The 144,179-nt window shown below is 31.9% G+C and overlaps 7 protein-coding genes and 2 long non-coding RNA genes across 9 annotated transcripts in view; 5 read left to right on the forward strand and 4 right to left on the reverse strand.

Annotated features, from left to right (window-relative positions):
• Positions 1–2,274: 2,274 nt before the first annotated feature.
• Positions 2,275–5,153, reverse strand: LOC130807274 (probable NAD(P)H dehydrogenase (quinone) FQR1-like 1). The gene is made up of 4 exons (XM_057672429.1): positions 4,868–5,153; positions 3,639–3,732; positions 2,866–3,128; positions 2,275–2,763 (listed from the first exon to the last, which is right to left on the reverse strand). The coding sequence occupies exons 1-4, from the start codon at positions 4,888–4,890 to the stop codon at positions 2,532–2,534; spliced, it is 612 nt and encodes a 203-aa protein (XP_057528412.1). The 5' UTR covers positions 4,891–5,153; the 3' UTR covers positions 2,275–2,531.
• A 1,234-nt stretch (positions 5,154–6,387) lies between these two features.
• On the forward strand, positions 6,388–12,015 carry LOC130807277 (uncharacterized). The gene is made up of 2 exons (XR_009040555.1): positions 6,388–7,768; positions 11,557–12,015. It is a non-coding gene; the product is annotated as an uncharacterized LOC130807277 (long non-coding RNA).
• Positions 12,016–16,251: 4,236 nt separating this feature from the next.
• On the reverse strand, positions 16,252–17,623 carry LOC130807275 (uncharacterized). Its single transcript, XM_057672430.1, has 2 exons — positions 17,308–17,623; positions 16,252–17,219 (listed from the first exon to the last, which is right to left on the reverse strand). The coding sequence occupies exons 1-2, from the start codon at positions 17,308–17,310 to the stop codon at positions 16,263–16,265; spliced, it is 960 nt and encodes a 319-aa protein (XP_057528413.1). The 5' UTR covers positions 17,311–17,623; the 3' UTR covers positions 16,252–16,262.
• Positions 17,624–17,775: 152 nt separating this feature from the next.
• Positions 17,776–18,258, reverse strand: LOC130807276 (calcium-binding protein PBP1-like). Its single transcript, XM_057672431.1, has one exon. It carries the CDS (start codon positions 18,256–18,258, stop codon positions 17,914–17,916), a length of 345 nt encoding a protein of 114 aa, XP_057528414.1. The 3' UTR covers positions 17,776–17,913.
• A 24,498-nt stretch (positions 18,259–42,756) lies between these two features.
• On the forward strand, positions 42,757–58,852 carry LOC130807278 (uncharacterized). Its single transcript, XR_009040556.1, has 3 exons — positions 42,757–43,035; positions 49,359–49,486; positions 50,356–58,852. It is a non-coding gene; the product is annotated as an uncharacterized LOC130807278 (long non-coding RNA).
• Positions 58,853–59,852: 1,000 nt separating this feature from the next.
• Positions 59,853–75,029, forward strand: LOC130807279 (G-type lectin S-receptor-like serine/threonine-protein kinase At4g27290). Its single transcript, XM_057672433.1, has 7 exons — positions 59,853–61,432; positions 65,325–65,423; positions 71,978–72,156; positions 72,262–72,472; positions 72,848–73,088; positions 73,183–73,333; positions 74,171–75,029. The coding sequence occupies exons 1-7, from the start codon at positions 60,163–60,165 to the stop codon at positions 74,468–74,470; spliced, it is 2,451 nt and encodes an 816-aa protein (XP_057528416.1). The 5' UTR covers positions 59,853–60,162; the 3' UTR covers positions 74,471–75,029.
• A 13,073-nt stretch (positions 75,030–88,102) lies between these two features.
• On the forward strand, positions 88,103–94,244 carry LOC130807280 ((-)-drimenol synthase-like). Its single transcript, XM_057672434.1, has 7 exons — positions 88,103–88,361; positions 89,327–89,597; positions 90,381–90,753; positions 91,530–91,742; positions 92,189–92,330; positions 92,995–93,249; positions 93,826–94,244. The coding sequence occupies exons 1-7, from the start codon at positions 88,164–88,166 to the stop codon at positions 94,120–94,122; spliced, it is 1,749 nt and encodes a 582-aa protein (XP_057528417.1). The 5' UTR covers positions 88,103–88,163; the 3' UTR covers positions 94,123–94,244.
• A 34,017-nt stretch (positions 94,245–128,261) lies between these two features.
• On the forward strand, positions 128,262–128,615 carry LOC130808276 (calcium-binding protein PBP1-like). The gene has a single exon (XM_057673757.1). The coding sequence runs from the start codon at positions 128,262–128,264 to the stop codon at positions 128,613–128,615; it is 354 nt and encodes a 117-aa protein (XP_057529740.1).
• Positions 128,616–142,974: 14,359 nt separating this feature from the next.
• LOC130807281 (adenosine kinase 2-like) overlaps positions 142,975–144,179 on the reverse strand; it is a 4,040-nt gene continuing 2,835 nt past the window's right edge. Inside the window, exons 11-12 of the mRNA XM_057672435.1 lie at positions 143,492–143,675; positions 142,975–143,388 (exon numbers count right to left, since the gene is read on the reverse strand). Coding sequence (XP_057528418.1) covers positions 143,246–143,388; positions 143,492–143,675 — 327 coding nt within the window. The 3' untranslated portion in view covers positions 142,975–143,245. The remainder of the gene's footprint in view (positions 143,389–143,491; positions 143,676–144,179) is intronic.

The raw sequence follows: 144,179 nt of genomic DNA on the forward strand, positions 1-144,179 counted from the left end.
CCTGTCTTAAATAAGAAAAGTCATCACACATCTCTCTTTGAAGATGTATGGAAAAGAACTCCTCTCATATAGAAGCTATGACTTGGCTCCAACTATTGCAGTATGTATAGTGTTGCTTCGTGAAGTAGTAGGGGAAGCTCTACCTGTAGTAACCTTAATTGCATCTTGATGTGTCAGCCACCACGTGTCAGCATATCCTGTCAAGTAATGAGTAGCAAGGTTCATTTCCATCCCTTTCGGAGTTTCTAATAAATTAAAGACCTTCTCCATTTCTCGTATCCAATCATGAAGTTTGGAAGTTTTTTCCTTCCGTTGTATCCTTTCGAAGCTAGTCTCTGAATCCCCTGAGTCTATATTGTCACCACATCAGGACTTGGAATAACAATTTGAAGGGCAAGAAGTATCAGAGCAGATATAGTAATAGTTGTTGGAGTTTTAGCATACTGCTGAAACTGCTACTGAAGTTGGTTAAGTTGTTGTTTGTTGGGCTTGTAGCAAGGAAATATCGGCTAATCTTTGACATCCGAAAGGAAGTGTTTGTGGTAAGGAAGCAACAATTAGGATAGGCGTTGCATTTGCTTATGGAGGCGGTTGTACGAAAGGCACAAAATGTTGAGAGTGAGATGCTTGCTCTGTCTCATCCACAGACTCATTTAGACTGTGTTGTCTAGTAATTTATCGGGTCACGCGTCTCAAAGCCATGATCTACAAAAAATTAATCAATGGCACAAAATCTATTGTGGTTGGCTAACATGAAAATGGATATCTGACGTTTGTTTTAGACTTTTATCTGAAATTTGTTTTATCTAAAGTTTGGTGTAGTAACATAGATGGATATATATAGACTAGTGACTGCTTTTTCTATTTTTTTTATTCGCTATCACTATTGAACGGGACAAAATCACTTTTATCTGAAAATGGATTTTTTTTTTTATTCGAAGTAGGGTCTAGGTGAGGGGAGATGATGAAAAATCTATACCCGTACTCCTTTCACAGGGAGGATTAGAGGAAAGCGGTCGATTTTACATAAAAAGGATTATGGGTGACGATATTTTCACAAAGGAATACCTACTTCAAAAAAAAGGTAAGAAGCAAAAAGAAGACAACTAAAAAAATTATCAGTAATCTAAAATATGGATTTGACATCTCCAACTATTTCTATCCCTAGTCAGGTCCACGGAGAGGCACATGTCACTTAGGTCTCTCTTTATTTGCTCAACTCACGTTTTCTTAGGTCTTCCTCGACTTCTCTCGTTCTATCCTTCTAAACGGGCAGCCTATAGTCTTTCTTTGCACATGTCCAAACCATCTTAACTTATTTTCACGTATTTTAGCAGATAATGGGGCAACGCCTAGCTAACTTCTCTCTAAACTCCTATTCTTGATTTTGTCCAATATAGTGTTACCGTATATCCACCTCAGCATTTTCATCTCTGCCACTTTCATCTTTTGTCCATGAATCTTGTTAACAGGCCAACACTCTGTCCCATACAATAAAGTTAGCCTAATGGCAACTCTGTAAAACTTACCTTTCAGTCTAATCGAAAACTTCTTATCACGTAACACTCCAGTAACCGATCGCCACTTAAGCCAACCCGCTTGTAAATGATGCGTAAAATCTCCATCTATCTCTCCATCACTTTAGATAACAGATCCTAGATACTTGAAATTAGTCGTACTTGTAACTACATCTTCTCCAATTGTCCCGTCTAGATCATCATGTTGCTCATTGCCACTCAAATTGCATCTCAAATATTTTTTCTATGTACGGCTTTTAATTTGATACACTTTAATTTTGATCCAACCCTCTACGGTATAAGTATTTTTTTGGTTATGGAGACTATTGGGGCACTTCAACTATGGCTTAAGACAAGCATATTTATAGGGAAAATAGGGCTAGCAATAAGGCTATGGGACAGCACTTCAAAACAGCAACAAACGAAACACTGTAGCTGCAGTGGGCAGCCTGCTCGTGATTATCTATAATTAGCTCTACTATTCTACCTTGCTTAGTTTCTACCTTGTATAGAGCTATTCTACCTTGCTTAGTTTCTCCCTAATTAGCTCCTGTCTTCTTACACTAATCCTCCACTTGTAATTCCTATGAAGTTTGTTTATCTCTTTTAAACACATAATATAATTCTAAGCTAGATAGTGGATGTAGCTAATTTATTAGTGAACCATCTTAAATACCTGTTTTGATTATTTACATTATTTTAGTCATTCATCACTAACATGCATTATTTATTCCCGATACTTAAGACACATCATAAATATCCCCTTAAAACACCTCTCCGTTCAATACTGGTTAATTAGGTACAACAATCTATTGCTTAACATGTAGCCCAATAAACTTTATCTTTCAACAGTACAAAACATAATACAAGCATTTATTTATTCATAAATAAATTAAAAACGAAACAAAACCAACTTAAAAGGCACGGGAATAAAGAAGTGATCTAAAACAAATAATGTATGTTCCCAACGTGTATGAACCATTGTATATATGTAATTCTACGCATCATATGGACTTAAGCACTGCCCTTGAGCTTCTTAGTGATGGTAGCAATGTATTTGCCCTGGTGGAATGCCTGCTGCAATTCAAGCTCTGTAGGCTGCCTTGAACCATCTCCGGCGTACGTTCCAGCACCATACGGGCTTCCTCCCTTCACATTCTCCATCTCAAACATACCGGCACCAAATGTGTAGCCAATCGGGACGAAGATCATGCCATGGTGAGTCAACTGAGTGACAGCAGTCAAACTGTAACAAGTATAGAAAACCAAAGGTTTATGTAATTATATTCAGTATGTGCATTCTTCGGTAATGATAAAAGGTGTAAGAAATGAGTATCAGTGAACATACGCAGTAGTTTCTTGTCCACCACCTTGAGATCCAGTGCTAAAGAATATCCCAGCAGGCTTTCCAGCAAGCTGCTGAGTCCTCCAAAGACCGCCAGTGGAATCGAGGAAAGCCTTAAACTGGGCAGCCATCATTCCGAATCTTGTGGGGAAGCCAAATATGAAGCCATCAGCATCAGCTAGCTCATTTGGGGTAATGATTGGAGTATCGCTCTTTGGCGATGCACTCATCTTACCAAGAACCTCTTCTGAAAGTGTCTCAGGGACCTGTTCATTTCTCTCAAACAGTTAATTTTAACCAAATAATCCTGCAAGTGGGGCATGAAACTATCTACTATATTGTAGTATTTCAAACAGCGATAAGGCTGTTTGACAGAGTGTGAGGTATAGACCAAAAAAATGTCATTGTAAACCTATTTTTCAAACTTACGAGTTACGACACATTCTGTTGATATATGTTACTGCCTACAAGGTTTGATAAATCAATTATATTATAACGATAGTAATTATAAGGTTAAGAGCATAATCAAACAAATTGGTAAAGTACTAAGAAAACGATATAACAGTGGAAAAGATAAGGGGCCTCAAATAGAAAATTCAATGCTAATTTTCACATATGAAGTTTACAGGACAGTGTATCTAGCCTTCATTGGTAGTGTAAGGTGTATGTTCGACCAAACTATGCAGATAATGAGGGGGAGTAAGCCAGGCCCAAGTACAGATCGAATCACTTAAACAAACCAATCAAATAAGTCGCACAAGTACAGCTGAAATCACCTGCCAGAGAAGAGCATCTACACCTTCTACAGATGCAGCTCCTTTCTGGATCTCTTCTGCAAGCTTCTGCACGTGTCCATACATGGAGTAATATCTGAAAATCCAGACAATCCTTGTGTTAACACCCACTTCAAACTCTCAAAAGAACTTGAAAAATACTATTAATTTGAACCTCCTGGTGTTTTATCTCAGCTTCTGCTGTCATTAGGTACTTTTGCATCAAGTAAAAATTAGCATATTTCTCGGAATTCATATAGTTTGCAATGAAACAAAATTCTCTCAAAATGAAACATTTATATATCATGAAAAGCCATTCTCCAAGTAACTGAAAAAAGTTATAGACTGAGAACTCCTAACGGCTTAACTTAATCAAGGGCTAGAAGTTTCTAAGTGTCATACCAATGCCCGAGTATTAAGGATCGGACGTACACGGATATGTGAAGCAAAACGAAGAATTCAAGTAACAAAGCCTCAAAATAAGCATATTTCTAAGAATTCATCAACATTTCCGTGTTACCAAACAGAATATATACACCAATTAGGATTGAAAAATGCACCCGAAATTACTATAAAATCAGATGACAAAAGATAATTCAATTCTGCAATATACTTCTAAAAACAAGATCAATTCAAGTGAAAAAAATGTAATATATGAACCCCGAAAGTGCAACCAGAAATCAAGCATGATCTTCAATTGCACAATTCAGAAATGACGTTTATCAATATAATTACGTCGATCGCTAAGATGGATTGAATCACTATATCAAGCATCAAAACCCCAAAATGAATCATAGCAGCAAAATAAAGAAAAAAATAAAAGTTTAAGCCACTATCTTCTTATCATTGTTACAGAGAACCTACACTCCACCATTTTTACAAGATCAACTACTCGCGGCCATAGGTATTCAAATTGTGAATGAATCTTATCAAATACTTCAAATCAACAAATTATTTGATCACAAAACTCACTTAATTGATAAGTTCATTAACATTAATCAATGAGATCATATTTTAAAAAACAGTTTGTTTTACTCAATTGAAAATACAATAGATACCAAAAAACAAAAAAGCAAAAAAACAAAAAACAAAAAAAAGAAAAAAAAAAACTGATAACACAAGAGTTAGAAATTTTCGACCGATCAACATCACAATTAGAACAGCAAACAGTCAAATTTGCGCAAAACTTAAACATTAACTCAAAAAACTGGAAGAAAGAGAGAGAAACATACACAATATAAACTTTGGTAGCCATTGAAGTGATTTCTTGTTTGTTGTGTATGAGGACTGATGGAATTGAATTTGAAATGCGTTGACGAGAAAGGAATTGAAATGAGGATGATATTTATAGGAAAGAATTAGCCGCCCTTTAATTTAGAGTTTTATGAATGTATAGACTGCAAATGTAATTAGTACCTAATTCAATAAACGACGACGTCTCACTGAAGCTGCCTTCCTTTGAATGTGGAATTTAAGAAATCAGAAATGAAAATGATGCCATCACACTGTCACGCTTATCCTCGCCACCATCATGTTATTCACCGTCGCTTCTTTAGTAAGTTATATTTGGCCGTGATAATTCGTCACGTAATTTTACCGTGGTATATTTTTGTGGATGCAGGACAACCGTGAATTTAACCCCACAAACACAGTGTAAGAGGTTGACTTACACATACATTTAGTGAAGTTCATTGTTTTCCAAAATCATATGGTAGTAGAAGAATTATCCCACCCAATATATATATGCAAGTTCACAACCCACTATTTTATCGATGTTTTTTCCAACAAGCCAATGGAGTATTCTTGAATAGTATTATTTGTTGCAATAATTGCACACTAAAATAATACTCTATAAATTAAGTTTATATAAAACTTTTAACATGAACTTGTCATTGTAATGGGCAAAGTTGGTAGTTAGATGATTAATATGTAGGACATGCTTAATGTAAACATTATTAGAAAATTACACTTATATTCTTCTCATTTTGTATTTTGTACATGGATTGTTTCAATCATTTTACATCCTTTTCTAAAACTTATTCATACTTATTAACTTCATTTTTAAAATATGTCACATCACAAATTAATTTTTCTCTTCATTTACTACTAGATTTCCACCTTTTCTAAATAAAACACTTGATTTTACAAATGCAAATTTATGGGACAAAAAGAGTAATAATAATGCACTTTCTCTTTTGTCTCGCAAGTTATCTTATTTATTTTGACATAAAAATTAAAAAATTGAATACAATAGAGGATACCAGAGTAGTTAGAAATAAGAGAAATGACATCAAGCGTAAAAGTAGTTGAGTCATATTCAAATATAGAAAAAAACAAATTTATTAGGACATATTAAAATTAAAAATAAGGCCAATTAAAAAGACAAAGTGGGACATAAAAGTATATTGTTACTCCATTCGTTCTTTGAGTTAGCATCATTTGTTATATGATCCATCCCACTTATTTTGTATCATTTTTATTTTTAGATAATGACACGCAATTTTCTGTTTATCTCATTCATATATTTTAACCTTTTTTATTTTACTTACATAATCTACTCTCTATCTTGATTTATTATCAAATATCTATCTTTTTTCTTAATAAAAAACATCAATTTTTTTGCAACAAATTCAAAAAGAGAAAGTAGTATGCATTACATCAGCAATTATACCAGGCACTGTCATAAACATAGTTATACTCCCTTTGTCTAATTTTTTTTTTACTTATTTTTTTAGTTTGTTTTATTATATTTGTCCAATTTTTATTTTTGGTCATAATCCACGATTCCAAACTCCTTTGAATTTTATTCTGACATTTTTCTTTGGGCAAAATTGATGGCACAACGGGCTTAAGGAAGAGTCAACAATGGGAAAGCGTAATATTTAATAATTAAATTAGGAAACTTGATATTTATGAGAATATTATGTAAATACTAATTATTAATTTTTTTATGGTATTAGAGCCGATATTTATTCGGGTACTGGAGAAATCTCGGTATCATTATCTACAATAAACGCACCAAAAAGAAAAAAAAAACCAAACTTTACCAGATCTACTATGACGAAGACGAATGAGCAGCGTTTCTCTTCACAAATTAAATTGGTGCAACCTCAATGGTTAAATACCAACCGAATAAAATTGGTGGCCCAATATAATCAAGTGAAACCCCATAAATGGAAGATTCGGTTATCACGCAGGCGAAATGGAAGAGAAAATTACTTGACCAGTTGTTGGTGGCTCGGTGTTACGGCTCCAAGAATCGAAGGTGGTCAATTGGTGGCATCTCCAATCGGTGAGAGAAATGGTGGTCGACAGTCTGCTCTCCGTTGCTACACGTGGGTCAATAACCGGCAAAAGGGAAAAGATAAAAATCATTACCCAATTGGAGATAAGGGGACAGCGTTCGGATGCTAGTTTTTATTAATTCCCACCAGTCAAAACGATAAGGAGCAGCCATGGGATAATGCTATTAATGGAAAATGGAAGTCTTTGGGGATTTCTGCCAGTGAAGCTAATCTTTGTTTTCCAAATTGCATCCATTTCTCTCATTAACATATAATAACCCATAAGTCACTTTGACTTATTAAAATCGGGCCTAATTCCTTAAGCCCCACAAATGAATCCGATCATGAAATATATTCTGACCATAAGACTAATATGTTTAGTCTTCTTTGTCATAACTCAAAAAAGGGGGCATGGATATTTGATTGTCGTTCTACATATACAATGACATATGATCCCAGGAATCTTCTGGGATTATATGTCTGTGATACCCACAACTCATACACATATCTAAACTGCTAATGGGGAATGTGTTCGGGTTGAAAAAATTGATACTATTAAAATTTCTTCTTCTATTCATTTAAAAAATTGTCTCTTAATCGCTAACATATCATCATAAATTATTATTTATTAGTCAATTAACTAAAGAACTTAATTTTACGGTTTTGATGACTTCTGATGGGTGTATTGTGTAGGATGTTCAGACCGGGACAATCATTGGACGTGATACTGAAAAAGGAGGATTATATTATGTGGATGGGGTGGTTCAAAAAGGTCACACCTCGCTTTTTCACGGGTCTCCTGATCATAAATTATGGATATGGCACCACGTCTAGGTCATCCTTCCTCAGGTACTTAAAACGTCTTTTTCCTTCTCTTTCTAATTGCAATACATCTTTGAACTGTGAATCTTATGTCTTAGCCAAAAGCCATAAACACTCATATGCCCCTAGTTTGACTCATAGTATTAAACCGTTTGTTTTAATACATTTTGATATTTGGGGTCCTGCTCCCACTTGTGATACACATGGTTTCTCGTACTATATCATATATGTGGATGATTGTACTCGAATAAGTTGGGTTTATTTTTCGAAACACAAGTTTGAAGAATTTGATGTGTTTGTCAAATACTATCATATGATTTGCACTCAATTTCAAACTCAACCACAAATACTTTGGTCTGACAATGGGGATGAATATAAACATGAAAAAATTTATTTCTGACCATGGCCTAATCCACCAAACCACATGCCCCGATACCCCCAACAAAACGAGGTTGCTGAACGGAAAAATTGTATCCTTCTAGAAATTACCCGAGCCCTTCTATTTGAATCACATGTTCCCTCTCACTTTTGGCCAGAAGCCATTGCTACTGCCACTTAGTTGACCAACGTCTTCCCAAAAAAACTTTAAACTTCCAAACCCCTCTACATACCTCAAAACTCATATCCCTATTACTTCCTCCCACTTTACCTCCCCGTTTTTTTGGTTGTGTTGTCTATGTTCATCTCCCCAAACGGGAAAGGAATAAACTTGAACCTTGGGCTGTTAAATGTGTCTTTGTGGGTTATGGGGTTACTCAGAAAGGGTATCGGTGCTTTGACCCAATTCATAATAAGTTGTATACCACCATGGACTGTGAATTCTTTGAAGAGTCCTACTATTTTTCCCAGCTTGGTCCTCAAGGGGAGAGTGTTGGTGATGACCTAAGCTGGCTGACATATCCAATAAGGATGGACCCTCCGGAGCAAGTAGGTAACACCGTTGACACTACTACTGACCACATAGTATCTTCTCCTCAGATTACTCCAATCCTATTTGATAAGCATCCTAATGAGCCAGAGGTAACACCTAAACCTGAACTATTCTTTGATGATATGTCCGATACAGTGCCAACTGATGATGTGCTATTGTCTAATGATGTGCTTAATGATAATGATATGCTCAATGTTGAGATGCCATTATGGCTTTTGTCCCAAATGAAGGGGTTGGAGGCAGTCCTTTATAACAAAGAAAGAAGAGAAAAAAATTATGAGACTTGGATTATCATTACATAACCGTGATAATGAAATAATATTTTGAGAAATTAAAGGCACACATAAAACGTTAGTAAGTGCAAAAGTATGCGAAGAAACTGAAATTTTTAAAGAACCAATGTGAGTACTAGGTAAAGAGGAACCATCACCTATGATGAGAAGCCCCGCTATCAAGAAGCCAGGATTGAGGAGCATTATGTGTACACGTTGCTGCCATGTATGCTCGGGGACGATAACTAGTAGCAGTTAAAAAGCATGAGGAGATGGGAAGGAAGTTGTGGGAAAAGTTTGCTTAAATGCAGGACAATTTGAAAGATAATGACCTTTAGCCTGGCACCACTGACATGTTCCTTAAAAATGGGCAAGAAGAGGGTGGAGTCGGAAGGATCCCAGGGTTGTTGTTAGTAGTAGTATATCGTGTAGATGGTTTAGACGCCCTAGATGCAAAAGCAGCTGCAGGAATTTGAAGAGAGGTGGTGTGATCATTTTGTTGAAGAGATAATTCTTGATTAAGTAAATTTTCATGAAGTTTTGCAAAGGAAATAGGAGAATCTCGAGCATGTATACAGTCGATAATGGGTTTGTATTGGATTGGGTCAAGGTCATGGAGAATGATGTCAGTGACATCTTCTGGATCAGTGGTTTTACCAAGCAAAGCTAATTCATCAAAAAGAGTTTTAATTATCTGCATATGTTCAGTGACACTTTGGGAGGCAGATTTTGTTGTCTTACGCAATCGAAATTGCAATTGTTTGACATGTCCACGAGATGGGTTAGCATATGTGGAGGCTATGATATTCCATGCATCAAGTGAACTTTGAGCATTAGTAATAAGAAGAATAATGAAAGTAGACAGAGCACCAACAATGGCACTGAAAAGCAATCGATCTTGTCGATACCATTGGATATAGTCGGGATTGGGAGTAAAGCTATTTTCTATAGTAGGTTTTTGGAGGTGCAGGATAAGACCCATCTATAAATTTGTTTAGGTCTAAGCCAAGGAAAGTGCTTCAATTTGTGTTTTCCAGCCAATGTAATTTATAGAGGTAAGTTTGAGAGAATTAAGAAAAGTAACAAGGAAAAGGGAAGGGCCATTTTTGGATTAATAGGAATCATTTGATTAGTAAGTAGACATAATAAGAGAAGTGGAAAAGGTGACTTACTGTTGTGCGAAAGCAAGAAGATGAATCTTTAATCATTACCATTAAATTGTATAATTATGCAAATTTCATTCTTTTTTATCTCGTAATTTTTTTTTTATCTTACAATATTTGCAACAAGCTCGAACCCCAGTTTCATCTTTGTCAAAGTGATCTCATACCGAAGACCTGTAAGTTATTTATTCGACACGATTTTTACCCAATATTGACACTACTGAAATGGTAACTGATTTTTGTAGATTAATTGCTAAAAAACCAAAAATCAAAAAATCAAAAATATTAAAAGTTAAAATCAAAATCAAAAAATTAAACTTACTTGATTCTCTCTTTTTTTAACTTTTTATAATTTAATTTTGTATTTACTTTTTTATGCAAAATGACTTGTTATATAGGTAAGAGGTTGCCTTGTTGCATTTTTAGCAAGCATCTCTTATAGCTAGGATCATTCATATTTTAGCAAAAGTTAGAATTATTGTAGAAATCAGTAAAAAATTAGATTATTTTAGGTAATTTTTTTTAATTATAATCATAATTAGCGCAGTAATTCTTTATCAAATCTTCTTAAATCTTTTAAAACAACATTTTCTATATAATATATAAGAAAGGTGAAATGAAAATTTGATTTTAAAAAGTAAGAATCTATCAAGAAATGCCTATTGTCGTGAAAATATTCCTATTAACAATGGATAACAACTACTCTGTTTCATGAAAATAGCCTCATTTGTTTTAAATACGGACACTATACATTAATTATAGTAAATTAAAATAGTGAAATATTTAGAAACAATAAGATAAGAATATAAAAAGTAAAAGTGATAGAAATATATAAAAATTAAAAATCTAATATAGTTATAGAGACAAATTAAATTACAAAATCGGTTGCTCTAGGATGTGATGGTCTAATGACGAGACATATAGCCCAATCGACACAAATATAGTTTTTCACAATCTTGATCTATTTAAAGTCATAATTGATATCTTTGAGGTCAAAATAAATCTTTTAATTGATTATTTTAAGGTTTAAATTGATCATTTTTATATCAAAATTGAAAATTTATATAATAAAACAGCCGTGAACTCTTGATCATTCCAAGAGCATTCATCGAATCATTTGGCAAACATAACTTGAGATCAACACTTAATTCCTCCGCCGTCACATTAAGGGTAAGCTAACCTACAATTTTATTTTCAAGTACATTATGAACAATTGTTGTTGAGGGAAGAGCGGTATCACTATTATTAATCGATGATTAAAGATACAAGTACTTTTATATTCCATTACAACCATCATGTTGCATTTAATAAGAATACTTGTAATTGTGCATGTTTTAACACTATTATTGATAGTGTTATTAACCATTTATTTATTATTTAAAATTCATCCATAAAATAATAAAATAATATTAATTTATTAATTTCGTTATGAAATTGTGAAATATTTAGGTACAAATTGCGTCCAAGTTGTGACAGAAAATTGAACAAATAAGTATGGTGGATGATCAAGTAGGAACTCAAGCGCGGAAAGTTCCAATTTTCAACTTAAAATATCAATCCTATACACTTTAGTTCAACTATATTGATTTTGATGTTGGTCAACATGTACTCTTGTGTTTTTATGTTGAGAGTGGGGATGGTAGCGGGTCGGATCGGGACCGGATCCAAGTGGATCTGGATTCCGATTCGTTTCTAAAGAAGGACCCAGATCCTGATCCGGATCCGCAAGTCTAATATGTCCTGACCTAGATCCGGATCCATGGATCTCACGGGTCCAATATCGAATCCAGGTCCAAAACAGCTCTAAACTTATTTTGCGTATTTGATTGAATTTTGGTTCGTGTTGCGATAACAATAGAGTTTTAGACTTTAATTAATGATAATAATACATAACATTATTAATTAAAACCTAAAGTCCATCCAATAAAATTGTACAACAATAACTATTAGACATAGGGATGCAAACGGGGGCGGGGCGGGTATTGGAATTCCCATCCTCATCCCCATCCCCATCTATTAATGTAATACCCATTCCCGTCCCCAACCCCGCGGCGGGTATAATTTTTTTCCCCGTCCCCGCCCCGATGGGTTTGTACCTAAAACCATCCCCGCCCCACCACCCATCTAAAGTCTCAAACAAACATATCCAAAAATACATGTCTAAAACAAAGGTATTTCAACATCAACTCAAAATCATCCAAAGTAAATCAATCCAGAATAATCTCATCACTATCCAATTTCATTTCGCATTCCCATCCCCATCCCCGCGGTGGGTATGAATTTTATACCGGTACCTGCCTCATGACCCATCAAACCGGGACCCATCCCCGCCCCGATGGGATGGGAATGAGACGAGTCCCCTATTAGACCCGCCCCGCCTGCATCCCTAATTAGACATGGTAACAGAAAGTTATACTTCAAAGATGAATTGATGATAAGTTTCTGTCAAAATCTTTTTTATTACAAACCTCACGGTCAATGAAGGGCAAGAACATAATCATCAAAATGTCAGATGCTACTATTTTGCTATCATGATTTTGTGTACTAGTTTGAAAGCAACACACTTGACTGCTTTAGCTTTTCTTAAGCACCGATGATGATGCATGGATTGGATTTTGCTATATCTCAATATATAAATGGAATTGGTTATTTTAAAAATAAAATGGGTCTCTTGGCTCCATAGATCCAGGTTAGGATATTTTTTGAGACCCGGATCTATTGAATTTATCTGGATCCAGATCCGATCCGGATCCGACGCGTGCAATGGATTCAGATCTGCCAAAACAGATTCGGGTCCACGAATCTAGGTCGGATCCAGGATCCGTTGCCATTTCTAGTTGAGAGTTTCAAGACCTAATAAAAATGAAATTGCACTCTTCTGTTTTAGACTCGGACTTTAAAGTCCTATAAAAAAACAATCTTAATAAAAGTCAAATTATAAGTGTCAACAACTAGGCCCGTTACAGACCCTGTCTAAGAGTTGACAATTACTTTATGTTTTTAAGAAAAAATGTGAATATTTGAGAATAAATAAAAAAATATAGTAAATTATACGGATGAAATTAAAAAAATAAAATATAAATAAATTATTTTAAAAAAAGGATAAACTATTATTTTAAAAATAAAAATAATGCAAAATAAGTAGAACATAACAAAATAAATAAAAGGACTTACTAAATTAGCAACGGAAAGAGTACATTTATTACTAAATTTTGCTTTCATTCTGTTTTACCCCAAAACAGAGGAAAGTATCATTAAACTCAACTCATTATTTTCTAATAAATCCGTCTCATAAGTCACAAGTTTTAATTACTAAGCACCCCAGCTGATATTAGTAGTAATAGGGAATATTTATTATAATATATAATAGTCAAAATTTGTTTGACATTTAAAAAGCGAATGAGATCTTATATTAATATCTAAATTCACCCCGAGTTGTAGAACCCGCGAATTAATTTCGACGTGTCAATATATATAAATATATTGACAATTGCTTATTGCTTTGTGCTCCAATTGAATTAGTATTTAATTTTGATTAATTATGTCAATTTCAAATAACTCTACAACCAAAAAGTCTTGTATGAAATAGCCAATAATCAATCAATTTTTCTAATTGATTAATTTGATAAAATATAAGTAATTAATTTAAGATTATAAATAATCAATTTATGACTATAAAAAGTAACAACTTTGAACTTTTTAGTAATCATTTGAACCAGTCTAATATAGAAATAATTATACCTCTACACTGTTTTATTTGAGAATTTATACTCTACCCATTATTAATATTATCGATCAACATTAAAAAATAACAATTTTAGAACTCAAAAGCCAAAAAATAAGCCATCAATAGCAAAATTAATTCAATTCTATCAATAACCAGTCCCAAAGAATCATAATCAATTAATGATTATTTTTAATTTATAAGTGATCTTTAAGACTAAAAAATATCACTTCAAAATGATAAATAGTTACTTTTAAATTCAAAGTGATTATTTTTAAAACACTAAATATATATTAAATTAGTTCAATAAAAATAATTTTTATTGTAATATCATTTTATTTGAGAACTCACAAATTTTTAAATCAAACAGTTTCACTATAAAACGTACCTCATAAAGTTAAATAGCTAATAATAATTTGGAAAATTTACCCAGAATAATCCAATCTATTTACGATTTTCCTACAATAATCCCAACTATTAATTAACCATGAATAATCCCAACTATTGACTCACTTAACCTGTGCTGTTGTTGCTCTTGTTTTTACCGGTGCAGCAGGTAATTTTCTGCCCGTTAGTCCTCTTCCACCTTCTTCATTCCCTTTATATTTTGAAGACCTCCATTGATGGAGAAGCAGCAACAACTTCTTAATCTTTCATTTTTTTTAACTTTCCTTTTCCATCAAATTAATCCCTAATTTTTTTCATGAAAAGCATCACTTATCCAATTGTTCTTCAAGTAGGAGTTCAATTCCAAGGGAAACTCCAAGATGTAATCATGGTGTGAATGCCAAACTACAAACTGCTAGAAATGGGTCGCGAATTGGACATCGGTTTTATGGTTGCAATCTATGGCCTGTAAGTTAATATGAACTTCAAATTTTGATTTAATTTGTAAAATTGATTTAAATTAGGTCTAATATTTGACTTTGTTGTTTGTAGGATTTAAATTGCAAGTATTTTAAGTGGGAAGATGACATAAAGAAGGAAGATTCATATGAAGGAGCACAAGGATTAGAAGGACAAATTACTTGGTTGCTTGAAAAAAATGCCAAATTGAAGTTGAAGAATGAAAAACTAAAAGAGAGTGAAGCGTTTTTAAAGATAGAACTTGCTAAATATGTAAATGCAACAAAAGCTTTAGAATCAATGTATTGACGTTGAATTTAAATGAAATATGTTGTGCAAAACAGCCTTGTTAACATATTGCATTATAACTACCATCAAAGTAGTACAAAATAGCCTTGTTCAATACATTACATACGGCTTTACCTCCTTAATATCCAACATCTTACATACTAGTTTTGTGCAAAACAACACCTTCAACACATTAACCTTACATACTAAATTTTTCCAAAAATACACACTGCATATTACATTCCCAAAAGCTCATAAGTGTTTGAATAAGTAGTTACATTACAATCAAACTACTATCAAACTACACATTCATCATTGGTTTGTTGCGGATGCCTGAGTTAAGATAATATTTTGTGTGGATTGGCTTTCTTTTCGCGGTCTACCCCTTCCTCGTTGACTTACTGTTTCGGTGGTAGTAACTGAACCATGTGTACTTCCTTTACTACGACTACTAATCACTGAACCACCTCTACTTCCTTGACCTGTTTGAATCCTTCTACCACCTCTTCCTATTGCACTTGGATTTGCAGATAAATCATGATGGGATGGACGCGATGGTTGTGATTGTGATGTTGTAGGATTTGCTTCATGTCTTGGTCTTCCTCTACTTCTTTTCAATGTTGGTTCTTGATTTTCAACGGATTTGCCTTTTTCAGGGCACTTTCGTTTGTTGTGCGTAGTGGATTTACAAATGCCGCAGCTCATTTGCATGCCATGTCTACTGAGCTTCCCTGGTTTCTTTGGGTCTTCATGAGGACTTTTTATTCTACTCTTTCTTGGTCTTCCAGGACCAATTTTTATTGGAGGTGGATCAATAAGCGCATCAACTTTGGGCCAATAACGCTCCCCTACACAAGGAGCTATGCTTCCTCCGTAAGCCCTCACGTATGCAGCTTTTGTGTAAGATTCATCCACATAGGACTTCACATCTCTATGCAAGTAACATATGGCAGCAACACCATGGCAACAAGGTATCCCTTTTAGATCCCATTTTCTATAAGTGCACGACCTTTTTTCGATATCTAGTTGCAAAACATCAATGTGGTGAGCAATTTGGAAAACAGCAGGTGTTGATGGCAGTACAGTACAATTTGAAGCTTCTTCTTTCTCTTTGTCTAACAAAGCTTGTATTTTTGGACATAAAACTCCACTCCATTTAGTTGCACATTGTTCCTTCTTCGTAGCTAGTCTCTTCATTAACATAGTCCTAATGTCATCAAGCATGTCGATCAAGTGTTTTGATCTTGTATGCATGATATAGTTGTTGAACGTTTCTGCCATGTTACTCAAAATCACATCACACTTGGAATGATAGTCCATCGCGTGCCATTCGCATGTGGAACACATTTTTTAAGCTCAGCAAGGAACCACCGCCATGAATCATTATTTTCACCTTCAACCACCCCATGCTAATGGATACATTTGCTCGTTCGGATCCCTTAAACTGCCTATTGGAATCCATATTCCTCTGACATGTATGTGTACTATCATCACCTTCTTCAAAAACTTCATCACTTCCTTCACGTACCTCATCTTCACCTCCATTAACTTCATCAATAGCCTCATTTAACTTTGCATCAGGACTAGGAAAAGTCTCAAACCAATCATTATGAAAGTTCAGCTCATCTTTAGAAAGCCCACTTTCAATGGGGATAAATCTACAAGTATTTTCTAGTGTAGAGGTTGAAGGCAGATCTGAGTTAATACTTTGCACAGCAACTAGATTTTCAGATTCAATTAAAGCATCTGAAATGGATGATGAGTTAGGCTTCTTAGTTAATTTGTGGGGACCACGGGTCTTACTTTGACTACATGTCTTAATAGTGGGCTTATGTGGCTTCCTAGGTGTCAATTTTTTCCTTGAAACCAATAAACTATTGTCTCCATCCAAGTTGCCAGTTGCTTTCCCTAGTAATTTAGTGAGGTTGTCATCATCCATATCATTCAATACATATACATCTATTGCCTTAGACTCAATAACAGCCTTAGCCATTTCACCTACAGAGACATCATCATTGATTTTCCTCAACCCATCCTCAAAAGCCATAGAAGTAGAATGCAAATAGTATAGGGTAAAGGGAGATTTGTAACCCACATCTTGTTCAACAATCCCTTTGAGTTCAAACCAAGAAATTTTGTCTGGGTCTACACTAATTGTTTTACACATACCACCCACATACTCTACTCCAACCTTATTTTTCTTGAACACCCCATCATACCACCATTTTAAAGTAACTTCATCAAATAAACTACCCTATTAATAACAATTAAATTAAAAAAAAAAATCAGAATCATATAGAGTTCGATTAAAAAAATTGCAGAAATTTAAAGCTTTCACTTACCATCAAATACCTTGGAGATGAGAGTAATCAAGTTTTCCTTCGCGAAATTGTGCTGTACTGGGTCGAAATTTCAGAAAATGGAGATGATACTTGAATGGGTTTATACAAGAGTGAGAATTCTAATGTTTTACGGGAGAGATGAATACTTGAAGGTATTAATGTGAGTAGTTGCAAGTTTTTATTTTAAATTTTAAAAAAAAGGAAAAATAATAAATTTACCTACTAAAACCGGTTGTAGGTAAAGTAACAAGAGCACATGTTAAGTGAGTTAATAATTGGGATTATTCATGCTTAATTAATAGTTGGGATTATTGTAGGAAAATCGTAAATAGATTGAATTATTCTAGGTAAATTTTTCTAATAATTTTTATTTTTTTTTGCATAATAGACTTTTGCATGTAGCTCTATAATCATAACTGGTCAACAATTAAAAAAAACAATCTCAGAAGCCAAAAGATGAACCATAAAATAGCAAAATTATTTGAATTATATCAATAACCATTCCCAAAGAATCATGATCAATTACAGTATAAGGGGGAAAGAAGAAATTTTTAAAAAAACAAAAATTCCATTTGATTCAAGATGAAGCAAATCATCAAAATTATATCAGAAAAAGGATTGAAGATCATGATGAAGCAAATCATGAGCTTCTTCCATCAATTCAGGACTTAATCTAAACATCAAAACACAAAATTCCATCTGATTTAAAGCACCATCACCATCAAAATCACCTTCATTCAACATACTTCTTAAATGATCATCAGTAAGATCTTGTAATCCAAGCAAAGCAGCGCTCTTCTTTAAGCTATCAAAAGTAATAACCCCTTTATCATTATCAACTAATAATTGAAACCCTTTACATAATTCTCCAATTAAAGCATCCCCACCTAATTTTTCCGCCATTAATGGTAAATGATCTTCGAAATTTTGTGGGTAATTAAGGGATGCCATTGTTGAGTGATGAAGAAACAAGGAAGATCTTTGAGATTGATTGTTTTTAGGGATTAATGAAGATGGATTGAAGGAAGCAAGGTTGAGGAGAAATAAATAGAGGGGAGGAAATGTGAAAAAAGAAAGGGGGGAGTTGCGAAGAAAGAGACAGAGAGGGTGTGACTGTATTCCACTTTCTAGTTTTACGTGTATACTTTGATAAATGTCAATAGAAAGAATAAATTGTAAACTGTGTAGATGATATTTTTTTTTTCTTTTTAAATGTCTTATTTGTTTTTTTAAGTATTATTCATTACATATTTTTAATTTGTAATTTATTTTTAATTATAATTTAAAATATAGTTAAATGAAATCTTGTTTGATTCATCTCGCCATAAGGTGTAATAATATTTATTTTTTATAATTTTTAATTATACACAAATAGTGATATTAAAGATTAAATTAGTGCATTAACAAAAGTGCAAAAACAAATATGATGTTTGATATTGATAATCTTTTCAATTTACTTGCAACTTTTCATTTTTTATGCAATTCAATGCACTAATTTAATCCTTAATATTTCTAATTACGTATAATAAAAAATTATAAAAATTTAATATTGATAATATTTACAATGAGACGAATCAAACAATTTTAAATTTGAATATGTTTAAAACTATAGATAAAAACTAATCACAAATTAAAAATAATGAATAAATAATAATATTTTTTTAATATTGTAACTAATTTCCAATGACAGGAATTATAACGACTATTCTTAATGAAGTGGGCCAAAGTTTGGGTAAACCGGCTTTGCTATTTCATTCGAATTTCTTGGGGCCAACTTGTCCTTTTAGGAAACTTCACGTACTTTCTTAGAAGTCCACCAATTTTTTCCTTTTTTAAGTTTACAATACAATTACACGAAGTTTTTTTTATTAAGAGAGAGATAGATGTGGGTAAGACTAGTTTGTAAGGGACCCACTTAAGATATGACATAATATGAAACTATAATTTTTGGAATACGATTTGAAATAAAATGGTTTGTCGCAAGTAGAGGTGCCAATGGGGCAGTCGACCCAACGGATTAAAATGATATTATTATATACATAAGTGGATCGACCCAGTGGGTCATAAAGTATAATAAAAAATTATTCTATTAACTTTTTAAAAACAGGTCAAATTGAGTCGGATTTAAATGGGTTTTGACCCGCCCTGGTTCAATTAATATTTGACATGACCCGCCCCGACCCATTTAAATTTTGACTTGACTCGCCCCGTTGAACACCTCTAGTCACAAGGCATGATAGGCACCACTTATAAATGGGCCAATAGAAGACAATTTCTTTGGTTGGATCTCATTTTTTTGGAAAACCAAACACGACACAACACTATTCACAACATGATTGGCACGAGGCACTATTCACGATACAGTTTGACACTAGGCACAGTCCACAATAAGATTTGGCTGTTAACGAACCAATTTGATATTTAATAACCGTAAAACAAAATGTATGTCGAATATAATTGTTACCATATAAATAGTAGTGCGAATCGTCATATTATAATGCCTAATAAGGGTAATTGTTCATTAGTTTTATTAGAATAAAATCTATAATAATAATAATAATAATAATAATAATAATAATAATAATATAAAAGCTTAATGATGAAAAAGGAAACCCCAAAGTCATATCATTAAGCTAAGTTAAATTAAAGAGAGAAAGCATTGAAGATGAACGATTGAGTATGTAACGGGTAATTTATTTGTGGCAGCCATGAACAAACCTTGCAGCTTCATTTTCCCTCATCAATGGCTAAACCTATCATCTTCCCCATCTCCCCCTATAAATACTCATCTCATGGCAAGCCTATAATCATCACATACCATTCTAAACCTATCTGGAAGCTTACTACATTCTTTTTTTTTTTTTTTTTTTTTCCGTCCGATCTCGTTTCTTATACAATGTGAGTTGTTATGTCTTTACCCTTCTCTATTATAAACTCCAAAGTTTGTTCGTTTAAAGTTTTCGATCAACGTTTTCGGACTTGACGTTTTCTTTTGCAGTATTGTTTGTTTGTTAAACACTTCATTATCATCTTGCCAAACATTATTAATTTTCTTATTTAACCGGGTAAGAGTATTTGAAAGGAAAAAAAAACGTTGAAGCATGTACAGGGCTTCAATGGTGGCGAGGTCCAATACAGAAGTTATGATATTAAGTTATTAACCTGATATTCTTTAAAACAAAAATGATCATGAATATGTGGACTTTGTGGAGTATAGCTGTTATCCACTGTTTTTGTTATTTTATTCTTTTTTTTTATTTTCTTTCTTTTCGGATCATTTTATCAAGAAATACATATAATTCTTTTTACTAATCAATATTTAAGAGTGTTATTTTATTGTGATTATATAAATTTATTTGTGAATATAAATTTTAATTATAAAACAGCGTTTTTGCCTCGGACTGTGTAGGGTAGGTCAATCCTTAGTGTGTTCTTATTACCTCCCTAAGGTGTCTGGTGGATCGGCCTTTTGGGAGGAGTCCATGAAAAGGGATGTGTTATTTTTTTTTTTGTGACATTATATAAGTGTATATGAGTATATTTTTTTTTCTTTCTTAAATATAAAAGTATTTTACAATTTTATGCATTTTCAATATTATCTTAAAGTCAAACGTTTTTGTTTTCAATGTATAAATTGTTTGACACGTTAGAGTAAACGTTTTAAGCTTGAAGTTTTGACGCCTTACACTCTTCCAGTGTGGCGAACACCTTGTATTTACTTTCCGTTACTAAATAATATTATTTACGTCTTTTTATAAATAATATTTTTATTAGGGGTGTTACAAAATTACTTAGAGTTCTTTGTCTCTCTCAATACTAGAATTTTGTTACCTCATTTATGTGCTCCTTGATGTGTATTTATAGTCTATCACTGTGCATGTAAAAACATTCCTTCTGTTATATCATCAATCCCCAAAATTTCTTTGCATACCACTGTTGTTGTCCTCGACGTGTCAAGTCCTCCTTTATTTTGGTTGATTTTCCTTTATTTTATATGGCGCTCTTTGTTTCTTCTGTTAACACGTATCCCACTAACTTGTAATAATCTTCAACGAGGGACAAACATCTTCCAATCGCATGTGATCTTCCCATGCACTAATACTCCTACGTCCTAATGCACGTTCAATGCTTCTTCAATCCTCCCAAATAAATGCTGTCAGATCTCCCTCTAATATTATTAATATATCCCAAATTAACGTTAATTTGATCCTCCCAAATAATTTTCTGCCAGAATTACTTGTGACTAATATTTTACATATACAAATATTTTTTATACAAAGAGTATTGTGGCTTTCCAGATTAAAATTAGGGGTATTTCATATAGAAGACAATGATTACAAGACTTTAGAAATATAAGCGAAACTCTCTGATGAATTGAAAATTTAGTGATTAGATTTGATATTCGTTTTGAATTTTAAGATAATCCAAAACTATAATTCGGATTAGGTAATTGGTTTGAAAATTTAAATATCAAATACATATTCGGATATGAATGTTTTGAGATTCGGATATTCGAATATCCAAAAAATTGGTTATGCACATGTTATAAGTAGATTTAGATATCCGATGTTAACAATAAAAAATTATTTAAAAAATCATTTTGAGTATATTCAAATGTCAAAAATCAGATATTTTAGATATCGAATTTGAATTTTGCAACGTATCCTCATTGACATCGAATATCGAGTATTTCGGTTTACAGATCAAATTGGATGATCAATTTCAGATATTTTTGGATAAAAAACCCTTTTTTTGGTTTATATTTAGAGAAAATTATATAAAACTACCTTTTCTATACCTTTCTTTGCAAAAAACTACCTTTTGTAAATTTTTTTGCAAAAAACTACCTTATTTAAATTATTCTTTGCAAAAGACTACCTGTTAACGTTTTCTTACTCTTTGACCGTTGAAACTGACGTTGACCATCACGTGCAAGTCACGTGATTTATTATCCCTTTCCTTCTTCTTTCATTTCAGCCATTTCACTCGAAACTTTCTAAGTAAACGCTGCCTCTTCTTCTTCTTTGCGATTTCGAAAACCCTAATTCGTGCGCTCTTCCATTTTCCTTCATTTTGATAACCTAAAATCATTGTTATTCATTTCTTTCTCCTTGATTTCGAGTCAGTAAATCAGTAAAACAACCCAATTTTTTGCAATTACTTTGGAATGTCTTCTTCTTCTTGTAGCGAAAATTCGAAAACTGAAAAATGTGGGTGTGGAGTTCCCTTTGCAAGGAGGGTTTTGTTGGACCAAGGAAAATCCAGGAAGAAGGTTCAAGACTTGCGTATTTTATGATCCTGATACAAATTGGAGGGGATGCAAAAAGTTTAAGTGGGTTGATCAACCTGAAATGACTTTTTGGCAAAGAGAAGTCACTAACAAACTTGTGGAGGAGAAGCGACAATTGGCAATCGAAATCAAGGTTTTGACATCAAGGATTTGCTGCTTGGAACATGAAAAGGAACAAGCATTCTCAGAAATTAAAATGATTAAGAAGAAATGGATGAATGAGAGGGAGCATTACAATCAGATTAAAAGCTTTGTATTAGGGTTTTTGTTTTATTTTCTGTTGGTTTTTGTTGTATTAATCAAGGGTAGTAATTGGAGTTTAGGCCTAGTTAAGCTTAATTGTAACATTGATTTGGATATTGTGTGATGATGATGATGAATGAATGAATGAACTGGAGTTTTCTGTAATTGGAGTTTTCTGTTGGTGCTGTGTATGTTTGCTCTGTATGCATTGATGTATTGATTTCCTGCATACTCAATATTGATTTGGATATTGTAACAATGTGTTGCTGTGTATGAGCTGGTATCTTGTTTTGGTATGGATTTGCAGGTATTGTATCATGATGAACAAACACATAGTACATTGATGCACATTATTGATGCACATACAGCAATTGATGCACATTATTGATGCACATTATTGATTAACACTTGAACTGATTTGCTGCACTAAAACATTGAACATTGAACAACATGCACAACACATATACTAATTTGCTGCACGTATCAGTTCATTGAACATGGCTCATTTGCACATTTCAGTACATTGCACATTATATCAGTTCATGCCATATCAGAAACCACAATTAACACTTGAAATGATTTGCTGCACTAAAACACTGATCAACACATGTACAAATGATTTCAGTATCAACACTAAAACAAATGATCAATACATGTACAATTAACACCATTAACACTAAAACAGAAACTGATTGTATAACTTGCTGCACATTACTGATCAGTTCAAAAACTGATTTCCTGCATACTCAACTTCAATTAATGAATTGATTCAAACAGCAGTACATGATCATTTCAATTACTGTTTTAGTTACATCTAGTTCAAGATAGTACATTCTTGAGTTCATTTGCTACATTAATACATTTCTTACATTAAATCGACAAATTACATTCAACATATACTTATGAAGTTCTATACTTGACTTTGTTCATCCATTACATATGTAGTACTTGCATCTGTTGCACTTATCATTAGTTGTTCACTACTGGAGCAAGGCATGTCACTTGGTGTGGACAGTTGAGTACAAGAAGATCCCATTTTAGGCCTTCCACCCTTTGACCTCATCTTTGTTGGTTGTGGTTTTGTTGGATTCTTGCATCCCTTTTTGTAGTGACCTAACTCACCACAATTACCACATCTCCGTTGCTTGTATTCTCGAACAGCAGTTGCAGGCTTCTTACCTCCTTTACCTTCATCAGTTTCCTTTTTCCTTTTCCTTATTTTAGGCCTTCCAGGCATCTTTCGAAATGGTGGAGGAAGAGGTTGGGCTAATGTAGTTGTCGGCCACATTTCGCGTCCAGGCATACCATAAAACTTAGGAGCATACGTCTTGGCATACGTTTCTACACGATACGCCTCATGGACAAATTCACTTGCATCCAATTTTCTAATAAGAATACAAGCCATGGCATGTTTGCAAGGGATCCCAATAAGATTCCAACTTCCACAAAGGCATGTCTTATTGGTCAAGTTTACCACGTAACTTTTTTCATCATCATCCACCTCAAATTCAAACACATCTACTGGGATTACCCTCAAACCATATATTTCTTTTGAATTTTTTTCAATCATTTTGGTTATAGCTGGCATCAACACACCTTTAAATTTACCCAACCCCTCTCGTTTGGCTGCACTCCTTTGCATCACATATCTCCTAATCCACTCCATAAGAGAAATAATGGGCTTCCCCCTAGCTTCTACTAACACGTTGTTGAATGACTCACAAATATTATTTAACAACATTCCAGACTTACTCCTACTACAAAAGGCATGCCTAGACCAATGTTTAGCAGGAATAGCAGATAGATATGCATGTGCCTCAACAGAAATATTCTTTATTGCAATCATTTCCTTATCAAAATGAAACTGTACACGAAGATTTTACACATATTAGTACAACATTACAGTCAATATTTAATTCCACAAATGATTCCATACCTTGTTGTAAGCTCTTACTGCTCTCCAAAAGTGTTGTTTGTATAACTCTCCAGGAAACTTGATCTTGAAGTTAGCCCAAATATGCCTACAACAGAACCTAATTTCAGCTTCAGGAACTACTGAATTCAAAGCTTCAATCAAACCCTGCAATGCCCATGAAGGTATAACATTATTAATAGGTTTTCAACTTTAGTCACATATGAAACTAGATATGTGTTAACAATTAATTACGTTCATACCTTTTGCCTATCGCTCATGAAGGTAAAATCTTCACATCCAACTCGTGCACAACTACTCGATGGACTAACCGACATCAGGTCCATTTGCCCACCAACAGCATCTACATTTGCTGTTTCCAACTCATCCACAACCTCATGTGCCACATCAGATGTTTCAAGCTCCACCTCATCTACCCTAACATTACCGAAATCAGTTGCCAACTCGGAATCCATCTTTTTCGCAGTAGTTGCTTTTTTCCAGATTTTGAATTTCTTCATGTTATTGATTTATCTAATTTTAAGAACCCTAATAAATTATTCACACACAACAACAATCAATTTACAAGTTAAACGATGAATAACAAGAAATTCAAACACAGCAGACCCGCAGACAAAAGGAAGCAGATTTGAAGAAGGAATTCAATTTTAAAGATAACAAAAAACAATGAAGAAAAAAACCGTAATTGAGTAGTACTACATACCTCTAAATGTTAGAAGCTTCACCAACAAGATGTCGCTCAGATGATGAAGAATCGAAATCGCAAAGAAGAAGAAGAGGCAGCGTTTACTTAGAAATTTCGAGTGAAATGGCTGAAATGAAAGAAGAAGGAAAGGGATAATAAATCACGTGACTTGCACGTGATGGTCAACGTCAGTTTCAACGGTCAAAGAGTAAGAAAACGTTAACAGGTAGTCTTTTGCATAGAATAATTTAAATAAGGTAGTTTTTTGCAAAAAAATTTACAAAAGGTAGTTTTTTGCAAAGAAGGGTATAGAAAAGGTAGTTTTATATAATTTTCTCTTATATTTATATGAGTTAAAGACTAAACAAAAGCTTTTAAAAAACTGAATTTAGTGTTGCTCATAGAAATTATTATTTTCTTGGAACTTTGTAATTTCTATGTTATGAGATTCATATTTTGTTGATTATTAAAATCCCTACACTTCAAAGAAATTTTATTACTACCAAATATTAACTATTTTTAGCGATGTTCATATAAATTATATACTTAAAATAATTTTGATTATTGAGTTTTGTTGAAAAGGCCAGTTTAGAACTTGGAACTAACATGCACTAAATAAATGCACTCTCTAATGAAATTTTGCCTCACTTTTATTTTTAATGGGTCCAATTAAATTTGCCATATTTTAGTTTTGGTTATTATCTGAGTTATATTTTTTTAATTCTCATTTACATATTTAATTTTTTTATTGCATATACAGATACAATTTTACTCACTTTTCTTATATTTTCCATCAATTGCATATAAATGAATTTTCAGAGAGGGAGAACTCCTATTTGAATAGATTCAAGTCATCAAGTGCAAAACTGTTAACCTAATGTTTTGATAAAGGAAATTTCGTATAGGCCCATCACTTTTTTGTTTAATTAGAATGACGAAGTAGCAATGGAGCATGTATGATGTACCTTGTTAAATCAATCATATATTCCCTCCGTTCTTTTTTGATCTTTCACATTACTATAACAGGTAGTTTTAAAAGTTCTTCCACTTTAGAATACTTTCTATTTTTAGAAAGTTTAATCCCACTTTTACCCCTTAAAACCCTCCTCTTTTATTTTAATGTACCATTTTTCTTTTATTTATAATTATTTCTCTCTCATACTTTCAATACAATCATTACTTCACACTGCTAATTAATTAAAATAATACCCACTACAACCTCATACTTCCAATACAATCATTACTTCACACTACTATTTAATTAAAATATACCCACTACAACCCAAAGATTCTATCTTCCTTAATATGTGTGAAAAACCCAAAGTGGAAGATAAAAAAAGAACGGAGGGAGTACATTATAATCCAGAAAATTTTGTGCCACGTGCATTCATATAAAATATAATTTCTCGCTCAAATTAATACAATTTTCATTTTTCTATGTTTTTTTTTTGCATTGAAACTCTTAAATATCAATTAAATTTAATTATATTGAAACTCTTAGTCTTCATCAACTTAATTCATCTTACTCTGTTTAAACATACATATGATAGAAGATAAAACTCTTTGTCCTCTAAATTTAATTATATTGAAGATGAAAACACAAAACTTTAAGATTTTTTGTTAGTGCCACATACATAGCTTGCTTTATTTATATGATTGAATTTCAAAGTCTTCATTTAGTGCATCCCACATACTTAAGAAAGAATAGATGATATTTAAAGAGTTGAGTTTATTGATTATTTTAATTAGTATAAAAATTGAGATAAAACTGAAGAAAAATATGAGTTTTAGTTTCGTGGCTATGTGAATATGCAATTTTATCTAATAAATTTTATGGGTGTAGATGTGGGATGAAATAAGGTTTATAAATTGAGATCAAATGTTGAAGAGTTGAGTGGAGATGAAATGGAAGCAAAGAGAAAGAAGATATTGCTGAAGATGATGTTTAATTTGTTTTCATGTTGACATGTTGTGTAGTTATGGATGTTATAATATTCAAATATATGTTGTTATGATGATGATCAAGTTTAGTGAGCATCTGAGTAGCTTTTGTTTTAAATATCACTTCTTTTCAAGGGTTAGTAAATATTTTTGATTAAAAATATTAATATTAGGTTATTTGATAAACTTAACATACATTGAAGATATTTTGTATTATAATTAGTTGATATTTTTTTGGTTATGTTAAAACTTTATAGATATAATTGTTCAAAATATTATTTGTATTAATTTAACAACAATATCTAAATTAATATTATATATTTTTTTATAAAAACTTCTATAATCATGTGCATAGCACGGGTAAATACCTAGTAATATTTACACTTTGTCTCATTTATTTTACATTAATTGTCATTTTGGTTCTTCCACCTCATTTTGCATCATTTTTATTTTTGGACAATAACCCACTTCTTTCTTTTAAACTCATTCATTTATTTTAAGTCTTTTTTAATTGTATCCATACAATTCATTTTCTTTCTTCATTTATTATCAATATTCATTTTTTTGCTTAAATAACACTATATTTCTATTTGATGCAAAATCAAAAGAACGGAGTAGTAATAATTAGGGGTGTTCATTAGCGGGTACCTGGTTATTTGGGTACCCGAAAAGTCGAGTACCTGGTTATTTGGGTACCCGAAAAGCCGAGTACCTGGTTAGTCGGTAACATTTATAATGGCCCGTGTCTCGGCCCTATTTATCCGGATTTCCAAAATTCGAGTACCCAGATAACTCAGGTGGGGACACTGAGTACACGGTTTAATTTGTAATTTTTTTGGGAAGATTTTATTTTTAGTTATGTAGCAAAATTTTAGGAATTTTATTTGTTAAATTTGGGTAGAATTCTACACGTAAATCATAAATTTTCAACATTTCATTGTAAAATTTAGGCCTAATTTAATTGTCTACAACAGTCTACGAAAACTTACAAAGATTCATCACCACAACTAAAACAATCAAAACGCAGAAGGGCGGGGGGCACATTTCCTAATCCAAGCCTGAAAAACACTCTGACCTAAGTCACTAAACCATACTATAATAATCCCTTACTATTCAAAAATCAACAACATACCCAGAGACAATTAAATATAATATTCAGTTTTCGTAATTGCTGCAATTAAGTATTATGTTTATTATTTAACTAACTCATTAAAATATACTTTATATTACTTCATTATTCTTTAGTTTATTTTTTAATTTATTCTTTAACGTTGTGTTTGGATAGAGATAAATGAAAGAAAAGAATGGAGAGTACTGATTTAAAAGAATTAAAAATTTCTTATTTAAATAACAAATAAATATGCGAATACGAGACAAAATATCTTGGTTAGACCTCATTTTTGGAAGGCAAGCATGGCACGACATCGTTCGTAACACGATTTGGCACAAACCTTTATTCAAAATACAATTTGATATAAGGCAAAGTCCACAATATGATTTGGCATGAGACACTAATTATCACCATAGAATTTGACACAACGCACGGTCCACAATACAATTTGGCATTAGACATTGATCACAGCATGATTTGACACAAGACATTGTTCTCGATATAATTTGTAACAAAACATAGTTCATCATACAATTTGGCATGAGACACCGTTTATGACTTATCCTATTCTTATTTTTAGTCAGTTTGGAACTTAAAACTAACATCACACTAAATAACTACTCTTTTTGTCTTAGAAAATTTATTGTATTTTTATTTTTAGTTATTGCTATTAAATTTATTCTATTTTTATTTTTCGTCATGAACTGTTCTCTTTCATTGATCATCATCTACATATTTAACTTATCACTTTTTTTTTTATTTTCTCATATAATATAGCTTTGCTTACTTTCTTAAATTTCCCATCAATAACCAAAATAGTTTTCATGGGAAATTTCATATCCCTATTTGAATAGATTCAAGTCATCAAGTGCAAAACTGTTACTAATGTAGATAAAGGAAATTTCTATAGGCCCATCTTTTTTTGTTTAATAATTAGAATGAGGAAGGAGCAATGGAGCATGTATGATGTAAATTGTCAAATCAATTAATAATTAATACATAATAATTTCATGCACGTTGTTTCCCGTGATTCAAATTTATTCAAAGTAACTACTCCCGAGTTTCATTCAATTTAAACCTCATTTCTAATTTTTTTTTTTATTGTGGTAATTATCTTATTTTATACCATTTTTTTCTTTTAATGATGATTCCTATAACTTTATTAATTTATTTTAATCCGTAAATTTAAAATAGAAATAAGATCTAAAATAAAAGATTTTGTTTGCACAGTTTTTCAAAGAATGATACAAATTATAAGATATGATATACAAATAAAAAATTATTTTAAAAACTATGTATAAAATAAACGCAAATAATATAAAAAAAACAAAAGGAATAGATGATAGAATATTTGAATAGATTTAAATCAACAAAAAATGCAAAAATGTTACTAATGTAGATAAAGGAAGTTTCATACGCAGGTCCATCACTTATTTTGTTTGGAAGTACAGGAGCATGTGCCTCGTCAAATCCTTAATAATTCACAAACAATGGCATACTTGGTTAAATTCTAAGCGATAAACATAGAGTTTTAAATTAAGAGATAAAAGTATTTGAATTTTATACTTTTTTAGTTCTAAAAAGGTTAAAACTTAAATTAGTCTTTTTTTATTTCTTAAAATAAGAGTTTATATAGACAATAAAAGGTAAAAGTCAAAATTATACACACACACATTAGTGGTTTTAGACCACTTTTTAAGACACTTTGTCAATTGTTTAATGTGCTATATATCACTGTCCACGGTTACGTTGTCCATAAAATTGCTGATATTATCATCGGTTATATATGTTCCATTTTTTCAACATTCTAACAATTATATGTTTTGAAATTTTTTTTTTTAATAATTTTGAGAGGATTTCGTGTCAAGGAACTACCTCAACCAGAGCTTAAGCTGATGGTTGAGATCTCATAATATGTTATATACTCTGAAAACAATGCTATATTAGAGTTCGAACAATGTGTTTCAAGCTCCAATATTCCCAAGATCGAATGTATGAGGTTTTGTGACAAACAAATTAAGCTATCAATGATATCGATGTTTGTAGGAGAAACTAATGCAATAAAACGACACAAAAATTTAACGAGGTTCACCCAACTTAGGCTACGTCCTCCGGTGTGTAGTATCTCTTATATTATCAAACGAGTTCAAAGAACTATCAAATATGGAGAATTACAATAGAGAAGAGATATAAGCTAGTGTTTGGCTTGGGGTGTATTTTGTGGATGATTCTATGTGTGAATGAGAGCTCTCTATTTATAGGAGAGATCTCACTAAGTAACATTAAGTACATTAAAACTATGAATAAATGATAATGAAACATCCCCAAGTACTTGAAGAGTCAAAAAACAGCATCCTAGGAGTATCAGAGACTTCGCTCGACCAAAACAGGGGCTTGTTCGGTCGAGCGGGCTACAAGAAGTTTCTGGTTGCATTCTGTATGCTCGCTCGACCCATTCTGAGCTCGCTCGGTCGAGCGAGTTGGTCGAGCTGCACTTCAAAAGGCTTCTGACAGTATTGCTCGACTTGCATAGTAGAGCATCTTGAATTAAACCTTTGCACTTCTTCATTAAAGTCCCATAACTCCCATGAATAACTCATACTTCATTACCTCGTTAATCCATACTCTTAATCACCATCATAAACCACAATCATCAAGACTCAACTTAATACACCAACATTAACACACTCATTGGATTCCAAACCCAAGAGTCACACATGAATGCACATACCAAATGTGCACTCAAGTCACACCATTCAAAACATACTCTAACACGCCCTTCACACGAGAGCCCATCGGGCTAGATGTGTGGATGCAACATAAATCCTCCTCATACCTGACATTAAATATTCCACTTAAAATGAGGGGTGGTTGATATTCGAACCCGTGACCACTTGTCGCGTTGACTTCTGATACTATTTCAAAAGGTCACGAGTTCGAATCTCAACCACCCTTCATTTATAGTGGAATATTTAACGCTAGGTATGAGGAGGACCTTTGTTGCATCCACACTTCTAGCCAAAAATTAAGGCTCTCGTATGAGGGGGTGTGTTAAGAGTATATAACATATCTTAGGGCTTCAACCATAAGCTTAAATTTTTAGTTGAGTTGGTTCCTTGACATTTGAGTTATCAATGGCATTGCTTTGGGTATAAATCATAATTTGTTGGCAATATTCAAAATTTGTGTAAAGACTTTGCAGGTACCTTTCTAATGCATACGATCTACCGCTTACATATTTAATACAAAGCTCTATTTTAGGGTCTCGGTCTCTCTGCACATTTCTTATGCCTTATTTATTTTGTCTTTTACCTCAAACTCATGTTATATGCGAGATTTATTAGGTATAGACCTGGGAAAACGGTCGGTCGGTCGGGTTTTGGGTCGGATCAATTTCGGACGGGTCATTTTCGGGTCGGGTCAGTTTCGGATCAGGTCAGTTTCAGGTCGGATCACTCTGGGTTTCGGGTAGGTTCGGATTGACCCAACGGGTTACCATAAAACATTAGAATATCCAATCGACTAATTCAACATAAAAAAAAATCATTAAAATGTCTAAAAAAAATCATTAGAGAAATTACATGTACGATTTTCAAAAAATAGTTGGTATGTCAGGTTCATTTAAGTGCAAGAAAAATAGGGGAATTAATACTTATTTTGAAAGACTTGTAAGATACGCGCTTTATAAAAGTTATTTTGTTTATCATAATTGTAACGTTAGATAAAAATGACGTTAAAATTATCTTCACAATTTTCATGTTGGAAAGATATACAACTAACTAAGTACTTATTTCGTCTTATAAGATACGCGTTTTATAATTTAGGGTAGCGACATTCGTTTTTTGAAAAGCTCATTCAAACGTGCAAAACGTTCGTATAAATTATATTGATTTGCTTACTGAAATGTAGAAGAATTAAAAACTCATTTGACTGATTTAACAAGATACATGTATTCAATTAAGATGATTATAACGTCCTGATTTTAAAGAAAAATAATTACGATGGCTAAAAAGACGTTAAATACGTGTTTTTTGAGATCTATTGATTAGTTTTAGGGTTCAAGTGATATACTCAATATGTTGAGATACTTTGAAAACAAAAATTTTATTTGAAATGAATTATAACATTGAAATTACTCTAAAAATTGATATTAAATCTGTCAAAATGGGTCGGTTCCGGTCGGTTTCCGGTCGGGTCATTATCGGGTCGGTCATGTTTCGGATTAAGTCGCTTTCGGGTCGGTCGGGTTCGGGTTTGTCGGGTCGGGTCCCGGGTTCATTTTTCGGGTCGGATCAAATTTTCCCGGGTCTAATTAGGTATAATAATTTAAAGGAATAACTCAAGCAAAACATCAAAAAAAGAGCTAATAGTATAAAGGATGAAAAGGACAAGTGGGAGGATAACTGCTTACGCAAATTGTTAGGTTGTTGGTGGTTCATTTAGGTACTAGGAAAATAGGAGGAAGCTTACCATTTACCAGGTACCTTACTGGTTACAAGTATACACACGAATTTATTATTTCGAAGGAAACAACGAACAACTAACATACATACGTAGCTACTAGTCCTTTGGTACAAAGGTGGTGTCTGGTGACAGCCTTGATTAAAAAAAAAAAAAAATCTCATTTCTATTGTTAAAACTTAAAACACCAATAGTTGTGAGATACTGTATCTCCGAGAGACGCATTAGATATATGAACTAAATAGCTTAATTATTATAAATTATAGAGAAAATAAGAATGTAGCTTCCTAATTTAAAGTCGCCTATTTAAAATTTGTTCTCTCACAAGAGTTGTCAAAACTGGGAACAAGAACTATTTTAAAAATATTAAAACACAAATTACAATATAACAGATTATATGACATCTAAATACATTAAGTTATCAAAATATATTTCTCTCAAAAAATTAACTAAAGATACAACTAATCTACTCGCTGATTTTTTTTGTTTGTCCACTTTAAATTTTTCTATTTTAGGAGAGAAAAATTCAAATGAGATTTTTGAAAAATATATTACTACCTCCTATTCAACCCATTAGTCTCATTTAGTTTTTTCATACTTGTCGAGACAACATTTTAACATTTAATATCTTTAATTATTCTTAACTAAAAATTAAAAAATTGATATTAATAATCTTTGTATTGAGACAAGTTAAACAAGATCTTATATGACTATGTTTTAACTTATAGACTAAGAATAAAATACAAATTAGGAGTGATAAGTGAATAATGAAAAAAATTAAGTGAGACTAATGGGTAGAATAGGAAAGGGTATATATTAAAGATATAATATATATTCATGTAGGATCTTGTTAGATCCGTCTTGATGCAAAAAAAATTTAATATATAATTTTTTATCATGCGTATTTAGAAATATTGAGACTCAAAAATTATTTTTAAAATACGTGTAAAAATTGAAGACGACAAACAAAATAGAACGGAGGAAGTATATATTTCTATCTATATTCATTATTATTAGTAAATTCTTGAAAAAGATAAGTGTCATTATCTGAGGATGTCTAATAAATGACGGAATTTCATTGGTTGAAATCTTAATAATAACATGACAGCTAATTAGGTTAGTTTTTAAAATAGGAAAGTGAATTAAAATGATGAAACTAGAATACAACAATATTAAGCAGACCAAAATTAGTAAGAATCCGACTATAATTTTTTAAATTCTTATGTACAATGGCATTATATAATTATACAATCTAATAAAAAGAATGTAAAATTTCATATGGCATTCTCATAGTGATGTACCATAAAAAATAATTCTTACCAAAGTTAACATTAATTTATTCCTTAATATATGAATAATATATCACAATTAGATATGTTCTTTTAATTTAAATTTTCATAGAATATTATATTTTTAAAAGCTACATAAAATTTTCAATTAAAGCTTCTTAGAATATATATTTGCTTTTTTTATTTCGAAAAATTTGCTAACTAATAAAGTTTCTTCATTAAAATTTTAATTTCTAAAATATTTCATCAAGAAAAAAAGATTCATGATAATCAAAAATTATTTTGAGAATGACAAATAATTATTATGATAATGTTGTTGGAAGATTAACCAAATGTAATGAGATTTTTTTCATTACAAGCACTATATATTCTAAAATGCTCTATCGATTTTATAAGAAATATTATAATTTTATGTTGATAACATGTAATTGCATTTCTATTTAAAACTTATGTTTATATATACTTTTACGCTAATAATTTCGTGCATACACGAGTTTCTATACTAGTTTACAATATAAACATTAGTATATGATTTTCAATTATATTTTAAACTGCCAACAACAAATCCAATTAAATAGTGAAATGATTTTGCAATAATCCTATCCTATCATTTGATAAATATACAATGGGATATTATAGCAAAATATCAATGGAACCCCTATACTATAGCAAAATATCAATGGTACCCCAGTTAATTTCAATGGTACCCCCAACTATATGCTAATTACAACTGTGACACTATTAATCAATTTTCCGTTAAATGCCCATTAAATTTTAAATTTAACCTAACCATGGTTAGTTTCTTCTTCTTCCTTTTTCCCTTTCCTCTTCCTACTCTCCTTCCATGGCTGCTTCCCTTTTCAGTATTATTTTTATTGAAAGCTGATACTCTATTCCATTTCTACCTTCATATTTACCACTTAGAGCTGAATATGCTCTGTTCTGTGGTTAATGCAACTGCTCTGTTCATTCAACTGAAAGAGAATTGATGGCTTATTTTAGTCAAAAACTTGAATTGAATTTCTGTATTTCTATCTTTATCGAGAACTTCTGGATTACAATGTTTTTGATGCTCTGTTCAGTTTCAGAAGTCCACAATTTCGAGATACGCTAACGAAAGATTCCACTATTAATTTTGATTGAATTATTGGAATTTATATTAGGCTTAACAGATCATACTCTCTCTCATATATGTTCGTGTGATTCAACAACAATTTAGTTTTCACAGCTACAGTAACTCTTTAATTTCCAAAAGATTAAACACAAATTTAATAATGCTAAGAAAATTTAGAATTTTAAAATTTGGCACGCAGATATTGAATTTGTTAGCTGGCAATTTTCAATCGCCATAGTTGTTGTTTAGGCACTCATTTTTCATTGTTCCTTTTCAAAACAACGCTTTCTTTTAATTTTCTAATTCTTAATTTATTTGTAGTAATATATTTGAATTTTTGGAATATTGTTAAGGAATGGCAGAGGAAAAGAAAGGAAGGAGGGGTAGAGGAAGGATTAGCGAGAGCCAGAGCAACAATTCGAAAAGAAAAAGGTTGGAATAGAAGAAACGACTCTGTGTTTATGAATGCTTCAGATTCCACCTTCATCTACCGGTGACGGAAAATCAATTCGTTCTTTTCTGCATATTCGGGTTGATCATTGTCAGGCTTGAGATGAAGTAGCCATGGAAGGAGAGCAGGAAGAGGAAAGGGAAAAGGAAAGAAGAAGAAACTAACTATGGTTAGGTTAAATTCAAAATTTAACGGGCATTTAACGGAAAAATGATTAATAGTGTCACGGTTGTAATTAGCATATAGTTGGGGGGGTACCATTAAAATTAACTGGGGTACCATTGATATTTTGCTATAGTACATGGGTACCATTGATAATATCTCATATACAATTAATAGAATGACTCCGTCATATAATATCCTAAAGAAATTACTAAATAATTGTACGTAATATAAGGTATCAAAAAAATTGTTCCACTAAATGAAATTTTTATTACTATTTTAAGAGTATTTCAGAAATGAGATTTTTATTAACTATTTGAACGTTTGGTAGGTGGTAATAGAAATGAAAACTATTGTAATTTTAGTTGAAAATTCTCTTGGCTACTTTGATGACAATGTTTGTCCAACTTTAATCATCTCATTTTCTACATAAAATTCATTCCAATGCATTACCATTGAGAGATGTTGTATTAGGTGGTAATGGAAATTAGTAAAAAAAAAATATATTTTTCGTGATTAAAGTTTCTAATGACATGGAACTTTTAATAAAATTTTACACTATAAATCATTCTCATTATCACCATTTATTATCAATCACCAAAATAATAATAATTTAGCAATAATCATAAATGTTAGTAAATAAAAATTGGGCCAACAACAAAGCTCAGTACTATTGTTGCATATCAAATTAAAAAGAATATATGCCATATTTTAAATTTAATTTTATTTTTCAAGAATAACACATGTGTAGCCTTCTTTTACTATGCCTATTTAAATAGAATTTAACAATCACAAAGTTTTCTATTATGCACAATTTCATGGTGCATTTATTTAGAGTTACAAGTAGGAAAAAGAATTTGAAAGTATTTAACAAAGATATAATAATTAATGCGATAGCGTTAATAATGTTGTGTATAAAGAGATCTTTTGAAACTTTTAACTTGAAATTTACATTTCACGATGGGTTTGAGACATTTTACTTAACTGCAATTGCTTAGTAACCTAATCTTTTGGTTATCGTTGAAGATATGTCAATGTGCAACCAGGGCCTTTTAGAGGCCTAAGGCGAAATATATTTTATGAGCACCTAACTATTATATAGACATACAAAAATTATATATTAAATGTCGTAAAAAAGTGTATACATTAATATATAATATAAAATCAAAGAAGAATATTCAATCACTAAAAACAGTGTCTAAGTCAATAGATTCAGTCATATTTTTCTCAATACATAAAATTGCAAGAAATTCAAACGTTCTTGTGAAATTGAAAATTTTAAGTGATTTTTTAGTATCTTCAACTTTGAAAACTTCTCTTGGTTGATGCAACAGTAACATGAACAATTATACATTATACTAAAAAATTTAGAAAATTTCAAGTGTCACAACAAAAGAAAGTTTGTCAAATGAAACTCATTTATTAGTTAAAGAAAAATAACATGGCATTTGATCTTTACCAATATCTATACCATTGAAGTATCTTTGATTGACATTTATTATAGTTAAATGGAGTAAATTAGAGAATACAATATACTGCATAATATACTGATGACAATTTTCAAAATTACAGAGTTAATTTATACATATAACTGTCAACATTTTCAACTGCATATATCTTTGGCTTTAATATCATATGTTTATATATGTCGATGCTAAAAAGTTGTGCATTACACAAGTTTCTACACTAGTTACTAAGATTCAACAAGCAATTGAAACACTGGGAAAACAATCGGCTTCTTTGACAAACTCCAAAATACTATGCTAACCCATTCGACAAAGTCTTAAGCAATACTCTTAACTCTGAAAATAAATCATCTTTATCAACATCTTGCACATTGTTATGAGAATATGTCGCACTAAAATTAACACAACATGCTCTCAATGCATTATCAGCTAGTGACTTCAACTTATTTGAACCACATAAGAATCGAAATATACTCTAAAAATTAGTTAGCTAATCAAATCTTTCATTGAGTGAAGTGGTGGCTATATCCGCTAAAACTAAAAAGTAGCTGTCTCGAAAATCTTCCTCTGGTGATTATATCATTCTTCATCAAGAATTTGATCAAATTACCTTTCTCATTGAGTGCGACGCTTGCTTGGAAAATCAGACTCAATCTCCATTTCAAAAACAATAGTTTTGGCATGATTCAAACTAGGAACAAACTCTTCATCTCTATACTTCTCAAAATAATTAATGACATCACTTATTAGGCTAATTGCAACAACAATGTTGGTGGACTTAGATTGTAGCTTCTAACTCAACATGTCAACATAGAACAAAATATCTTACCAAATAATCATGCCAAGCAAAAATACAAATTTAGTTATTAATTTTGCCAAAAGTCGAGCACGACTCTTTATCCCGAAATCTTTCTTGGAATCATGCATCTTCAATAAAGCAAGTCTTATTTGATGGACTTGATATCTAATAGCTTTCACACTTTTAATCTGGTTCTTCTAACGTGTATTAGACAATGATTTAATAGTTAATCTAGGAACATTATTAATGAGAATTTTTCACCTTTTAGTAGATCTAGAGAATAATGTGTATATACTTTGCACAATCCCAAAAAATGAAGTAGCTCTCACACAAGATTTTTCCATATTGCATAAGGTAAGATATATATTATTACATGCTTAAGGTATATACAAAACTTTTGGTTTTAGTTTTATAAGCCTCTTTTGAACTCCTTGGTGTTTGCCTTTCTTGTTTGAACCATTATTATAACCTTGACCCCTCACATTAAGCACGTTAATATTAAGAGATTTCAATACCTTTAATAAATCATTAAAATGTCCCAAGCCAGAAGTGTCATTTACTTTCCAAAACTCTAAAAAGTACTCTTTCGCCCTATATTTAGTTAAAATTTTTATTTACCTTCTACTTAAAGTCTTTTATTAGAACCATAAAAAGACAGTTTATATTTAGTTAAAAATTCCACACCACCAATTATTCTTTACAAAACTTCTCTTCACCGCTTTTTCTCTCTCATGATTTGTTGTTACTGAAAATGTTTGCCAAAACTGTTACGATGATAAGAATAATTCAAACAACAATGAACAAAACAATGTTTGACAATGTAAACAAAACAAAAGAGACACAAGGATTTAAGGAGGTTCATCCAATGATGGCTACGTCCTCCGTGGTGTGTAGTTTCTATTTATATTATATCAAAAGAGTATAAACAACACTTCTAAATGAAGAATTACAATTGAGTAAGAGATAAAAACAAAAGGCTATGTGTTTGGCTTAGAGGTTGTGTTTGATGTGTTTGATGTGTGAGTATGAGAGCTCTATATATAGTACTAGGTACATGAATATCAATAGCTCACTTGAATACATAGTTAATATAGAGTAATGAATAATATGAAATAACTCCAAGGCAAGGACTTGAAAGGTTAAAAAACAGCATCCCATGCACATCAGAGGATCCGCTCGACCGGAACAGAGAGCTCGCTCGGTCGAGCGGCTCGATCGAGCGAGCATCAGCTACATTCTGGAGCATTCTGTCTGACCGCTCGACCTACCAATATGGCTCGCTCGGTCGAGTGGGTAGGTCGAGCGACCTCTCTGCTTCCTCTGTCAGAATTCTGATCGAGCTACCATAAAATCAAGTCCTTCCTACTTCTTCATTAATCTTCATTAACATCCATAATTCCTCATGAATACTCTCTACATAATTACACCCTTTTGGATTCCATAAACCAAGAGTCACACACATGAATACACACTTTAATTGTGCACTCAAGTCACACATACCATTCATAACAGTTACAATGTATTATGAATTATATTGTTTCTTTTTATACAATCTAAGACTTGGTTTCTTCAAAGAACTCATATAAGCCATGTGTTCAAGACTAATTTCATGACCTTTAAGTCTCTCGTTAAAATATTTTTAATCTTTAAACCTGACACTTGCTAGGAAATGCTTGACAAACATTGCAACTAAACAATTTTGTGAAGTAAACAATACAATTTATCTACCCATTTTGAGTTAACTAAGCACTTTCAATCACTAGTCTCACCATAGCTATAACACTGCAATATTTTTTGTATTACTTACTAATATCATATTTTTTTTAAAGAAATATTTTTTTTATAAGGTTGCACCTATTGCATAAAAGTGGATTAACATATGCAATTTCAACCCAATTTAAACCCAGATCTTTTAGCCCAAAAACTTAAACTAATAGAAAAAAAATAAAAACAGCTGGTCTTGGACAAGACCGTCTCAATACGAGACGGATAACCCAATTATAATTTTTCTCAATATGCGTTCAGTACTTGATCTATTTAACGTCATAATTGATATATTTCAGGTTAAAATTCAATTTATTTTATAAGTTATAAATGATCATAATTAATCACTTTAATGTCTTAATTGATCATTGTTAGTTGAAAAATTGAAATTTTATTTAACAAAGAGCCTTGAACTCTTGGTCATTTCCAATAGCATTCATAGAATCAATTGGCAAACATAATTTGAAATCGGAACTTTCTCCGCCTTCACATCCAAGGTAAGCAAACATTACACCTACAACTTTATTTTCAAATCTATTATGAACAGAACATGTTGAGAAAAGAGCAATATCACTATTATTAATCGATGATTAAAGAGTACAAGTACTCTTATGTTCCATTAAAATCATCATGTATGCATTAAATAAGAGTACTTGTATTATACAATGTTTTAACATCATTATTGATAGTTTTATTGACCATTCATTTGTTGTTTGAAATTCATCCATAGAACGATAGAATAATACCATTTTATTTAATTTCGTTCTGAAATTGTGAAAATAGAATCATATTTAACTTCAAATTGATCGCTTATAGGTTCAAATCGAATTTTTTTATTTTAACTGATCTGTTTAAGTTTTACTTTATGTTGAAATTGATAACTTTAATGTCAAAATTGATATCTTTAAGGTAAAAATTGATAACTTCAAATTGATCGCTTATATATATATGTATGTATATATATATATATATATGTATGTATATATATATATATATATATATATATATATATATATATATATATATATATATATATATACATATATATATATATATATACATATATATATATATATATATATATATATATATATATACATATATATATATATATATATACATATATATATATATATATACATATATATATATATATACACACACATATATATATATATATATATATATACATACATATATATATATATATATATATATATATATATATATATATATATGTATATATATATATATATATACATATATATATATATATATATATATATATATATATATATATATATATATATATATATATATATATATATGTATATATATATATATATATGTATATATATATATATATGTATATATATATATATATATGTATATATATATATATGTATATATATATATATATATGTATATATATATATATATATGTATATATATATATATATATATATATATATATATATATATATATATATATATATGTATATATATTTATATATATATATATATATATATATATATATATATATATAAAGCAATCACAGCTATGGGTCATTAATATCTTACTTTTATATATTTACTTATATGCTATAATTATTGCCAGTTAGATGTTTTATTTTTAGTATAAATAATGAATTATTGTTTGCCTAATTATTATGCCAATTATTAAAAGTTTGTCAGCTTTGACAATGAAAATAGTGTCATTTTTGTGTTTGATAATTTCTTTAAATGGATGATTTTTATAGGTTAGTTTTAAAATTTAAAATGTCAAATGTTTGAATATGTTAAATATTGCCTAAATTGCGAAGTTTTTTTACAAACAATATCAATTCGAAACTATTGTAGCACTCATAATCATCCTTATGATGTCATGAATATTTTTTAATATTTTTCTTTTTTTTAAGTTTTTTATCGTAGTCGTTCTTTAATATATACTTGAACATCTTTGAACCACTTAAATCGTGACATCTGGTTAGGCTTTAGAAAGAGCGCCATGTAGAATTGGGTAACTCTGTTAGTTGGTTGTATGTTGTGAATTCTTGAAAAATAAACTATAATTGAATTTGTTTTCAACAGATTTAGCAAATATTTGTTTATTTTAACAATTTACCCTTTAATAAATTTTAAATATCACATTTATGAAAGCCTTGAACAATAGAGCAATTGTTTGGGTAAGCAATAAAAGTAATCCACTTGACATTCTACATAATAGATGTTTTTATCTGAAATGATTCTAAATATTACTATATTATGTTGCAATGTTTTTTTTATTAATCATCATCTTTTATTATCAGCAAATAATTACTTTTTTTTAAAGGAACCTAGTTATTGATCAAAAATTTCATACAAATACACGACATCTACAATAGGGTAACAATCGATCACATAGATAACAATTTTAATCAAATAAAATTCTGTAAAGAAAAAGTCACGATCATTATAAGAGATCTAATACCAAAGTCTTCTTTCTATCACGACGCTGCTTGATACAATCTACTCCGAAGGGGTCTTTAGATCGGTATAACTTTGAAATAGAAATAAGTTTAATACTATTGATTTTATTAGCCGAATTGACATCCGTAATAACGTCATATACCTTTTTATTATAGAATTGATATAAAACTCCAAATTAATTTGGTTTGGTTCCATTTGGATTGTGGTCAAATTTGTTTGGTTTGGATTGAAAAATTAAAAATCGAAATACATTTAGATTGATATCGTTTTATAAAAAACCAAATCGCAAACTGAAATTTCACCCTAAATAAGTGCATTATATATTTATATAGGTTAAATTTTACAGTTGTTGATTGATTTGGGGCCCTCATCCTATTCAGGTATCTGAATCTTGAAATTTAAGTTCTTGTTTCGGATTTTTGGGGTTCTGGGTCTGCTCTACAATTTTCTTCTTCGATTTGAAGGTTGAGGGGCTTCTATGGCTGATTCTGAAAAGAACTTAAAGCTGGGTTTTGGTTTCTTCACCTATCAATGAATCTACCTTTTTCGGGTATTTGTCATTTTTCTCTTGTTTATACTGTTGATTCTTGTTTTTATTTTTGTAATCTTGCTTCTCTACTTCTTTATCGATGAAACTTCAATGGCTTTCTCATCTGATTGTACCTGAAATCCTACTCCGTTCACCCGTTAAATGAATCTTTTCTTCTTAAATTTCTCGCCATCCGAATTAAACTTTCAAGAACCACCAGACTGAGTAATGGGCCGGGTTATCACTCTTACTTTTACCAGTAATGGTATTTGTAATCTTGTTTTTATTCTTGTTTATTCTCTTAAATTTCACCAGTAATGGTATTTGTCATTTACTACTTTTACCCCAAAATTGTTAGTTGAGCCGTTACCATATGGAGATAGATAGGCATAGGTTGTTGCCATTACAATAAATATATAAAAATACATAACAATAAATATATAAAAATACATTACAATAAAGTAACAAATTTTACAAATAAGACAAATTTAATATATGAAAATCAAAATAATAGGAGTATTAATATTGATAATAATAACAACTATAATACAAAAGGTTTAAAATATAAAATTTACATAAAAATTGTTTTAGATAAAAATGTACAACAACTTATTACCTCATCTACCACCATTACCACTACCACGACCACCATAGCCACCTAGCTTCATACATGTACCCTCGAGCCACCTGGAACATGGGTGTTATGAGAACCACGAAATACACCGGGACTTCCACCATGAGCACTCGAACCTCTCACACCACCGGCACAATTGGATTCTCCAGCAAGCTGTGATTTTAGTCGTCTAATGTACTCATGCATTGAAGACAGTTGATATTGCATATTTTTTGCTGGTCTCTAGCACTTAGGTTGTCCTTCGCCAATTGAAACTTAGCATAAGTTCTAAACTCATTATCCACGGTTTGAAGCTCATCAAGTTCTCTCCTCAGGTCAAATTGAGGAGAGCAAAAAGTGGATGGAGTGGATCATTTAGGTAAGACTAGCTCATCGGCAGACGCTAGACCATAAACATTGGGCGGTGTGTCTTTTTAGTTTTTGCAACCAATTCAATCGCCTTTAGGTAGTCTTTATTGAGATCATGTTTCTCACCCTTTCTAATGTCCTTATCATTAAGATTATTGTGGGTAGTGGGTTGGTGTTGGGTATCCCTTGATATTGTAATATTAATTCAATGAAGACAGGTTAGGTGTAATTTTGATTTATCCTATGTATTGAGCCAATTAATATTAATGTCTCTAGAATGTGATCACTCAGATATTGCAACTTGAGAGTTTATATTTTTGTTGATAACTAACGTATGTGTGTAATGTAAACATGATATATTAAGTTCTAATCTTGTTTTCGTTGAGTATAAATTAACCATAAAATACAAGAAACTTATCTACACTATTCAATTTCTCATCTAATGAACAGTTGCTGTTGAGCTGCTGCGACGCTTCGGTGAGAACATAAAATACAAGAAACGTATTAAGTTTGTGGTGTTCCTTCGTCAGGTCATTTATTTTCCTGCTCAGTTCTCACCTTCCTTCTCATTTCATTCACTTTCCTATTCTGAATCCTTCTCTTTCCTTCTACCCTTATCTCTTCCTGAATTGTCCATTTCTTCATGTCGCCCTTGTCCTCCACTCTTTATTCATTGCATCCACAAATCCGATCGCATAGGTAATGTTTTTCCTTTTCTTTTTCAATTTAGGTTATTTTTTGTAGGAAAATTTAGATGGTAAAATAGTGAATGGATTTATTTGGAGAGAAAGATGAGTGAATATGTAGAATGGATATTGTTCTTCATTTGCACAAAAAATTGATTACATCAATGGGTATTTATAGTGCAAGTTTACTAAAATATCTTAGATATTTTTATTTTTTAAATTACTTTTCTAGAATTTTCCATTATGTTATCTTAGATATTTTTATTTTTTATTTCTTTAGTTTAGATATTTTTATATTTAATTAAAATCCTAGATTTTTCTAGATTATTTTAACACTCCCCCTAATCTGAAAAATCTTGAACTCTAAGTTGTCTTCTGAACTCGATAAATCTATCAGTTGATATGAGTTTTGTGAAAATGTCTGCGAGCTGCTCCCCCGTCTTGCAGAATTGTAGTTCGATCTCTTTCTTGTCTACTAACTCACGAATGTAGTGATGTCGTATCTCGATGTGTTTTGATCTGCTATGAAACACTGGATTCTTCGTCATTGCTATTGTTGACATGTTGTCGCAGAACATTCTAGTTGGTGTCTCTTGCTTATGTCGTATCATCCACGCTTCCAGCCCAGTCGCTATCGGTGTATCCTGTGATCTTGAAATCTTTTTCAATTTCGTACATGATTCCATAGCTTTTTGTTCCCTTAATGTATCTGAGAATCCTCTTTGCTGCTGTTAGATGATCCTTGCTCGGTTCACTCATGAACCTGGATACGATGCTGACAGCGTTGACTATATCTAGTCTTGTATGTGCGAGATAGATAAGAGAGCCGACCAAGCTTCGATACATTGCTCCGTCGACTTTTGGTTTGCCATCGTACTTTGATAACTTCTCATTGATTGCCATTGGTGTAGCCAGCGGTTTACATTCACCCATGTTGAATTTCTTGAGAAGGTCTTCTGCATATTTCTCTTGTGATAGAAATATTCTTCCTGGGCTTTGTTTGATTTGTATGTCAAGGAAGTATTTCATTGTACCAAGGTCTTTCATCTCGTACTCCTTCATCATAGCCTTTTTAAATTCTTCGATCATCGTTAGGTGTGTGCCTGTATAGATTAGATCATCCACGTACAAGCATAAAATGAGAAGGTTGTTACCTTGTGTCTTGATGTATAGTGAAGGTTCACTCGGACTCTTAATGAAACCATGCTGGAGAAGATAATTGTCGATGTTGCTATTCCACGCTCGGGGTGCTTTCCGTACAGAGCTTTGCGAAGGCGATATACTTTGTCTTCTTGGCCTTTGATGACGTATCACTGCGGTTGCTCGACGTACACTTCTTCTTCGAGTTCTCCATTTAGAAATGCTGATTTGACATCGAGTTGAAAGACTGGTAGCTGATGCTGTGCTGCTAATGCCAGGACTGTTCTGATTGTCTCCATGCGGACAACTGGTGCATATGTTTCGTTGAAGTCGATTCCTGGTTGTTGCGCATATCCCTTTGCTACGAGCCTTGCTTTGTACTTGTTGATGGAGCCATCATCATTATGTTTCACCTTGTAGACCCACTTGAGTCCGATGACTTCCTTGTCTTGTGGTTTGTCTACAAGTTTCCATGTGTGATTCTTCTCAATCATTTTGATTTCTTCGTTCATAGCCTCAATCATGTTTCTTCTTGTGCTGCTTCTTGAAATGTTTGTGGCTCACTAGAGAAGAGAGCCATCATTGCTTGGTCACAATGGTAATCTTGTAACCATGATGGCGATTGCCGATCTCGTGTTGATCTTCGGGCTTCTTGATGTTGAGGAGTTGAACGTGATGTTTGGCTTCTTGAGCTTGGGAATGATCTTGTACTTTCAGGTGTACTTGGACTCAGAGATGATGGGTTTGTTGGTTGGTCTGCTCCGTCTTCTTCACTTGGATCTCTTAGGAGAGTATCTCCTTCGCGAGCTTCAGTTTCTTTTTCTTTCCACGCCCATTTGGCTGCTTCGTCGAAAATTACGTCTCTAGAGATGATTAATTGTTTAGATTCAGGTTTGTAAAGGCGATATCCTTTTGTTTCGTGACTGTATCCAATGAATATGCATTTTTCTCCCTTCTCATCGAGCTTTTCCCGATTCTCCTTCGGGATATGGGCATAAGCTACGCATCCGAACACTTTGAGGTGTTCTACTCTTGGCTTTCTCTTGTGTCATGCTTCATATGGCGTTAAATCCCTAACTGCTTTTGTGGGAGATCTATTGAGGATATATACTGCCGTGTGAACAGCTTCGGCCCAGTATTCTTTGGGTAGATGTTTACCCTGCATCATGCTGCGGGCCATCTCTGCTATAGTGCGGTTTTTCCTTTCTGCGACACCATTTTATTGAGGTGTACGCCTTGCTTTAAGTTCTCTTTTAATCCATGCTTTTTACAGAAGTTGTTGAATTGGTTGCTTGTAAATTCTCCGCCACGATCCGTTCTAAGAATCTTAAGAGAATGCTCACTTTGATTTTCTGTGAGGGCTTTGAATTCCATGAAGTGGGAAAAAGCTTCTGATTTTTTCTCCAGGAAATATACCCACATCATGCGAGAGTAGTCATCTACGAACAGAAGAAAATATCTTTTTCCGCCAAGAGAAGGATTCTTGGTAGGACCCCAGATATCTGCATGAATAAGCTCTAGAGGAGCCTTGGTTCTCCAAGGTGCGGTAAGAAATGACAATCTGTGCATCTTACCATATATACAGCCTTCGCAAATATTACTTTCATTTTTTATTGATGGTAATCTAATTACCATTTCTTTTTGTTTTAATAGTTTTAGACTGTTAAAATTTAGATGTTCGAATCTCAAATGCCATAAGGTGGATTTATCATTTATTGAGTTTAAAGCCAATTTTTCTTCAAAAGGCAATTTTAACGGGAATATTTTGTTATGAGCCATTTCAACAGTTGTTATTATCTGACCCTTATTTTTATCATAGATTTGACATTTGTTATTCTCAAATTTAACCATATATCTTTTTTAATTAATTGGCCTACGCTTAATAAATTTTGTGCAAGTCCGGGAACATAAAAAACTTCATGAATTAATTTTGATGAGCCATTTTTTGTTTTAACGGCGATTGTTCTTTTTCCGGGGACATCTTCTTTTTTACCGTCGCCAAGTGTGATGTGTGTTTTAACATTTTCGTCAAGAGTGACAAAATAATTTTTATTGCTGGTCATGTGATTTGAATAACCACTATCAATATACCATATGTCACTTACTTTTTCTTGTGCATTTAATCCAGTGTAAAATATTTGCTCTCCGAAATTATTGTTTTCGGAATAGTTTGCTTCATCTTTTTGTCGATACCAACAATCTTTTTCGAGGTGAGAGTGTTTTTTACACCTCTTACATTTGTACTGACAATCATTAGTATTGTGGTTAGTTTTCTTACATAATTTACATTAAAGGTCAGTTTGATTATTTAATCGACTCCTTTGATTTTTAAAATTTCCTCTCCCCTTGTTACAATTAGTTGATGTTTGTCCTTTTTCATAATTTTTACAATGACTATTTTTATTTTCACCATTAGAAAATTTTAATTTAGTTTGAAAAGCTTGTTCTAGTGGTTCTTCGTTAAATCTTTTTAATCTATCTTCATGTGCAAGTAGTGATCCCATTAATTCGGGTATACTTAATTGAGATAAATTTTTCTTGTTAACTTCTTCTATTGTTGTGGCAATAATGTTATATTTTTGTGATAGAGTCCTTAATATTTTTCGGATCACATTTTCATCTTCTTTTTTACCACCATTTGATCTTATTTGATAAAACTATATTAGTAACTCGGTCAAAAAATGAATGTATTGTTTCATTTTCTGCCATTAATAGATTATCAAATTCTCTCCATAATGATTGGAGTTTAAAAAGAATTACCTCTTCGGAACCTCTGTATTTTGTCTCCAAGATCCTCCAAGCCTCTGTAGCTGTTTTTGCAGGCATGATCGTTGTAAGTATTGCCTCGTCGACTCCACGATATAATAGGGATAGGGCATAGTTATCCCTTATCCTATTTTGTTTATATTGTTTTATTTTTGTTTCATCCCAAGATGACTCTTTAGTGTCATCTTTGGGTGGTTGCTCGTAACTTTCTTGTACTAATTCCCATAAATCTTGGAAGATAAATATTGACCTCATTTGCATAGCCCATTGTTCATATTTTTCTCCATTAAATGTGGGAACTCAATTAACTTGGGGTAATTAGTGGTTGAGGTCATTTTTTATTTTGTGGTTAGAGGTTTATTTTATTGTGGAGCATGTTAGTTAATGTGTTTAGGTTGTTTGGAGGTCTTGGTTTTAATTAGCTCTGATACCAAATGTAGGAAAATTTAGATGGTAAAATAGTGAATGGATTTATTTGGAGAGAAAGATGAGTAAATATGTAGAATGGATATTGTTCTTCATTTGCACAAAAAATTGATTACATCAATGGGTATTTATAGTGCAAGTTTACTAAAATATCTTAGATATTTTTATTTTTTTAATTATTTCTCTAGGATCTTCCATTATATTATCTTAGATATTTTTATTTTTTAATTCTTTAGTTTAGATATTTTTATATTTAATTAAAATCCTAGATTTTTTTCTAGATTATTTTAACGTTTTTTGTTTGGTTCATATCTAATTTTGACTGTTATTGTTTGATGATGTAGCATTGTTGTTGGGTTCGTTGTTAGGGTTTCCTCTCTACTTCATCATCCTTCAATGTCAAGCAAATTATTTGAAATTCCTTTATGATTCACACTATCTCAATGAGGTTTATTGATTTCCATCTCATAAGGTTAGTTCAATTGCCTTTGAACGACAGATATTTGTGAATTTGGGTTGATTTTGTGTTTGAAAACACATATTTGTGAATTTGTGTTGATAAAAAGTTGTTTTGCCAAAATGTAATCACCTCTTAAAAGATGGATCTTTAAAATCTTTAGATAGACGTTTTGCTATGCTGTTAAAACAAATTCAAAATATTATTAAATCAAATTATATATAAGATTAACAATAAGATTATTCTAAGTTTGTAGAATATCAATAAGATTTTTCGAACGAATTTCATTTTCGAAAAATTTAGAATAATGTTATTGTAAATCATAAGAGTTATATAATTTAATTTGACAATGTGTTGAACTTGTTTTAACAGCATAACAAAATGTCTATCTCATGCTTTAAAAGATGTTGTTTATGATTTGATTACATTTTTGCAAAGCAACTGTATCAAGAAGATGAAGCGGCATGACAAGCTGTACATAAAGTCAATGTTGAGGATGTGAACAACATTTTCAAAACGAAAAACCAAAAAAATCGAACAATGAAGATCGACTTGCATGGTCATCATCTATTTGAAGCAATTGAAGTAACAAGAAAACGTTTTATTACTTTTTTGAAAATGTTGTTTATAGCCTCTGCATTGAGCTTATGTACACCTTGTCATGTCGCTTCACTTTTTTGACAAAGTTGTTTTGCCAAAATATAATCACATATTAAAAAAAGCAACTTTAAAAGCTTGAGATAGGCGTTTGGCAATGCTGTTAAAACTAGTTCAAAACATTGTTAAAATCAAATTATATAACGGATTAAGATTAACAATAAGATTATTCTAATTTTGTTGAATAACAATAAGATTTTTCGAATGAATTCATTTTCTTTGAGCAGAACTGAAGAACAACTTGGTCAAGAATAAAGTCTTCTGCACTATATGTCCTCTTGCAAAGCCGAGAAGAAATACATATCCGTTATCTTTGAGCAGAACTAAACAACCTCTAAAACTTCACCATGTAGACATTTGGGGACCTTCTAGGTATCCATCTAGGTTGAATTGTAAGATGTTCATCACCATTGTAGAAGATTTTAGTAGAATGTGTTGGGTTTTCTAATAAAGAACAAAATAAGAATTCCCTAAATTCTTTATGTTGTTTGTACTAATTCAGATATAGACACAACTAGCCTTGAAATCCAAGATTACAACATATATAGTACTAATTCTTTACAAGTATACATGTCTGAGTATGTTGATATTCAAGAAACGGATGTACCTTCAGATATAGAGAGCAACAGAACCATTGACATTAACAACAATGAATATAACAACTTGATACCTCAACAAAGAAAGTCTGAGAGAATCAGAAAGCTACCCAAACACTAAAAAATTTATCATTGTTGTGAATGTTTGCCAAAACCGTTACGATGATAAGAACAATTCAAACAACAATGAACAAAACAATGTTTGACAATGTAAACAAAACAAAAGAGACACAAGGATTTAAGGAGGTTCACCCAATGATGGCTACGTCCTCCGTGGTGTGTAGGTTCTGTTTATATTATAACAAAAGAGTATAAACAACACTTCTAAATGAAGAATTACAATTGAGTAAGAGATAAAAAACAAAAGGCTATGTGTTTGGCTTAGAGGTTGTGTTTGATGTGTTTGATGTGTGAGTATGAGAGCTCTATATATAGTACTAGGTACATGAATATCAATAACTCACTTGAATACATAGTTAATATAGAGTATTGAATAATATGAAATAACTCCAAGGACTTGAAAGGTCGAAAAACAGCATCCCATGCACATCAGAGGATCCGCTCGACCGAAACAGGGAGCTCGCTCGGTCGAGCGGCTCGATCGAGTGAGCATCAGCTACATTCTGGAGCATTCTGTCTGACCGTTCGACCTACCAATATAGCTCGCTCGGTCGAGCGGGTAGGTCGAGTGACCTCTCTGCTACCTCTGTCAGAATTCTGATCGAGCTACCATAAAATCAAGTCCTTTCTACTTCTTCATTAATCTTCATTAACACCTATAATTCCTCATGAATACTCTCCACATAATTACTCCCTTTTGGATTCCATAAACCAAGAGTCAGACACATGAATACACACTTTAATTGTGCATTCAAGTCACACATACCATTCATAACAATCTCCACCTTGACTTGAGTTCATCCAAGTCAAAACATTGATCAATCCACTTCATAAACAAAAGAAAAAAACATACACACCTCAAATGCCCCAAAAGGCATTATCTCAAGCAAGGAGCTAGACCAACCAAGTCAACACATAATTCAAACTTGGTTGTAGGTAATGACTTTGTCATCATGTCGGCCGGATTCTCCGTAGTGTCAATCTTCTTCAATAACACCCTTTTGTGCTTAACTTCATCCCGGATGAAATTATACTTAATATCAATGTGTTTGGACCTTCTATGAAATGTATTTTGATTCCTAGCCAAATGAATTGCACTTTGACTATCACAATGCACACTTACCTCACACACCTTATTGCACATTTCACCGACAAGACCTTTAAGCCATTTTGCCTCCTTGAATGACTCGGCCACGGCTATGTACTCCGCTTTGGTTGTTGAAAGAGCAACCACATCTTGCAAAGATGATTGCCAACTTATTGCCGAACCACTAAAAATAAACACGAACCCACTTGTGGACTTTCTATTATATATATCACCACCATAGTCCGAGTCACAAAACCCGGTTAGCTCGCTTGAATTTTTCCCATACATAAGACAAACATTAGAAGTATCTTTCAAGTACCTCAATAACCATTTTAGTGCCTCCTAATGTCCCTTCCCTGGATTAGACATATATCTACTCACCAAACTCACCGCATGAGCAATGTCGGGTCTAAAATATACCATGGCATACATAACACTACCAACGGCACTAGTGTATGGGATTCTTACCATTTGCTCTTCTTCTGCCTTTGTTTGTGGACACAATTTCTTGGACAATTTGAAATGAGAAGCAAGAGGAGTAGATACACCTTTAGCATCATCCATAGAGAAACGTTGCACAACTTTCTCAATATACTTTCTTTGACTAAGGTATAGGATATCCTTAGCCTGATCTCTCAAAATTTCCATCCCAAGAATCTTCTTGGCTTCACCAAGATCTTTCATGTCAAATTCACTTGAAAGTAACTCTTTCAAGTTCTCCACCTTAAACAAAGAACTACATGCTACTAGCATGTCATCAACATATAAGAGCAAATATAACAAAGAACCATCTTCAAATTTCTTAAGATAGACACAACTATCATAAAAACTTCTAATAAAATCAAGTGAGATCATAAAGGAATCAAACCTTTTGTACCATTGCCTTGGAGATTGCTTCAACCCATACAATGACCTCTTTAATCTACATACATGATTTTCCTTACCGGCTACCTCAAAACCTTCCGGTTGCTTCATAAAGATCTTCTTTTCAAGCTCACCGTGAAGAAACGCCGTTTTTACATCCAATTGATGTAACTCCAAATCCTCCATTGCCACCAAAGCAAGTAATGCCCTTATAGAAGAGTGTTTCACCACCGGTGAGAAAACTTCATGAAAATCAACACCCTCAATTTGAGAGTATCCCTTTGCAACTACCCTTGCTTTGTAGATGGGAGGAATGTCACTAGAAGGACCCTCCTTCCTCTTGAATATCCACTTGCACCCAATAATTTTCTTTTTCTTTGGTGCTTCAACGATATTCCAAGTTTCATTATTTGCAAGAGACTCCATCTCTTACTTCATAGCTATCAACCACTTGCTTGAGTCTTTTAAGACCATAGCCTCCTTGTACGTACTCGGTTCATGTAACCCTTCGACTTTGCTAGTAATGTTGAGAGCATAGGCAACATAATCACATTCCTCAATATACCTCCTTGGAGCCACGATCTTCCTTCTTTGTCTAGTTGTGGACAAAGATGGAGATCTTTGTTGATCATCATCATCAATTTTATCATCTTTAATATTGGGAGGTTGACCCTCCGCTTGTGCATCATCATTTACATTATTATCAGTGGACTTTTCTATACTAGATACAAGCATGCTATTTTCATCAAAAACAACATCTCTAGAAACAATTACTCTTTTTGATTCATTACACCACACCCTATACCCCTTTACACCCACTCCATATCCCACAAAAATACATTTTCTAGCCCTAGGTTCTAACTTACCATCATTTACATGAATATAAGCTGGACAACCAAAGATTCTAAGACTAGAATAATTTACCGGAGTGTTGTACCACACTTCTTGTGGCGACTTGAATTTCAAGGCGGTATAAGGTGAGCGGTTGATCAAATAACATGCCGTAGCCACCGCTTCGGCCCAAAATTGCTTCCCCAAACTTGCTTGATTTAGCATACTCCTAGCCCTCTCCAATAATGTTTTATTCATCCTCTCTGCAACACCATTTTGTTGAGGACGTCTTGCACAAGTTCTATGTCTGACAATGCCTTCATTAGAACAATATTTAAGAAATTTATTATCAATAAATTCAAGACCATTATCGGTTCTTAAAGTCTTGATGCTCCTACCGATCTTCTTTTCAATCATCTTATTCCATTCCAAGAAGACATCAAAAACTTCATTCTTATGTTTTATAAAATAACACCAAACTTTCCTAGATAAATCATCAATAAAGGTCAACATGTAATTACAACCACTAAGGGAGGGCTTTCGTTAAGGCCCCCACAAATCGGAATGAATGTAGTCTAAAATTCCCTTAGTGTTGTGAATGGCGGGTTTGAAACTAACTCTTTTGTGTTTCCCATAAACACAATGTTCACAAAACCCAAGGTTCCCAAATTTCTTGCCATCAAATAAACCTTGTTTAGAGAGTTCAAAAATACCTCTTTCTCCCATGTAACCAAGTTTCAAATGCCAAATTTGGTGTCATGATCGGACATTGTGCTTGTGGAAACATTTGCCGAGCCTAGGATGGTTGAACCTTGAAGAGCATACAAACTCCCATTCAACTTACCCTTCATCACAACTAGTGAGCCTCTAGCAACCTTCATAACTCCACCTTCACATGTGATTCTACACCCGATCTTGTCAAGAGTACCCAAAGATAAATTCTTTTTCAATCCCGGAACATACCTCACATCGGTTAAGGTCCTCACCATTCCATCAAACATCTTCACTTTAATGCTCCCAATCCCAACAACCTTACATATTGTGTTGTTCCCCATGGTAACATTTCCCCCATCAATACTTTCAAATGTATGGAAGAAAGTTTTGTTGGGAGTCATGTGGAATGTGCACCCCGAGTCAAGAATCCACTCATCACTATCTTTGTACTCATGTGTGGCAACTAATACATCACCATCATCACTATCATTCACATAACTAGCATTTGCATTACTAGTTCCTTCCCTAGCCTCCTCATTTTTCTTTTTCAACTTCCAACAATCTTTTTTGATGTGGCCCTTAAGCTTGCAATAGTTAAAAGTTTTATTTTTATTTGGCCTACTAGACTTGGACCTCCCTTTACCCTTGTTTCCACTCCCACTAGTGGAACCTTTCTCTTATGACCTCCCTCTCACAAACAACCCATCACTAGCATTGCTTTGTGATTTTTGTGACAATTGTGAATCAATGAGATCCCTTTGTGTCAAAGCATTTTCACATCATCACTACTCAAATTATCTCTACCATAAGGTAGAGTTTCTCTAAAGTTTTTGTAAGAAGGGGGTAGAGAACATAAGAGGTAAATTGCCAAGTCTTCATCATCAAGCTTAACATCAATATTTTGTAAATCCATAACAATGGAATAAAATTCGTTTAAGTGAGGTTTCAAAGATTTACCTTCCTCCAAGCGTAGATCATAGAGTCTACTTTTCAAAAGTAGTCTATTAGTAACACTCTTGGCCATATAGAGTGATTCCAATTTCTCCCATATCTCCTTGGTTGTTGTTTCTTTAACAACCTCTCTTAATACTTCGTTGGAAAGGCATAGTTGAATTGCCGACAACGCCTTTGAGTCTATCTCTTCCCACCTTAATGCGGTCATTCCTTCCGGCATCTTATCTACACCATCAATGGCCTTATGCACACCATTTTGGAATAAAATGGCTCTCATTTTGACTTGCCATAAGCCAAAATTTACATTTCTATCAAACTTCTCTATGTCAAGCTTCATTGTAGTCATGATTCTCAAATAACAACTTCTTAAGACACCGTAAAATCAACCTGGCTCTGATACCAATTGTGAATGTTTGCCAAAACAATGATAAGAACAATTCAAACAACAATGAACATAACAATGTTTGACAATGTAAACAAAACAAAAGAGACACAAGGATTTAAGGAGGTTCACCCAATGATGGCTACGTCCTCCGTGGTGTGTAGTTTCTGTTTATATTATATCAAAAGAGTATAAACAACACTTCTAAATGAAGAATTACAATTGAGTAAGAGATAAAAAACAAAAGGCTATGTGTTTGGCTTAGAGGTTGTGTTTGATGTGTTTGATATGTGAGTATGAGAGCTCTATATATAGTACTAGGTACATGAATATCAATAGCTCACTTGAATGCATAGTTAATATGAAATAACTCCAAGGACTTTATAGGTCGAAAAACAGCATCCCATGCACATCAGAGGATACGCTCGACCGAAACAGGGAGCTCGCTCGGTCGAGCGGCTCGATCGAGCGAGCATCAACTACATTCTGGAGCATTCTGTCTGACCGCTCGACCTACCAATATGGCTCGCTCGGTCCAGCGGGTAGGTCGAGCGACCTCTCTGCTACCTCTGTCAGAATTCTAATCGAGCTACCATAAAATCAAGTCCTTTCTACTTCTTCATTAACACCCATAATTCCTCATGAATACTCTCTACATAATTACAACCTTTTGGATTCCATAAACCAAGAGTCAGACACATGAATACACACTTTAATTGTACACCCAAGTCACACATACCATTCATAACAATTGTAAAATCACTAAGCATTGGTGTGGTCTTGTGCAACACAAGGACGGACATACATAATAATCACAATGTCACAACACAAGAGCCTGAATTTTTTGAACCAAGTTCTTTTAAGCAAGCTATCACTATCCCTCACTAGAAGGAGGCAATCGACAAAGAAATACAAGCCCTAGAAAACAACAAAACTTGGGACATAGTGCCTCTACCTATAGGCAAAAAGGCTATAGGGTGCAAAGGATGAAGTATACATGCATTTACCTCAAGGATATTCCAGCAACAAAAACAAAGTTAGCAAGCTCAAAACATCTTTGTATGGCTTAAAGCAAGCCTCAAGACAATGGTTTGCAAAACTTATGCAGAAGTTAATAAAACAAGAATATCACCAACCATCCTAGCAATTTATGTAGATGACATAACTTTGACTGGAAATAACAAACAAGAAATCCAAGACATGAAAACACATCTTAACAATGTGTTTAGCATTAAGGATTTAGGAAAACTACATTTCTTCCTTGGCATGGAAGTACATTACCTACAAGATGGCATAGTCCTCTCAACACAAATTTACAAGGGATTTACTAAAAGATTATAACCAAGATAGCAACAGAAAAGCATTGACACCTCTCCCCATCCATCTCAAACTTTCTGCCTTAGAAGGTGACTTATTAGAAGATCCAACTCCTTACAGGAGCATAGTAGGAAAACTTAATTTCTTAACAAACACTAGACCTAATTTATCATATGCCATAAAGACCTTGAGCCAATTCATGCAGAAACCAAGAAGCTCTCATCGGCTGGCCCTTCAGCACATATTGTTATTTGTAAACCACACATGTGGCCAAGGCATTTTCCTTAAAGCATCAAATAAGATTACCATCCAAGCTTTTTCAGATAGTGACCGGGGTTCATGCATTGATACAAGAGCGTCTATCATTGACTATATTATCATGTTTGGGCAGTCACCTAAACAAGGTACTGTGTCTAGGTCTAGCTCTGAAGCAGAATACAGGACAATGGCATCACCGCTGCTGAGATTACTTGGATTGTTAGATTACTTGGATTGTTAGATTACTTGAAGAACCGAGCCTAACAAACCTCAGGCCAATCACACTTCATTGTGATAACTAATCTGTAATGCACATAGCCAAAAATCCTATCTTTTGTGACAGATTTAAGAATATTGAGGTGGACTGCCACTTCACAAGAGACAGAATCTTAGAAGGTTTGATTCAGCTCTCATATTTTCCAATAAGACACCAACTAACTGATGTTCTAACAAAAATCCTTCCCTCTTTACAATTTAATACTCTCCTTGACAAACTAGGAATGCAAGCCCTCCATTCCAATTTGAGTGAGGATGATAAGAATAGCTAAAATCTTGTACACAGCATGAGGTGTCATTGGTCCAAGTGTTGTCCTCAGTCCATGTGGTGCCTAGAACAGCTCTACTTCAAATCTAAGCCTCCAGCACAAGTGGGATCAACTACCTCAATATAGGACATGTGGGTGCAGCTGGTATTTGACAAACAAAGAGCACGTGTCTGTAGTATTGTCCTTAGGTGTTAGTTTGAAAGAATCAAGATTATAGAAGGCTATCAGTAGGTTGTTAGTAGGGTGCAATAAAGTTAACAGTTTCTTCAGTGTACCTGCAATTATCACCCTTTTAACTCATTAACCCTTCCTAGCTTCATTATCTTTTCTTCTTACATCCATCACTTAAATGAATAGTGTAGATAAGCTTCTCGTATTTTGTACGCTCATCTTTATGTTATTGTTTTGACATTTAAAGGGTCCTTCCTGCGTTTTTTTTAATTTCACTAGCGTAGTTTTACTTGAATTTATTTACTTGAATTTATTGATTTTACCTGAATATGTTTTAAGTTCTTTGTCTCATTTTTAATTTGTATTTTACAAATTATTTTGGTAATTTATTTGTACTCTTCCTCATCATTTGGATCCAACACTTGTAATTCGAGTTTCACATTTTTCAGGATAAATTCTTTTTCTCCCTCGTCGAACACCGATCTTTTGCACATGATTTTGTAGTATTGAATTTTGGTTGGCTTTAGTTTTTCTTTGCGCCGCCCTTCTATTCTACGGCTTAAATTGTTGATTAGATTTTGCTTGTTACTTTTATGACTTAGTTGAGTATTGAAAATTTTGCTTAATTCCTAGGATTGTAGTTGGCATTGAGTATGAGATTTAATGTTTTTAGGGGTTTTTTAGGGGTTTTTTTTATTCAGATTTGGCTATAGTTTTTGTTTAGTGCGTTCTTATTGATTTTTGAATTTGCTTTATTGTTTAGTGTCATTGTTTTGGTTACTGCATTTAATTTCATTGGATTTTTTGTGCTAATAAATAAATATGCTTAATTAGCTTTGATTTTCCTGTTTGTTTTGAGATTTAATTGGTTTGTTGATTGATTTATTTTACCTGTGATATGTAATATTTGTAATAAAAAATGATTTTAGTTTATCTTTTTTTTGGTTTTGTAAACATTATTTATATTTGTTTTATCTTTTTGTGGTGATTTACAAATTACGATAATTGATTATGAATTTTTACTGAACTACAAATAGAATGTTATAAAAACATAAAAAAGAAATTTGATGATTATTATTAACCAGATTGACAATGATCTAATGAAACCTAACTTAATTAGTTTAATTTAGTAAGACTAGCGTTGTATATAAATAAATGAACACTAGTAATAATATAAGAAAACACACTTATGACTTAGTCTCGTCTTATATGAGATAATCTCACATGAGATGCTTCTATATAGTTAGTTTATTTTTGTAATTAATTATTTAAAAACTACTAGTAATTGTTTTAACATACTAAATATATATGGGTTAGTCTAGTAGAAATTATCTTATCATGAGATCGTTCTATTTAAAAATTTGTAAAAAATTATCTATAAATTCAAATAATTGGGCGTTGTGACAGCTACTCGTAGAATACTGGTATCTGTAATGAGCCGTAATCTTCTACTCTAGACTACTCGTTTGTCCTTTTTAATTTTCACTATTTTCATATAATTAATCTCTTTGCCCCATTTATTTTGCACTTTTTTATTTACAATGACCCACTTTATTTTTTTATTTCTCATTTATAAATTTATTATTTTTTTTAATCTTAACCACTTATTTCTATCATCCACTTGTTCCATCTATTTCTATTATCTACTTATTATTTGTTTATTCTCTCCAACCTAATTTTTCACCTAAAATGATTTAGATACATTCTTATATAGACAGAGGGAGTATTTCTTAATTTTCAATCCTTTTTTTTGCTATAGTTCACTCTCGAGCCTTTAATCTCTTTCACAAACTTTATATATTTTATATCTATTTTAACCGATCATTTTACAACTTAATTTCTTATTCTATTAAATTTCACATATTTTACAATTTTTATATATTTTATATCTATTTTAACTGTTTATTTTATAACTTAATTTCTCATTTTATTAAATTTTACATATTTTAAGACATGCAAAATGAGATCCACAATCAAAGTAAAATACACGACGTGGACTCATTCATACTCTCGTTTCCCGGTTTCAAACTTTTTTTCTACGCAAACGGTCAACAAATTGGCGGTCAAATTTGGTAACATATTCATAGACCTTCCCTTAAATTAAATATTCTCTTGTACATCACTACAGAAATAGGATAAGAACCAAGCAACATGGACAACCTACAGAATTCCCCTGGTTTTTCAGCCGAACTTTAATGGAAATTTCTAGCATGCTTAGCGTCCTAATACCATTTTTCTTCCTTATACCCTCAATCATCAATGCTAGAGATTCCATTACCCCAACTCAACCTCTCAAAGACTCAAACCAAAACATCATTTCCCTAAATGGGCAATTTGAATTGGGATTCTTCAATCTCAGTAATCGAAGATACTTAGCCATTAAGTATCGTAACATTGCCCCAGATTCCATCATTTGGGTAGCTAATAGAAACTCTCCTTTAAATGATACCTCAGGAATCCTTACCATTACCTCTCAAGGAACCTTACTTCTAACTGCAAATAACACTAAAAACACCTCCTCTCCTAAACTCATTTGGAGGGCTAATGGCCCGAACCCAACGGGTTCAATAAACCCAATAGCCCGCCTTCTCGACAACGGAAATCTAGTAGTTGGTGATTACTTATGGCAGAGTTTTGATTATCCAGGGAATACCCTTATGCCCACTATGAAATTTGGGTGGAATATTGAAACAGGTGTGGACAGATCTATGTCTTCATGGAAATCAGATGATGATCCATCAGAAGGGCAATATCATTTCAAGTTTGATCATTCTGGGTATCCTCAAATGTTCTTAAAGAGCCAAAATGTTACAGTTTATAGGACAGGTCCTTGGAATGGGGTGAGATTTAGTGGGGCCCCTAATTTAAAACAGAATAGTTTTTACACATTTGATTTTATTATCAATGAAAAAGAGGTTTATTACCAATACAATTTAACTGATCTAAAAGTTTCAACAAGGATGTTATTAAGAACAAATGGAAATATAGACAGATTTATATGGAATGATAAAGTAAATGGGTGGATTCAATACTTAACTACACAGTTAGATTCATGTGATAGGTTTAATTTATGTGGGCCATATGCGATTTGTAATATCAATAATTCTCCTGTTTGTGGGTGTTTAGATGGGTTTAAGCCTAAGGATCCAAATGCTTGGGAAACAGCTTATTGGAATGATGGGTGTGTTAGAAGTGTGAAATTGGAGTGTAATAGTGATGGGTTTAAGAAGGTTTCTGGGTTGAAATTGCCTGATACAAGAAAAGTGTATTATAATAAGAGCTTGAATTTAAAAGAATGTGAGAAATTGTGTCATAAGAATTGTTCTTGTACTGCTTTTACTAATTCTGATATTCGCAATGGTGGGAGTGGTTGTTTTTTGTGGTTTGGTGAGTTGATTGATACGAGGTATTACAGTAAACAGGATGGGCAAGATCTTTATGTTCGTATGGCTGCTTCTCAATTGGGTAAGTTATTTTTTACTACTAATTAATGAATGATTAATTTCTTATTATGTCTTTGAATCTGCTATAACATACATGTTTTATGCTAGGAATTTTAGGTTGGATTGCCAAACTTATTTTTTGATTGTTACTTGTTAGTGTTAGTACGTAACATATTAAGAAATCATCCTGATGGTTGAAATCCCATGATATGATCCAAAAGTTTAAACTGATGGTTGAAACCTCATGATATGTAATATACTTTAACAGTTAGGTTGTTATACTTCGTTACATATTTCCTTTAAAGGCTCACTCGCGTGGTTAATCCGACGAAGCACATGTTGGCTTGAGCTCATAAACCCATACTTTATGAGCGTTGACTTTTATACACTTTTGATATCATATGGTAATCGAAGGATTAACCACCAAGTATTATATGAAAATTCATAACTCATTGTTTTAGTGATGTGAGATCATCCTTACATCTGAAGTATTTTCAACAATTATATGTTAACTTTTCTTTATTAGATAGAGTATTATAAGATAATGGTTCTTGACTGGAGTAAATATTATCTTTTTCAGATACGAAATTAAGATCGAATTTCACTTATCTTTTTTCCTAGTCTACTCTCTACTCAATAAAAAAAATTTAGATTTTCATAGGGCATGTGAAATTGAATAGATTAAAATGTCATTTCTATTAATTTTTGATATTAGTTTAATAATTAAATATGTTTGGGATCTACAGATTTTCAAAATCAGATAAATCAACAAAATCTTTAGATTTAAGTTATATATTTAGTTTGCCCCTAAATTATGAGACACTATGTCTGATCTTGACAACGTTCATACAGCATTTGCATCTTTGGCCAGCCTGCAGGCATAGTTTGTTACTCTCAAATAAAATATCTGTGGCAGTATGGCTAATATTTCGGTCTTCAGATTTTCTTCATTCTCCCTCCCACACGAGAAAAAAAAAATGTTGAATATCTTTCACAATTGAATTAGTCAATACCCATTATGAAAAAAAAAAACATTATTTTGGTTGTGTTGAAAAAAAAAACATTATTTTGGTTGTGTTAAAAAAAAAAAACATTATTTTGGCCTTGAGATTAGAGAAATTGGAGGCAAATATTAATTATAGGCTCTTAATTATAATACATATTATTATAAGTTTTTAACTACTTATTATTAAAGTGTCTTTTTTTTTCTAATTTTTTGGAGGACTCGGGCTAGAGACCCTTTTGCCCCCTATAGAGCCAACCCTGCATCTGTTTGTAATATAAACATTGCTATTTTTTTTAACTCTATTACTAATATTATATTCAGCTATTCACGTATATCAAACAAAATAATATTTTGTGATATACTTCTTTCATTTCATTATATTTACTATATTTTGTTGTCCGTTTAAAATTACTTGCTATATTACTACTCTTTTCGTTCTTTGATGTTCTTCCCATTTGAAATATTCCATCATAAGAAGAGAGAAATTTAATTAATATTTTTGACACATATTTAGAAGATAAAATATATCTATGTGAGATCTCGTTAGATTCGTCTCAATGTATACTTTTTTATTATGTATTTTATATTATATGTATTTAGAGATATTGAGATTTAATATTTGCATTGAAAACTATGCAAAAACTAAATAGGAAGAAGAGTATTTTTGAATAAAAAAATACATATAGTCAAGTTTACCCTTACCTTTTTCCTACTCCAAATCTCGTTAATTAAGTTTTACATCCACCATTAATTATTTTCAAATAAACTTTATTAACTTTTCATTCCCCAATTAAAACTAATCACACCCTTCTTATTTATCTATCGGAACTAACTATTCATCTCACCATTAAAATTCATTTTACCTTTCCACTAATCTTTTGGTTTAATAAAAAAACATAAGTTCATTTCTTAATGTCTCTAAAAACTCCTCATCGCTCACTTATCTGATATAATTATTTTGTGATTTTTGTATGATCTGATTTCATTTGTTGATTTTTCACGCTACAAAAAGAATTAAATTTGAAGACAAAATTTATTTCTGCGGAAAGTTTAGCGACAAATTTTGCAAAAAAAATATTTTGTCGCCAGTTAGCGACAAAGAATTATTGTCCCTATATTTGTCGCAAAACTATTTCTAATTTCATAAAATTGAATTTCAGAGAAAAATGGGTGGGAAAAAGTGAAATTGAAATTAAAAAAATATTTAGCGACAAAGTTCTATTTTCCAATTTCAATATTCAAAACAGGCAAATTTTAGCAACAAATTTGGCGATAAAACTTTTGACGCTAATATTTTTATTCTCGGATTTTAAATTCGAACTACAATCCATTTCTCATTTCATTCTTCATACTTATTCACCTTCTTCATCAACTTCTCTCTACTTACTAAATTTTCTCCTCCTTTTCTCTTCTTCTTAGCTCTCAATTATGACTTTTCAACAATTTTCCAACAACATTCCTAGCCTTTCCACAAGTATTTAACTATTTTTTATTGTTCTTGTAGATTTTTGACATGCATGATTTATGTTTTTGTTTTATGACCATTATTGACATATATTATTATGTTGGAGTAGAATTTTGATATACATTGTTAGTTTATATGTATTTTTTATTATTTATGTCGAATTTGGTTCAATTATTTTGTTTTATGTCGATTTTTGTCCAATTTAATGACTGTTTGGTCTTCATATAGTTCATGTTGCTATTGTTTTGTTTTTGTCCAATTGTTTTGTTTAGACATTAATTATTTTATATACTTCTTGCAATTCACAATTGTTGTCTCATTTTCTTATTGGGTAAATTTACTTTAAATGTGCCATTTTTATTTTTAGTCATGATTTTTATTACCATTTAACCCTTAAAATTACAAAAATACCCTTAATTAATTTTATTAACCCTCTAAACAAATAATTAAAACCTTATAATTAAACCCTCTAATACCCACCTAATTAACTACTCGCTCCTTTATTATATTTCCTCACCTTCTTTTGGATACATCTAAAAACCCAAACTCCTCACTTTTCATCTTATATGTGATTCTTCTCCTTCTCCTTCTTCTTTTTCATGTTCAAATCTTCATCGGTCTTCATTTTCATTTTCGTCAGTTTTCATCTTCATCTTCGCGAGTCTCATCTGATTTTGATATTTTTTTTGTGTTCTTTATTTCTTCTTTCTTCATCAACGTTCTTCATTTTCATCTTCTTTGTTCATCGTTCTTCATCTTGTTCTTCTTCATTCTTCATCCTCTTCTTCGTTCGATATAAACAATTATTTTTGTAATATATATCTAGTTTTTCATTGTTGATTAATTTAATCATAAATTTCAATTAATTATTTTGTTGATTATGTATAGTTTTTGAGTATCATTTATTTATAAATAATTGAATATTTCTTATTATTGTTAGGCAATATTAGTAATCATTACTACTATTATTATTTAATAATAATGACAAATATTCAATTATTTTTTTACAACCTAGAAATAAATTAGTGACAAAATAGGCAACAAGAATTAAAGTTTGTCGCCAGGCTAATGACAAATTTAACAACATAATTTTTTTCAGCGAAAAAACGTTTTCTCGCCAATTTTGTCTCTAAACCCGCTTTAACGACAATTTGAGCGACATAAATCCTTTGTCGCACCCTTTTCATATTGTAGTGCCACAGTTGCCTGATCTCAAAAGTAAATTGGAGGCAACCTTTTCATACTTGGATGATTTTTTTGTCTGAGATCAATTATTTTGGTCCGATTTTGTGATGATTTCTTGGTTTGAGTGAGAAGTAATCGAAAATAGTTTAGATGAATAACTGATATAAAGTTTAAATAATTTATATATATATTAATTAAAATGTGCGATTCTTATGTAAAAGTAACATGTGAGATGTGACTATTTGTTAATAATTGCAGGCAGTCATTCAACTACGCGAAAATTAGTGAGCATTCTCGTTCCTGTGCTTATCTTTATTACCGGATCAATTTTCATTTTTGTTTGGCTCAAAAGAAAAGGTAACAAAATATTGATTTCTACTCATGAGTATAATGTTTTATATAAAATCTCTTATTTTCAAGGGTTGAACAAAAATATATATGATAATTATTAGTATAAGAGTTTATTGATGTCAATTTGATGAAATCTGGTGTTGTTCTTTTGTGAAAAATATTCTGATTATTCATTCATTCCTTAGAAGCATATCATATATATACATGAGCATTGTAGTAACTTCTAAGAACATGGGCAAGTGCCTACAATGTAACTGCCTAAGAACAAATCAACTGTAATGAATAAAGTAACTGTAAATAACTGCTCTCCAATACTCCCCCTCAAGTTAGGTCGTGGGATCACCGATGCCTAACTTGCATAAAGTGCTATTGAAGATCTGTGATGAGACTGCTTTTGTGAGAATATCGGCTAGTTGGTCTGCAGATCTAACAAATGGAAGGCTGATGACTTTACTTTCTAGTTTCTCCTTGATAAAGTGTCGATCAATCTCTACGTGTTTCGTTCGGTCATGTTGTACTGGATTTTCGGAGATGCTTATTGCTGCTTTGTTATCACAATATAAAGGGCTTGCCTGTGCCTGAACGAAGCCCAACTCTCCTAGGAGTTTCCTAATCCATAGAACCTCTGTAATTCCTTTTGCTATCCCCCTGAACTCTGCTTCAGCATTGGACAACGCAACCACCTTCTGTTTCTTGCTTCTCCAGGTGACTAGATTACCCCCTATAAGAGTGAAATATCCCGAAGTTGACTTCCTGTCGTCCCGATCACCAGCCCAATCAGCATCTGTGTAACCAATAAGGTCAAGGTTGCCATTCTTTGCGTAGAAGACTCCTTTATTACTAGTTCCCTTTAAGTATCTCAGGATCCTCAGAACTGCTGCCATGTGTTCTACTTGAGGTCGATGCATAAACTTGCTTACAATTCCTACTGCGTAGGCAATATCTGGTCTTGTGTGGGATAGGTAGATCAATTTTCCCACTGTCCGTCTATAACGATCTTGATCTGTTGCTTTTGCCCCTTCAACAATTCGTAGACCATGATTAGCTACCATAGGAGTATCTGCTGGCTTGCAATCCAACATGCCTGCTTCTGCTAAGAGATCTAGGATGTATTTTCTCTGATTGATGAAAATCCCCTTCCTTGATCTTAGGACTTCTATTCCTAGGAAGTATTTTAGTTGTCCTAAATCCTTCATCTCAAACTCTTGGAATAATTTGCTCTTAAGACGATCAATTTCCTTGGAATCGTTTCCGGTAATAACCATATCATCTACGTAGATTACGAGGCATGTAATTTGTTTTCCACTTCGCCTGAGAAATAGAGTATGATTTGAGTTGCTCTGTTTGTAGCCAAATTTCTTCATTGCTGTAGTGAATCTCCCAAACCATGCTCTAGGGGATTGTTTTAAACCATATAGAGCTCTTTTAAGTCGACACCCTTCTCCTTGGCTATACTCATTGGAAAACCCTGGTGGTGGCTTCATATATACCTCTTCTTCAATCTCTCCATGTAAGAAGGCGTTCTTCACATCAAATTGAAACAGAGGCCAATCTTTATTTGCTGCTACTGAGAAGAGGACTCGAATGGTATCAATTTTAGCCACAGGTGAGAATGTTTCCGAGTAGTCTACCCCGTAAGTCTGTGTATACCCTTTTGCAACAAGCCTAGCTTTATACCGCTCAATGGATCCATCAGCATGATACTTGACTGAAAAAACCCATTTACAGTCAACCGTCTTCTTGTCGCCTGGTAATCTGCACTTTTCCCAAGTTCGGTTTTTCTGGAGAGCCATTATCTCTTCATCCATAGCTTGCTTCCACTTTGGTTCTTGGAGGGCTTCTTCAATGTTTTTCGGAATGGCACTGAAGTAGAGAGATGCATTGAAGGCAACAGCTGTTTGTGATAGTTGTTCATCATCCGGTCTACTGATAGGATATCGGGATCTCTGGGATTCATATTCAGGATCATATCTCTTTGGGGGTATTCCTCTTGTACTTCGGGGGGGCAAATTAGATTTCCTGGGAACAACAACACTACTTGGCACAATAGGGTCAGTGAATACATCAATGAGAGGATTAGTAGGACTCGGTGTTACCTCTCGTTCGGCTGGATGCTCGGGGCCAGGATGCTCAGAGATTGGAGCAGTAGTCTAAGGAAATGATTCAGTAACAATGTCAGTAGCAATATCGGTGGTAGTGCCTACTTGCTCCTTGGGATCTCGACTGTCAGCCAAGGGATGAGTCAACCAACTGAGATCCTCACTCATACTCTCCCCCTGAGATCGAGGTTGGGTGTAGTAGGGGTTGTGTTCAAGGAAGTCACAGTCCATGGTGGTATAAAGCTTGTGAAGGATAGGATCATAACAGCGATAGCCCTTCTGCGTAGTGCCATACCCAAAAAATACACATCTTACTGCCCGGGGGTCGAACTTAGTTCGAGCGCGTGATGGAAGATGGACATACACAACACACCCAAAGACGCGAGGAGGAAGGGAGTGAGACGAGGGAACAGGAGTATACGAATGAAGTGTGGCAAGAGGAGTCTGGAATTGGAGGGTTTTTGTGGGGAGCCGGTTTGTAAGATAGGTAGCAGTAGCAACGGCCTCAGGCCAAAACTGTACAGGCACATGAGTCTCAAACATTAGGGCCCGTGCTACCTCAAGGAGGGAACGGTTCTTGCGTTCAGCCACCCCATTTTGTTGTGGGGTGTCGGGGCAGGAAGTTTGGTGGATAAGGCCATGGTTAACAAAAAATTGTTTCATTGCCATTGAGATATATTCACCCCCATTATCCGAGCGAAGAATTTTTGGTTTTGCATGGAACTGAGTGAGAATCATGTTATAGAATTGGACAAAGACATCAAAAATCTCAGATTTGTGCTTTAAAAAATAAACCCAACACATTCGAGAATAATCATCAATAAATAACACAAAATAGGAAAAACCATGATTGTCAGTATGTGGGGCTGGGCCCCATACATCAGAATGTACTATATCAAAGGGTTTGGGGGCACGAGTATTTCTAGGAAAATAGGACTGTTTATGACTCTTCGCTAAGATACAAGTTTCACAATCTAGGGATGCAATACAGTTCTTGAGAGAAGGAAAGAGTTGTTTTAGATAACCTAAGGATGGGTGACCCAAACGCCGATGCCAAGTCCGCAATTGGTGAGCAGGCGATCCATGAGCAAGCATTGCACCACCTTTTTGAATTACCGCATCAACATAGTATAGGCCACCTCGTTCAGTACCACGCCCAATGATCCTCCCCGTCCGAGCATCCTGTACAACACAATGATCAGATGTTAAAAAAACAGTACAGTTTAAGTCCTTTGTCAACTGACTGACCGACAATAATTTATGAGACAAATTTAGAATGAGCAAGCAATTTTTGAGATGAAGGGAGGAAGAGATATTGACAGCTCCAGCCTTGGCAACCGGTACACGTGCCCCATTAGCAGTTTGGATGTGGGTTCGGTCAGTAGGGTGGGTGTATACAAAATCACTGGGATCGAATGTCATCGTATCTGTTGCCCCACAATCAAAGATCCATTGAGAGTCGTTGTTATGTCCAAGAAGGCATTTGGAATTGGTGGTTTTTGGGCTGGAATTGGAATTGGGCTTGGGTATTTGGTTTGGGCCGGATTGTGAAAGGGAGGGAGGTAGGGTTTGAGCTGGGCCGGTTTTTAAAGGGAAAGGAAGTAGGGTTCCTTGGCTATAAAAGGGAGGTAGGGTTTGGGTATTGTGGCATTTGACCTTTCCTTTTCCTTCTTGGCTAACGGCTCTCCTTTCTCTCTCTTTCCACTCCTGATTCTCACCATTCTTAGATCTCTTCTCTGAGATCACTGTTGCTTCTCCTTCCTCTGTGCGCCATTCTTCTAGGTCACCTGAGTTTTGACATGATGTCGGCTGATCTATGGCACTGAGATTAGCCTTGCCGCCGGTTCGGTTAACCGGTGCCTTGGTGGCGGCTCTTCTCTTCTGTAGGTCGTCCCACCACTCAGGGTATCCCACAAGTTTGAAGCACCCCTCCTTGGTATGCCTGGAACCGCCACAGTGGGTGCATCGGAGTTTTCTCCGGTCGTCATCTTCTCGGGTTCTTTGGAAGGGTTTGTTTCTCGTGGATAAACCCGAGCCAATCTCTGAGGGACTCGTTCCCAGTGATGAGACGCCGGTCATGATTTGCCGGCGTGTGATCTCTCGTCTGAGTGATGCATATGCCGTTTCCACCATCGGTAAAGGTTCACTATTGAGTATGTCCCTTTTTTCTTTGTCAAGACTATCATTAATCCCGGTAAGAAATTGATATAGCCTCTGTCTTTGGATGTATTTGTTGAACTCTGTTATATCCTGTGGACAATTCATCGGATTTGGCATTCTTCGATCTATTTCTTTCCATAACATATTGAGCTTACCGTAGTAAACTTCAATAGTGTCATGGTTCTGCTTTAAGGTTGCTGCCTTTGAACTCAAATCGAAGATTTATAGTTCATCCCTACCACATCCTAAGAGACCTTCGATCCCTTGCCATAGGCTGTGTGCTGTTGTGTAGTCCAGGAATTGATTGACGATATCCCCATCTATGTTTTCGATTATCCATGCGATAACCATGGCATCTTTTTGTGCCCATTGGTTATAATTGGGGTCTGATAGTGGTGGGGGTCTGGCAATGATGTGACTGAGCCGCCCCCGGCCTCCAATTGCAACGTGCATTAACTTGCACCATTTTGTATAGTTGTGGTAGGTGAGTTTTTCTGAGATTTTGAATGATGTTGGGTTTTCGGTTTGGTTGGTTGAGTTGTTGATTTTCTGGAACATCTGAAACATTTGTTCCATTTGTTCCATAGACATTAAGGTTTGCTGTGTTTGGTTTTCTGATGAATCAGCCATTTTCAAGGTAAGAACAAGTAAATGATGATGCCTGTCCGGATTCGAACCCTAGGGCTCTGATACCATGTCAATTTGATGAAATCTGGTGTTGTTCTTTTGTGAAAAATATTCTGATTATTCATTCATTCCTTAGAAGCATATCATATATATACATGAGCATTGTAGTAACTTCTAAGAACATGGGCAAGTGCCTACAATGTAACTGCCTAAGAACAAATCAACTGTAATGAATTAAGTAACTGTAAATAACTGCTCTCCAATAATTGAAAGGCTTAATTTTATTTAATTACACATAAAGACTATATATACAAGAGGAAGTAACAGCTAGCTACAATACAATATTTTGGTTTCCTTTTATATAATTGGAAACAACTAATATAAAGATATTCCTAGCTAAGAATACAAAAGAATAAAATCAGAATATACACCAATGCAAGTTACCTAAAAACAAGAATAAGATATTAAAAGAAATATTTTTATTATCTGTCCTTAATAATTAGGCCATTTTTTTTACATGTTTTTATATTTTTGAGATCTATAATTATATTGTTAGAATATATAAAATATAACTTAAAACCTCAACCATTAGCTTAAATTTTTTATTGAGTCTTTTATATGTTTTATACTCTACGACTAAACAACTTAACAAATGTGTATAGATTTCATGCGAATTAGAAAACATCTGAACGAAATCTAAATCTATTTTTCCTTTGCACCTTTCGTTATTTCTTATAATTTTTAAATCATCCAAAACTCTTCCCGTTGAATGTATCTTTTTAATCTCTTTGGTGATTTTATAGTGGTTAGCTTTTAAAGTTAATCACCAAAATCATACAATGTCAACCATTGATTATTTTAGTATAAATTCTAAGCATTTTATTTTTTTACTACTTAAAAATAATTAAATTGCAAATAAAATATTTTACAATAATAAATAACTTTTTTGTAAAAAGGATCCTAATAACTCATGATAAAAATGTCATTCGACATGTACAAATGAGTAACAATTGATCAAATACATAAAAATTTTAATCAAATAAATTTTTATATAGAAAAGTCACAATCGTTATAAAAAATATCTAACATTGAAGCTTTCCCTCTATCATATCGCTGTTTCATACAGCCTCCTCCGGGGGTCTTTAGATCTGGTATTGCTTTGAAATAGTGATAAGTTTGATACCATTGACTGTAGTAGCAGAATTGACACCTGTGTTAACGTCATATACCTTTTTACCATCAAATTGATAATAAGACTCCAAACTTTCATCATGAGATGAAAGACTTAAAAATCTAATATATAAGTAGATTAAATCCAATAAATGGATAGAATAATTCTATAATATAGAGAAAATATATTTTATTTTTAACTAAAATTGAAAAAAGCAAAAATAAAAAGATGGAGAGCTTACCATTAATTATAAGGTTGATAATAGGCTTTAAATTAACGATGAAGGCTAGGGTTTTTTTAGAGGATAAAAGAAAGAAAAGAGAAGCTAGTTTTTTTTTTCAATAACAAATAACTTAGAAGAATGTTTGTTGACAAACTAATAAATATTTTTAAATTATTGCTCATAATCTTAAATTTAAATTTATTATTTTAGAAATATTTATTTTGGTAAATTTATTACATTGGTGGACTACAGTCTAATCCCTATTGTACGATTGTTGTAGGAAAACGGGAAGACTTTTTTCCAGAACAAGAATTATCGAGATCACATATGTCGGCATCACACACTCAAGATAATGATTTAGAATTGCCTTTCTTTGATATATTAACAATGAATAAGGCAACGGATAATTTTTCATCAAAAAATGAGTTGGGAAAAGGAGGATTTGGAATCGTTTACAAGGTTTACCATCATTATGATCACCAACATCTTTTATATTTATTTATTTTCATTAAATATATATAAATCTAATGAAAAAAAAATTAAAAAATGGTTACAAATTTATAGGGTATATTGAGCGATGGGCAAGAAATAGCCGTGAAAAGGCTTTCAAAGCACTCCAATCAAGGAGTACAAGAATTTAAAAATGAAGCATCCTGCATGATTAAACTTCAACATCGTAACCTTGTAAGACTTCTTGGATGCTGCATACATGAGGAAGAGAAGTTGTTGGTTTACGAGTACATGCCAAATACAAGCTTGGACTTACTACTTTTTGGTTTGCATTCTTCCCTTATTTTTGCTTAATCTTATTACTTATATTTTACTCTTTTTAATCATATTAATCTCTAAAAATGATGATGAAGTGCAAGTGAACTCAAAGATCAAATCACATATTTAGAAGGGAAAATGTGGAAAATAAACTAAAATAAAAGAATAAATGATCGTTTTTTAGGTTGTATTCTATCGATCACCTTGTTACTTATCTTCCTACCATGACATATTTTTTTTGTGTTTTAATCGTCAGAGCAGTCTTTTGTATCTCTTTTCTTTTGATATATAGTTATATATTGTTTGTTTTCTAGATATATTAATTATAAACTTAGAATTTTCTAATTTGTATGATTTTTAACATGTGAAATTTATTTTACAGACAAAACTAAAAACTGTCAATTAGATTGGCCCATAAGGTTCAATATCATCAATGGGATAGCTCGTGGGCTTGTTTATCTTCACCATGACTCGAGGCTAAGAATTATACATAGAGATCTTAAGACTAGCAATATCTTACTTGATAATGATTTCAACCCCAAGATTTCAGATTTTGGAATGGCAAGAATCTTTGGAGGAAGTGAGGCTGATCTAGAAAATACCAAGAGAATTGTTGGCACATAGTAAGAGCATTCTCAAACCTTTATCTTCAATGAATATCTTTGTTTAAAATTGTGCATATGTTTAATTTTGAATACCAAATAATTTATTTTTCAGTGGTTATATGGCTCCAGAATATGCAATTGACGGACACTTCTCTACAAAATCTGATGTCTTTAGCTTTGGTGTGTTGCTGCTAGAGATAGTGAGTGGGAAGAAAAACAGAGAATTTAGCCACCCTACTCATGGCCTTAATCTTCTTGGGCATGTAAGAGTCCTATATAATGCTCCTTAAAAATAAGCACATATTTTAGTTATTTTCAAATCATTTAAAAAAAAATAGTTATTTTCAAAAAAAAAAAAAAAGTTATTTTCAAATTGTTAAAGATTTTTATTGATCTCCCGTTAAACGTCTTAATAATCATTAATCTGACTTCAGAACTATCAAATATTTTTGTTGTTTTTTCTCATTAACAAAATAACCTCATCCACAAATTCAATTTTTCCACTTTATATCATCTACACATTTCTTTCCTCCTCTAGTTTTTTTCTTATTCTTCCCCAAACGACTAAATAAAATTTCCAACCGTAGCAATATTATTGAGACATAAAATTATTTACATTAGGTCTTGTATTAGACCATTACTATAGTGATCACTGGTTATAAGCGATAATTCTAAAATTATAAAAATTGATCACTTTTATGTTAAACTGAGTTTGACTTATTGTGAATGTCAATATATTAACGGGGAGGCACAAGGTGCATACACTTCATAAGCCAAGAAAATATATACCATCTCAAAACCATATGACAATTGGAAGAAGGACTTCAATAACTTATAAAGTGTGCACAAACGACTTATTGTTAATTTTTAGTTTTAGTTTTAAAACTGCAAGTGATCACTTAAAAAATTATAATTGATCTATTTAAGACTACAATAAGTGAGTCCAATAAAGATGGTCTCACCGTTAGAGAGTCTTATTTGTGAATTATCTAAGCTTTTAGACTAGTAATACTCTTAATTATAATACAAATTACTTTTTCCTAATTATCTATCTAATTATTAATAATATTAACAAGGTTTTCTAATCTTGTAAATAACAGGCATGGAAACTCTATAATGAAGAAAGATCCATGGAGTTGTTGGATTCATCGGTGGAAGAATCAGCCAATGTACCTGAAATAATGCGAGTAATACAAATGGGTCTATTATGTGTACAAAAATCACCTGAAAAACGACCAAGTATGTCAATGGTGGTTTTAATGTTGGGAAGCACAATCTCATTGCCTAATCCTAACGAGCCTGGTTTTTTTATTGAGAGAGAAATTGATTGTCCATCTTCATCGTCTAATTTTAATAAATCAATTAACGAAATTACTATTACCTTCATGGATGGTAGGTGACATTTAAGAGAATATTGTACATACTTATCCAAATTAAATTGTAGAGAAAAAAGATTTTGTATCCATATAATTGTTTTAGTAATTTTTCAGTAATTATGTTAATTATTACAGTTTGTAATAATGATATTCTTGATTTATTTTGATTTTATTCTTAAGTGTAGTTTCCTACCGTTACATAGTTTTTGGTCTAATAGATAAAAACAATTTGATTTAATATATCTTACCCAAAATCATTGGTCATCTTTTAATAATTTTTTATAAAGCTCCGAGGTCAAAAAGTGGTTACTTTGTGAATGTAGTTTGTGGCAACTACAGTTAATGGGCTGATGGGGGCAGGTTAAAATTTTAATGGACCAGATCTATTTGGACAAGTTAAAATCTTTTAAACTTAAATCAACCAGACCTTTTAAAATAGTCATCAATGATCTTTTAGTTCGACTTTGAAGCTCATTAGATCGACTTGCCTATACATATAAACAAATGTTAAATGAAAAAATGGAGAATATTTTGATGGTAACCAAGCCTAATAATAACCCAATTCGGTCCGAGTATTAGACGCTTTAAATGAAAGTTCGATAATGATCCACCTGTTAATGGCCTGTTTAAAAGTTATTCGGCCGTTGATCTATAGGGTGGACCCGCCTATTAAAACACCTCTAGTGGCAATCTTCTATCAAAATATTCTAAAACAAGCCTCTTAAATGATACAATACAATAAGTATTGAATGCAATATAAATAAATAAACAGGGTAACAGAATGTAAATGAGTGTATGTTTGTACGAGTCAAGCCATGAGAAGTAGGATCTGTAGTTTTACTCAAGCTGTCAGTAAAGCTAGCTTTTTGTGAATCCATGCATGTCCACTTTAGGGGAGCTCGAGGAATGATTACTATGAGTTATTGAGGTCTTTTAGAAGGGTCTTGAAGATTGAATTAAAGTGTGGTAAATCTATTTATGCTTACTGATGCTAATATATCTCTAAGGTTGTGTTTGGATGGAAGAAAATAAAGGAAAATGAATAAAGAAATTTGTAAGGATAAATGATATTATGTTTTCATAGAAAGTGTGAGGGAAGGGATACAGATTATAAAGGGATTCGATGAATAATTATTGTTAAGGTCTTAATCTCTCCCAAGTTAGAAAGATTTGAAAGAAAAACTCAAAATCAAAATCGGAAAGGAAATAAAGGGCAAGGCCTATCTACAATGAAATTGCCCAAAAGAAAATTAAAGAACACAAAATAAAGAAAAATAAAACAAAATATGTTTAAGGCCCCGAACCAAAAGATTACTAGAGACCCAACATAAAAAATAGAATATAAAAATCGCTTTTTGTCGCCTGTCATCTTCAATCTATCTTCTTCGTTTGTTTTCTATCAGATGTCAACAGTGGCAACAAAGCATCAATAGTAGACTTCTTATATTTTTCAAGGGTAAGCCAGTGCTATCCTAGGTTATAACATAGATCTTCTTATACACATTACACAAATAATATTATAAATACTTTTAATATCTGTGTTGTATACAAATTGTAACAAAATGAGGATCAAATGTTGTTTATGTAGGAAAATAAGTAGAATAAGATAAAGATATTACTTCAGAATATTATGTTTTAGGAAGTTAAGATTTTTTTTAATATTTAGGATATTAAGGTTATTTTGTTTCCTATTATTTAGATTTAGGTTAATATTTTATTTCCTTATTTTTAGTCCTAATCTCATTATGAATAGAGGTGTTCCTCTCATTGATAAATCAATACAATTCAAATATTCAAAACCCAAATTAATCTAATTTTCGCATTATAATTTTCTACAAGGTATAAGAGCCGTAAGGTTTTTCTGGACAAAAAAACTCTATCGGTATTTTTATCATTGATCATAATCGACCAAAATTCAAACAAAAACCAAATCAAAACAAACAACAATCAAACCAAACCAAAACAAAACAAACCAAAAAAATGATTTCAATGGCACATGTGGAACAAATGCTCTTTCTCTTCAAAAAATTTAACTAAAAAATCAATAGAAGATCAATAGTATTGAAAAAACTGAACTACCAAACTTACATCAAGTGGTGTAAAGAAATGAAGACCGAAATTAGTGATCGGGGGAGGCTCAATCATATCACTATGGTCCCACCGACCACCACAAATGAACAATGGGAGCAAAATGATAGTATGGTGATGTCATGGATCATCGAAAATATTGACAGAAACCTTATAGATTGTTTTCTTTACTACACTACCACCGCTCACGAACTACGGACAAGAATTCAATTCATTCTCGGACCAATTTCGCTACCTGCCGTAAATGAACCCATTCAGCATGAGGTCACGAGGGGGAGAAATAGAGACAAGGAAGAAGAGTCAAAAGAGAACCGAGGAGACCACTCAACAACCGCCCATGGCCCACCCCAACAATGGAGAAAGCCACCAACGCTCAAATAAACCGAACCGGTAGAAGACCAAATTCAACCAAGCACCTTCCACCCAATGACTGGCCAACGCCTGAAATTCTCAACAAAAAATTGAGACAAGCCCCTTATGTGGAAAATGTGGTCGACATCTACAAGAGTTTGAATGCTTCTTTCTCTATACATATACTCAATTCAAATATTGAAGGGAATGAGAAAAAGCAAGTCAAACTGGAGAGAAAAATGGCATTGGGAGTAATTGGGGCAAGAGTTTACTTTCCAAAATCAATCCTACCCATTTCCCTTGACCCACGCAAATCCCATGACCCACAAAAATTAATCCTACCAATTTCCCTCACGAAAATCCCCTACCCATTTACCCAACAGAAATCCTTTCTTATAAAACAAAGAAAAAAGAAAAATCTTACCCCACCCATAAAACCTAAACCCAAAACTCAATTAAGATCATACCCCAAAATTCTAATCTTTGACCCAAATAATAAAATAAACCAACCCAATTTATTTCTTGACCTTTTATCTAAACTCAAAAAATTGAAAGTCAATTATGACAAATTCGGCGAAGAGATCATCAAAATGTCCTCAGTAAAATCAAAAGATCAACTAGCAGATTTTCTGTTAAAGATAATTGGATCAAAAGCATTGAATAATATTGTGCAAGGTAGGTTTCGGTGATCCCGAGACCTAACTTGAGGGGGAGTGTAGGAAAATAAGAAGTACAATAAAATAAAGATATTATTTCAGAATATTATGTTTTAGAAAGTTAAGATCTTTTTTAATATTTAGGATATTAAGGCTATTTTGTTTCCTATTATTTAAGTTTAGGTTAATATATTTTTTTTCTTATTTTTAGTCATAATCTCATATATAAATAGAGGTGTTCCACTCATTGATAAATCAATACAAATTAAGTATTCAAAACTCAAATCATTCTAATTTTCGCATTATGATTTTCTGCAGTTTAGCCATTCAAAACTTTATTATTATTATTATTATTATTATTATTATTATTATTGTTGTTGTTTCCTTTAATCATTAATTTGTCAACAATTATATATATTACTCCTATTTCGTTGGTACAGTGTGCATGATTTCGTTTCATTCTTCATCCATATGTCGTGTGATCGATGCTTGATATATTTCTGAACGCCTTGTTTGATTTAGTAAAGAAACATAGCATTCAAATTGGGACCTTCAATGAAATAATAATCAAGCTCATTTAAATGTGTACCAAATTCCACTAATAAATTGCTAAAGAATTAATAATGAGAAAGAGTAATAATGTGATGAATTAGTGTATATAATTGCATATATTATTTGCGAATGAATTTGTTTTGGTAGATGAGATCAATCGGAGAAATACCAACTAAACATACTAATTTCCTATTATTTGGATGTTAGTAGGAAACCTACCGACCAAATAACCATTTAGCTTGACTTCAGTCAGAAAATAAATTATGTGCGCACATAGTCAGAATTTAGTCAGGATTCAGTTAGATTTCAAATTTTCGTTTTTCCCGCTCATGATCATTTATCATATATAAATAACAAATCACATCATATTATATTTGACAAAACATTATATCATAAAATATTATATATTTTCACTATACTTGAAAAAACACATCATGTTCAACAACTACCAAGGTATGTTAATTTTTCGAATTTATAGTTTAAATTTTGTTTTGTTACTAAATTTTTTATGATATATATATATATATATATATATATATATATATATATATATATATATATATATATATATATATATATATATTATATATATATATATATAAGGTTATTTATGTTAATTATATATGTTATTGTACGTGTATTTGATTAAATTTTGTCTAAATTGTTACTAAATTGTTTATGATATATATGCTAGGTATGTTATTTATGTTTATTTTTTTCTTTATACAGATAATATATATACGCATAGTTTTTTTAAAAAAACTTAATTCTTACCAACTGAATACTGACTATTTTTCAGTCTGAATAATACTCACTATTTTTCAGTCGGAATAAAACTGACAATTTTAAAGCTCAACCAAGTAAACTGGTGGTTCAAGAAGAGTTACAACATAACACAGTGCAATATTTGTATGTAATGATGGTGTACGATACATATCACCATATTCTACCTCAATGCGATATGTCAATGATGATGTACAATCGCCCTTACATATTGAAGAAGATCTGAATCCTCAATCAAGACAATCTTTTGATATGCGGAACGCTGCCAACTTAGCGTTGTACCTTGGTTGTGAAAATCATACTCATATGTCGATGATAAAAAGATAATAGGACGAGAAGCAATTTTTATGATACGAAGAAACAAAATTCGGCTCTTGGATTATCCGTAGAGAAAATTGATTATTGTCTTAATGGGTGTATGATATATTGGGGATGTAGCGAGTATGACTCACTCTGAGGTTTGTGGTCTTTCTAGTTGGATAATAGACAACAAATGTGATAAGACTTTCAGAAAACAGTTTCATTACTTTTCCCCTGCCCTAGGTTACAACAAATGTATGCTTCTGCTACCACTGCAAGTCACATGAGGTGGCATGTCGAGCAACAGTAAAAAGACAACTCAAAATTTATATCATATTGGTGATTTACTAACACGAAATACTGAATTAGTGATGGATAACAAGATAACATAAAATTGAAGTGTTGATGAAACATATTAAGTTTTTGTATTGATGCATTTTAACATGTTACTAATTATAAGCAATAAAAGGTTTTTATGTGGTACTTATTGATTTATAATTGATGTCAATTTCATGAGTACTTATTAATTTATCGATAAATTTTTTTACAAGGTTGTAATACTAGAAAATAGTTTTCAAACATTCATTCATTTAATTGATAACTGAAATCAGTTAAAAATATGTTGAAATCATTTGATAAAATAAAATTAATCATAAACTTTTTTGGAGTTTCAACTTGTTTTTCGATTAAAAATCGGTTAGGGTTTACAACAGTTTGGTTAAAAATCAGCTTACAATAGTTCGATTAAAATTCGGTTCTGGTTAAGTCAGTTTTAGCCAAATCTAGTTCAGTTTTGTTCATGATTCAGATTATATATGACTCAGTTCGGTCACTATTAGGTTTAGGTAATCTCGTTTAACAGTTATATTTCGGTTATTAAAAATCAGTTGCTGCTCGGGTTCCTTTTTCCATATTTGATTGCGAATTCGATTTGGATGCAACTTCAATTCGAATTGTGTAAATTCGATAAACTTCAAAAAAAAAATATTTTCAGATCGAGTAATTTTCAGATTCGGTTCGGATTTTGAATCGAGTCACTTTGGCATAGAAAAGTATTGAAAGGAAACGTGATTACCGGTCTACCATGTGCAAGTCAATAAGACAATAACGTAAATAACTATTAAAACTTACTCAACTATCACAAAATATGATTATTTTGTACAATTCCTTGATTTGTTTATTAAATGCTTTAAATGCATATCATGATACTACTTTATTATCATATATCCTGATCAGCTGGTGTATCAACTGTTTACTCCTCATGATGCATGTTAGATTGATAGTATGCTTTCAAGGAAAGTACGGAAGTCTTATGATGTGGATCATTCGATTAAAAATTATAGATATATAGGATAGAGACAATCAAATTTATTTATTACACATGTTAAGATGAGTGTTTAGTTCAACTTTGTATATGTAAAATATTAATCGTAAGTAATTCTGGCAGAAAATCGTTCGGGAAGAATAAATTAAGGTTAATCTGGGAGAAAATAATAAGGTTAGAAGAAGATTTGAGAACATTTATCTGGAAAGATTGAAGAAGGATTGAACGTACACTAAGAATGCTAGTGCATGAGAAGGTCACATACGATTATGAGGACACTTGTCCACTGTTGAAGATTATTACAAACTAGTGGAACACATGTTGATAGAAAAAGCAAAGAGCGCCATTATATAAGAGGAAAAATCACCTAAATAAAGAAGAAACCAACACGTCAAAGACAGCAACAGTGGCATGCAAGGGAATTTTGAGGATTGATGAAATAACAAAAGGAACATTCTACATGCACAATGATGGACTATAAATATACTTCATGGGGCACATAAATGAGGTAACTAAATTCTAATATTGAGAGAGATACAAAGAACTCTAAGTGATTTATTACTAAGGAGTTATTATAACTGAATTTCAATGAACATTAAAAGCATAACCATAAATACAAGAGAGTTATTACAATTGTTCTAATTAATCTTCAATAGAACGTTTGTCAGATACTAGGAATATTTTCTAGTAATCATCTTCTTCATAAGGACCTCACGTCAAAATAAGTCTTAAGTAGTAATCCACCTTGTAGCTACTGTGCTCCTGGAAAGACCTATGAGGTAACTTTTATTAGACAGATGCTAACCCCTTGGTGCATTTTACAGGAACATGTATCTTCTCTGGTGATCTTATTGCATAGCTTGGCTAGATAGCAAAGACAGGCTTCTACATCACCAGTATTAACTTCTGATCAATCCTAAATCAGAGGATTAAGTCGTAATTAATTGTTCCACAAAAGCGAACAAGAACAAACTTATATAAACGTGGAATTAAATTATCATGGATCGGATTCAATCAGACCCGGGTGAATCAAAATAAATTAATTTTATGGAACCAAATCTGAATCTTAATACAATCATCCATACTTTATCTAGTTAACATTATAAAGATTTCACAAGTACTAAAATGTATTTATAGGTTCTATATAATTATATATTATATCCAGATAAATAAAAAATAAATTTTAAACGAATTTAATGTTAATTGTTGGAACCGAGCAACCCAATCTTATTGGATTTCAAAAAATTGGACTCGGACTCTAAAAATAGGGTCGGATCTTGACTGGCTCCGAGACTAATTTTCGCCGTTGATGCAGTTTATCACACTTAATAGTCTACCTTTAGTTTTTTTATTTATTATAATACATCAATTATCACCAATATATAGTTGTTAGAAAATCATACAATTTAATAAAAACATTGTAAAATTTTATGAGGCATCCTCATAGAACCCCGCTAGATGAAATGATTTTATTGGTTGATATCGGCTTATATGGCAAATAAAATTAATCAATCTGTCATCTATAATCCTCCTAACAATTTTTTAAACTGAGTAACTTACCATCTATTAAACACAAATTGAATTAAATGATTCTTGCTTAAAATGAGCTATATGAAATAAATTATTAATTGGAGTTTATTACGTATTGTATATTTATCATCTTTATAAACTAAATAATTTGATTATTTTTATATTAACTAATTAGGTACAAATTTTTGTTGAATAGAATGATAGAAAACGATGTCAGTTGTATATATCTTAATAATAATTACTTCATATTTCGTATATAATGTGGTAATAATTGCATATCTTTGAAAAGTACATTTATTTATATATTTTGTTATTAAGAAATTAGTGGATTGTTATAATATTCAAAATAAATGTGGGTGAATTCACTTAATAAAAATTACAAAAGGAAAGAAGTATATAAGTTTAAATAATGAATAAGAATGTACGGTTTTGCTGATGTATATCCAATGTAAAGTAAACATGCATGTTTTAGTAGATCAAATCTTTTATCAATTAAGAAGTATATTATACGTCTCTATTTATAATAATAATCATAAAATATAAAAATCTAATTTTATTTTACCAGACAAATATTAAAAATTAAAATCAACTCTCTATAAAAACAGCTAATTTCATTCATTTTACCTATAAATCATGCTTAGAATGTCAGAAAAGGTACTAATCTCTTGAGATTTACATACCCAAACTTCTTATAACTAAAATTTGCAATTTTATTTTAATTAATGCAATAACATCAAAGTATTAAAGGCAGATATCTTCTCAATCACTCAATCAGTTCAGATTCACACAAACTCACTTTTGAAGATGTAAGTTTTAAATTTGCTTATATTAAATAGGGAATTTTGATGTGTATTTTAAGTTTTTGATTTTTTTATGCAGTGAGCTAATGTTTTTTTTAATTAGTGTGATGATCTTAAGCTTTAATTTTTCTAATAAATAGATAAAAGGTTAAATTTTGGTAAATTTACATTATTATTATCGATCATAATGATTTTTTTCATTAAACAAACATGGCAATCACTCTCATAGAACATGTCTTGAAAATCTATTTGAAATAAATGTTTAGTTCAACAAAAAATTTAAACTTTTTGTCTACTATATGAATTAAAAGTTTAGAATCACCATTCAGAATAAAAATATTTTCCTACCACTTAAAAAAAATTTAAAACTTAAAATTATATATATTTTGGATTAAATAATACATACACATGAATCATGATATTAGGAATTCACCAAAAACATGTTTTGGCTTATTACTCTTTCACCAATTAGGCGTATAAGCTGACAGCACTAATGAAGCCACAAGCATTATCAATTATGGTGGGCAAATCATTGTCGACAAATTAATAAAAAAATGTATGTGATGTTTCATGCTATTACGTGTTCTTAACAGTACCAATGATATACACAATAAAAAAGTGCACTAATAATTTCTAAAGTAAATGAGATCTTTAATGTTGATCATAAAGATATGGTCCATGCTAAAATTTGGACGAAGTTCAATTTTTTTTAAGAAAACAATTAATAATAATTGATAACTGTTAGCTGATTTGAATGATGAATTAACCAAGTTGATTTTATTAATTATTTTGATAAGATAATTTTGCACATGATATTTAGTGCAAATATTAAGCGGTGTATTCAAAGATGGTTTATTCAAGTTTTTTCAGTCAGATAATTTACCAAATACTAACATTCGATAGTTTAACCTAGAGGTGTTCATTCGGGTGATCGGGTCGGTTTCGGACGGGTGTCATTCAATTCGATTGTATTTCGGATCGGTTATATTTCGAATGCGTATTGCGACGGGTCATACTCGGGTCCGGTCGGTTAGTCACGGTTCGGTTAAAGATCGGTTATTCAAACTATCGGGTTAGTATCAGGTCGGTGTCAGTTAAAGTTTATGTCGAGTTTCAATCAGTCTCGGGTTGTCATGGGTTAATAATTGGTTCGGTTTTACCAGTTACAGATCTGGTTCGTGTATTTTTCAAGTAGAATTCGGCTACGAAATGCGAATTATTAATTACTATTGATCGAATCAGTATCAGATTAAGTTGTTAGTCATTTTTTAATTGATGATAAGGTTCCTTTACTTAAAGCAAAATAGTGAAAATGCAAATCAATTAGTGATCATTATTACATTGTTACTTTTACTTGTTTGACCGGAAATTAAAATTATAAAGTTCTATCAATTTTCATCTAATTCGATTAAAAGTAGTTAAATAAACATTGACCATTGATTATTAACTCTAAATATATGAAACCATGTATTTATAAAATTTATTTTTATTAAAATATTTATGACTTTATTAGAATAACTAATAGATGATTGAATATGAGTCAATAATACTTCTATGTAAAAAATTGGTTCAAGTTTACAGCACTTCGATCTAAGCTTCATTCGGGTTAAGTCGATTTTAGTCGGATCGAGTTTGGTTTTGAGTATGATTCGGGTCGGATATGACTTGGGTCGGTCATTATTAGGTTCGGGTAATCTCGATTAACAGTCATGTGTCGGTTAGAAAAATCGGTATAGCTTGGGTTCAGATTTCCCATTTTCGGTTGTCAACCGGTTCATATATAGCTTCGAGTCGGGTGATGTCGGTTCGATAAACCTAAAAAGGAACACATTTTCAGGTCGATTTACTTTCAATTTCGGATCAAATTAATAGAATTAAAGTAAGCAGGGGTGTAAACAAAGTAATTGATATAATTGTAAAAGAGGTAGAATGTAATTAGATTAAAAAAGATGAATGAAAAACAAGGATGACTTGATATTCCTCCACCTTCCTCTAGGGTAAATTTATTCTCTAAAATGAGGGAACCAATTGCTATTTCATCCATTTTTCATTACTTTCTAACCAAATTTTTCACCTTTCTAACAATCGAATTTCTTTAGTCTTCTATCTAACTAACTTTTATTTCATATTTTTACTTTTATTTATCGATAAACCCTATTTTGATTCCTTTTATGCGTGATATTTATTATGTTTCTTTTCAGTTTTTGTTACATCTTTCCTTTTTATTGGGTTTACACTACATTTGAGGGAAGCATGCGTTTGATCATGTTTTTATAGGTTTTTTACCTTTTTCCGAGCAAAAGAGTGTTATTGATGAAATTCCAAATCCCCCGGAGGTTTGAGGAAGAATGGATCAAAGCCGAGGAAGAAATGAGGGAAAGAGATCAAAAAGGAGTCAAACTCAAGCCAAGCAAGAAGCATCATTCATGAAAAGTCAACTTAAGTGCCGATGGAGGTCAACGCACTCGAATTTTGGTGTATATCTTGATGGAAGGCAAAAGTTGAGTTCGTTAGTTTCGAATCGACTGGTCACACGTCGAATTCGGAGTTATAAAGAAGGAGAAAGAGCATTTTTTAAAATGACATGTCTAAAGAGAAGGAGATCGATCAATTGATCGATCTATTTGGATCGATCAATCGATCTTATAACCAAAGAGTTCTAGGCTGTTGTTGAGTTAGTCAAGGAGGATCGACCGATCGATCTTATTTTGGGTGATATGCAGAATGTGCAAAACATTTATATAGGAAATCGACTGATCGGTTTAACCGATCGACCGGTAATCGCAGCCAGTACCAAAATTCTCCACGCGTCAAGCAACAGCACCAAGCTTGTAAACAAGGTGCAGCAAAAATGTAGTCAAAGGGATTCGAACTTGTGTTCAGGCCCATTTTTCAGCGAATTTGATCTTTCCAAGCACGCTCTTTGTCAGTGTTCGTTTTAGATTTTTCCCAAAAACCTTCAAGATATATTTCTATTAGTTTTAGGGTCATTTTCTCATTATCATTGGGGGATAAATATCCTATTTTGTAAGGGGTATAAATAGAGGGTATTTGAAATAGCTTAGAACTAAGTGTATTTTAGCAATTTTCATTTTCAGATTTTTTTCATCTTTTTCTCTCTTTTTGTATAAACCCTAGTTTTCTCATTTTCATTTTTTTTCTTTATTCTAGTCTTGATTAAATTAATCAAAGCTTAGTTTTTATTGTTAATCTTCATCTTTTACTACTTTTATTAGCTTTTATTGGTGATTATTTGAAGCTTGTAAATTATTTTCGTGGAGCTTTAAGTTTGGGTTTTTATGGGTTTTTAATATTCTTGAATCTCTCTTCTTTTTTTTTTTTTGGTAATTTCTAATCTTATTTATTTTTAGTATTTCATTATTATGTAATTATTCAATTTAGCTAACTGATGATATTGATTTATTTTGTTTATTATTTTACTCTTGTCTTATCCATATTTATGTTATTGGTGTTTGAATGCTTATGTTATATATTGTTTATGAATTTGCTGGTTATGGTTATGAGTAGTGAGTAGTTAGTTAGAGTTTGGGGTTAGCTCAACCCTTGTTTGATGGCTTGATAATGGTGAAATATTGATTTGAATGGAGACTTAGTAGAAGGGTTGCTCTATCCATTGCTTGAGGGTAGCCATAGTTGCTTTTGGGAGGCCAACGAGGGTGGGATTTTGGAGTAACCTAAACCCTTACTCAATGAATGGAGTCGGGTGCAAGGGATCAACGAGAGTTGAATTTTGCAATCGCCCCTTCAACTAAGAGTTTTCCCCTCCGCCTATGAGAGTAGGGGAGGATTAATGGATTGTAGACTTTTGTTGCCCGATTCTCTTGTCTTTACTCATGAGAGTGAGGAGGATGATATTATCGGAGGTGATCCCAAGCTCGATCTAGGATCAGATCACTATTCGTATTGTGTTCCAGTTCTCTCCAATCAAACCAAATGAAATCAAAACCTTTACCATAGGATAGCTGTCACAAGTGGCTTAACCCCATTCTGGTTCTTCTTTGTTTGTTATTTTTGTAGTTGTAGTAGTAGTCTAACCCGTATCTAATCTAACAATTCATGATCCACCAACACCTAAAGAGGGCCTAAGTCTCGTAGCTCATTTCCCAGTGGATCGACCCCCTACTTGCCACTACACTTGTGTAGTGTTAATTAAGGGTGTTTACAAATATTGTTTGATTAGAGGCTTTAGCGACAACACTAAAAAATCCTCTACCATTTACTCCCTTAAATATTTACATTCAATCCAAGAGGGCCCATAGAGTAACGAATGTTAATTGAATATCATCATCATCATCATACCCAATGTATCCCGCTTATAAGAAACTAAAATCAGGGTCTGGGAAGGGAAGGAAAGCGGCATACCATATTTGCGGCTTAAGAGTCCTCGGCTAAAAAAAATCCTTAAAAAAATCCTCAGAAAAATGAGGTTTCCGCAAAGAAAAGGACCGAGTGAAAGTGAAACCACAGCTTGGCCCTTAATTATTAAATAAAAAAAAACATATATAAACATATAAAAATAACTAGGTAAAAACAAGTAAAATATATGTTAAAGGCAAAGAACGAGAATTCCCACAGGTATGAGAGAGTATTAGTAGACTAAGACATAGATAAGGCGACTCCAACTATTCCTATCACTGGTTAGTTTTCAGAGAAGTGTAACTCATGCTAGTTCTCCATTTTAAAATATTTGCAACTGATAGTGATATGTTTGATGGACAAATATCACTATGAAAGACAAGTATAATAAAATGGTAAAAGTTAGACATAGTTACGACTCTTAAATAAACTATCATTCAAATAAGTTCGTTTCTAATGAAAATGTAATGTCATATCTTTTGAGTCTATTATTTGCTTCTAAAGTCTCCCCTCCTTTTCTTAAGAAGCATAAGCATTGTCTTCTTTTTTTTTTTTTTTATGATATAACCTAATTGTTTTTAGCTGTGCATAACATATTGTCTTATTTAAAAATAATAAACATATAAATTGAGGTGTTTAAAGCACACTTGATGAAGTGAAATTTTTTAGACATTGTAATCAAATTCCATTTAACCATACTTTGAAAATGATTTAATATATATAAAAACGATATGAACACAAAACCCAATTTTTAAACCGACCAGAGACACATAACACAAAATCAATACCACAAATGAAGATTTGCATAACGTTAATCTAGATTTGTTGCTTTTTTTTAATTCAAGCCGTGTCAGGCATATGACCTGTCAAATGCGTTTATTATTGATAGTGTGAACATGAATTATGCGAGGAATTAACAATATGGCAGACGCTTCTCCTTTGCTATATTTATATATATGCTACGTTACTCAACAATTATCATTCAAATTCTAAAATTTCACTCTTATTTTTTAAAGTGTATTTGTCATTTACATCTTTGCCCAGAAATGTCGGCTGAAATCTCACAAAACAAGAAAACCCGACCCGTAGCCGAATTTCACCCATGCCATTGGGGCGATCACTTTCTTCATCTCACAAACCCTCATCATGATGAGGTTACTATTTCTTATGTTTCTTTTTACACGCAACATTACTATCATGATCTTTATTTGTTTATTTTATTTCACATATGATTGTTTATATATAAAAAAAAATATATATATATATAAAAAAATATGGTTAAGTAAAATTTTATTAAATTAATTTTAATGTTTATCTTCTAATTATCAATTTTTATAATTATTTATTGTTTATAATTAAAGATATTCAAGAGTGAAATATGCGTACTGGACTCTGTAAAAAACATTGATTGTTACAAGTATTAAAAAGAGTATACTCTTGATCCACTTATTTTTTACACAGTTTTTAATATAATTTTAAGTCTTAATATCCCTAATCGTGCATCATAAATAATTATAAAAAATATATGGTAAAAAATATACATTAAAACGAACCTAACGAGATCTCACGTGGATATATGGGCGGATCCAAGTGCCCTCCTGTGCCCTCAAGTCTAAACCAACTATGATATTAAGTTTTCTTTATTAATAAGAGATTTTAATTACACTTAATATGTGTTCAGCTGTACAACAAAGCTCAATAAAATGTAGTTACAATTTTCAATACCTATTTAAAACCCAATTTATTTTTCTAAACTATGCCCCTTTTTATGTTTAACAAAATATCCAATTGAAAACATTATTTTTATTTATATATTTGTGTTTTTAAAAAACTTTTTCATCAATTATGCCCCCACTAAATTTCAACTCTGGATCAGCCACTACGTGGATATATTGTATCTTCTATATATTTCATGAAAACGGTAGTCAAACTTCTCTCCTCTTAAAGTAGAATTTTCTAAATGAAAATAAAATTAAAGAATGGAGAGTAGTTTTTTTTATGTCATATTTGTCAAAATGTTAGAAGCTTCTAGAAACATGGATGTATTATATCTCAATTTAGCATTGTTATAATAAGATTATTTTTTTTGATTATGATCAAAATGGATACATATTTTTAGGAAGTGCATTTGACGAAGAAAGAAGAGGCGAATAAACTAAGAGAGGAAGTGAAGAAGGAGCTTGTAGAAACAAAGGGTAACCTACTTAAGCAGCTCAATTTTATTGACGCTCTTGAACGTCTTGGGGTGTCTTATCACTTTGAGCAGGAAATTCAGGATGCTCTTCAGCAAATTTATGACAGTTTTCAGAGCCAATGTGCCAATTATGATCTTCACCATATTTCCACGCTTTTTCGCATTCTACGGCAGCATGGTTTCCATGTGTCTAGCGGTAAGTTACATTCTCCCTTGCACAAAATTTTATCAAAATTAGAGTATATACGGGAAAAAATTTATAGTTGAAGAAGCAAAAAAATTGTAGTTTGATGATCTATGCGCTAACAAAAAATCTATTTTTTTTAAAATGGTAAAAATTTATAATTTGAAATATTAAAAGTTGAGAGGTTGTCAAGATACAAAAATAGTTATTCACGCACATAAAAAATGAAAGTAGAGAAACCCTTTCTAGAATGTGGGCTCTTCTCTCTATATTGTTACAAACTATGTTAGTTAGTTGCTCTAATTGTTTGTACAATTTGTTTGCATTTATGGAAAGCTTTCATTTTCCAAAAAAAAATAATTGTTGAGTGACAATATCTTGATTAAAAAGTAACAAAGATATATAGTACCTCTTATTCAGCATATATAAATGTCTTATTTGAATTTTGACACTATTTAACTATTACTTTTAAGTTATATTATATTATTAATCTATAAGTTTTAAGATACTTATATCAGATCTTATCTGATTCGTCACAATATAAAGATTATTAATACTTCTACCTAATTATTGATATATCAGAATAAAAGATACTAACGATAAAAATTGTGAATTAACATATGTGTCCATTCAAATGAGAATTAAAGATATTAACCGCAATAGAAAATTACTACTATATATTGATATATTATTTCCGTTTTGAAATACATGTATTTGATCATAGTGACATGCTAAATGGGAAAATATAACTAAAAATTAGCACTAATTAACTATATGTGACAAATTATGATACAGATGTGTTCAACAAGTTCAAAGATGAAAATGGAAGCTTCAAGGAGTCCTTAAGTGAGGATGTTGAAGGGTTACTAAGCTTTTATGAGGCTTCCCATGTTGGAACTCATAATGACAAAATACTTGATGAAGCCCTTGCATTTACAACATCTCATCTCAATGATTTGATTAATAACCTAACCTCTCCACTTTATGATAAAGTTCTTCATGCCCTACACCAACCACTCCACAAGGGTTTGCCAAGAGTGGAGTCTAGGCATTACATTCCAATTTATCAAATGGATCCAACTCATAATAAAGCTTTACTCAATTTTGCAATATTAAATTTCAATTTGCTTCAAGCTATACATCAAAAGGAGCTCAAAGATCTAAAAAGGTAACCCATTTTCATCAAAATGTATGGCTATTTATTATTATTATTATTATTATTATTATTATTATTATTATTATTAAACCTATATAATAAAAAGTTTACATTAATAACTGTTCAAAAAATAATTCATATTAATAATCGAAATTCATGATATTATATTATAAAATCTATCACACACCTAGGGTCTAGGAGTGAGAACTGCTTTTGGACCATGTTTTAAGGACAGAGTTCTCATTTTTTCATTACCTTTATTGATTTTATATTAGATAATTTTTTGTGTAAAATAATCATTTTAGACTTAGATTCATATTCTAAACCTATTTGACTATATGATCCAGATGAAGATACTAACTTTTTAAACCCTATGGATGTAAGTCTGATATGGGTCTAGTTAGATCCCACCCATGCGATCCCTGCTCACATCCCTCACACTTTCAATTAGAGAAATGACTCTAGGCAATTCAAAAAAGATGAAAACTTACAAACCTCTTAAGGCAAAAGGAAAGTTAAAAATAAAATCCATTGGTAGTGATTGACTTTTCTTGTCAAGCTTATTAAGTAACATATTCTCTTTCGTTTCTTCCATGTGAAACAATTTACATATTGATTTTAACCACGTGATTTTTTATTATGTTAATGAGTCATCTCAACCAGAAGATTAAGTCTATGCTTGAAGCTCGCGATATATTATACTTCTATATTCTATTAATACATATTATATATGATTTTAAATTATACAAGATTAATAAACTATTAGTCTTAATATTTGATATATGTAGGTGGTGGAAAGGACTGCATTTGAACGTATCATTCAGCAGAGACAGACCAACAGAAGCATATTTTTGGATTTTAGGTCACTACTTTGAACCTGAATTTGCTTTTGCAAGAAAAATATATAGAAAGATTTTCAAGGCGACTGTGTTATTGGATGATACATATGACGCATATGGGACAATTGACGAACTTGAGCTCCTCACTGAAATTTTCCAAAGGTTTGATTATGCATTTTTAATCTATATTTAAGTAAAGGTCATTATTTATGATTTGTCTTGTCCTAGAGAGACTCTTTAGAGAATTGAGTCTTATATCCATTATAGTAAGTATCACTTTTCAGAGACAAAAATTATAATTTTGATTATCACAGAACTCTTTATTTTCACTACCACCAATCATTTTAGGTGTATAGAACTTGTTACGAAACGATTAAATATATTTATAACTACCCGTGATATAAAATAATTATAACAGTTTTTTGTGGAATATTTTAATGAATAATTTCTATTTGATAAATTAAAAAATTTCATTTAGCCATACGTTGTAATGTTTTGTGTCACAATAATAAAATAGAATAAAATGAGGGACCTGATCAACATGATTGAATTATAAAAAAATACGTATGCCACAACACAAATAAGGTTTTGGATGGATTAAAATTCAGGCCATGGGACAAAAGCAGAGCAGATGAACTGCCAGAACATGTAAAATGGACTTATTATGCAATGGTCGAAGCTTGTGAGGAAGCTGAAGAAGATCTTTCCAAACATGGAAGATCATCTTTTGTCAACTATACAAGAGAACAGGTATGTATTTGATATATCACTACAAGCATGTCCAGTGTCGTTTATGCGCTAAGCAAAATGAGCGAAATCAGTCATTTTCATAGAGACTTGATTTTGGTTTTTGATGTATGCTCGGCGAAAAAACATAGATAAATATCATTATAAATAAATTTAGAAGGATATTATAAATAAATTTAGAAGAATATTAAAAATAATTTCTTTTTAAATATTTCAAAATCGTATGTTTAATAATGACTTTTTGTACGAAATAATATTATGCAAATTAAATAAAACAGACTAAAATAAAAAATAATGCAAATTTAATGGCTCAGTGAGAGTAAGTATTTCAAATTCAAGATTCATTCGATTATTGATTTGTCTCACTATAAATGATACTCCTTCTGACTTTCGTCTTTGTCCAACTTTACTTTTAAGAAGGAAAATTGTAACTAAGATTTTGTAGAGATGTATTGAGATAAATATGGAGTATTTATTTAGAACCTTATTAGATTCGTTTTAATATATAACTTTTTATCATATTTTCTACAAGTTTTATGATATATTATTAAAGATATTAAAGTTTAAAATTTATTTTTAAAATTGTGTAATAAATAAACTGTCAAAAATAGCAAGAATGGTTATTTTTTTATTTTGAAATTTTTTTTATTTCATTCAATATATACAGGTTAAAAAAATATGCCAAGCATATCTGCAAGAGGCAAAATGGTGCCACCAAAAATATGTTCCCACATACGAGGAGTACATGAAGAATTCCATAATAACCTCTCCCTATCAACATGGCGCAGTAGCCTCCTTTCTTGGCATGGGTGATATTGCAAGCAAGGAAGTGTTTGAATGGGCATGTCAAGATCCTATGCCTAAAATAATAGAAGCTTCAGCTATCATTCATAGACTAATGAACGACATGGGTAGTCACGAGGTATTGTTTACTGGATTTCTTTTTTTGTATATCCCATAAATATTATTGTCTTGGTTCCTTAAAGAAATTCCTATTTGCTATTTTGGGATATTCTATTTATTGTTTCTATAAAAATTGTTTTATTTTTATGACAAATTTTGGACAAAAATTAACTTTTTTCATCCTCATTTTAATAATTATTTTAATAATGCTTATAGTCCCAATATATCTTCCATTAACTTTATTTTAACATTTATTTATTTTTTATGGTTCACACATATTTTCTACTAACTTTATAAAAACATTATATTTATCAGTTGTGGTCCTCATTTTTTTTTCTACTAACTCTTTTAATATTATTTTAATGTTTATGGTTCTCACATTTCTTACATCAAATTTATTATTCAATAAAATAATATATCTACTACTTAAAAGATTTTATTTTTTTTAATTTTCGCAAACGCTCCTTGTGAGAACTTCATTAAGGAACTGAGAGAGTATTTCAATTAATAAAAAAAAATAAAACGTTAAATTACCAGAGAAAACTAGTAACTTTGAACTACTATTTCAATAAATAATTTATTCATGAGCACGCAGTTTGAACAAAAGCGAAACCATGTGGCCTCGGCAATGCAATGCTTGATGGAAAAGCATGGAATGTCGAAGGAGGAAGCAAATGAGAAGCTAAGAAAGGAAATAGAGAATGCATGGAAAGATATAAATGAAGCGATGCTCCAACCATACGTGATTCCAAAGCCGATACTTACTCGTGTTCTCAACTTGGCTCGTTGTACGGACGTTATTTACAAAGACCAAATTGATGCTTACACTCACTTTAACGAAGCCTTTAAGGGCAAAGTTGCATCCATTCTTTCTTCTCATATTACTATGTAATTAATCATCCTCCTGATGAGTCTGCTTGTGTTTGTTTATTATAAAACAGTTGTCTCTTATGTACTATGCCCTGTTTTTCTTACCTTTTCTTAATGAATAAAAACTTTATTTTTTTTTATTTATAATTTATGGATATTGAGAATTAACCTAATTCTCATATGAATATCAACAACTACCCCATATCTAAAAATTATGGATCAAAATTGTAAACAAAAGTTATTTATGTTAATTTTAAGCTTTAATTATTCAATTGGATTAAGACCCTATAAAGTTTTAGATCCAATTAGATTATAATTTTTAGTATAGTAGATAAAAACTAATCACATAATGTTTTCCTTCACGATGTGACATATAGAGTATCGAAAAAATAATTTAACTAGTTTACTTATGTTCGACTCGCGGATACACGTATTAATTTTATTAATATAATGAGGGTTTGTAATTAGCATATATCACTTTTATTTATGTTTTGATCCATAATTTATAGATACCGAGTAATTTATCGTCTATATTAAAATTTGATGATTTCCAATAACTTATACCTTTTCATTTTTTAGTTTACATCCAATTAGAATAAAAAATTTTGTAGTTTAGTAGACAAAAATAAACCAATCACATATTGTTTTCTTTCGTTGTATGAAATCCAGAGCAGCATAAATATCATTAAATAATCTTTCTTGTATTCCATCTGCAGCAAAATGTATATCGTGTGTTTATGGGAAATAAAATTTACACATCTGTATGCATGCTCATTACAAAAGCATTCCCACTCCTACTACTCTCACTCAACTCTCACTCATCTTCCTACTAAATATGATCCTTATTGACAAAAGTATTATTGATCAATTTATTTTCATATAAATCATAATCCCTTCGTCCTTTTAAAAATAATAATCCATTTATTCCTCATACCTGACGCTATATATTTCACTTTAAATAAGGGGTGGTTGAAATTCACCATAAATAAAAATGGAATCTGTTGATTTTAAATAATGATCTTAACAAGTTTTTGGACGACCAAATTGTTTAGGTACTATTATATTTTCTAGATTTACAAATATATGGAACATTGTTAAATTGAGTTGTCTCTGGTTGGTCGTCCATCAAAGGAAAAAATTAAAATTAAAATCTAATGGGTTAACACAATGGAATTTGTGTCTTTTATCTTCCCATTATTAATATTTTCGTATATGAAAAAAATGATTTTTTGCAATATATATAGGTAAAAACTATTAGCCAAGCATATCTACAAGAGGCGAAATGGTGCCACCAATAATACGTTCCTACACATGAAGAGTACACATGAAGATTGCTCTAATAACCTCACCCCATCAACATGGCGCAGTTGCCTCCTTTCTTGGCATGGGTGATATTGCAAATGAGAAAGTATTTGAATGGGCATGTCAAGATCCTATGCCTAATATTATAAAAGCTGCAGCTACCATACTCAGACTCATGAATGACATGGGTAGTCACCAGGTATTAATTTGGTAATGGGTTTTCATTTATAAATTAACTTTTTGACTATGGATATTTTTTATACATTATATGAAATGCCTTTCAGGCACAACGTTATGCCATTTACCTTTCTTTTTACATGGCTTATTTTTTGAGGGGTTATTTGAGTGGTTACATTTCCCTTTATCTCACATTGGAGGGGTTACAGGTGTGGTCTCTCCACTATCACTACAAAAAAGATTTAATTGTGACGCAATATTTTTTAGACTTCATCAAAATATCATTATTCTTAGAGTATTGTCCTAATATTTTTATCTTAATTTATGACACTTCCAACAAGTGTCACTAAATATTTTGGTGACATTTGATAAATGACATGATACTGATACCTTAAATGTCACAATTGACACTATTTTTTAGTGTATATTCCTCCCCCGGACCCTAACTTGATGACTATGACGAAATTTCTTCTTCAATTACTCTAATTTTATGATTAAGAATAGTTTGAGCAAAAGCGCAATCACGTGGCGTCGGCCGTGCAATGCATGATAGAGAAGCTAAGAAAAGAAATAGAGGATGCGTGGAAAGATATAAATGAAGAAATGCTCCAACCCTACGTGATTCCAAAGCCTATACTTACTCGGATTTTTAACATGGCTCGTTGTGCTGAGGTTATTTAGAAGGACCAAACTGATTGTTTAAGGAAACCTTTTAAGGACAAAGTTACATTCATACTTTCTTCTCAAATCCCAATATAAATATTCCTCTATATTTATTCTGCTTTAATTTTTCATGTCATTGAAACTGTGTTTGTGTGTGTTTATTTTCATTCCTCTTTATTTTCACTAGTTGGTGGCATTTGTGCATGTACGTGCTCCCTAAAACAATCTACTATATTTGAAATATTAATTCTAATTGTTGAGTCACACATTTGATGGGTGCGTTCATGTGGTAACTCTTGGGATGGAATCCCATAAGTATGTCATGAATTGATGTATTAAGTTGAGTCTTGATGATTGTGATTTATGATGGTGATTAAAAGTATGGATTAATGAGGTAATGAAGTATGAGTTATTCATTGGAGTTATGGGACTTAATGAAGAAGTGCAAAGGTTTAATTCTTAATGCTCCTAGAATGCTGTTTTTGACTCTTCATGTACTTGGGGATGTTTCATTATCATTTATTCATAGTTTTAATGTACTTAATGTTACTTAGTGAGATCTCTCCTATAAATAGAGAGCTCTCATTCACACAAAAAACACATCATCCACAAAAATACACCCCAAGCCAAACACTAGCCTATATCTCTTCTCTATTGTAATTCTCCATATTTGAGAGTTATTTGAACTCCTTTGTTAATATAAAAGATACTACACACCGGAGGACGTAGTTTAAGTTGGGTGAATCTCGTTAAATCTTTGTGTCGTTTTATTGCTTTACTTTCTTCTACAAACATCGATATCATTGATAGCTTAATTTGTTTGTCACAAAACCTCATATATTCGATCTTGACAATATTGGAGTTTGAAACACATTGTTTGAACTCTAATATAGCATCGTTTTCACTAATGAAATAATGTTTAACAGTTTACTTAATCATATTTTAATTGCAAATGTTTAATTGAAATCTTTACAATGTAGTTGAATTTAAGTTATTCACGTTGACGTTATCGAAATAGTCAACAACTAGTTCAGTTTCATAATAGATTATTTAACAAGGTAGCACAAGTTTTGTAAAAGACGGTAAGAATGCAACTGACTATACAAAAGAAATACTTATTCTAGAATTAAACAATTATATAGGATCAATCGATTGATAAAATATCCATGATATAAGGCCGTTTGAATCGGCTCGTTTGTAGGCCTTTCTTATTATAGTTAATTAATTAACCTTAATCATGAATTAAGTTAATTTTAATATTTGTTCAAAAAATCGATCAGTGCTACGCTGCTTAGTTCTGTTGTTAGTATTTCTACTTGTCACCGGAAGATGACGGTATTGGATAGGCATGGACATATGGGTGAGAGTAGAGGGCTGGAATTGTCCATTGGAAATCTTCTTACATGTATCAAGGACGCCTACCTTGAGGATGGCGTGCATTGGGTGTTTGGGTTTAAACACGGGTGTAAGCTTATCATTGAAGCTCATGACCACTTTTATTGTAAGAAGATTACACTACTGGAAAAAAAACGTATATGCTGGTAATCATTTGCTGCGGTTTTTAATATACGCAGCAATAAATAGGAAAAAAAATTAGAAAAAAAAAATAGTCAACAAATGCTGCGGTTTTCTAGTTGCCCGCAGCATATAACCTTATGGATCATCAAATGCTGCGGTTTTTGCTTTGCCCGCAGTATATAACCTCTTCAAAAACTCGTCTATTAACGTTAAAATGCAAAACATTCATCTTCATTCTGCTGTTTCATTAAACTACCAGCGACTGTTTCATTCTCTTTCAAAAACCTCTTCAAATAACCCACGACTGTTTCTTCTCTTCAATCCCTCTTCTTCATCATCTTTGTTCTTGCTCTTCTTCATCATCTACTGCTTCAAACTGCACGACTGTACGTACATTGTTGTTGCTCTTCTTAAACCCACGAAAAACCCATGAAATTTGGGCTTAGTTCTTGCTCTTCTTTAAGGTATAGTTTTTAAAGCTTAGTTCTCAAACCCATTGTTGTTCAAGCTTCATTAATTGTGTTTTAGGGCTTAGTTTTTTTATACTAATTCTTTTTTTTTTCATTGTATAGGTTATACACAACCCAAAACCCACGAAAATTCAAGGTATAATTTTCATTTTGATTATGAAAATTAGGTTTAAATTTATCATAATTTATCAATGTGTATGTAGTTGTTGTTTTTAAGTTTTAAATTTATCTTACATTTCATGTTTTGTTATATTAGAGTTCGTTAAGTATATATGTTAAAATTTGTTATTAATCTTGTTTTGAATTAATTAATCACACTAATTAGGATGACAAAAGATCATTCTTGGATGTATGGAAGCATTGAATCGTCAGAATTTATTGATGGCGTATTAGAGTTTTGTAGTATTGCGGTTGAACATCAAGTTAGGGCGTGGGGAGTTGGTTTTTATTGCCCATGTGTCACTTGTGGCAATGTATCAAAGGTAGATAGTGTTCATATCCTTAGGGAGCACATACTTCGACGTGGGTTTAGACTTCAATATCATGTTTGGGTTTGGCATGGTGAGGAGGGAGTTTACAAAGAGAAAAGTGTTGTTGAGGACGTCAATAATGTGGCTGATGTCAATGAGGATGTAGTAGATCATATTGATGGGTATGAGACAGATGAAGAGAATGTTGATGAGGATGTGGACCGTATTGATGAGATGATGGAAGAAGTCGAGGATGACTTAGGAAAACGTCCTCGTGTTTTGACTTATTAACAGAGGCTTCTCAAAAGCCTTTGTACCCTGGATGTACAATGTTCACCAAACTAACAGCAATGTTGACAATTTTCAACATTTAGTCAAAGTTCAATTGGAGTGACGCTAGTTTCACAATGTTATTAGAAGCGTTACGTGAGATGCTTCCTGAGGGAAATGAACTTCCAAAGTCGACATATTATGCCAAAAAGCTCATGTGTCCTTTCGGCTTAGAGAACTAGAAGATTCATTCGTGTCTGAATGATTGTGTGTTGTATCAGAATGAAAACGAGAACTTAGAAGAGTGTCCTAGGTGTGGCTTATCGCGCTACAAGCGTAAAGGGACTCGGGATGCTAAAGGGCCCCCGGCTAAGGTATTGTGGTATCTTCCAATAATACGTAGATTCAAGTGCTTGTTTTCTATAAAGAAAGATGCGTTAAATTTGAGGTGGCATGCAGATAGGGTGAAGAAAGGTCACTTGCTCACACATCCATCTGATTCTCCGAAGTGGAAGAGTATTGATAGGTTGCATAAGACTTTTGGGGATGAGGTTCGTAATTTAAGGCTCGGACTGTGTACGAATGGAATGAACCCATTCGGCAATCTTAGTTCTCAACATAGTATTTGGCCGGTACTGTTAGTGATCTATAATTTGCCACCTTGGTTGTGTATGAAGCATAAGTACATTATGCTTTCACTTCTTATCTCGGGTTCTAAACAACCTGGCAATGACATAGATGTATATCTTGCACCTCTCGTTGAAGATTTGAGAAAGATGTGGGATAAAGGCGTTTCCGTGTTTGATGCATATGCTAATGAGGAGTTCACGTTGCGTGCAATGCTTTTATGCACCGTTAATGATTTCCCAGCATATGGAAACTTATCGGGGTATAAGAACAAAGGGAAGAAAGCATGCCCAATATGTATCGATGACATGGAATCCACGTGGATTCCTAAGTGCAAACACGTATTCATGCACCATCGAAAGTTCCTCCCACGAGATCACCAATATCGTAAGAAGAAGAAGATGTTCAACGGGGAGGTTAAGGACCGTGTAGCTCGTCGACCGTTGACCGGTTATGAGGTTTATGATCAGGTTAAGGGAGTTGAGATTGTATTTGGTAAAACAGGGCAAGTGCAAGGGGATGAAGACCGATTATGGAAAAATGAATCAATCTTTTGAAAGCTTCCATATTGGAGAGATCTACATGTTAGGCATTGTCTTGACGTTATGCCATACTCGGGACTCTTATGAACATTCCGGGTAAGACAAAGGATGTTAGGGCCGTGCGAGATTGGTTTGAATGTAATGGTCTTCGTCCGGAGTTGTGAGCATATGTTAAGGTGAGTAAGAAAAGAAATAGAGCTGATGAAGTTGGTGGTAGTAACAAGGGAAAGGGCGGTAAGAAGAAGATGAGTAATGACAACGTTTATTTGCCTCCAGCTTGCTACACATTGTCCAAAGCAGAGAAGCGGGCATTTTGTGAGTCTTTGTATGGCATTAAGGTTCTGTCTGGGTACTCATACAACATGAAGAGATTTATGACCCTATATGGTGAGTTGAAGTTGGGAAGCATGAAATCTCATGATTGCCATGTAATGATGCAAGTGTCTTACCAATTGCAATCCGTGGAATACTGCCAAAACATGTGAGATATGCTATTACCGAGCTATATTCATTCTTCAACACAATTTGTATTAAAGTTCTTGATCCCTTTAGACTTGATGCTCTTCAAGTCGACTTGATTGTAACTTTATGCAAGTTTGAGATGAGGAAATACGCAAAATGAAAGACAAAATTGCCGCATATCTTGCTAATTTTTGTTCTTGGTAAATAATGTAATTAATTAGTTTAGATTTAGAACTTTAATTTGCATATGTACATATTATTATATTATATATACGATCGAGAGTTTACAAAGAGATTATTGGTGATTATTGGTGTTAATTGGTGATTATCATTGGATTAATCATTGTTTATTACATTGTACATTATTGGATTATTTAATAGTATTAAACGAAAAAAGAAAAAAAAATAATAAATGCTGCAGGCCTTCCTAAAACCGCAACATATAGTCATACTATGCTGCGGTTTTAAGGAGGCCCGCAGCATATAGTGTATGACTATATGCTGCGGTGTTTGGGATGCCCGCAACATATAGTGCACTATTAATTCATGATGGACCTTATATTTTTGTGAAAGAATATTAAAAAAGTGTTCAAGTGCCTATACATGAACCTGAATATTCTTGAATTGATATTTAAAATGTATTTAAAATTTTCTTTTCTGTTAACTAATATATTTTGATTAAGTCCAACAAAGTATAATTGAATTTCCTATTGCACTAGTGCTATAGAAACATACGGGACAAATTAGTCGTTACCGATAAAAAAAAATTGAATAGGAGATGAAAATCAATATATATAATCGACAAATAATAAATCAAAAGGAACTCATCGAATTCAATCAAGAAGATAACCAACCAGTTGATGTTAATTATCAAGAACCTTTATCAAGTCTCAGCCCAAAGGTTGTTTCTTTTTGTAGTGACCCTAGATGATCTAATCGATCAATGAGACATGCCTTATTGCATGTTACATACTGGTGAGTTTTGGTAGATGAGACCAGAGAACGGGTAATTGCTAAGTTGGAACTATGGAGCCAAGAGCTGGAGACACAAAGTTTCAAATTTGTTTGAAGCAATGTTAGACAGAGTACATGGAGTATCACTTAGGCACAAACGAGATAACGAAAGACACTATAAAGCTAGAAGAGAAAGAAATTGCTCCAAGTGGATGCTTCAAATATCGTGGGTCTATATTTCAAAGTAGTAAAGAAAACCAAGAAGATGTGACCCATAGATTTAAGTGTGGATGGTGAAAATCGAGAGCGACTAATAGAATATTATGTGATCAAGGTGTGCCTAAAGTTAAATTAAAGGGCGTGTTTTTTCTTTTGAACGGCTATCAAACAAGTGCTACTATATGAATTAGAATGCTGGCATGAAAGATGAGGCTAGCAAATATGCGCATGCTTTGATGGATTTATGGGAATATTTAAAGGGATAGAAATTGAAAAAAAGATACCTGAAAGGAATAAGTGTTGCAAATATCGAGGAAAAAAATAGAGAATCATTTAAATTAGTTTGGGCATGTGTAAAGACAATGTATTAGTGAGTTAGTAAGGAATATAAAGAGTTGGAGCTCTGAATACTTTAAATGAAGGCGAGGAAAAGCGAAAGACTTGGAGGATTGGAGTGTAAAGGTATTTGAAGGATCATGACATACGAATTAAGATGGTAGAAATTCAAGATGAATGGGGAAGAAGAATCCTTGTGGACGACCATTAAAACAGATATATTAGTCCATATAGTTGACCCCAATCTTTTGGAATTAAGGCTCTGACATTATTATTATTGTTGTTGTTATTTTTGCTTGCAAAATTTTTAATGGGGTTCCATTGTTACTTCCATAGAAGAAGCTTAAGATCTTAGCGTTTTGTAATAAGATGACCTCATCATAATACCTATCACTCATGAGCTTCTTTTAAATGAAGATGATGGTATCTACCTTTGTCTTTCCCTAGCATGGTCTTGAGAGCAGAAACTTGGTTGCTCATATTCATCATAATGATGGCAGTGATGAGGGGAAGATCCAAAGGAAATCACTCTAATCAAGTAAGGAAAAGTAATCTATTAAACTGCTATCTGTGCATATCTATAGATTTTCTAATCAAGTATTTCCCTACGAAGAAGCGAAAAAACAATGATAAGATGACAATGAAAGCTTTTTAGAGCAACTATGGTTCTTATGATGGATCTGAACATGAAAGTAATGAAATGACTAAGTTATGTTTGATGGAAAAAGAGGACTCAAACGAGCCAAAGCTACCTATAAAGGTAATAGCAGAGCATCTAGTTTTAGGACATGAAGATGCTCTTATTGAAATTTGACATAATATGTTATGACATGAAGAAAAATATATTAATATATAAAGAAAATAATCTAAGAGATGATTTATTAAAAAAAAAACTCTCAAAATCTATAAACAAAGAATTAAATAATATTAAGAAATATGAGTCAACTACTGAATCAAAAAAAGTAACTTTACTTTTGCTCTCGGAATTAAGGTCCGACCCTATAATCTACTTGAGACCGAAGGTTAAGAGGCTAATGAATGTGAGTTTTTCTTTTCAATGGAAATGTAAGGGATAATATGGCTTTCTTGCACGATCTACTCAAATTGAATCAAATCTGCAAAAAAGGTTATTTGCTTAATGTTTTGACGTCCATAAAGGGTGACATTATTAACTTCATTGATTAAATATAATGGATTTTGTTTAAATGATGAAAATTTAATTTAGTATAATATCAGTTAAAAAGTTTTTAATCATGAAAACGTTTTATATAAAATATTTCAAACAATAATATAGATATACTTATATTAGACCTGCGAGAAATTGATCCAAAACCCAATCGAAAAAATTGGGTTGAAACCTGAAAATTGTGACCTAAAAAATGACTGAACTTGAGAAACCCATTAAAAAACGGGATGATTGGGTAAGGGTCGGTGTTGGTATATTGTGACTTGAACAAGAGTGTATATACGGTTGAAGATGAAGCATGATGAAGATGAAGTTCAGTGAGCCAACGTCAAATAAGCATTGGTAGGCATAGCAAGATAAGACTTGTGGGCTGTAGACTCTGTTTTGGAAACTGAGCCTGGTCGAGAGTCTGTATCAATTCCGTGTGTCTAGAGAAGCAACGGTTTGAAGAGCAACAGTTAAAGCTGACTCGGCGGATAAGTTCTTGAGTGATACAGCCGAGTCGGCTGATGCTACGGGAAAAGCGATTTTGTCTTTTCCTTTGGCAGGTTTCTTTGTAATTTTTTCCTTATTTATTTTTATTAAGAGGTTTACTATATAAACCCCACTTTTAATCAAGGTTGGGTTATGCAACATAAAGTGAGGAAAAACAAAGAGAGAAAAAGCAAAGAGAGCCATTGTTAGGACTTCTCATGTTCATCTTATAATCTCCCAGTTTATAGTGAAAGTTTTATTCTCGGTGCCAGTGGATGTAACTATCACACTGATAGTGAACCATGTTAATTTCTCGGTGTGATTTTCTTTATTGCTTGTTTGAATCTTTTTTTTTATTGTTTTTCAATCAAGAGCTCAGGTTTATTCCTAGGAAGAGTTTTTGAGGGAAACAATGGCAGGAGATTTTATAATAAGGATTGAGAAATTTAATGGGAAAAATAGCTTTGGCTATGGCAGATTTAGATGAAGGTGTTATTGAAACATCAGCAAATTTAGCGTCTGTTGATCCCAAAGAGTGCGGTGTCTACATCGGGATATGGAGACGGATTGACTAATGAACAGTTAGTAGTGACGGAAGAAAAGGCTTATTTTACCATCTTGCTAAGCCTTGATGATCACATCATCACGGAGGTAGCTAATTAGGAGACGACCGCGAAATTATGGTTAAAGTTGAAGTTATTCTACATGACTAAATTATTAACCAACAAATTGATACTGAAACAATGGTTGTTTAGCCTTAGGAAGCAGTCAGGTAAGTCATTAAGGGATCATTAATATCTTAATTCTATTTTATTGGATTTGCGCAATGTAGATGTTAAGATAGATGATGAGGATGATGCGTTAATATTGCTTGTGTCTCTACCGTCTAGCTTTTAGAACATTGTGGAGTCTTTTTTGGTTGCAAAGACTTGTTGACGCTAGTAGAAGTGAAGGCAACACTTTATACTTGGGAGTTGTGTCAAAAGGCGATAGGTGATAACGGGGATTGTGGTAGTGGGTTAGTTGTTATAAGTGTAAAAATTCTAAAAAAAACAGGGTCAAACAGTAGTAACGGTGCTAGGTCGGGTACTAGGAATATAACATGTTATTATTGTAAGGAACTAGGACATTTTAGGTCTAGTTGTTCTGAATTAAAGAATAAATGTCAAGCCACTATAGTTGAAACTAAATAAATAAGAGCTATGATTTAGAGAAAGACTTAGCATTGATCAGTTGTGTTGAGTCTAGTAATTTGTTTGATAGTTGGGTTCTTAATTCTAGTAGTTCGTTCCTTACGAGTCCTCGTCGTGATTGGATTGATACTTAAGAGTCTTGTTTTGGGGGTTCAATTACAGTTGCTCATGGTACTTAATGTGAAGTAGTGGGTATTGGTTCCACAAGACATCGAACCATTAATAGGAAAAGGATTACTTTGACTAGAGTTAGGCATGTTCATGTATTGGGGAAGAACTTGATTCGCTTTGGACCTTAGATGATTTGGTGGTCAAGGGTGAGTTTAGGAATAGGAAAGTGAGTGTCTTTAAGGGTTTGAATTTGATACTTAGGACTATTAAGGTGAAATCCCTTTATGTCTTTCAGGGTGTTACACTACTTAAATCTGTTGTTCGTAATTCTACTTGTCACAGGAATATGACGGTTTTGGATAGGCATGGTCATATAGGTAGGAGTAAAGGGCTAGAATTGTCCATTAGAAATCTTCTTACATGTGTCAAGGACGCCTACCTTGAGGATGACGTGCATTGGGTGTTTAGATTTTACACACGGGTGTAAGCTTAACGTTGAAGCTCATGACCACATCTAATGGTAAGAAGATTAGTTGGCTACATTTGGACATATTGTTTTGTGGATTTATTGTGTTTTGTGTTTTAGGTACTATGTAGCATCATATCTATGGGATAACACCATTGCAGAGCGATGCTACAGGATTAGTGAATCGGATCTTGTCAAGGAGAGTCTTATGCAAGCTCTTTCATACTTGGTTGTTAAGACGATACTGGATTAGTTTATTCGATCAGGGTTTATACATGGGAATAGAGGTGACCAATTTGTATGTGATGTAGCCTTGTTGGTATCGCGTTATCTCATGTTTGGAGTCTTGCATGGCTTTGGTGTGTTGTTTTATATTTTGCAACTATTGGTTATAATGATAATGGTATTGAGTTTGAGGTGGATTGATGGTGTTGATGTTGCCCCAGGTATCTCACGGACTGTGATTTCTTATACATCTTCATCTCTATGGATAACTTTAAAGGAGTCGTTACAGAATACATTCCACCAACCTAAAGGGTTTCAAGAGAAACCTATATGTGTTATCGAGAATTCTAATAGGTTGGTTGTAGGGAGTGTTGTTTTAGTTGCTAGAATTGTTGTAGGTTATGCATTGAACCTCGTGGGTTTACCAAGGTTGGTAGAGTCACTTGAATCTCCAACTTATGAGTATGTTGTAGAGTATAGTGAGCCGACATAGTGACTTGCTATGTCTTTATGTATGAACAGAGTGTGGGAACTGTTTTGGGTACTATTTGAGAAAATGCTTGTGTAGTCTTTGTTTTATGGGTACTAACAGTTTGATCTGTCTTGACATTAAGTATGCTTGTTTTCATTTGAAGTTGTTATGCTTTTTGTCATGAAGATTATAACACGTGTTGATAAACTGGTGTTGCTTAACTCATTTCTACCACTGATAACTCTTTATTTTGTCCATATTTTATGCCTATTCAGTGTGCATTTTCATGCGGTTGTTGTTCCTTCTTATTATTTTTATGGGATTTAATCGCCCTTGTGTAGGGTATCTTGTGTTTTGCTCGTTTTTTGCAGGATTGGCCACCTTTTTCTGAGAAAAGCAAGCTGGGGATGATGCGCCGCTAATCCCTCGTTGGTTTTGGAGATGGAATGGAGCTAAACCGAAGATAGGAGATAGTCCCAAGCATTCATGTAAAGGCAAAAAGGACTTGGATTTGAGAAATTTAGGAGTCTTTGATGAGATCGATCCCTTGCAGCAGCATTTCTAGAAGCCTTAAGCAACATCATTTGGAGATCGATTGGTCAATCACTTTAGATCGATCAATCGATCTTATAGCTTGCTTTTTTCCAGAAGCAGCTCCCTCAAGAACAAAGAGATCGATTGGTAGATCTCCTTAGATCGATCAATCGATCTTATAGCTTGCATTTTCCAGAAGCATCTCCTGAAGAACAAAGTGACCGATTGTTCGATCACTTTAGATCGATCAATCGATCTTATAGCCTGCATATCTAGAAGCAGCTATTTTGAGGAGTTAAGTGATCGATTGGTCGATCACTTTAGATCGATCGATCGATCTCTTTTCGAGCATGGGCCTTTTGCTGATTTCTCTGACTTAGCGGCCCTCTACACGTCATTCAAGGAATTATTCTCTAATTTTAGGCTAAGGGTTTCACCACTTTGGGAGGTGCTATATAAGGAGAGTTGGTGTAAACATTAAACATACTTAGTTTTTGTTCTATTTTCATTACTCTAGTTTTATTGCTCATTTAGTTTTCATTTACTAAGAACCCTAACTTTTTATTTCTATAACTTAATATTTGAAAATCATAAAAGTACTCTAGTTATGGTTTATTGTAGTTATTGTTCATTCAATCCACTAGTTTATTGCAAGTTTGGAGTTTTTCTTCTTCGATCACCTTCATTGTTGGGGGTTTGAGCTTCATTATTTTCTCGGTTTTACAACTTTGTTCTCCAATCGTTCTCGACTTTTGTCGGTATCTTCTAATACTTCTTCTTAGTTATTATTGATAGTTTGTTCTTATTTTTATGCTTGTTTGTGGTTTTCACCATTGTTTCTCAATAGCTTTATGATTTGGGTTCTTGTGTTTGTTGATTATTTAATATCTTAATATGTTATCACTTATGGTGTCTTTAAGCATTAGAGTGAGTAGTGAGTAGTTTTCTAGGGTTGGGGTTGATAAGTGAAATTACTTCCACTTATTTATATCATTTTATACTCCTTAATGATGGTCGTTGCTAGTAATTTCGTGCGTATTTTAAAGATTTATGCTATATTACTCATTTTGGTTATTCATGTTGATTTTGAGTGGTTTTGATTGCTTTAAGCATAATTCTTATGGTTTTAATGATGATGGATTTTACTAAGGGGAATTTAGCCCAGTTGAAGATGTTCTAAAAAGAAAATGAGCAAAAGGGGATAGAAGAGTGTTTATAATGCAAAAAGTTTTGAGGTGAAATTTAATACATGTCTACTCTTTTGGTCATACCTTTTGATAGGAAGATCATATTAATTCAAGAGCTTTCCAACAGTATATTATATGTCAAATTCCGACAACCGAGCAAGAAATAACGACTGTTGAAGTTGCTGCGATTTTCCAGCACAAAACGCCGACTCAGCTTTCATGTTTTTTTGGTGCAGCCGACTCTACTTTGAGTCTCTGTTTTGTTGCACGGGATTTTCATCCCTTTAATCTTTGAATTACCTTTTAGGGTTAAGTTTTTACTAGTTTAAATAGGCCCTAAAAAACTAATTAGGGCTTCTTCTTCTTCTCTCCTTCCTGCCATTAGACTTAATTACTTTTTCCATTAGTTTACTTTAAATTTCAGCTTTTAATTTAGTTTTTCATTAAGCTCATCATTAATCTTCCTTTAAGCATTGTAAGTTTTCTCTATTATTTAATTTTCTTAGTCTTTAAATCCTTGTATTAGTTTAAGTTTCATTTAGTGAACTTTAATTATTGTCATTAATCTTTGTTCAATAAAAACTTATTATTGTTCTTCATTTATTGCTTTTTGATTTAATTGTGGTGTTCTTGGTATTTAATTATTGATTTTCTTGAATTTGTCAATTATTTCATTCTTAGACATGTCTAGCATCATCCTAGCGTTTGTTTTTATTGCTTTTACCATGATTAGTGAGTAGATTCATTTTCTAGGGTTAGGGTTTAAACCTATAAGTCAAGTATGATTTAATTCTCGAATGTGTCTATGAAACTAGGATTAAAGTGGTTAAATTGTGCCAATTAACCCTAAATTAAATATGCTTTGTTGGACTAGTCAATAGAACTAGCGTGTGAGATTAGGATCAACTTTGTTTTAGGGTAAATTTTAGTTAAATTCTTATTAATTCGTTCAATAAAATTAGTGTGTGAGCATTGAATTAGTAGGGTCTAAATCTAATAGTTAATCAATAGAGCGAGAGTTTGAGATTAACAAGATCATGTTTAACCACGTAATTCATCCGACATTTCATAGACACTAATGAGAGTTTGATAGTACAATACTTTAGGGGATTCTCGACACCCTAGATCTCTTCATCATATATTTTAAACCTATTTCTTATTGCAATTTTTAGTTTATTAGTCAAAAACCAATCAAACATATTTTTTCTCTTCAAGTAATATAATTAGTAGAAATTAGCAAGTTTCTTGTCCTAGCTTCCTTGTGTTCGACCCACGACTACACGTACACCGTGCGCTTGCGGTGAAATAAAATTTGCACATCAGGGGTTAACTCAACCCTTGTGATGGCTTGATGATGATGAAACCCTTGTTGATTTTGGGTTGATTAATGCTTAGATGAGGGGTTATTCTACCCATTGGTCAAGGATTGTTATGGTTGCTTCTAATATACCAACGAGAGTTGGATTTTGGGTAGTCTAATCCTTGCTCAATGGATAAAATCAGATGAGAGGGATCAATGAGGATCTAACCTTGCATCCACCCTCTCATCTAAGGGCTTTATCCTGCACCTATGAGAGTAGGGAAGGATGAGCAAGTAGCGAATAATTTATAGCCCAAGATCTTTATCTTCACTCATGAGAGTGAGGATGGTGAAGAGCTTGGAGGCAATCCCAAGCCTGATCAAGGATCAGATTGCTTTTCATTTGTGTGATTCACTACTCTTTAAACACCCTTAAGAAGCTAGTGTATTGTGACCGAAAAGTCATCATGAATGAGTTAACCCTACCCCCTCTATATCATTGATTGTTAAACCCCTATTTATTCTTCATATCTTTCGATTATTGCATTCAACAAACCCCCCTTTTTATCCGACTAATCCGCAAAGAAAATTGCATAACCTTGCTCCTTGTGTTCAACCCGTATGTGCTATAACACTGTGCACTTGCGTTAACTCACATGTTGAGATAAATTTGTGTGAACAACCACCTCATTTTGAGGATGAGTCGATTTACATATCTCATTTGCAGGTTTGTGACTTGACCTGGGTGGGGACTGGAAAGTAGAGATTTGTTCTCTCTACGATTTGCTTGGATCAGTTGTTGTGTTTCTCATGTTTGGGAATGATATTAGCTACTTTCTTACATCAGTTAAAGCTTGGGCTATGTTCACTAAGTTAGATTTTTCTTTGGGTGGTCTTGTGTTAAGTTGAAAGTCGTATCTTGGATCTTCGGTGATTGTGTTTATCATGAATATAAAGTACATGACTTTAGCTTTTGCAGTGAAGGAGTCATTGTGTTTTCTGATCTTGATGTTTGGAAAAAGTACGATGTGGTCAGGTTTCATTCGAAATGCACATACGTGAAGATAAAGGTAAAAAAGGTAGGATGTTCGGCAGTCCTAGTAGCTTTTTACTTTTTTATTTCCATTGGCTTAGACCCTTAGGGGCGGTGTTGGGGAAGCTCTAGGTGGAGGTGCGTACGACCTCAAGGTGGACTTTCTTCATGGACTTGTGATGCAAGTGGAGCATTATGAGGGGCTTGTGATGCAGGTTGAGCATTATGAGTGGTTTATTTAGGAACAAATAGTGATGACTGATGAGTCTTGCTTTGGAGACTTGTAGGGAGTCTTGGTTGGAGAATTGCTTCGATGTGTTGTTTATGCATCAGTTTTGGGCTTGAGAATGGTTTTATTTCACTATGGTATTAATGGGATCATTGTTGACTACGAGTTTTCGTTAAGGTGGATATTGTAGGTAAATTGTGACTTGAATAAGGGTGTATATATGGTTGAAGATTAAGCATGATGAAGATGAAATTAAATGGCGGAGCCAACGCCGAGTCGGCATTGGTAGGCATGGCAAGGTATGACGAGCGGGTTACAGACTCTGTTTTGGAAACTGGGCTTGGTCGCGAGTCGGTATAAATGTCGCATGTCGCAAGAAGCAGCAGTTTGAAGAACAGAATTTAAAGTTGACTCGACGACTGGGTTCTTGCGTGATATAGTGGAATCGGTTGGGGCTGCGGCAAAAGAGGTTTTGTATTTTCCTTGTTTTTGCCGGTTTCTCATGGGATTTTGACGGTTACTTTCTAATATTTACCCTAATAAGAGGTTTTTACGATATAAACCCCTCTTGTAATTAATTAGGGTGAGGTTATATAATACAAAGTGACGAAAAACTAAGACAGAAAAGGAAAGAGAGTCATTGTTAAGGCTTCTCATGTTCATCTTGTAATCTCCCAGTTTATAGTGAAAGTTTTATTCTCGGTGCCTGTGGATGTAGCTATAGTGAATATCTTTAATTTTTAGGAGTGATTTTTTTTATTGTTTATTTGAATCTTTATTGTTTTCTTTATTATTTTTCGATCTTTACTTTTGTTGTGCACAACAACCGAGTTGGATCCGTTGGATTGTGCAGCTATTAAAAAAAAAGGGGTAAAACTTCTCCATTTGGTCACACAAACAAAAACAAACTATTATTTCTTTATTTAACATTTTCTTTACTTTTGTACTCTTAATATTTAAATTTTTGTATAATTTTTGAGTCATTTGGATATCATTTTTGTAGTATGATGTATTTTAGACTTTTTAATGTTTCTTTATATTGAATTATTATTATTTGATTGTCTAAAAAGTGTGTTGCTATTTTATCGTGATTTAGCTAAACGCTATATAGTATATAATCTTTTTGAAAAAAAAATCTATTTTCAAATTTAATGATAAAATAAGAAATCCTACAATTTTTTAAAAGTTACTTAACCGGGGAATAAATAAAAATGGTAACCCGTTGGGTCAATCTGAACCCACCCGAAACCCAAATTAATCCTACCTAAAACTAACTCGATCTGAAACTGACCCGATCCAAAACTCGATCGATTGACCGTTTTCCCGAGTCTACTTGATATTAATCAAGATGTTGGTTTTGTTAATGTCTAAGTTTATATCTAAATTAATCACCATAAACAGATAGCAAACAGTTATATTGCAAATTCAAAGAAATACAGTAGATATACTAATTGATATGCATTATTTTTTTATATCTCATTGAGTTTACTACGTATATTAAAAAAATAAAAAAATAAAAAAAAAAACTTTTCATTAATGTTACAATTTGAAAGTGACGAGGAAGTGCAACTCTTGATTAGGAAGCTTTAGTTTTGTCACATAAAATTTTGAAGTTTCGCAAACAGAAATTGAGAGGAGTTTTTTTTGGGTGTTTATGGAGGAATAAATGGTGGGGACTAAGGAGCCAAACATTGATTATTGTCTTGGTTTTTGGGAATGTGAAAAGGCATAATCTTGTGGGTACGCATATTTGGAACAATCTTAACAAATTTCCGAGTTGGATCATAATTTGGAGTACATGTGTAATGTATGCATAATGCATTCATCAGCTGCATCGTCAGTATCAGTTTCTGGTGTATAATTAATCTTTGTAAATTGCCACATAAATGAAGCTGCAATGAAACTTCCAAAACGACAACTCATCAGTGCTTCCAAAACTTCATTGTTTGTGAAGCTCGGCAATTTAAATATAATACAACAGTTTTTTTTTTTTTTTTTTTTTTTTTTACATTATTCATCAATTGGTTTTAATATGTATTTAAATTTTAACTTATAAATTAATTAAAATATAATTAAGTGAAATTTTGTTGTTTCACTTGTATAAATGCAAGAATTATTATATCAAAAAATATTTATTATATATAATTAAATATATTAACAATTAAATCGGATAGGATGTAAAAGTAAAAATTAACAAAATTATAAGGACATAATGAGTTATTTAATGAATTATTTAAGAAAAGCCAGATTTTACAAACATCTCTGACGTTCATAAACATATTAATGAAATACACAAATAATATAATATTGAAAAAATTACCTACAACAATCTAACATTTTTATGATTTTTTTATAATCATTCCACCTATGAATTAACCAAGATTAATCTCAACCTTGAAGGTTCTAGAGTAAACCTGGAAACCGGATGATAGCTATAACAAGTTTTTTTAAAAAAAAAATCGATTAAACTAAAATATAGAAAAAATATTAAAAAACGCTAAAAAAAATTTTGATTTTTTATTATTTAGTATTTTTTTATGTAAATTTTCAAAACGTCTCTAAATTTACATTGATTTTCAGTTTACTTTGTTCGTAAATTACCTACTATAGCAGGTCATCATGTTCCCTAAGTTTATCTTAGGCATATACCCCTAAAGTTGAGATTATTCATAGTTAATCAATAGGTGGAATTATTGTAAAAAAATCATTAAAAAATATGAATCATTTTAAATAATTTTTCCTATAATATAATTTAAAGCGTGATTATTTGATGATAAAAATCAGGTTAAACATTTTAAGCTGTTAAACGAGGCACATCAAAGTAACAGTTTTGGGATTCTTGAGAAAAAGTTAATTAATACTTTTACCCTAAAATATAATATACTTTTAGTGGGATATATGTAGTGACATTTAATTTGAATGTCACTGATTTAAATTTCTAATGGTGTATATTGTGGATTTAGTGACATTTATTAGATCTATAAGCAGTATCATAAAAAATCATACTAAATCTTTTCGCGACATATGATCTAGTAACATTTCCCATAAATGTCATTATAGATTATAACAACAATTATATATATCAATAAAGGCCAAATAAATAATCACTAAATCACTTTATAGTAAAACTTAAATAAAAATCAGCAATTATTACACTAAAAACATAAATCAGTGACATTTTTTTGATGTCACTAAATCCTATATCGCTAAAAGTTAATTTTGTCGCACTGAATTAAATGGTTCATACTTTGTACTAATTTATATACGTCTAATTTTTAACCCAATTAATTATTAGTGACTCGCAATCTATAATTTAAAATGTCACCAAAAAATAATTTGATAGAGATAGTTGAAAAATTATGTCAAATTGAGTTAGATTTATACTGTGCTTGAATAGAGTATTAGGATGAAAAGAAAATGGCGGGAAGAGAAAGGGAGAGAGAAGAAAGGAAGGGAAGGAAAATAAAAAGAGATAATTTATTTGTTTGTTTAGGACGAATATGAAAGGAATAGAAAGGAAACAAGGAAGATGAAATTTTGTAGTTGAAAACATGGAAGGAAAATGACATAGTTTCGTCCAAATTAGAAAGCAAAATGGTAAGAGAAAGTCTTTTTATTATTTTGATAGTCAATATACTTTTTTCCTTTTAAATCATTTCTAAATTGAAAAGATTTGAATATTAACAAAATTAAAGACTGAATCTCTTCAAATCCCTTCCTCCCATATCACATGCACCTCTTTAAAATTGCTATGCAAACAAAGAAAAAGTCATCCCTCTAAATTTTTTTCCTTTTAATTCCTTTCAAACCCCTCAATCCAAATATAATGTTAAATTCTATCTATTTTAACTTTTTTAAGATTTAAATCGCTTTATTGAGTTTCATGTCATTATTTTTCATATGGAGACCCACTAGCTAGTGACTATTTTACATGTAATCGCTTTTAGCATAATGAATCATTACTTATTTATGGAAGTATCAATACATTATTATAAGAAAAACTAATTTTATAAAAAATTCTAGAATATATGATTTTTTAAAAATTAATAATGAAATACAAAATTTAAAATTCTTGACACATTAATTCCACCAGACTAGACTTATAAATTAAAAAAAAAAAAAAAAAAAAGCCTTGAAATGACTCCATCTGAAAACAATCTAATTGAAAATGATTTCACCCAAAACATATCTAACTGACTATTTAACAATATGTTCAAATTATAATTCTTGTTTTTTTGGTACAAAAGTTAGACGTTTTTGAGTAGGAAATTTCCTAAAGAGTGTGACTTGTGATGAATATTAACCACAGATATTTTATTTCAAAAATTATATATACACTTTTCCGTTTCTTAATTATTGATAGCGCAACTTTTTATAAAAAAATTACCATTTATAGATTTTGTCTCTCTAAAACTTTTATTTGACATTTACTATCATAAAATAACAAACTTTCTACTGATCATCAAAATTGTAGGAAATGAGTCGATATAAGCCTATATTGACTAATTTTTAATTATTTTAAACAACTGCAATATATATAAATGGTGTTTAATTTAGTAGGAAATCAGTCGTAATTTTGCTGACTAACATTGGACTATCGGAACCTTAGTAGAAATATCCGACTAATAATTCGTAAGAATTTAGTAGGAAATTTTTGACTTATTAATTGATGTTTAACCGGAAAGCCTTCTTTTGAATAACAATATATGATTCCTTCCAATATCTTCTTGAAATTGCAAACAATTGGCGACCAGTCAATGACCAACACCAAAACACAAAGCTTGATTTCAAAATACAACTATAAATGCTCGCAAACTAGTAACAAAGTGATCACAAATTGCGATCAACTGGTGTTTGGTCGCTAGGTGTTCGCAGATGGGACCATAAGTGGCTGGTCATTGATCTGATCTCAGATTGCCGGCCAAAACGCAGTAGTCGCAAATGTCGCGTCGCAATTGCAACGTTGTTTAGGAGTGATTATTGCAATTGTTTTCCGTTCATACTTAAAAAAAAATGTAGTTAAAGAAACTTTATTTCGCAATTTTAAACTTTTGAAATGAATAATTATATATAGTACTAAATATTTTAGAATATTTATGCTTATTTGTAGGATCATGTGATCCTACGATTTCATGCTAACCGATTTCATTCTACCGTTTTGATTCATCTCTTTAAATGATTTTAAGTAGAATCTTGATCCTCACAAACTTGGTTACAATGTCGCTCCTGACCATTTTTGGCCCTAGGCGAAAAATAAAAAAAGCCCTTGTATAATTAGAGTTTCGGTTCTTTTTTCTCAAACTATCCATCATATAATTTCTTTATTTTCCATTACATTAATGTTAAATAAATATACAAATTTAAGATCATATAAAGATAAAATTAAGGATTAACTTTATTTGGGCCCCTTTATAAAGTGGGCCCTAAACGTTTACACCTCAAAACTACCCTCTGAAACGACCCTGCTCCATTATGTGATATGTGTTTGGTGTTTATTTTGTGCATACTAATATTTTTAAGATAGATGGTAACGTGGTAGAGGGAAAGAGTATTTCATATTATTTAGCTAGAGGTGGTTTAGAGGTGCACTCGTAATAGGGATATAACTAGATCTAGGTGTTGTGCTAGGAATTAGACGCCGATAGAGAGGCCCATATGGCTATTACCTTTAAACTGGTACATAGTCTAGTTTCTATAACCCTGTGAAAAAGAATATTTCCTTGAGGTCAACAACATCTTGATGATTAGGATTGGAGGAGTCAGCCTTAGGGACAATTTTAGAGACAACCCCTTGGATGGGTCACCCAATGGGGTGAGCATGATAGATTATTTTGCACTACTTAAAGTGTACAAATAAGAACTCGTACTTGTTGCGATATTGTTGGTTAATCGAGAAGTTGTGCTCCTACGAAGGGAATTATTTAGGGATACTGATGATGATGATGAACAAGTGATTGAGTGGTTACTGATAAGTCGCTGAATGATCAGATAATTTCTAACTATAGAGAATACATAACTAGACCTGTGTATGAGGGGAGGAGTGTAACCCTTTGATAGTGCAACACTAGAAAGAGAGAACTTTCCACCATCATTGAGGTTTCATCTATAGGCTAAAAGATATATATATCGTACCTTTGGACAAAGCATGTTGAGAAGGTTGTATATTATGCACAAGTACATTGATTTCCCTCTTCTTTCTACTTTTGTTGAAAGGTGGCAAGCGGAAATTAAATGTCTTTCGCATGCTATGAGGAGAGATGAATATGATGTTGTGTAACGTGCAACATACATATTAGAGTTGTTGGTGAGGGAAGGTTACCTACCCAAATCAACTAAGCAGGCATGAAGCGATGCATGTTCCAAACGTGTTGAGTGAGAATATTACTGACTTGCGAAAGACCGCAATGTCATTAATGGTCACGTCAGTGTGGATCACATGCTTAAGTTCTCGCATAACCTGCGACCTACTTATCCTAATATTACACGTGGTATATGGTTGCATTGTGGTCAACACTTTCAATCGACAAGTCACCTATATGTATGTGTGTTGAACTAATTAATACGGTTACTATTTTTCATATTATGAGTCACACAATAAAATATCAATAGAATTTTTAATCAAATAAAATGGTTTATGACCTAGGGATGTCATAGCCTAAATTATGCCTTTTATGAATATATATAATTTATAATCATATGGTCTAAACCTAAACCTACGAAGGGATATCTTTTACACAATATTCAATACATTATTTCAAAATAGGTGGTTGTTAAGTTGAACAGGCAATTAAATAACTAAAATTTGGCGAGTAGTATATGACTTGTTAACCCTTGTAAAACACCAAAACCACAACACTTACCTCGTTTTTTTCGACCAAAAATCTGAAACTTGAATCAGAGATGCCTTTCGATGATGCAATTCCAACAAAATAGAGAAAAAAGAAAATCAATCTTTTTAAAATTATTAAAGTATATAACGTATCTTTACGCCTCAACCAAAAGATTAAACTGATGGTTAAAACCCCGAAAAATATTGTATACTCCAACAAAAAGAATGGTTAATACATGATCTATATATAGCTATAAGTAAAGAGAAAACAACTATAATCAATGGCAAGGGAGCAAGAAGGAAGGAAATATATAAGGGTACTTATGTGTGTTTCGCTTTGAATAATAGAATCATTTTGTCTTATTAAAATTGAATTACTGAATTTCTCCCATAATTATATTGTTGGTACTCCTAGATACAATTATTAATTTTTGAAAGAATTAATGTAACGAGGTTCATGGATGGATAATTGTAGGGTTCCCTAAAGAATAAAAGTACACATGGTTCACTAAATTTCATTTCTATATTTTGGTATGAAAATGGTTTTAATGTAAGGTCCTTGTTAGATTTGTAAAAACATTTATCTCCTAAAATAATTTATTGATCAATATTTATAAGGGTTATAAATATTCGTTCTAAACGTGTTGAAAAAAGAACTAACAAAGATACATTTATATTAAATTAATACTAGCATAAAATGGAAGAGGAATATCAAGAGAATGAGTTGTTAAAATTTCAAAAATGCACCTTTATATGGTGATGATCAAATCATTAAATAAAAGGTAATGATATTTATAGTCCTTAGGGCTGTACATAAAAATCAACAACTCCTCTTTATCATTAATAAATATGGCTTTTCAAAAGAATCTAATTTAGAAATTGAAAAACAATTAATATTTTTTATAATTTTATTTTAACTTTCCAAGAAAAAATAAATGCTAAATTCATAAAAAGTAATTAATTTCTTATGTTTTTAAATAAAAAATAATATTAAATTATATGGATAAAATACAAGATTCTATCTTATATACGACCCTTAGGGCTGTATATATCATTTTCTTTAAATAAATGTTAGAATAATAATAATATTTTCTAATAAAGTAGAATAATATAAATACATTGATGATTATTAAAAATACAAACTCAATGATGTATGTCGTTCCATCTTAAAAGTTATTGTACATAGGACCATCAAACTTATATGTTAATCGATCTTGAAAGCGTTTCCAAAACCGTTGCGATGCTAAGAGTGATACAAACAACAATGAACAAAACAACGTTTGACAATGTAAACTAATCAAAAAGACACAAGGATTTAAGGAGGTTCACCCAATGATGGCTACGTCCTCCGTAGTGTGTAGTTTCTGTTTATATTATATCAAAAATGAGTATAAACAACACTTCTCTATGAAGAATTACAATTGAGTAAGAGATAAAAACAAAAGGCTATGTGTTTGGCTTAGGGGTTGTGTTTTATGTGTTTGATGTGTGAGTATGAGAGCTCTATATATAGTACTAGGTATATGAATATCAATAGCTCACTTGAATACATAGTTAATATAGAGTAATGAATAATATGAAATAACTCCAAGAACTTGAAAGGTCGAAAAACAACATCCCATGCATATCAGAGGATCCGCTCGACCGAAACAGGGAGCTCGCTCGGTCGAGCGGCTCGGTCGAGCGAACATCAACTACATTCTGGAGCATTATGTCTGACCACTCGACCTACCAATATGGCTCGCTCGGTCGAGCGACCTCTCTACTTCCTCTGTCAGAATTCTGATCGAGCTATCATAAATCAAGTCCCTTCTTCTTCTTCATTAATCTTCATTAACACCCATAATTCCTCATGAATACTCTCCACATAATTACACCCATTTGCATTCCACAAACCAAGAGTCACACACATGAATACACACTTTAATTTGTGCACTCAAGTCACACATACCATTCATAACAGATCTCTTTCTAATTCTTTGATATGAGATTACTTGTGAGTTATTTTTCAAAGTCGTGTTTCTCAAGTGGAACAATCCTTCTTTTTCCTTTCTCATCTCTTGTTGATACCAACCACCAAAAAGGAGTAGGGTTTGACCAACGAAGAAGTATAAGGAGGAAGAAAAATTGAGTGTAACAGCTAGTAGATAGTTAGATATCCATAATAACCGACTAAAATATGACAAGGGATGTTGTCAACAAAAAATATAATATAGCAGTACAAAAATTAGATCATTTAGAAATAATTAATACTAATAATTATTTGCAATTGATGGACAATAAATGAAAATATTCAAGATAATTTTTCATTTTAATTAATTAAACAATTTATTATTTCCCGATTTACGTTGTTTTGTTGTTAAATTTAATTAGGGTCAATCTAACTTTCATTTTGTAATAAATTTAACTTAATGATAATAGGCGAACTAATATGAGGATACTAGATATACTAAATAAATTACAAGGTATTGGTCAAGGGTTCCCACCTTTTACATCAAAAAAAAAATATAGGGTACATTTAATAAAAGAGAAATTAAAAGAAATGAATTAAAAAAACAAAAAGAATAAAGTAACATGTCAGTTCGCCATTGCTAAAAGAGAAATAGAAAATGAATTAAAAAAAGAAGAATAATAGAAGTATATACCAGTTCATTGCTAAACTCTGTTGGTTTATCAAAGGAAGAAAGCAAGTACTGTACTAATATTTACATTTAAAAGGCTTGGCCTACATTTCTCTTCTTTTTGTCTTTATAGGTTTATTCTTTGGAACTCGCCTTCTTTACTTAAAACCTACTCCGGTACTCCACTCTTACACCATCATTTTTTCCAATTCTGCTTGTAACGTTCTAGTGGTAGGCCCCTTACTATATGGTTTGTAAAAATTCTCAAATTTAGACGGTCTTACGGTTACATCATCTCTATTACATTGGCTCAATATACATCTATATTTTCAAAGGTATAACATTTTAGTGATCTCTTACAATCTTAGAATAACCAGTTATAGTATTAAAGTGGAGTCTTAAAGTGATTAATGAGAAACGACAGGCAAATTTCTCAAATGTGAAGACTCTCAATGAACTATTCATAAAATCTTTTGAGACAAGAAATCATGAAACACAATTAGATGTCTATTTGTTGTTGAAATAAGTCTAACTTTTTCATTTACCGATAGCAAGTGTTGAAAGAACCTTTTTCGAAATGAAACATATGAAAACTGAAAAGTAAAGTGTGAAATGGTATGAGAGCAATTGTTGAATTATAGCATAGTTACTTATTTTTGGGTAGGATTTGTCTTCCAATGTTAGTATTTGAGGAATGAAAAATTTTGGTTGTCCGTTTTATAAATGACCCGCTCTCAAAATTTTCACAAAACATTCTAAAATTATTATCTATATGTTGGTGCCCTAGAAAGTTTGTACCTTGGACCCTCCTCTGTTGGAGTCTATGTATTTACTTAACTAGCTAAGTCATTTAAATATAATCTGTTGAGAAAATCAAAAGTCTAAACAATCAGATCTAGTCTTTATTTCCTAAGTTTTGACAGATAGAGAGGAAAATAAAACAAGAGATACTGATTGGGGAAATCTATTTAATTTTATGTCAGGGAGATCTAATACTAAGGATATCCATGTTGTTACTGAGGTTGGTGGAGAAGTTTAGAGAGCGGAAAAAGAATTTGCATTTGGTGTTTATCAAAAGGTTTATATTGGTGTACCATGTGCCGTCATTTGCGATAGCCTCGAGGCTAAGGGTATTTTACAGACGTATATTGAGGAAATACAAGGCATGTATATATGATGAAGTCACGACTAGCATTCAGACACTAGTTGGAATTTCCTAGTAAAGTAAGTTTTACATCAAGGTGGATGTACAGACACACAAGAATTGACAAAATTAGAAACCAGGAGTTAAGCAAGTGGTAAGTTGTTTCCCTATTATTGACAAAGTTGTGAGAAAACAGGTTAAGATGGTTTAGACATGTAAAGTAAAAGACTGGCAATGCACCCATGAGGATTGTATAGTGGAGGGCAAGCGAAATCGTGGTAGACTCAAGAGAGCATGGGAAGAGCAAATAAAGATCGACTTGCATGAGTTACACATCTCTAAGGTTCTTACGTTGGAATAGCGGGAGTAGTTGGCGATGCCAAATTTGTGTCTTATACTTTTGATTGTTCCCTCCGCTTACCTCTTTTTGTCCTATTTAGCTATGTATATCATTTACTTAATTTATATTTGTTACTTATTTCTGTAATTTTGATTCTGATGGTTCAACCCTAGCTCAGCTTGTGTTATGATTTGTAGGTAACTTTTCTAATGCAGTCTTGGTGTCACTCATTTCTTTTTTTTTTTTGATGAATCTCTCTTTCTTTGGGGATTCAATTGGTTGTGTGCATTCCTTTTTGTCTTCTCCTTAGAGAGGTATGAATATGATATGTTTGTTATTTTCGCTCGACTCCGACTTTATGAAGGAATATTGGATTAATAACTTTGACTATAATTATGTAATATTCGGTTAAACAGGATTTGATTTCTCACCAAACAGGCAAGTGAAACAAGTAACTAAAGACTGAATTGCGCTAGCCAAGTTACAATGATATTAAGAAGGATTTGGAATATATTAAATAGAGACTGCACCAAGTTTTGAATAATTTTAGGTGCATAAAGAACACACGATCGATGATAGGTAATCAAACAAATTAAGCTAGGAAAAGGAGTTTTATTCGATAATATACGTAAGATACATATTTAAAAGAATTACAAATAAATTTGAAGGGTTTTTATTAGTTTGGTATGTAATTGAAATACTTGACACTTGAGGAATCTTAATTATCATTTTAAAAAGTACAACTTTTATGCTAAACATAAGTTAATGAACATAAAAGTCTAGTATGTAATTTGTAAAGGTAATTTGGAATTAAGTTGATGTTTTTGTTTTTTATTTTCACCAGTTTTATTTGTTATTCTCATAAAAAATATTTCTATTTATAGATTATATATTAGACATAATTAGTCAGATTACTATAACTTTAATATTTTATAATGCTTATAATGCCTACACATACTTTTCACTAAATTTATTTTATCTTTTTATAGTGCCTATGATCTCCACATGTTTTTCACTAATATTATTTTATCATTCATAATGTTTATGGTCACATTTTTACGACTAACTTATTTTAATATTTTTGATGCTAATATTATCTGCTTTACTTAAAAAAATTGAAGGGAGTAAATAACAGTTCTCCATTGCTAAACTCTTGTCAGGTTATGATCAAAGGAAGAAAACAAGCAATGTAATATTTACATTAAATGGGCTCGACCTACATCTCTTTTCTTTTTGTCTTTTCTTTGGCATATGTTTATGTTTCGAAGTTTTTCAGTTTCTTGATTCTTTGGAACTCGCCTTTACTTCAAACCTGCTATAGTACACCACTTATTCACCATGACTTTTTCCCCTTCTACAAGATCACTTTCTACCTCCGCTCTACTCTTCCTTTTTAACTTCTCTTTTCAATTCTGCTTGTAATGTTCTAGTGGTAGGCCCGTTATCTATACGGTTTACACAAATTCTCAAATTAAACGGTTTCATAGTGATATTATTTTTATTGGGTTGACTCAATATACATCTATACTCTCAAAGTGGTGTACCTTTTAGTGTCCTTAACCTCTTGCTTTTCTCGTTTCCTTTCTTTTAGTTCTTTGTGTAACATCCGTTTTTTTTAAATAATAATAATAATAATAATAATAATAATAATAAATAAATAAATTTTAAAAATAATAAAAAATAAAATAAAATAAAATAAAATAAATCCCCATTAACATATAACTTCCTACTTCTTCCTCTAAATCTTATAACTAACCTCACTTACTTATTATAAATTAAACCAATTACCCTTAATTCATTCACATTATTACTCACACCTCCTTTTTCTCATACAAACTACTTCCTCCATCTCCCATTTGCTTAAAATTCAGTCAAGAAAACGCAAGATTTCGATATTAAAGACAGCGGATTCGTAGACAGAGATTATTAAGAGCGTACGTTATCTAGGATCGCATGACAAGGTAATTCTCAATGTCCATCTAATTAGGACTATCCCATTAATATTATGTGCTAAGTGATAATTAATATATTTAAATAGAATGCATGATTTTATATGACATTATTTTGTATGATATTATGTTTTATATATTCTCAAATTATATCTACTATTATTTTTGTCAAACTTGAATTTATAATTACTATTTTGATAAAATTTATATTATTATTTCGATAACGAAATTAGATACGATTTAATTTGAAAGAGATATACTTATAATATTATTATTTTGATGAAAGTTATATTGTTATTTTAATAATGATTTTAAATGCGATTGAATTTGGGAGAAAAATATTAAGATATTAATATTGCAATTGAATATTCTTGAGATATATTTTTCTTGGGAAAACCTATGATTATAAAATAAAATGTATAATGTATGTGTGATTTTATGTTTGTATGCATGCGACTAATTATTAAAATATATTAAATCACGTAAAGTGTAACACGAGGAGAATGAAGCTCTTATATTTGTTGTGATCCAAGTATAAGGGTGATGAACAGGTTGTCCTGTTTGGTTAGTATAGCTGCCGACAGGTATTATTATTTCTGATGCTTGATACGATGTTTGGTCTTCCTTCTATTTGTTGTGATCCAAGTAGAAGGGGTGTGCACACTAGGGTTCCCTGAGACTACTCTGCTGGCCTTGAATTATTTGGGGTAACGACCTCTTGATGAAGTAGGTATAGGGGTAAAGCCTCGGCCTATTGGCGTTCTCGTTCCCTCAAATTAAAAATTGATTATGTGTTTGTCATTATCAAATATCAAATTAATAAATTGGTTTATGTGATATTATATATATTGTTTTCTCAAATTGTTTTCTTTTAAACTCAGCTATATATTATTTTCTAAAATTATTTTCAATTTGATTATATTGTATTTTCTTAAATCATTTTCAAACTTAATCGTTTTACGGGATGGAGTTGGAATTACTCAATTTCCTAATTTTGGGAGTTTTTCCCTTGTTTTTTTTCTTGCATTCTTATGTTGCAGGTTATTGATTGCGTGGGAATCGTGGACTGAGGATCACCTAGAAACATAGTTTTATTAGAGTCGTATTTCAGTTTAAATTTTACCTTAAGTTGTTTAAATTTTATATGGATACAGATTACGTTTCAGTCTTTTCTTATGTTGTAAGACCCTTTGTTGGATTTAAAGTTATTAAGTTATTTCTTAGTTGTTAAGCTTTACATTTATTTTATTAGAAATAGATGTGGCGGTAACACTCCCATGAGTAGGTTTTGGCTCATGTTTTTCATAAAGGGTGTTTTCAAAGGTTCGACCTATTCTGAGGGTGTTACACTTTGTTTTCTTTTTGTAGTGGGTTCTCCTTTATTTATTTATAGGCCTTTAAGTTATCTTTTATGTGTACCTACGTATCTTTATCTTCCTCGAGCCGGGGGATTCCTTTGGCCGCGCTCTCCTTTATGGGTAAGAGTTGTTGTCGTCTTTCCCTCCCCAGACTCAGTCCTTAGTTTTCTATGAGCGGGAGACACTGAGTAGGATGATGATGATGATGATGATGATGATGATGATGACTCTCAAAGTGAACACTTATAACATTTTAATGATCACTTACAATCTTAGAATAACCAATTATAATATTAAAATAGAGTCTTAAAGTACTTAGTGAGAAAAGACTGGCAAATTTCTCGAATGTGAAAACTGTCAATAAACTATTCATAAAACCTGTTGACACAAGAAACATGAAACTCAATTAGATGTCTATTTACTGCTGAAATTAGTCTAGCTTTTTCTCGTGGTATAGAGCAAGTGTCAAACATCTTTATCGGATTGAATAATAGAAAAAGAACAGTGTGAAAAAGTATGGGAGAACAAGTATTAATTATAGCTAAGTTACTTACTTACAAAAGGATTTGTTTTCCAATATTAGTATTGGAGAAATGAAAATTTTTTGTTGTTCTTTTTACAAATACATTTAAACAAAATTTTCTTAAAAATTTCTTAAAATTTCTTCTATATGTTGGTGCCTCTAGTGAGTTTATAACTTGGACCCTTTCCAAATAAAGTCTAGGTATTTTTTTTAAACTAACTAAAATCATTTAAATATGCGAGTTGTTGAGAAAATCAAAAGTCTAAACAATCAGATCAAATCTTTTGTTTTCCTAAGATTTTGGCATATAGAGAGAAAAATAAAAAAAGAGATAATATTAGAGAATATTGATTTCGTTTTATGTTTGGGAGATGTAATACTAAGGCTATTCATGTTTTAAGGAGGTTGGTGAAGAAGTATAAAGAGCAGAAAAAGAATTTACATTTGGTGTTTATCGAAAGGTTTATGATAGTGACCGCATGTCATCATTTGCGATAGCCCTGAGGCTAAGGGTATTTTAGAGACATATATTGAGGAAATACAAGGCATATATGATGGAGTCACGACTAGCATCTAGAAATCAATTGGAATAACAAAACCGTTCCTAAAATAGCTCTCCAAATCTATATGAGAACTGTGTTGTGGTGCATGTCTTTTTTTAATGATATTGGGCTATAATAGAAACTAGAAAGGAGGCTAACACAAATTAGAGGAGTAAGGGTAATTCTAAAAGGTTGAGCGTTGTATATAAATTGTAGGAAATAAAATATTGAGATGCATTTTAGTGGGAAAGATCAGGATAGTGACCCTGAGATTACTATTTGAGAAGATGTTGTCGCAAGTACGATCAATTTTAAGTATTTAAGATTGATTATATATATCTAGAATGATGGGAAGATTGTTGAAGATGTAGCTCATTAAATACAAACAGGTTGCCTTAGGTGAAGAGCGGCCACTAGGGTGTTGTAGGGTGTTGCATAATAAGTAACCCATAGACTAAAAGGTAAATTCTACCGAGTTGCAATCAGCAGGCTGGCATTTTTATACGCCACAACAAAATGTTGGCCCATTAAGAATTCATTTGTACAAAAAATGGACGTAGCAGAGATGCAGATGTGTGCTAGGTGGATGTATGGGCACACAAGAATTGACAGAATTAGGAACCAAGAGAGTGGTTACATGCTTCCCCATTATCAACAAAATTGCATGAAAACAAGTTAAGATAGTTTAGACATGTAAAGAAAAAGACTGTCAATGCACCTGTGAGAATGGTGCAAAGCCTCATATTGGAGGGCATGTGAGGTCTTGGTAAATTCAAAATAACATGGGAAGAGCAAATAAAGATCGAATTGCGTAAGTCGCACCTTTCTAAGGTTCTAACATGGTAATAGGAGGGAGTAGTTGGAGGCGCCAAATTCGTGTCTTTGACTTTTGATTGTTTCCTTCTACTTACCTCTTTCTATCCTAAATTTTAGCTATTTATATTGTAACTTAATTTATTTTTGTTAATTATTTCTGTAGTTTCTATTATAATGGCTCAACCCTAGCTCAACTTGTGTTGTGATTTGTAGGTAACTTTTATCATGCGGTCTTAGTGTCACTTATCTCTTTATTATAGGTCTCTCTTTCTTAGGGGGTTAATTGGTTGCGCATATTAATTACTCTTTGCCCTCTCTTTGAAGGGTATGGATACAGTATGCACAGATATAGTGATATTAACTTTGTGCGAGAATATTAAATTAATGACTTTGATTATGACTATTAATAGGTCGAATAGGAGTTAATTTCTCAGCAAACAGGCTAGTGAAACAAGTAACTGAAGATTGTGCACTAGCCAAGTGACGATAATATTAGGAAGGAATTCAATATATGAAATAGAGATTGCACTAAGTTTTTGATAATTTTAGGTGCATTAAGGATACACGATGATAGGTAATCAAATAAATAAATTAAGCTAAGCATAGGAGTGTAACAACTTTTAATGCTAAACATAAGTTAATTAACATAATAGTCTAGTATACATATACATGAATTTAATAAATAAACAAAGTTTCTATAAATTAAAACAAATAAACAAACTGGCGATTCTAGTATTACACAATGTAATTTTCTTAAGGTAATTTAGTAATTCATTTTTTGTTATTTGATGTTTTCGTTTTCTATTTGAAGTGGTTTCAGTTTTAGATGAGGGGTCTAAAATTACCCAAATTCAGAGTATTTGATAATATAATTACATTGATAATAAATAGTTTCAATTAAAACACAAAATAAAAATAAGTTGCAAATCAATAACGTCATATAAACTTATTGGGTAAATTTTGAGGGTGGGCCATAGCCAACCTGTGCCAATGGCTTAACAAATCATTAAAAATTTAAATAAATAATAATCTTTTAGTTATGTTATGAAGAATATATATATTAATTAAAAATACTAGCAACAACATAATAAATTAAATGTGTTTTTGATTAACATTAGGTCCCATAAAAAGCTTGAATAGAAATATAATCGTACACAGTACAAAGATTGACACTAATTTCAGATGTACATGTATTTGTCAACATGCGAATGATAAATCAACTAAAAGACACATAAAACGCTACCCGTGATAACGACTTTTTTACTTATAATTATGCTATGCAACTTCCAGGAAGGAGAGATCTATCCCTTGTATCCTCTTAAATACCACACCAAAATCCTTCCTGATTCCTACAATCAATATTTTTTATTTATTATTATTATTATTATTATTATTATTATATTATTATTATTATTATTATTATTATTATTATTATTATTATTATTATCTCCAATTGTCATTTAGTAATAATATATATAATTATCCTCACACTACTACTTTCTAGTAAAAATTCAAACAATCAACAATCTTTTTACTATTTCATTTCTTTCGATCGATATCTATCTGTTTGTCTATCTATCTCGGTTATAATTAACCTAAACGTGTTTTGTTTCCAAAATATGGTAATAATCGATACTAATCTCGATTTCGAGGACTATTTTCCATCGATGATTACAAGATTAGGGGCAGAAGCATTCATATGTGAGCTATGCATGGGATTTCTTCTATTAATGGACGTAGAAAAAGGGGTTATAACGTTTGAGAGCTTAAAAAGGAACTCAATTTTGTTGGGTTTAAATGATATGGGAGATGATGAATTTTTATGCATGCTTAATGAAGGAGATCTTGATGGAGATGGGGCCCTTAGTCAAATGGAATTCTGTATTCTTATGTTCAGGTTAAGTCCTGGTCTTATGGATGAATCTAGGCTTTTGATGATGAATTTAGGTGCTTCCCTTCCTATTTTATCTTAGCTAATATATACCTACCTTTAATTTCCATGGTTTGTTTCATTAATCCAATTTAATGCTTTATGGAAAATAAAAAGGAAATATTTAGATATTATCTTTGAATTTCTTAATTTAAATTAATTCTCATGTTATTTCATGCATGAATTAATAAAAAAGACATTGCACTTGCATATTAATTTTTGGTGGAACTCAATTTATTTACTAGTTGAAAATGTGTGGATCACTTGTGTTTGTGATCAATATTTCATGCCTTTATTGAATGTTGTTTTTATTGGTAAAAATTTTTACTCAATAACTATTTAAAATTAAAGTTTTTGAATTATTGTTGTACGAAAAGCATATAACATAAAGAAAGTAAAAAGAAGTACACTGCACTTTGAGTGATTTTTAAGTACAACATTCTATATCTAGTTCCTTATTTAATATGATTAGTATCAATTTAAGAGACTCAATAATCAATTAGGTTTAATAAAGGATTATTCTTTAACGAGTATATATATGTGTGTGAAGCTTTACAAATAACATTATGAGATGTGTTTTATACATCAAGCTATTTCTTGAGAGACTGTCTTTTCTAAAAATGGCCTTTAAGAGCATAGCCCACTTTTCTTCTTTAGTAAATATCTTAATTTAAAAAAAAATTTTGTTTTAAAAAAAACTGTCGTTTTATAAAAATTTGTAGAAAACTGCTTTCTTTTTGGAAGATGAAAAGTTTTCTAATTAACTGCCTAATCCCAAGCAAAATAAAACATCATTTAGTAATAAATCAAATTTTTTCATTTTTTTTTTTTAAAATTAAGGTTTAACAATAGTGTACAACAGTGATGTTGAAGATGACATTATGGCTAATTTTTATGATTTGGGGTTAAAATAATATATTTGGGGTTATAACAGAATATATTTGTGGTTATAATATAATGTATTTGGGGTTATAACTCAATATATTTGGAATTAAAACTTAATATATTTGAGATTTTATAACATAATATATTTGCTTGTATTATTATAGTATCAATATTGTAGTATTACATCACAAATATGTACTGTTATAAACCCAAATCTATTACGTTATAACGCAATTATATGTTTTGTTATAACCTCAACTATATTATGTTATAACTCCAAATATATTATGGTTATAACCCCAAATATATTATGTGATAATTACAAATACATTATGTTATAACCCCCAATATATTATGTTATAACCACAATTGTTTTTATTAATTTCTCCCAAACATTAGACATTATTGTCTTTTTCAATATTACTATTTATACCTATGATGCAGCTTAATTTAAAAAAAAATCAGAAAATTGTAAATCCAACTAATAAATAACACAATCAACCCAAAAAAATTAAAATGAAAGCTTTAAAAGCGAAAATGATGAAGTATAAATACATAACTTTGATGGTTTTGCAAATGTTGAAGAAGATAAATAGAGAATAAACAAAAATGAAGTTTGAGAGAGGAAGATAGAGATTAAAAACCACAAATGGAATTTTAGAAAGGAAGATGAGTAGTTTTGTTAGGAAAGAGAAAAAAGAAAACTGATAATGAAAGTTAAAAAATATTGTTTAGAAAGTTTAGTTATTTTTTTTTAATTTAAAATTTGCGCTAGCCCAAACTTAAGATGTCTTTTGTAAAGACGGTCTCAAGTAAGAACTGCGTTTATACATAAACATCTATAACCTAAATAATATAAATTAGAATATGAACTTTTTATTTTAAAGTTACTCCACTAAGAAACGATTTCACAAAAGAGTAGCCGATAAAAATTAAATTTAAAATTTTAATCTTGTAAAAGTGTAATCACTATTGTTTGTTGCGTTGCACACATACTCAACCATTTTGAAAAACTCGTAGTATTTAAAGATTTCTTCACCTTTTAAATGATTCTTACTTTCTATTTCGTATCGTTTCAAAGGATGTTTACAATTTTATTTTAGAATTTGTTTTACTGATTCATACAAATTCACAAAATTTAACTTCATGTTTTTTAACACACTCTATATACTTTTTACAAACTTTTATTTTGTTTCAATTTCTATTGAACAATGTTTTCTAATTCAAAAACAACATCAATACAAAATCATTTTTAGGACATTAAAAAGAAAGTATTCATTTGAGAATTCTCTATCATATAAATTTTGAAGAAAAAGAAGAGTAGGTGGAGGAAGGATGGGGATACAACATTTGTTCCTCAACACATGGTTTTTTTTATGAAAAATTCGGAAAATTTTTTATTTTTAAAATTTATTTCCTTTCAAAACCTGATATAGTGCCTTGTGGTTTGTTTTGTGTTGTTTTATATTTGGTGATTAATTATTAAAATGGTGTTAGTGTTGGTGTTTGGTTTAGTGCTAACTGGGAGTCATATAATAATAAATTTAAAATTTTAATACTTAAAAAAAGATTAAAAAAAAAAACAAAACAAAATCTTTGGTTATTCATAAAAACTGTCGTGATATATCCACTGACACAACTCCACTAAGTGGTTATTCCATTATTCAAATTTAAACCTCTCCTGTATGTTGAAGAACAACGGAAATTTATTTTTGCAAAAAAAAAGAAAAAAAGAAAATTAAAAAGTGAAATAAGATTTTCTCTCTCCTAATTTTAGGGTTAAAAATGGGGAATTAAGTTAGAAGGAAAAAGATGAATGCAGAAATATAAAAAGCAACAAGAAAGGTTGCAACGGTTAGCTTGACCAGCAGTAGCATGTCATTTTTTTGGTGCGGGTGCTATGAGCAACAAACGTCAAAAGGTTATATTATGTATAAATAATTAATAGTAGGGATTATTTACAGCATGTCATTTTTCCAAATTTTTATCCTGAAACAAAGTTGTATGTATAACTTGTTTAATTAAATGTGTTAATTTCGAGTCAAGTCAATCAATATAAACTGAAGTTAACTTCTTTAAAAATATATATTTTTCGTAGTGTATACAAAACAAATACTCCCTCCTATTCACTCAATGTGCCTCATTTGACTTTTTCTTTTTTTAAGTGCTCAAATGAGACCACATATGAAAGAAAAAAGTGTAGTATTTTTAAATTTTAATAGGGGTAAAGTGAGGTTAATAGATGTACAAGTGTGAAAAAGTTAACTTTAGTGAGAGTAAATTGGTAAATTTAACATACCCAAAATAGAAATGAGATATTAAGAGTGACTTAACCAAATAAGAAAATGAGACGGTATTTGGGGTAAATAGAAGGGAGAGCCTCAGAAACTACAAGTGTAAAGTTAAAGCCTAGAAAAAAATAAGGTAAATTCCACGTAATAACTCTGAGGTTTTGACTTTTCCACGTGGTAACCAAAACTTTTAACAAATCCATGCAATAACCTTGAGGTTTACCAAATTGTTTTATCGTGACTTTTTTGCACATAAAACGTTAGCAAATGTTAATTTCGAAACTGTAAAGATGTTGTACGACGATTTATGCGATTTACTTTTTCAAAATCCATCAGTTTCAACCTTTTCTCTTATAACATAAACCCTAAATCTACCATCATTCATCAAAATCACATTTTTCCCCTCAAATGCTAATCTAGTACATGAAATGGTGAGTTAACATTTATGTTTTGGGGAAAAAGGTTGAAATTGATGAAATTTGAAATGGTGATACAGCAGCCTTAAAGCTTTGAAATTAACGTTTGCTAACGTTTTATGTGCAAAAAGGTTACAGTGGAACAATTTGGTAAATGTTCACACAAATTTATCTCAATGAGTTAGTTAGCGCAATTGCACGGTGTTGTAGCACATACGGATCGAACACAAGGAGCAAGGGTATGTAATTTTCTTTGCGTATTAGTCGGATATAAAAGCGAGTTGTTGAAGACAAAACCAAAAAGATATGAAAAAGAAATAAGTGTTAACAGTCAATGATAAAAAAAAGGAGGTCGGGTTAACTCATTCATGACGACTATTTGATGGCGATATTCTAACTTCTTAAGGGTCATTAAAGGTTAGGGAATCACACTAAGAAGAGCAATTTGATCCTTGATCGGGCTTGGGATTGCCTCCAAGCTCTTCACCATCCTCACCCTCGTGAGTGAAGATGAAGGACTTGGGCTATAAATCATCCGCTACTTGCTCATCCTTTCCTACTCTCGTAGGTGGAGGACAAAACCCTTAGATGAGAGGGTGAATGCAAGGTTCAATCCTCATTTATCCCTTACACCCGATTTCATCCATTGATCAAGATTAGATTACTCAAAATCCAACTCTCATTGGTATATTGGAAGCAATCATGACAATTTTTGGCCAATGTGTATAATAACCCCTTATCTAAACATTTAATCAACCCAAAATGAACTAAAGTTTCATTATCATAAAGTCATCACAGGGGTTGAGTTAACCCCAACTCCAGAAAACTACTCACTACTCATTCCAATGCTTAAAAACACCATAATGGATAATATAATAAGATATTAAATAATCAACAAACACAAGAACCCAAATAATTAAGCTATTGAGCAACAATGGTGAAAACCACAAACAAGCATAAAAACATGAACAAACTATCAATAATATCTAAGAAGAAGTGTTATGAATGGTATGTGTGACTTGAGTGCACATTAAAAGGATGAATTCATGTGTGTGACTCTTGGTTTGTGGAATCCAAATGGGTGTAATTATGTGGAGAGTATTCATAAAGAATAATGGGTGTTAATGAAGATTAATGAAGAAAATGAAAGGGTTTGATTTATTGTAAGCTCGATCAAACTTCTGACAGAGGAAGCAGTAAGGTCGCTCAACCTACCCGCTCGACCGAGCGAACTATATTGGTGGGTCGAGCGGTCAGACAGAATGCTCCATAATGCAGCTGATACTCGCTCGACCGAGTCGCTCGACCGAGCGAGCTCCCTGTTCCGGTCGAGCGGCTCCTCTGATGTGCATGGGATGCTTGTTTTCGACCTTTCAAATCCTTGGAGTTATTTCATAGTATTCATTACTCAATATTAACTATGTATTCAAGTGAGCTATTGATATTCATGTACCTAGTACTATATATAGAGCTCTCATACTCACACATCAAACACAACCCCTAAGCCAAACACATAGCCTTTTGTTTCTATCTCTTACTCAATTGTAATTCTTCATTGAGAAGTGTTGTTTATACATATTTGATATAATATAAACAGAAACTACACACCATGGAGGACGTAGCCATCATTGGGTGAACCTCCTTAAATCTTTGTGTCCTTTTTTTGATTAGTTTACATTGTCAAACGTTGTTTTGTTCATTGTTGTTTGTATTGTTCTTAGCATCGTAACGGTTTTGGCAAACATTTTCAAGAAGTATTAAAAGATACCTACAAAAGATGAAGATGATTGGAGAATAAAAATATAAAAACCCACAAAAAATGAACTCCCAACCTCCATGAGTGTGGCTTGAAAACTTGATATAATTACCAACAAAAGCTAAGAAATAAATGTAATTAACTAGATTAAACAATAAAATAAAGTTTGGTTAAGAAAATTAAAATAAAGACAAGAAAAATAAAGAAATTAAATTAGGGTTTATAAGAGTAAAGAGGGATAAAAAGAAATGAAGGATTAAAAAATGTTGTTGTGCCGGCCTTTTTGTTTTCTGGCTGCTGCTCACGAAATTCTATTTTGTGGGTTTAACTCGTTGAAAAAGATGGGCCTGGTAATATCTCTTAATACGTGTTAAAGATGGGCCTGTACAATAACACAAAGAAAATGTTGTCACAGTTGGTTAGAGGCTTTGCATGTAGGGATGGCATTGGGTCGGACTCGGCTCGGATTATACATACTCTGACTTTGCTCCGGATTTTAGTCGAACTTTTTTTTTCAGTCCACCTCCACTCGGAGTCGGATTATGCATACTCCAAGTTTGCCCCGACTCGGACTCTCGGACCTCCAACGGAGTCTGATTATTATCAAACTTTATCCTTGTGATATTGTACTAATGATTTAAAGCATACGAAGTTAACAAAATATATTTTTCAAATACAATTTAACAAAAAAATATATACTTTGAGTTCAAGTTTAACATGAGAAATATTCCTAATACTACAATTTAACAAAATTTTCTCGCATTTTGATTTAGCGTATTTTATTTCTCTTGATCTGATTTGTCGTATTTTGATTGATTGATCTAAATAAAAATACCAAGTAGTTTTTCAAAATCGAAAATTACAATTAGTATGAGAGCGAGCTTGAATTAGTCACATCTAGAGTTTTAAAGGAAACAAAACATTGGGTTAAAAGTCAAATTCAAAGTCGGATTTCCTTTAGCGTCGGAATCGGGTCGGAGTGTCGAATTTTTAATAAGGTCCAACTCCGGTCCGTCTCTAACTCGGATTCGGATCGTGAAGTCGGAGTTGGAGTCGGATAACCTTTTCCTCTGAGTCGTATCGGATTATTTTCCTCGGATCGAGTCGGACTAGGGTCGGATTCGGATTGAATTGCCATCCCTATTTGCATGTGTTCTGGGGGTCGCAGGTTTGATACCCTGTAGCAGTTTTTTTTTTTTTTTTTTTTTTTTTTTTTTTTTTTTTTTTTAAATCTTGGTGTTAGCACGCGTGTATGGTGAACGAGTGGTCATTCCACATGGAACGATCGATCATTCCACTTGCTGTCTTCGAAGCTCATGTTGATCAATCGTTGCCATTTTGGAAAAATCACAACTTTTTCGTTAGAACTCCGAATTCGACGTGTGACCAGTCGTTTCGAAGCTAACGAACCCAATTTTTGCCTCACATCAAAATATCCATCAAAACCCAAGTGAGTTGACCTCCATTTGCCCTTAGGTGAGCCCTTCCATGAGCGATGCTTCTTGCTTTACTTGGGTTGGACTCATTTTCGTCTATTGGCCTCATTTCTTCAGCGGCTTTGAAACTCAAAAATAAATGATCGTTCTGCAAAAACGAGCAACAAATATACTATCCTACAAAAGGGCGTAAAACCAACCAAACACAATGGAAATGAACCGAACTCAAGGAATAGTTAATTAATATTATGCCCAAATAGAAGGTAAAAACGAGGTTTATCAGTAAAACTCATGGTTACCGTGTGAATTTTTTTAAAATTTTGTTTACCACGTGAAAAATCTAAAACCTCAAGATCACCATGTGAAATTTTCAAAAATAAAAATGCAATGAATATTAAACATCTTAAAATTAAACAGAAAACTCTATAATAAACAAATATATTTGTGTCGCTGACTTTTCATTTCATTTTAGGGCTTTTTCTTGGTTCATTCACTTATTTGCATGCGTTCAATTGTGATGTCAACTAGATATCTGATTTTCAAATACTGATTATTCCGTAGTTTACACTTTAGATCATAAACCTTTGGCAAGTTTGATGTAAAAATCGCAAGTTCAAATCTAAAACATTTGCTCATTAGTTATGAGTTGCTAAAATATGAACTATGACTTATAATTTGCTTAGTTTGTTATCTAAGTAAATCATTATTAATAAATAGGTCAAACAACCTTGTCAAATATTTAAGTTTGTACTTCCTCCTTTCTAAAATATTTGCACCAAACATACTATTGCACAATTTAATGCGTTTTTCGAATCGTTTATATCTAGAATTATACGTAACCAAAATTTATAAAAATTTGATATTATTAAAATATGCAACGAGACAAATAAAACAAAATCTCATATGACTATATTTTTTCTCGTATAATAGCCGAAATATATAAATTACCATATAATGATAAATAGTACAAAAGTTAATTTGTTGAAATTAATATGGAATGGAGGAAGTATATAATATGTAAATGAGTTAAGTGGGTTGAAAATAAGTTGATCAGATCTGTTAGTCTAGATTGTGATTTTCAACCCAATTAATTAAATCGGTTAGATTTAGATTCAGAGGTTTTTAACCCGTATTTATATAATCCGAACTCGAACCTCACTCGACTTTATGATTTGTTTAATAGGACTAGTAAGGATTGTTCAAAATACCCGACCCGATGACCCGATGACCCGCTGCTAAAATGACAGGTCCATTTTCTTATAAAAATAATTTTCCCGTCTCAATCTAGTCGGGTCATGGGCCACTTATTATTTATTCGCGGATACCCGTTGACCCAAGGAAACCTATCTAGCTTAATTATGTAAATGACAACTTTGGATTTTTCATTTCAAAACCACATAATGATTCACAATGGTAATAGACTAATAATAGCTGCCACTGTTGATTAAGAATTATGGACAATGAACCAAAATGAATGAATAAACACATAATTGATAAATGATAAATAACAATGGTAATATAGCAGACTCGCGCTATTGAGTGTTACTGTGTGCCATAATTCAACTTTGTGTAATTTTTTTAATTGTTGTGGTTTTATTTATATCTTTTTTTTCAATTAAGAAATTGAGAGCTTTGATATTATTTCAATAATTATTTATATTTTCAATGGCAATCCGAATTAATTTTATTGGTGGCAGTTTTGGTATCAACAATTAAATTTAAATTATTAAATCAGGTACCCAGTGTCCCGATCTGATTAATCCGGGTACTCAACTATAGGGTACCCGGATTAATCGCGTCGAGACATGGGCCGAATAAACAAGTACCCGAATTACCGGATACCCGGCTTTCTGAGTACCCGAATTACCGGGTATTCGGTTGTGAACACCCCTAGGACTAGTAGGAAAGGTATCTACTTCCTCCGTTCCATATTAGTTGCAACATTGTGAAAAATGACACAATTCATTCATCACTCTTAATTTGTAATTAGTTTTTTAATCTATAAGTGAAAATATAGTCAAGCGAGATCTTGTTTGATTCGTCTCATTGCAAAGATTATAAACATCAAATTTTTATATTTTTTTTATGCATAGTTAAAGATATTGAGGATTAAATAAGTACATTAAATTGTATAAAAAAACAAATATTGCAAGTAAATTAACACCGAAAAAGTAGTTTATAAGTTTCATGAATTTAGAAGGTAGAAACCGAATTGACCTTGAGTTGTGTCCATTGGACATTACTTTGATCTTTGCAATCAAGAAATGGGAATCCATTACTACTCTATCCTCCTCGTCCTCTGATTTGTATCAAAGGTAAATTGGGTTATTTTTAAGAAAATAATAATAAATAGAAAGAGAAAATAAATTGTGTGGATGATTTTAAAAGAGTTAAAATATATGGATGAGAATCAAAAAAGTGGTGGATCATTGTCCAAAAATAAAAATTATGTAAATTAAATATGACGGATTAAAACAAAAAATAATATAAATTTAAGAAGACGGTGAGAGTAAGGTTAAAGTAAGGTTAAAGTAAGGAATCAAAACAATCCCAATTTAGGTTAAGGAAAAACCAAGTAATATTTGTGTGTTGGGGAAATTTGTGAAAGTAGATGACGCCAACGAAATAGGAAAAACGCTTATTTATGCAAGAGTTTTGGTTATACTTCGAGGACATATTGACTCTACTTTCCCTGACACATTTTGTTTGTGCATGAATATAAGGAGGCGGTGAAACAGTCGCATACATATGAATGGAAATCATTTACGTGCAAAGCAATTTGACCATGCGCGTGTAAAAAGTTTGGGTAACCAAACCATATTCTAATTGACATACATAAATTAGGAATTAGGATGGCCTCTAGTTAATCACAACTAACAAGTAGCGGTGCTTAAAAATCTGATGATTTGATATTTTCTTTATTTCATAATTAAATTCGATTTAACCCCACTTAAAATTGGAAAATCAATATGAACACAAAATCTAATTTTAAATTAACTTGAAACACTGAATCTGAAATTAGTTTAATAATTCGAATGAATACCTCTAATCACAAGATCAAAGCCTACCATAAGTAACTTGTGAGAAAAGAGGTTAGCATGAACAACCCTTTACGATGCTTAGGCTTCGCAGATGAAGTCTACCATATTATGTCCCTTATTTCGATAGAGCCAAAAATTTATGTTGCTTTGGTTTTGAATTATATTAGACTATAACTATAATACAATGAATCATCAAATCATGTGCACTTCTTAATTATTTAAAGTTATTGATCATTTTTGTTATTATTAAGGATTAATTGAAAATAATATCTTTGTTATCAATGACAAGCTAGGTAAGGTTGGTACTTGACCACCAAATTAATTCCTGGATGTAATGAACTATTTTTTTAATTAAGTCAAAAAACATCAATGAATTGACGAGGAACTTGGAACTCATAAAACAAATCATGGAGTAGGAAGTATTGAAGATTATGAGTTTAATGACATGAGATGGGTTGGCCCCCTTCCTTTTTACTAATAATATATTGGCTAATATAAAGGATCTAATACCTTTTTCTCTTCATGTTATGAATAAGGATTTAAGGATGTTTAACTAATCTTGAATTGTCCAAGATCAATGGTAAGTGTCCTTGGATTGGATCAAACTCGATATCAAAAAATTAGAGATTTTAGGCAAGAAAATTACAATCAAGTAATCAAACAACACTAAAGTTTGACAACGTTCGGTCAATGTAGACTATGTTCTCCCTATGTTTAGATTGTGCTCTTAATTGTTGAAGACCAAGAACTCAATGAGAAACTATCACGAAGGTTTTTATCAAGAGTTGAAAATTCTCTTTGTTATGTTTGGGAACAATAATTTCATTTAAAAATTTAAAATTGGTTCAAATTTTTTGTTTGGCAAATCAAAAATTTTTAAATTTGGATTTGAATTAAATTTCACTATTGTTTTTAAAGTAGTTAAAGTTGATAATTTGAGAATGACTACCCAAACCTTGTCATTCTCAAATTCTTCATTTACAATTTCATTATTAAAATCCATAATCTAAAATGAAATATTTACTCCCAAACACTACATTAAGTATTTAGGCGAGTGGTTAAGATCTCAAATTGAGAGAGAATACAATGCATCATGATAGATTAGAATGACCTAAGTGGGTTAAGAAGTATTTACAAAAGGCATACCCCAAAGACCCACGTAATATTTAACTTAAAAGAGATTTAAGAAAAGCACCAAACAGACGAGGATAACACCTTATAATTAACAGGCCTCCACACGTGAAATGCTCAGGACATGGTGCATTTTGTTAATGAACCTCCTACCGCCCTAATTGGAGATAATCCATGTAAGGATTTTAAGTTTGGTAAGAAAACTTCTCTTTTTGTTCCCTCATATAGGTATAATAAGCTTTAGCCATGTGTAAAAGATATATATTGATTTTTATATGGCGAACAACTTCGAAATGGGATTTTAAATTTATTGAGAAACTTACTAACTACAAAGAAGCTTTAGAAATAGTGATTTCAAAAGAATGGGTTGAGGTCATGAGGCCCAAAATGGATTTTATATTCAACAAGAAAGTATGTTACTTGGTTGATTTTCGGGATGAGATAAAATCCATTCGGTCAAAAGGATTTTCAAATTGAATACTGAAAGGACGGAAATATATTGTTTTTTCAAGAAAAAGTTAGTAGTGATTGATTATATACTATTTCATCGTATTGTACAAAATATAATGCTCAAATACATTAGGATACTTCTTTCGATTGTTGCATATCATGATTATGAGACATGTCATATAAATATCAAAGCCGCTTTATTTATTAGATTTTTGTAAAGAGCTTTTGAAGATCAATTGAATTCAGAAAGGTTTTCAAACTTTAAACAATGAGACTGTCAAGCGTTTTGCTTTCTTAAAAATAAAGAGGAATTTTTTTGTATACAAAAAATTGAGTAGGAGCAGCATAACATTCTTCAACTTGTATACGAATGAGAAGACATATGTTAAGTTGTGCAAGTTCCATAATGATGCGTATATTACAAATTCATTAATTAAAGCATTTCCTCGTAACTAGAATCAGTAGTGGATCCAGAATTTTAAATCACTGCTTTAATCATAACTAGAATCAGTAATGGATCCAGAATTTTAAATCAATGGGTAGCACCAATGTGTTAAAGTAAATTAATAAAACAATTCAACAGAGTCTTGTTTGTAAAATGAGCAACCCAATTATCTTTCACTACTCTAAATTAACCTGTAAGTAAAATATCGCAATAATAATTACATGCCACTGCCATTATAAAATAAAAAGGGCGATATATGTCATCCGCACTGCATTATACAAAGTTATAAGTTACAACAAGATCAAAGAATGACTTAGTGAAATACTTTCTCCGTTCTGAAATACTCGTAGCATTAAGGTTATTAACACTATTCATCATTCAAGCTTATTTTATATATTACGGCTGTAAGAAAAAAGTCAAATGTCACTAGTATAATTATTTTTTTTAAAAAAATAGGTAGTCTATGCTGCCCATTGTAATAATGTACGTCCACCTGTGCCTAGAATGATAGTCATACTCAGTCTATAGGAACTAAGCATGTGGGACATTGGATTTGATTGTTTACTATCTTGTTGCAATTGTAGACATTTAACATGCTTTGTTTTTAAGACGTTAATAATAAAAGTTAATTCTTATTTAATTTCAATTTGACATTAAAAAATTGTATAATTCATAATTATCTAAATTGTTTTTCCCGTTTTGACACGTTGTTAAGAAACTGGGTCTTTAAATCCTACTTCACATAGAAGCATTCTCTACAAAGAGATTCACAGATGTGATGTTCCTTGTTCAGCTCATTATAATGCAATTTATACTATATTAAAGACCTTTTGAATCAAAAGGAGTTAATTACACATCGGTTTGGAGTAAAAATTAAGAAAGAATCAAATTAAGAGAAATAATTTGCGTCTTGAGACATCGATAAAAGTCATCGATAAAGGAGTGTATTCTGCATAAATCAAACCGGGAGAACAAAAGATAGCATATATATCATATTCGTACTCCTTAAAGGAGAGGGAAGGAGAAGTGTTTGCTTGGTAATAAATTTATCTAAAACTTTTTATTTATTAACAATTAATGATTTTGATTATTAAATTTGTTAATTACTATCTAGTACTTGTGCTATCTATGGTGACTATATTTTTATTAGACTACTAGTATGGAAATCCGTGCAATACACGAGTTTTTAAGCATCGACATATGTGAATATTAGATTTATAAATAATGGTTAACTTATATATTATCGTAATCAGATTCCAAATTCAATATTTTACGATTTGATATGTATATAATTTTGCAAATAAACGTACATATATATTTCACCATAAAATAAATATTTATATATATTTTTTAAATAGAATTTTTAAATATAATTTCAACTAATAATTAGAGGTTTACATTTTGAGTGCGATCACATATTTTACCTAATCAAATCAAAGTAATTGCAAATTTTAGCAATCACATCTACCTGTCATTAATATCTTTCTTTTCTATATTTCCTTGTATGCTATAATTATTGTCAGTTAAATGTTTTATTTTTGGTTAATATTAAATTATTTTTAAACAATTTAATCTCTCAATTATTAAAAGATTGTCATATTTGACAATTAAAATAGTATCACTTTCGTATTTGATAATTTTTTTAAATAGCCATTCTTTAATGGTTAGTTTTAAAATTTAAAGTGTCAAATATTTTAATATGTTAAATATTTTTTGAATTACCAAATTTCTTTTTAAATAATATCAATTTAAAACTATTGTAGCATTCATAATTATCTATATACTGTCATAAATACCTTTTTTATTTTTTTATTTTTCTTAATTTTTTATCTCAATTGTACTTTAATTTATACTTAGACATATTTAGACCACTTAAACCTTGACATTTAGTGGGCATTTGAAAGAGTACCATGTGGAATTAGGCAACTATATTAATTAGTTGTATAATTTTTTTATCCTAGTTGTACTTTAATTTACAGTTAGACATATTTAAACTACTTAAACCTTGACATTTAATTGCGCATTTGAAAGAGTAAGAGTGTCATGTGGAATTTAAAAACTCTTAATTAGTTGTATGATTAGTGTAAATTTTACCAATCAATATATAATTACACATTTATTGATCCAAAATATATATATTTGTGCCTTTTATTATATATATTTCTATATATTATTTAGGTTCACTACTTAACGACACAGCTTGCCTTTCAAAATAGTTCTTATTCAAAAATTCAATTATCCAAATTTTTGGAATAAGATTGGATCCGCTATTCCAATTTGCAGCCACTCCTAGTAAGCCAATATGCAAAGGCACATCTTGCGTTTCAAGATAGGCCTTACTCGAAATGTCGTGTCTACAATGATTTTTACATAATTTAAAATTTATTTTAAAGTCAGGTCAAGTCGGTTCGGTTACAAAGTCGCGTAAATATCTGATCATCAGGTCTATTTTAAACACCTAATATAATGCTACATCGTCACGAAACGACGCATATTTTCAAAAAATATTAAAGATCGAACGTGCCATTACCAAACCCAAAAAACATTGATCTGGGTAAAACTTTCTGTGCCAGTATACCAGCAAGCCATATTTTCCTGTTTTATTTCGTGGATGATCCAATACCATCTATAAGATTCTTGATACATAGCATATTAACCTGCATAACAACGTTCTATATAATGATCATGCTACTGGGGAGATCGACTACATAATTAGTTCCCCGATATTAATCATTAATGACTCATCATAATCGCTTTTTAAACGCTCATTCCAAAAATATTATTGTAATAAATGCATTAAGGGAAAAACCGATGAAGGTTGCTCAGTTGAAGTCGGGTGTCTCAGGGTAAGTGCAGCCTGACCTTTGGATGATAACACTTGCAGCATAGTTACCAGCTCTCACACAGTCTTCAATAGGTTTTCCCTGAACTAGCTGGGAAATGAATCCTCCTACAAAAGCATCGCCTGTACGAGAAAGCGAATGTCATGATAACACGAAGGGCGATTACTGTCTATTAATATACGAAAATGCCAAAGCTATTAAGGATTCTGAAGTATAAAAACATACCAGCTCCATTGGTATCAACCAACTTTTCCTTGGGCAACAATGGTACAGGGAATGTCTTCACTTTGTCATCTTCCGCAACGACAACGGGATCAGCACCCTGAGTAATCACGGTTATTCTCTTGCGTTTATTTGATACTTTGGGCCACTGGGAAATCTTTACCGCAATCTCCTCCACGTTTTCAGTCTGTAAAGAAAATATGGTTCATCATATATGAAATATATACTACTTAAGTAACTCTCAATTTGCCTCATTTCCACTTGTTCGTTTTCTTGTTTGGAAATAGATCTTACTACTTTCTTTTAATTATATTCGTACATTTCAACTCTCCTTTAATATCAATCACAATTTAATTTCTCTCCCTTCATTCAATACAAAAACTGAAAAACTCGAAATGTCACAGTGGCAAACTCATTAGGAAAGAGTACTCTATAAAAAAATATATATACAACATTCTATTACCCCAATGCCATAAATGGCTCCCATTTATGAGAGGTTTGGGAGGTTAGATGTACGCAACCTTACCCTTGTTAGTGATAACAAAGAGGTTGTTGTCAATTTACCCTTGATAGCAAATATTATTTGCATCTTCACATAAATAAGGTCATATGATTCAATGAGTTATTTTGATATAGTTCGTTATAGTATATATATATATATGAACATTTCTCAAAATTACCTTTTTTAACA

The sequence above is a fragment of the Amaranthus tricolor genome, chromosome 3, assembly GCF_026212465.1.
Source record: "Amaranthus tricolor cultivar Red isolate AtriRed21 chromosome 3, ASM2621246v1, whole genome shotgun sequence".
In the NCBI taxonomy this organism is placed as follows: domain Eukaryota; kingdom Viridiplantae; phylum Streptophyta; class Magnoliopsida; order Caryophyllales; family Amaranthaceae; genus Amaranthus; species Amaranthus tricolor.

Coding starts and splice junctions, on each gene's coding strand:
- LOC130807274 (XM_057672429.1), bottom strand. CDS start 4,890: ATGGCTACCAAAGTTTATATTGT. Junction 3,129..3,638: donor TAGATGCTCTTCTCTGGCAG/GTGATTTCAGCT, acceptor AGAAATGAACAG/GTCCCTGAGACACTTTCAGA. Junction 2,764..2,865: donor GGTGGACAAGAAACTACTGC/GTATGTTCACTG, acceptor TACTTGTTACAG/TTTGACTGCTGTCACTCAGT.
- LOC130807276 (XM_057672431.1), bottom strand. CDS start 18,258: ATGGCATCCCTTAATTACCCACAAAATTTCGAAGATCATTTACCATTA.
- LOC130807279 (XM_057672433.1), top strand. CDS start 60,163: ATGGAAATTTCTAGCATGCTTAGCGTCCTAATACCATTTTTCTTCCTT. Junction 72,157..72,261: donor GATTTGGAATCGTTTACAAG/GTTTACCATCAT, acceptor ACAAATTTATAG/GGTATATTGAGCGATGGGCA. Junction 73,334..74,170: donor GCCTTAATCTTCTTGGGCAT/GTAAGAGTCCTA, acceptor TGTAAATAACAG/GCATGGAAACTCTATAATGA.
- LOC130807280 (XM_057672434.1), top strand. CDS start 88,164: ATGCTACGTTACTCAACAATTATCATTCAAATTCTAAAATTTCACTCT. Junction 89,598..90,380: donor TGGTTTCCATGTGTCTAGCG/GTAAGTTACATT, acceptor ATTATGATACAG/ATGTGTTCAACAAGTTCAAA. Junction 92,331..92,994: donor TCAACTATACAAGAGAACAG/GTATGTATTTGA, acceptor CAATATATACAG/GTTAAAAAAATATGCCAAGC.
- LOC130808276 (XM_057673757.1), top strand. CDS start 128,262: ATGGTAATAATCGATACTAATCTCGATTTCGAGGACTATTTTCCATCG.